This window comes from Urocampus carinirostris, chromosome 1 (assembly GCF_059441175.1).
Source record: "Urocampus carinirostris isolate Australia breed hairy pipefish chromosome 1, RoL_Ucar_1.0, whole genome shotgun sequence".
Lineage (NCBI taxonomy): Eukaryota > Metazoa > Chordata > Actinopteri > Syngnathiformes > Syngnathidae > Urocampus > Urocampus carinirostris.
In genome coordinates this window covers 60752439-60879859 of record NC_142349.1, presented here as the reverse complement: position 1 = coordinate 60879859, position 127421 = coordinate 60752439, and the positions used below count along the sequence as shown (strand labels likewise).

Sequence of the window (127421 nt, the reverse complement as noted above, 5' to 3'; positions counted from 1 at the left end):
TCTGTCTGTCTGTCTGTCTGTCTGTCTGTCTGCCTGCCTGCCTGCCTGCCTGTCTGTCTGTCTGTCTGTCTGTCTGTCTGTCTGTCTGTCTGTCTGTCTGTCTGTCTTCCTTTGCCTTGTCTTTAAAGTGATGTGCATTAGTTTCTATATCAGAATCATATTTGTCTGTCCGTCCGCCCGCCCGCCCGTCTTTATAGTAATGGGAATTGTTTTCTCTATGGTAATCATATTTTCTGTGTGTGTGTCTGTCTTCCCTTGCCTTGCCGTGTCTTGTCTTTAAGGTGATGCAAATTAGTTTCTATATCGGGATCATATTTGTCTGTCCGTCCGTCCATCCGCCCGTCCGTCCGTCTGTCTGTCTTTAAGGTGATGTGAATTATTTTATACATCAGAATCACATTTGTCTTTCTGTCTGTCTGCTGTAGCAATATTTAAATGTGTTAGAACTTTTTTGATGAAAGACACCTTCCAGTGGAAAATTCCACTCTCTCAGTTCTGTGTTACTTAGTTTTTGGTCCTTGGGACCACCCTCCTAGTACAAAAGTAGTTATCAGCCCTGATTTTTTGTTTATGATAAGTCTTCGTAGGAACTGCTCATCTTAGTTGCAGTGCTTGTTTTACTCGTCTCATAACCTGGATGTACAAAAACACGTGGAGGAAGAAAAATACCTTCCTTCTTCACTCTCTGAACAATCGATCATTGTACCGACCGACCGACCGACCGACCGACCGACCGACCGACCGACCTACCTACCTACCTACCTACCTACCTACCTACCTACCTACCTACCTACCTACCTACCTACCTACCTACCTACCTACCTACCTACCTACCTACCTACCTACCTACCTACTGTTGGCAATCGGTGTCTCACTGTGTGTTCAACTTCTGTGATTTGGTCGAAGAAAAAATAAGCTGAAGAGAGGAGTTCATTTAAGGACTTTTATTACAAAGTTACAAAATAAAATAAACAGTTTACTCTGGGACAGTGATCAGGATACAGTTATTCCTCCAAAAGTCATCGAAAAATGTCTGTCCCCTGTCTTATAGGAAAGGGGCGATGATTTGCATATTTAATGGTGATAATTTGATGTGTACCCTGCAAAACTGAAAATAAAAATAACTCTTTGTTAGCAGACTGAAGTTACATGTTTTTCTTATTTTACTACATTTTCAATGTAATTTATATATAATTAATACTAAAATGAAATATTATATTCGATTCAAACAAGCAAACTTATCCACAACGGGAGATCACATATATTTTCTGCTATTTTAAGTATTTTATTAAGTATTTGAAACATGAATTAAGTAAATCATAAAAGTTTATTTTTTTATTTTAATATACATTTTTACTTTCTTAGGTATATTTGTAGTTTGAATTATTTCTATTTCTTGGACAGTCATATTTCACGGAAATTAAGCTACAGAGAATGAAAAAGATTCAGTAATTTGTGTAAGATCATTATATACATATAATGATTGTTTTTAGTATCTCCAAACAAAATACTGTACTTTGTGCTGCTTAGGTAGGTCAAAAAGGTTGAGAACCACTAAACTAATCCATACATGTATTTGTTATCCATGTTATCAATTATTTATTCTTTTAAAGATGGTGTCCGTAAATTAAAGATTTTCCACTTGCTGATGCCATCTTCTGGCTGAAATTATCATTGCAGCCTCCGTCAAACTGCTTCTATGGCGCATAGGCGTACATGTCTCTCTTAGACGCGCTCAAATAAACTCTTCTTTTTTTCATCTTTTTGGGGTTTGGGTTGGCATTTTGACTGTATTTGAAACAGTCCCTTTCTTACTTTCACCGTTTTCATCCTAGAATAAAAGAAAACTTTGAGATTGGGCGTGGAATCACGCTTCTCTCCAATCCCCCTGCCTCTTTTCCTCCAGCCTATTGCGCACCGAAACACAGATGATAAAATTAAGATAAAAGCACATAGGCGCAGTGAGAAAAATACATAAAGGCTCTTTGAACTCAGTTGGGCATTGTTAACACATACTTAATAGAAAAAATATTTAGGTATTTTTAAGGACACTTCAAACTATGGTCCACACTTTTCAATTGTTTACTGATCCTATGTCTAGCTTTAACTAACTTAAATTTGTGTCCCATTTTAGTCCGGCAATGTAATTAAGCAATAGTTGACTTAAAGTTCTATATATAGAAACTTGAGTTGAGTCGAGGTGAGGTGATGGCAGGAGTTGCATATCTCGTACAACAGAGGTCATAAACTCTTCTGAAACTGAGAGCTACTTCTTGCGTTCTGGTAACCTTGAAAGGCTTACATAAACATATGATTTGTTGGATCCCATAACCACCAGGGTCATAGAGTCACCGTTTCCTGTGGTGTGTGTTGGGCAAGTACAGCCTGGTGGCGCCCATCCCAGTGTTCTCGTTTGCCCGCGTCCCTGCATCCTAGACGCATCATTTTTGCTGGGGACGCATTGTCTCAATCACCAGGGTCATAGAGTCACCGTTTCCTGTGGTGTGTGTTGGGCAAGTACAGCCTGGTGGCGCCCATCCCAGTGTTCTCGTTTGCCCGCGTCCCTGCGTCCTAGACGCATCATTTTTGCTGGGGACGCATTGTGTCAAATCAACGTGCGTCCCCGGGACGCAACTTTTTTGACACCAAATTGTCATTATTACCCGATTACTTTTTTTTTTTAACAATGATTTACCGCACTCCAAACTTTTAGTCAGGCAAATCCGCCATTGTTGTTTTGGTCTCGCGCCGATCTCGGCAAACAAGATCTCGGCAAACATGTGTTTTGAAGCGAACGATTCGACGAAAGATAAACAAAAAAATACTCCTAGCAAGAAAAGGACTTCTCTGTCAAAATAGACTCAATTATATTCCTGGTTACGTTATGAGGAAGATGATAATGGAGGCTGCATGTTCTGTGATGCGTGCACCCAGCGTGACAAGAAACTGGATTGCATAAATCATTTCGCAATACGAACTTTCAGAAAAGCACTTTGGACCGGCACAACGACAATGAAAACCACAAATTAGCTATGGAAATTCCGTTGCTGCATTGGACCTTGACAAGGCATTACAATTGTGGCGGGACAGCAAACCACGAAGAATATATGACCTGAAAAATCTGAAGTGATTAAAACTGCATGAATATATAGACTAATATTTCAGCAATATTATTTTGTATAATGTACAGTATTTTTGTGAACTGAAAAATCTGAAGTGATAACTGCTTTGTATTTACCAATAAACTGTTGATTAAAACGGAATGAATATATGGATTTATATTATAAATTTGTCGCCGATTTACAATTTCAACCCCGATAACACTAAATTTTGGGGACCCATAAATATCTGTTGGGACCCATAGATTTTTGAGCATGCGAGTAACCGGGACCCATCACTTTTCAGAGGTAAAATGAACACTGATGCCATCCATCTCCAAGCCAACATATGTTTCCACCCGGTGTTGAACATGGGGCATTTTGCGATTTAGGCAAATGTGCTAACCAATGCTCTACGGAAGCATGCTATACTTAATAATGTCTACACATGTACAATTTCACTTTGATAGTATTTCTAGAAGCGTTTGGCTGGCAACCAGTTCAGGGTGTCCCCTGCCCACTGCCCGATGATTGCTGGGATGGGCTCCAGCACCTCCGCGACCCTACTGAGGATAAGCGGTGCAGCTGATGAGATGAGATGAGATGAGTATTCCTAGAACGTTACAGTGTCCCATCTCCATGTGGCTAATTTTAGAACAGGTAAACAGGCCATTAAAATGTCCTTAGGAGACCTCAGGCTATAGAGCTTTGATGGGAGTGGAATTTTACGACCCCAGTTCCATTTTTGATGATGCCTAACGATTACATTTTTTATCCAATCTTTAATAGGTACTTGAGCATAGACAAGTAAATTAGCATTCACTTTGTTTTATGTCTGTTATGTAAATTACATCTGTAAACAAGATTCCTATTTCAAAGTAACATAACCTTACGACAGTGAGGACTTTTGGGGGTTCATTCTAGGTTTCCTGAAGAAGTGTTATGAAGTCCCTAGAAAGAATGAGTTAAGGGGAATCTGTTTTGAAACTATACGCACACTACACAGTTGGCATTGGCAACCTTGAATGAACCCTGCTTTTAAAGTCCACACTTTTTTAGTCTACATTTGGCGCAATTTTGGCTAACAGTCGCTAGTTCTTAGAAACATTAGCGAATAGCCTCGCTTTTTCAGCTAGCTTTCTTTGCTTTTGCAGATAATGATAAATACTTTAGCGGCCAATTCAGTTCAACAGACCTAAATTATTAATACTGGCATTGTGGACACCCAACTAGCTACAAATGCTAACGATTTTGTATCAATTAGTAAGGTAACATTAAGCAGTCGGTAACAGCAAATTCTGCAAAACCAAAAATAGAAAAAACAAATTTAGATACAGACAATATTCGAGTTAAGATCAGAAATCCGATTTCTGATCTAATTTTAATAATGTGATATATTCAACTCGTTTAGCAAGCAGACTGCGCTTGTATGTAAACATTTCCGCATTAAAAAAAACAAGATACCTTAAAGCCCCACCGTGTTGTATAGAGTGACGCCTGGTGGAGTAAAATACTTCATTTGTTTAATTGAAACACTGTTGATTCAAACAATAAGCACACGTGTACTATCTCATAAACATGATATATATATATATATATATATATATATATATATATATATATATATATATATATATATATATATATATATATATATATATATATATATATATATATAATAATTTCCTTGTATTGTCATTCTGTGTAACAATGTACACAGAACGAAATGTCGATTGCACCTGACCCGTTGTAGCGATATATATATTTATTTATTTATTTATTTATTTTTTTCAAACTGACATGTTTGGACACCATCTTACTATTTTGAAAGCCCGAATGAGAATTGTGAAAAGGTATCTTGTCCCGGTGGTGCTTTTAGCACTGAATAGCTAATTATAATAATAATAATAATAATACATTGTATTTCGAAGCACCTTTCAGGACACCCAAGGTTGATGTACATATAGTAGGACACAACAATAAACCAAGAGTAAAACAAGAGTAAAACAAGCAAGTAATAAATAGCAAATAAAACACATTAGAGTTTAAAAGGGGCTGGATGTGAGGCGGATGGTCAAGAAAAAAGTCAAATTTAGTTTTGCTCTTGCAATTTTTAACTGGGTTTTTGGTATCTTCTCCCACTAGCTGTTTAAGTAAGCTACTTACACCACCTTTGACAAACTCCAGCTTTTTGTTCTTTCCAGCTACCCCGGTTTCATCCAGCTGGCTTTTGTTGTCGCCTAACACTCGCTTTCATGCCTTTTCGCTGACTGAAATTAATTCTTGTTCATGCAAGGAAATATGATGGGGGGGCTTCAAGGTTTTACTAAGTGCTATCCTTCAAGCTTCCATAGTGTGTCTTCTTCCAATGCACAATCTTCAGCTACAACAGCCTCTAGGGCAGAATATTGCACACTGTCACTTTAATTATAACACCAAAGAAGAATACATTTAGTATACACAAGGTGAATCAATGCCTTGCTCGATCAGGTAAACCAAAAGCATGTCCTTGAACACAAATTACTGTTATGAACTAGCTAATTCAGTCCAAATCTGGAGTTTAGAAACCTGAATAAGAGCAGATATGTGTGTGTTTGCTGGATCTTGAAAAAACTGAATAGCTTATTAAAAAGCTTCCTTTTGAGCAATAACTAAACTTCTGAAATCTAGAACAAAACAGGAAAATATTTTCAATGTACTTTTTATTGGAGTTCTGACTGCACAAGCGGTTTTTGAGCACACCTTGAGTCCACAGTCTCTAGGAGAAACTGGGGGTGTCACCAGTCACCTTCAATGAGACAGTAGTTTGAAATTAAAATGTTCCTGGTGTCCGTTTTGCTGCCGAGCTTCATCTGATATCAGGTGTTGCCTGTCCAAAATAAATAATACATTTTTCAATGTCGTCTGGCCGGGATTCCTGTATGCATGAATACATTTAATATAACTAAAAATAGAAAAACTCTAAGTAGTGGTAGATGAACCATCACGACTATTGAGTTTTGGTAGCTATTTAGTCCACCGAGGACCAAACTAACAAATGAATCCTGATTACGAGGGTTGTGCAATATGGAAAAACAGCGCATCTTGATCTTTATTTTATCATCATTCTTGAAGAAAAAAACTCATTGTGACACATTATAATATTATTGACTATTATCTATTCATGCTCTATGAAAATTATGCATTGTTTTAGGAAATATATGTACTTTCTTGACAGAGTTCATTTAAATTTTGAAAATTTTGTAGCAAAATGTGTGAGGTTTTACAGTAGGCCCTGATGAAAAGACATTAGCATTAGCCACCAGTGGGAAGCTGGCATTGGCTGCTTGATTATTTACCGTAAAGTAAGGCAAGTTAGGCTCAAAAGCGATGCTATTTGCAAATTTGTCGAGGGGCTCGCAGCTGCGTTAGCAAAAATATGCGCCCAATCCAAACCAGTGGAGCAACAAAATTACAGAATTCATAAAACTACATTAGCATTAGTTGATGTGTGTGTCCACAATGCTAGCGTTACTAGTTAAGGTCTGTGAAAATGGATTAGCTTCTAAAATCTTGACCATTAACTTCAAAAGTGAGGCAACTTAGCCACAAAAGTCAAGCTATTTGCGAATGTCTCCGGCGGCTAGTAGTTGCATTAATGAATATATGCCCCAAATCCAGAGCCGGGACTACCGGAACATGATCAATTGTAATGCTTTGGTTTAAGGACAAAATTACGGTATTGATTCAAAAAAGTTAGCATTTGCAGCTAAATGTAAATGGTCTGCATTTATTTTGCACTTTTCAAGTCCAAGAGAGAGAGAATGCGCTTTACAATGTGCTCCACACGTTTCGCTTATACACACTAACTAACCGATAGCAGCGTCAGCCATGCAAGGCAACTCCCTGCTTGTCGGGGGCATTAGGGGTTCAGTGTCTTGCCCAAGGACACTTCGACATATAACACAGAGGAGCCAGGAATCGAACCTGCGACTTCTTGATCCCAGAACGAGCGCTGTACCTCCTGAGCTAATGCCGCCCCGCTAATGGGTGTGTCCACAATGCTCGCATTAAATCAGGCCAAGTCACGTTTATTTGTATAGCCCTTAATCACAAGGAGTCTCAAAGGGCTGCACAGACCACAGATTATTGCAAACGACACACTATTATGACACCATCCCCTGATCTAAAACCTACACAAGGCTAGGAAAAACTCAAAACCTCTGCATGAGGAAAATAAAGAAACATCAATAAAAGGACCGCACATGAAGTAATCCCTCTTCCAGGATGACCAGGCTGAAATGGATTTTGCAAGGGCATGAACAAACAATACACAGACATCATCAACACCCTCTGGTGGTTAGTTCATTAGTGCAGTTTAATCTAATTTACGACTGTTAACACGTTGTTACAACCCCAGCATATCAATAATTATTTTATTTGTATTATTAAGTACTCTTATTTGTACAGTGTTACACTTAAGCTTAAATACAGAGACTGTAATACTGGGCACAGCTAACTCCGTAACACTAGCATTTGACTATGACATGTAACATTAAAACGACTAACATTTCTAGTATGTACAATAACATATGTAATATGTTTTCACATTTGTAATCATATTACTATTAGTAATTTAGGTCTGTGAAACTGGATTTGCCACTAAATTATTTACCATTAACTGCGAAAGTTAATCATGTTAGCTGCAAAAGTGATGCTATTCGCTAATGTGTCTAGCGGCAGCATTAATGAAGATTTGTGCCATATCCAGACCAGGGACAAATATATTGCTTTGGTTTAAGAACAAAATAACATATTTTGATAAAGAAGAAGGCAGCACGGCGGCGCAGTGGTTAGCGCTTGTGCGGCACAGTTCATGTCATGGGAACCTGTCGTGGGTTCAAATCCAGCTCCAGACTTCCTGTGCGGAGTTTGTATGTTCTCCCCGTGCTTGCGTGGGTTTCCTCCGGGCACTCCGGTTTCCTCCCACATTCCAAAAACATGCATTTCAGGTGAATTGGCCGGTCCAAATTGTCCCTAGGTGTGAATGAGCGAATTAGTTGTCTGTCCCTGTGTGCCCTGCGATTGGCTGGCAACCAGTTCAGGGTGTCCCCTGCCCACTGCCCGGAGATGGCTGGGATGGGCTCCAGCCCCCCCGCGACCCTAATGAGGATAAGCGGTACGGCTGATGAGATGAGATGAGATAAAGAAGAAGAAAATCTCCCAAAGTAGATAGCACATTCCTAGCTGTAATTGATAATAGATTGATGGCTGGCTGAAACATTGGTTTTACACCTGTTGGAATTTAATTATCAAAATGTACCATTTACCAAATTGTTCAAATTAGTTATCTGACTCCATTAACCAAACACAACCTATATTCACCCAACAATTTATGAGCGCTCGTGTCTTGAGGGAAAAATGATGAGGAAAGCCGACATTTTTATACGGGGGCAGATTTATTTTCCCTAACAGTATAACTAAGTGAATTTCATCGGAGACTGCTGAAGAAGCGACGTTGGCGTCTGTGGGAAGCCTTCTTCTGAAGTCCTTTAGTTTTCTCTTCTTGGCCCACGTCTTCCCGCAAGATGTCATCTCGGCTCCTCCCATGGGCGTGCCAAGGAATTGTTTGCGCCCATCGTTCTCGCAACACAGCGCCTTGTTCTCAAAACAACTCCTGCCGTCCTCCGTCAGAGTCCTCATATCAAAATTCCCTACACAAAATATGCATTTCGAACAGCCTGTCCTGTCATTGAACTAAAGCCCACTCGTTGAAAATCTTGCATTAAACTCAATAAATGTAACTTGTATTCAATCGTATCAAATCCTTTATAGTCAAATGTATAAAATCCTTCACACCTTAGCAACAGTAGTTCATTTTTTTAAAGATTACACAGAAACAAAAGCATAAAGTAATTTTTTGAGTCCTTAGGGGTCATCATAAGTATCCAATGTGTTCCAATATTCATCATTTGTCACACTTAATGTGCTTTATGAGCAACAACTGACCACCACCACTCGTAGGTTGTCCCATTAGTGTGAATGATTAGTTTACTCACTCTCATTTGGTGACTGAAATGTCTAACAATGAATTCTGTAAAGCCATAAATACATCACAGTGTAGAATTAATTGCAGGTTACGGTTCATTATATGTAATGAGATGAGGAATACGGTGTAACCGAGAGGGAAATGTAAGCTACTTGAGGGGATTTGCACTATCACAGAAAATCTTGCAAGCAACGGTTTCCCTACTCACTGGCTTAAGATTTTTGAACATTCCATGTACTTGTTTGAAATAAAGAAAATAATTACAGACATGTAAAATAGTTAATCATGAGAATATTTACTACCTCACTGTGGTGCTGAGTTTTGACGTTACTCGACACTACAGACAATGTTTCAAGTTGTGTTTAGTTCATCTTGTGTGTATATTGAATATAAACAAATACATAAATATATGAATGAAACTACTGTACTCCCACTCAATAATAATGTTTTTCTCCATTTTCCTGTTTTAATAAGGGTGAGTGAGTAGTAATAGTACCAAGTATCAATACCAGTACTGACATTTAAGGAACGGTAAATTACCTTCGAGTAAATGCAATGTAGTGAATATGGGTGGTAAATAAACTATTCTAATAAACAATTTACTGACCAATTGAATTAAAGAGCAGAGGTTATTCCTTTCAAACAATATTAAGAAAAAACATTTTGGTGGGATTTGAAAGTATTTATCTAGCCTGTTTTTTGTAGATTGGGTGAATTATATATAATACCGGTATCAGTATGTGGTACCGTCAGGTACGATGCTTAATATTTGGGTATCAATACAAATTTGAAAATGAGGTCCGCATTATATCGTCTTCCGAGTTGTCGTGTGACTTTCCCCCCCAAAAGTTTTAATGTTTTTTTTAATTCACTTAACATTTTTAGGCTGTTATAAAAGTGTTTTTAATAGTAACAGATTTGGTCTTATTTTCAATAAATTATATTTTCTGATTCGTCATATATCAGATCATATCTGAAGTATTAATTCTGCAACTGGCTGGCAACAACTTCGAGATGTCCCCCTGTCCGCTGCCCAAAAAATGTCTGGGATGGGCTCCAACTCCTGTGACCTTAGTGAGGATAATCAAGGCAGAAAATGGATGGATGGAAGAATTAATTGTCTATAAAGCAAATATTTATTGATCAGCTGCTGTATATGTTATATACTATTTATTTTCATATAGAGTAAAATGTGAAAAAAGCAAATTATTAAAATAATACATAAAATTCCTATAATCACCTATTTATATATATATATATATATATATATATATATATATATATGATTAAAGAAAATGATTATCGTGAAAAGTGAACACTTTGGTGAAAAGATTCCCAAATGACTCATGCTGGAATCATTTTCTCTGAGTGTTTGCTGCCGGGGAAAAAAACGTCAATCAACAGTTGAGTCAATCCAAAATGTATTTTTATGACTGTTTTTTAAGGCTGTAGATGTAATTTGAGTGACAGCTCTGATACATTTTTGCACAAATCAAATTCCAAACAGATAAGTTTTTTTTTTTTTTACAAAAATCCCTACTCTAAATAAACTGCATTATATGAATTGGATTTTCACCAAATTGTGTTTTGTCTCCACCACCAAATGACAATTTGTGATTATAACAAAGAATTCTGTTTTGTATGACTTTATTATTTGCTTCTCTAGGGCTTTCCATTGATTCCCAACTTCTAGAAGTAATGCCTTCTTTTGACCACCAGGAGCTGCTAAAACACAAGGTAATACGCACAAGTTGAATATCTGGCCTTTCCTTTTGCATGCTCCCGGTATTCTAACAATTAATCAATAGATCAATGAAGCAATAATCAAAGACTTTTATTCAGGCAGAAGTAGAAAACACACAAAGAAAGACCAAAAAAGAAAAACAGTTTGAAAAGTTTATTTCTACCATACACAAACTGTACAACACAGCGCATCTGTTTTTCTTTTGAGTGTGTTTGTTTAAATCATGAAATCGTAAAAGTAAGTTTGAATGTTCAAACTACTCCGAGGGCTAATGAGAAACATTACGTCATCATGGCCGTTAAGAAAAATCGTGAGGGAAAAATCATACAATACAATCTGATATCATACCGGTAATAATCGATTCACAAAAGAAAGAAGCATTTCACATTACAAAACATCAAATACTAACAGGGAGGTTGTTAGGGGGGATAAATAAATATTATTCACAGAACTTCCTGAGCAAACAATGCCTGTGTGGGGATTAAATAGAAGAAAATATAAATAAATAAAGGGTTACGTTTGAGTGTTTTAAATTAGATGATTCATTTCAAAATATTATTTGGATGAAATAAGAGTGTTCTTGGGATAATTTGGCTCTTCCTGCTGCTGCTGTCAGTTTTGTCTTTTTTCATTAAGGAAATCTTAAGCTTCGAATCGTAGTTTCAAAATATGAGTCAGGTCAACTGAAATAAATAAACTGGTGCAATGAATATAAATAGTTGTTCCACTGCGAGATATGTTTGCTTTACGAGTGAAAAAGATCAAAAATGGATTAAAATTAAAATATAACATTTTCAAACATAATAATCTGTCAGTGGATAAAGAAAATTTTTACTAGAAAAGATGACTTTTTAATTCATTTTACGACATCTCTCTCTTAAATGTTTAACTTGAATTTGTTTTATTTGTAAAATACAAAATTGCAAAGAAATCATGGCATTCTTTTTCATGTATTATTTTTTTTCTTGTATTTTGTTTTTGTAAAATAAATGTTAATGTTTTTCTTTAACAAAAGAAACTACCGTTCGATATACCACGCGTTTCAAAAAAACGATGTTAAAACGATAGCGTGTATTATTTGACACCTGATGGTGTACTGCAACTGAAACAAGTACTAAAAACCACAAGGAAGAATACAAATTACAGAGACTAAAAGTGACCATAACGCACCATTTTACTCCATTTTTTTCCCAGCCTTTTTGAGGTTGTCTGGTAACTGTAGTAGCAAAATGGCGGACAATTATGTCAGCTCCTTCTAGGTGATGCTCATGTTATGTAAAATAAATGCAAAATGATCAACCTACGAGTGTTTTTAAAAAAATCAATTGATTTATTTTTGCTTGTTATTTAAATAAATATTGTTTTTAAATGAATGACATTTTTTTAACCACCAGGAGTCACTCAGTTATACACGGTGTCCCTTTTGTCCATTTAACTTAGTGTTCCCTCTTAAAGAGACAGCGTGTGTTATTTACCAAAAGGAATAGTTTTGAAATGTTCAGTATTGCCCTTTAATTCGTTTTCAATACAGTCTGCCAAAAAAAAAACCCGGCAAAAACATCCATCCATCCATTATTTGCACTGCTTAGCCTCAGTAGGATCACGGGGGTGCTGGAGCCCATCCCAGCTATCTTCGGGCAGTGGGCAGGGGACACCCTGAACTGGTTGCCAGCCAGTAGAAGGGGACACAGGGACAAACAACTCACTCGCTCATTCACACCTAGGGACAATTTGGACCAGCCAATTAACCTGACATGCATGTTTTTGGAATGTGGGAGAAACCAAAGTGCCTGGAGCAAACCCATGCAAGCACAGGGAGAACATGCAAACTCCACACAGGAGGATTCAATCACATGACCTCAGAACTGTGCCGCGGACCACCCAGCCACTGTGCCGCCCTAATCATATTTCATATACACAATTGATCATAATCATAATTTGAAACTACAGAAGTTATTTCTAAAAAACAAATACTCAATAGTACAGTATAAGTATTTTTATTTGTTGTTTGCAATGTTCTTTTCACGTCCTCGTTTCCATTGTCCACATAATGGTGACGAAATATCATCTGAAGTTAAGCGGATCATGTATTTTATCAATACAGTAGTGCAATAAAGCAGAAAGGTTATACTTCACAGTACAGAAGTTGAAGTACAGTACTTTTCATTGTTAAGCTAATGATTAAGCCTGTAATTTTTTTTATTTGAATTTAATGTATAATTGAGTATAAATTGAACAAATAAAGGTTTCTTCTTCGCAATCTCCTCGAAAAACAGGAATCACTGTAATCATAGGTCGCGAAATTCATTTTTTTTCTTTTCTTTTACGCACCATAAGCCTCACCTAGAAGGAGCTGACATGATTTCCCGCCATCTTACTGCTTCGGGATCCCGAAACAGCAAAAAACTACGATAAGAATGAGAAGAGAAATTGTGCGTTTCGGTCACTTTGATCATTGTGGTTTGTATCCTCCCTTGTCCTTTTTACTCGTTTACGGTTTCACTACACAACACAGCGACACCTAGTGATCAAAACAACACACACTGTCCCTTTAACGCCTGTAAAAAGGGTGAAGTGACGAAGACTTGTCCGTCTCCATTTTGCGATCAGCTACTAAGATGGAGAAACAGTCACGGGAACACATCTGCCCTCCTATTACTGAAAAAAATGGTAGTGTTTGAGTTAAAGAAACACCGTCCACGTAATACTGCCCTAGCACAAACAAAACATAGTACTTGTATTTGTTTTTTGTTTTTTTTTCTCAATATTTTTAACGGATCCATACATTTAGGCACGTACGACATGCACACCTCACGCGCGTGTGTGTGCACAAAAGGCAGTTTTATGATAAGTATATTTAATAGTAATAAAAAAAAATATTTGTTTAAAAACAAACCGATTTTAATTAAAATGAAGAAACAAAAGGGTCGGATGCAGCGTTGACGTCACGTATCATACATTCACATTCCAATGAAGAAAGCAAAAGCTTCATAAAAATAGGTTTACTTTTGGTGTACTAGAACTCTTTTTTTTCTTTTGGGGAGAGCTAACAGTAGCACACGTGCACCATAAAATTGGAATGTTTTTTTTTTGACTTCTCAACCACTTATAACTCCTAAAATAAATACGCATAAATTAAATAATCATAATAAATACAGCGATCGACAGATAGAATATTGCTAAGCATGGAGGATGATAATAATAATTATAATAGCTGAAAAAAATAAGTGCAAGAGGGGTGGAAATCTCAGCAGGATAAAAAATAAATAAAAAGTGAAAATTGGGTGGCACGTGCGCTCAAACATGGATTCCCTTGATGGCCTTCTTGATGTTCTCCAGCAGCGTTTTGCACTCGGGCGAATACTCCAGTTGCGATTTGTTGTACATGTCCGTCAACGCGTTGACGTAAGCTTCGAAGTTGTGCTCGCTGATGGGCCCCTGTGCAGCCAAACAAATGTCATGAATACATTTTGGTTGATAACCTTTGATTTCATTATATATTTTTGAAGTATTTTAAATCAGATTTTCAAGTTTTAATATCATTCCTGTTACTTTCTAAAATAATAACAAAAATAATTATTCAAATGAGGAAAAATGAACTGAAACAAAAACAAATATGAATAAGTTTTCTTTAAAAAAAAATAAAATGAATAAAAGAAGGAAATTATAATCAAAAAAGCTGTACGGAATTTGGAATTTTTTACTCGTGGCCGCCATCTCCTGGCTTGTGTCATCAATGTTCGTGCATTTCTTCGATCCACTCTAATTAACTCTTCTTTTTTTATCTTTCTTGGGGTTTGGGTTGGCGTTTGGACTCTACTTGAAGCAGATCTCTTCTTATTTTCGCCATTTTCATGCTACACTAACAAATACAAACCCAAAAACGTGGGGACGAGCATGACGTCAATTTCCGGCACCCCTGACCCCCTATTCCTCTTACGTAAAGTGTTCCACCCAGAACAGCTTTGATATGATAAAATAAGATTTGATAAAATAAGATAAAAGCAGATAGGTGCATCGGAAAATACAGCATAAGGGCTCTTTGAACTCAGTTGGGCATTGTTAAGTCAAGTTAAGTATAGCCCTTACTCACATACTTAACAGAGAAACTATTAAACTTTCAAAGTTTTGAAGGGCACCTTAAACAATGCACTCCAACCCTAAAGGCAGCTATATTTTGTGCAAGATATTTACATTGGCCTTTCAAGGGCTTTGGCATTGCTGGGAATTCTACTCGGCGGGGTTGTTGAAGCTGTAATGTGTTGAAGAGGCATCAGGGAGCCACTAGGGAGTGCCAACGAGCTGCATCAATCTTTAGATAACATTGGGACTTTTCCTGAGGCACACTAGACAAGGCCTCATTGCACACTTTTGTGCCCAGGCACTACCATATTTTCCAAATTGCGCCTTATAATCCCAGTGTGCCTTATATACCGCAAAATACAGTGATTAAGATGGGCAATGCATACAGTATTTACACGTGTGAGGTTTTATTAATCGAAAAACATTGTTGATCAGTGAGAGCACCAATACTTAACCACTGGACCAACAGTGATACAGATGATGTATAAAATTGGATTTTATGTCATTATCACACTAGCTTTACTCACAGTGCCAGAAACACATGCTAGAGAATGGAGAAAACAGGAATGTCCCTTAAAGATACGAGTATGTAAACACAAAGTCCGATTCATCCTCAGCTACACCAAATATTTATTTGCTTCATCGTGCTTTTTTTGTGTTTATCTATATCTTTCAGGACGACTTTGTTTTCTCCAACGTAAATAAAATGAGTGTGATGATGAGATCAAATCAAACACCTTTACATAGGTTTTGGCATTATCACCGCCTCAACCAGGGTTCAATTCCCGTTGCATCCGATGTTTTGCGATTATAGTCAGTGACTGATCAATCATTGCACTGCTATATAATGCAAGTGTATAAAATGTGCAATAGTTATACACAAATAACGGTAACCCTTACTATAGTTTAATTCCATGCACCTTATAGTCCAGTGCGCCTTATATATGGAAAATATATGACAACAGACTATATTTGGGGGGCTGCGCCTTATATTCTAGTGCGCCTTGTATATGAAAAATGTTCGGCAACAGACTATTTTTGGGGGGCTGCGCCTTATATTCCAGTGTGCTTTATGTTTTATAAATAAAAAATGTATGACAGAATACTTTTTTGGGTGGGTGCACCTTATAACCAGTGTGCCTTATAATCAGGTGCGCCATATAGTGTGGAAAAATACGACAAACCAAAAAACGTAAAAAGAATCCTCAAAACCTTCAAAAATAATTACACGTTTCGCATGTTTTATGGTGGGTACATCTTTTTTAAGTAGCTTGCATGCTAAAAGTGTAAGAACACCTGTTCCGGACATAATTGTTGTGTTTCGGTACCATTTGAGGCAGCTGGATGTCGGTGAGGCTGCTGATGAGCGCTTGGCTGAGGTGAGCCAACTCCTTGAGGAGCCCGTCATTGTGCTGCTCCATCATCTTGTTCTCCTCCTCAATGCTCTTCAGGTTGCACTCCATCGACGAGATCTGCTTTCAGGTACAAAGCGGCACAGTCGAGTTAAAAAAAAGGAAAAGAAAATTAGCAACATCTGCATTGCTTTAGCGTGAGGTGGAGTTGAAGCTTACCTGCGTTTGCAGCTGCTTCATGTCCGCTTCCATTTGCATGTTGGATTCATTTAGTTCCTCGATGTCGTGCTCCAAGTGCTGACCGTCCGCTTTGTTTTCAATGCCTGCAAAGGAACACATTCGTAAGTTTTATTGTAAAACCAAAGATTAAATGATTTCCTACAAAGTACTCAGCGATACCAGCTAATTGATGCATATACAATATATTATAATATATGTATTATATTACATTATTATATTATATATTTTATTTTATATATATATATACATATTATACATTTTTTTAAAATTTGCCAACATTTTTTCTCTTATTTTACTAGAGAAATGTGTTAATATTTAAAATAAAGAGGGATATTCTTTTAGTTAGGATGTAAACAGTATGCTTGAGATGAGCTAATTGCATCAATTAGTAACAGTAAAAATTGAAATTACTTTATTATTATTGTTTGTATAAAATGCATTTAGAAAACCTTTCAATCCATTTCTTTCGTAAAATAAAATCAATTTTCTTTGAATTGACCGGGATTATACATCACTTGGCCAATTAAAACTACATTTACTGTATTTTCTACCGATATTCTTACAGTAATATATGAAAATGCACAAAATGATCCCCAAATTTGCGCTCAACGACATCCACAAAACATTTTAACCTATGTCTCTAGTAATATAAAAACAAATTTCTTTAAAATGAACAGAATTATGTATCATTTGAGGCAGTAAAAAATACAATTACTTTATACTTTACCTATACTTTATAGTAAAATAAGAGAATTAATTAAATTATCCACACATTTGCTATAGTAAAAGCTACATTTACAAAGCATTTTAACCTATCGGTAGTTAAAAACACTTTTCTTTAAAATGCACCAAATTATATATCATCAGAACCAAAGTGACCGTCTTTTGTTTAAATTTAAGTAAGGGGTACGTGTCAAATCTATTTCCTTCGTAAAAAGAGAAATATTACTTGAAATGAGCTAAATAATCTGATATGGCAAATTGTTGGACTCGTCACTAAAAAATACCAATAAAACAATAAATCATCCATAAAATGTGCAAAATGATCTATCATATGAGACATATTGTTCGTTTTGAAGATTGTTTTGATCATTTTAAGTATCACATTAAATTAATCACAAATTTATTACTGTATTATAGCTAATATTGAGGAATGTTGATTTTTCTTAACTGATTACAAATCGGGAAAAATGTAAAAAGACTATTTAAAAAATATTACAGACGAGAACTGTCTAAATAAAAAAGCAGTGTACCAGCCACAAGGGGGCACCTTGGTAACGGCGATTGGTTTCAGCCTCTATTGATAGTAAATAAACATTTGAAATAAGGCCTGAATTGGTACTCGCCTATCCCGAAAAAATTAATGCATTAATAAAAAAACACCAAGTTGATTTGATATACACAATAATAATTACATGATATCTTAATTTATTTTGGTGAATTAGGAGCCATTAACTAAGTTAAAAAACAATTAAAGGAAGTGCAATTCTACAGTGGCAATACTTCATTTTACCAGTATAAATTCAACTTTGCGAGGAAAAAACAGGAGGTCAGCATTTAAATAGTACTTGGATATACACACATCAGAAACACAATTGAATTATCTGTTTATTTTTACACACTTTGGGAATATTTAATGTATTTGATGTTACCGATAGGTACTGTTATACGTCATTATAGAATTGTTTACAGAATTCCAAGAAATTTGTCTCAACTTGGCAGGTTTCAATACCAGTTTTTTTCAGTTTGAGATCAACACGAGAACAGTAAAGCTTCGTTTTTTGAAGGGATTGATCATTTATTTCAAATTTTTATACAATCAAATACTCTATTATATATTGAAGCCACAGAACAAACCCCATTTACAAGCTCCAACATTTGTTTTGTTTAACAAAAAAAAAATACTGTCCTTTTTTTTAACAAGTAACTTGTACTGTAAAATTAGGATTTGTAATCATCAATGCAAATTAATGACTTCAATTGTGGGTATTATTTTTGTATACTGCGGCCTGAGTAATTGGATTTAATGGGAGATTTTTCAAAGCACAGTTGAAGAAATAGAAACTCAGGTGGATTGCACTGCTCCACTGAATGAGCAACTGAGTGTTTTATTCTGAAGTCCACGGTGTGTGTGTTTTTTCCAGACTAGTACATAGTGATAGGCAGATGTGAGATACTCGCTGAAGTTCACAAAACACGAAATTGCAAGACATTTTGCATGTACGTTATGTAAATTGGTCAAGCTGTTTCACGTAAGTGTACTCATAAAACTGCAACGTTATTGACAGACAGGTAGAGAAGATGCAGGGTTAAAGCCCTAGTGTGCTATATTTGACCACTAGATGGCACTGTGTGGTCTAGTACATGCAAGGGCCAGTGATACACGACGCAGCGTGGCGACAGGATGCATGACAAACATGACACCGACTTAATTGGGGATTCCAAGGTGTAAAAGAAATACACGTTTTCCGACCTAGGATTTTTTTTCATAAAAATGTGTGACAATTCGTGTATTTTTGCCAAGTATTCAAATCAATGTTTTTTTTTTTTTACCCGAACGTTTTTTGTACCAATAGGAGGCATTATGTATTACACACTGTCCCTTTTACATTTAGCCAATCATAATGTGGAACACAATGCACGAGGAAAATCCACAATGTAGGGGATTACCTCATGTGCAGTCCCTTCTCAAGATTTCTTCATTTCCCTCATGTTGAGATTTTTGAGTTTTTCCTTGCCCTCATGTAGGTTTTAGATCAGGGGATAGTGTAATAATAGTCTGTGGTGTGGGATAATGTGTGGTTTGTGCAGCCCTTTGAGACTCTTTATGATTAAGGGCTATACAAATATACACGAGACTATGAATATAAAGTGCAATATGACAAAGGATTATTGTACTCTTATCTTAATACCAAGTGCAGTTACCAATAATACTTATGAGATCATACACACTTTCATACAAAACTTTACATGATACTAGTTGCCGATACCGGTATTTCGCCACTCACCACTGCTGGCCTTTAGTTTAATGGTCATCATCTCCTCTTCCGAGTGCTTTTTCCTGATACTTTGCGCATTCAGCGGGCATCCCGACAAGCTGAAGACATTTTAAGGTGATAAATATATGGTGGAGACTGATCCTCGGGACGTAAAACCGAGCATCACCTCCTGTGCGTGGCGAAGACGTTGTTGGCGTGCCCGAGGCCGTTGCAGCCGGGCAGGGGGCAGTGAGGCAACTCCTGCTTGTTGCTCTTCCAGGGAAAGGGAAGCCCGTTAAGGGAGGCTTCCTTCTGTCTCCTGGCGGCCAGCGGGCATCGGTTGGCGCTGCGGTGGCTCGTGTATTTGCCCGACACGTGGCCTTGGCCCTCGCAGCCAAATACTGGGCACCTGGCAGAAAAACAGCGAGGTTTGGTGAAAAACTCGGGTGATTACGGTATTTAATATTTGACCACTAGATGTTGCTGGATTGTGTAATGGAAAAAAAAGAGTACTAAAAAACACAAGGAAGACTACTATGTAGACTTAAATGAACCAAAACACACAATTTCCTTCTCATTTTTTTGCATTTTTGAGGTTTTTGGATTCCCGTCCCAGCAAGATGACGGACAATTATGTTAGCTCCTTCAAGGTGTGGCTCATGTTAGGTAAAATAAATGCAACTTTCTTAAAGTCTGTAGTCTGTACAGCCCATTGAGACTTCTTGTGATTATGGGCGACACTTATAAACATGACTTGACTTGACTATGGTAGTTTTTTATTTTTGTTTATTATTCAAATCTATATATTATAATATAATAACACCCTTATCTCCCGAACCATAAGGGCTATCTTGATATATAATATGCTTTTCTGGGTTCGAAATCACACCCAAGATCTATTTTAAGCAGATATTTGTTTAAAAAACGTGCACTTCTTTTACCTTTATGCTCTTTTAGAAAAGTCTGGATTTAACTGTTACAACATATAAAAAATGAGCTTCCCGTGCTCTAAAATCAACAAAAATTAAATAATATAAGAATACCCTTATCTCCCAAACTGTAAGGGCTAGATTAATAAAACTTGCTTTCCTGGGTTGGGAAAAAAATCCAGGATCTATTTAAAGGGTGGGGCGCGTAGTTCGAGGTGCCCTTAAAAAGATTAATATTACATGTTTTTTTTTTTTATAAAGTAGGAGTTTTAACAATGCCCAACTGAGTTCAAATAGCCTTTATATATACCTTCCCCACCGTGCCTATCTGCTTTTGTCCTACTTTTAAACTTTTCGTTAATTTTATGATAAAAATGGTGAAAGTAAGAAAAGGAAAAGTTCAAATACAGTCCAAATGCCAACCCAGACCCTTAAAAGATAAAAAGGAAGAGTTTATTTGAGCGCAACTAAGTACTTCAAATACTTGAATGTGCAAAAGAAGCTGAATTGATGATTTTAGCCAGTAAAACATTTTAAAGTTAAATTGTGTCCACCTTGAAAAACAAAATGCACATTTTTAATTTCACGCTGTTTTAAAACAGTGTGACTGGGCTGTTAAAACAGTAGAAACAGAGCTTCTCGCGGGCTGGAAACACCAAAAACGCAAACATTTATTCTATGAATGATGTTTTTTTACCACTAGGTAATGCTAAACAATACACACTGCCCCTTTGACGGAAGGAATATTAATAAGAATGTAAACTGACCGTTACTGCCTTTTATTGATCTATTCACTTTATCTATAGGGTAATAGTCTGCTGAGTCATATATTTGGTGGCCAACATCCTTATGTGATTAACAAACATATTGATTAGACTGCAAAAGGGTCCAGTAAGAACAATGTAGCAACATTAGTTGAATGGGGAAAATTATTGTTCCATTAGCAGATCATTTTTCTCTTTTCAGTTGTTATTTTTCTTTCTGTTGGATTTTTAAAAAAAATGTTTTATTGTTAAAATGTTGCTTACTTTCAAATATTAAGTCTCTTTGTTATCATTTCCATTATTATTTGTACAAAAGACTTTTGCTCTTTTTAAATATTTCTTCTCATGTTGAGAATTATTTTTGTTAGAATAATATATGAGCAAAACTAGCAGTTATCTTTATTTTAAGTATAATGTATGGAGATTTTTGTTCATGTAAAATATTGTTTTGATTATTTCTTTCTAGTAATTATTTTCGTGGGGAAGAAAATGAAAATGAGCAGAGTTATTTATATGAGTTAAGTATTATACAGTCTTGTTAATTTCAAGTACTTTTCTTTCTTTTTCTTTTTTTAATTTATTCATGTTAATTAATAATAATTTAATTTCAGCTTTGTATATTTTACTCATTTAATTTCAATAATTATTTTTAATGATTATTTAATAATTGCAAAATTATTTGATCAGTTTATTTTAATAATTATATGTAGAGACTATCTAATTTCACACATTTTTCCATTTATTTTTTCTCGTTATTTTAAAACAAAAACAATAACAAAAACGAGAAAATATCAGTTTTGTTTATTTTATTTACTGTACATACATGTTTTACATTATATATTTGATTTTGATAATTATTTTCAGTTAGAAGAAAAAAATAAAATGGGCAAAACGATTTGCTAAATCAGTTTGGGTTATTTCAAGTATTGTACATGGAAACCAAACGATAGGAAAATGAGAAAAAAAGAATCAGCAGAATATAAATATAAAAAGGTATAGAAGAAAGAGAAAAATTGCTCATAAAACAAGCAAAAGGAAAAACCTAAAAGTGTTGCTATTTACTGTAGATTCTTGCAAATGTACCCAATAATGCGGGTGCCTTGTATATAACTAAATGGAGCAGCAAAAACAAAAAACTTAAAATATATTTGTATACCTATTGGAACAAATTGCAGTCCGAGATCATTAAAACAATCTCTTTCAATAACTGGACCGGAAGATCCGTTGACCATTAAGTTGATTAATCCAGCCAAATGCTGATTAAAAAAAAAAAAAAAAGTGACCAAAACTGTAAACGGACTCAAATAATCGCATTAAGTGCAAGTAACTAATCCAAGCTGAACTTTAATGGGAGCTTGCTCATGGGAATTTCATCAAGAGTTGCGTTCACAGGCCTTGTTGCTCATCTTCTTTGTTTTGTTCATGTGTCACTGATGGCTTCAGTCCTGAACTGACGTCAATTATACAAATTGTTTGTCCCCTTTCCACAGAAATGTCCCCTTTATTATGATCAATTAACCAGGTTGTAAACAATGTCCAGGGTTCCTACCGTTTAAGGCAAGGTGAATTTCAGACTGTTTTAATGCTTTTTTAAATCAAATTTGAGACCAAGACCAAGGCCTTGATTTTAGAATAACGAATTCAATGCCTTTTAAGTCTTTTCAATGATCCGCGGGAACCTTGAATGTCACTACATTGTTGTCAATGACAATAAAGACAATTCCATGTTCAATTCAAACATAAACTAAAAGGAAAAAAAAACAGAAACAAGTCCGAATCTACCTGAGCAAAAACAATTATGATTTATTTGTTGTTTTGCTCAGGAGATAAAGCATTCGTCTTGCGATCAAGGGCTCGCTGGTTCGATTCCCGACTCCTCAGTGTTAAATGTTGAAGTGTCCTCATGCAAGACACTGAATCCCTAATGCCACTGATAAGCAGGTAGTTGCCTTGCATGGCTGACGTTGCTATCGGTATGAGTGTGTGTGAATGGGTGGTGTTCATTGACTTCAAAAGCGCTATATGACCATAGAATAAATACTCAAACTGGCAACACAATTGAATTAATTGGTATTGAACCTTTTATATACCCTGGTCATATCCCTCGAGAGGGGGTGACCCACAGCAAGACACTTACTCAAAAGCAAATAAACGAAAAAAAAGGAAAAAGTAGAAAAAAATTGACCATGGCCAACCCCAATGCCCAAACACCCAAACGAGTTAAGCACCTTGTCACCCAAGTTGGACATGCTTTCGTCCTTCCAGATGAAACGGGACACAAGAAAGCGGCTATGTCACTTGGGTCAGGGTTCAACAGCAGGGCCCAACAGATATCACTGGTTTACCCCTGCGGCATCATACAACTGCCCTGCCCGTCCAAACATCCCACTATCCTTTCACAACACATCTCCACTCATTCCTATCACCACTACATTTAGACCTCTCTCTACATCTCAAAAACAATCTGCGTTCAGGCTCTAAGTCTCTGCACCATACAACACAGTTGGCACAATCACACTCTCATACAGTCCTCTCTTAACATCCATACTCATACTCTTGTTTCTCATCACTCTCCTCAGAGCACCCAAAAAAAAAACGTACAAATCTCAAATTGTATGACATTATTGAAAGACGTCAATTTGACAATTTCAGAAGTGATTTTACTCAAATATAAAAGTCCGACGTTCTCGTTTTAAGAACTTCGGCAAAGGCTAGAGAATCGACATCGAAAAATGAATATTGAAATGATTTTAGTCGAAATTTAAATGTCAGGCTTTTTCATTGTACAAAGCTCGGCTAATGCTAGAAAAATGGCTTAGAAAAATGACTTTTTTATTTATTTTACTAAAGGGTCGTGCCATATGGCCCCCCACCACCCCTCTCCTGATGTGAATCAGATCTATACCCGTTTAATACCTATAAGCTGATGCATCAGTAATTAAAAAACACCCAAAAATCAGCGTCCAGATGCGGGCGTCCACAAAAGGCTCACGTGTCAATTACGTGATTGTTTTGGCCGACGAGTCCGGCGCCGACGTTTTCTTCACATTATTACCAAGGAAGCACTCAGAGCGAGCGAGAGAGTGATAAGCCCGATATTCTCTTTTTAAATCCCACAAAACACATCACGGTGTCCTAATCCGGGGAAAGTAATTCACTAATGTGAGTACAAAAGCCGCTGATTTTCTTTGTGCAACTTGATGGCCCGCAGGTACGGGGGAACTACGCCAGCGTGCCACTTTTTTTCGCTTGTTTGCGTCAGGCAACAAAACAAGAGCCAAGAAAAGAGAGAAATGTCTTACTTAAGCTCCTGCTCGTCTTTGGCCTCTGTTCTCGGGGTGAGCTTCAAACCTCCTTTTCTGGCACGTGGGCAACCTGACAGACTGGAAAAAAAGAACAATGTATGATTAGAAAACTCGGGCTGACTAATATGAGAATTTATACAGCAAATGTTCCCAATTATTATTCAGACTAATCAATGTAAAAAACATCCCCATAATTAAGTTGATAAACCAAATAATTATTAGCTAGGATGGGCGAAGATCAGTGACACGGGGTCAGGGCACGCAGGTGAGGCATAAGGTATATTAAATTGTTATTTTGATTCAGTGTTAAAGTTGTTTCTCATTTAACTTCACCATTTTTGGATTTTCTTTTTCGAAATCACTGAATTTTCAAATTTACTGTTCAAATATTAAGAGCGAGCGGCCGCCAAGAAGCACTTTTCTATTTAACTACCCCAGGGGGCAATAGGATAACTGCATGTTTCATGTCATGGGAGAGTGTAAAGTAGATCATTTTTAGTTAATTGTTTATTATCTGTGTTCTATGTTACAAATAATCCTGAATTAAATTAACTCGCATTTTAACTTGTTTTTTCTTATTTGTATCTACTATGTTTCCATTCTGAATGTATGAGTATTCATTAAAATACACACACATAGTCAGATTTTAATACACACATATACTTCAGTTATTTTTTCGTTTTATGTATGGCAAGACGTATTTGTGACGTCATTGATAATTTCTACGCATGCGCGAAGTTTGACTAAAACTCGTTCGCTGTCTGCAAACGGGGTGAGAGAGGTCTTGGTATAGCCTAAAAAAGGAGATACCACCTTTGCTCTCCCTGCTGCGCAGCAGATTCTAAAAACTATACATTTGCATTTCTGCCTGATCGCTTTAGTCAATAGCGTATCAACATCTTTATTAGCTCTCTCAGAGAGATAGTGACCATGACCAATGATTTTCAGGGTTCGTTGAAACCCTCGAAAATGCCTGAATTTTAATGTTGTGGTTTCATGTATTGAAAAGTGCTTGAATTTTGGGCGAAGTGCCTGTAAAGGCTTGAAATGGTTGATATTTTTCGAAACATGGTGACATTTAAGCTTAAAACACACTTCTATTCTATAGCATATGAATAATCTATATTTTATGTTGATAATATGTGTATTATTTTCCCTCATGCAGTGTTTAGATGAGGGGATTGTGTCTGTAGTTTGCAATAGTCTTTGATCTGTGCAGCCCTTTGAGACTCTTAGTGATTAAGGGCTATACAAATAAACATGACTTGACTTGACTTAAAAATGACGCGACACTGCTCTCTGGTGACTTCGCTTGCATTTCTTCCCTTGTGATTAACAGCAGCTGGCATTAGTTTGTATGGCATTATCCTATGAAGCGTCATTGCCCCCAACAGGTCGTGTCCAACAGGACAGGTGCAGGCTACACCCAAACAAGGAATTATGAAATGTGTATTAGTGCAAGGATTATGTATCAATTATGGACATTCATTATGGGCCATGCAAAAGAGTAAAGTAGGGTTTCCCTTTAACGAATTGTAATGAGATGAACTTCCTGCAACTGAAAATGTAAGCTACATATTGCCATCATTTTATCCAACAATTATATGGGGAGAGATTTGTCTAAAATTATTTACACAGAAATTGCTCATGTCCACGGATCTATCTGTAATTTACTCAAGATATACAAATCATACGTCTTGAAAAATGTACAGGGAAGATTAAACATCGCATACGTAAATCATAGACATCTTTGTGGATCTTCTAAATACATGATTCACACCAGATTCCTTCTTTTAATGTTACTGGAAAAATTTAAGAATTGGCTTTCAAAACCCTTAAAAAGTGCTTGAATTTAGCCATGAAAATGTGTATGAACCCTGGATTTTCATTTGGCGCTCTCCCTCCAGCCCAATCAATAGAAGTTATATTAGCAAGCTAACAGTGCAGTGCAGCCATCTACTGTATATTTTTTTGTCATGTTATTTTGGCCTTTGTCTAAAAATATCGTGGATTACATCCCAAAATTGAAATTTTTCAAACTGGACTTTAAATTGGAGCAGGAGACAATGTTGAGACAAGTTATTAATTATTTTATTCAAAATGAGCAGCTCATGGACTTCAATCAAGTATACCTCACTAAAGGCTCAGCAAAAAAAAAAAAAAAAAAATCTAAGACGAAAAATGATAAGTTTTGGTCACTTTAAGCTCCGATTTCAGTTGCACTATACCAGTGGTTGAGAACCACCGTGCCACGGACCAATACCAGTCTGTGGGTCGTCTGGTAACGGGCTGCACAGAAAAAAACGAGATACCAAATTTGTTTGGGTGAACTTATTTATTCAGCAAAATTATAATCAAAGTTTGAGTGCGCGTCACACCTTAACTGACATTGCTGCCTTTTATGCTTAGCATTGGACGCAGCGGGTATCAAACCCAAATCGCTCCGTAACTGAAAATGCTGACATATTTTGCTCAGCAATGGATGCAGTGAGAATCAAACCTGAATCATAGCACCCAATCTTAGCAACGAGTTGTGGGTATCAGTAGGGTTGCGGGATTGTGGAGCCCATCCCAGCTATCTTCAGGCAGTGGGCAGGGTACACCCTGAACTGGTTACCAACCAGTTGCAGGGGACCCAGAGATGTACAACTCAATAACTCTTTCACACCTAGGGACAATTTGGACCGGCCAATTAACCTGGCACGCATGTTTTTTGGAACGTGGGAGGAAACAGGGGTGCTTGGAGTAATGCGCTCATTGTTTGCGGAAGTACTCATGGATGTTAACGATGGAGCTTTCACTTTCCCCCCATTGAATGCTCTCCGTGTTGTGTGATATGAATGAATGTCGGGGAGAACATGTTTTTTGTCAAATATTTTTTAAACTTTTTGTTTTTAATTTATAACACTGTAAATGCAATTTTAAAAAAATTGTGTCACGATCATTCACATTTTGCACATTGATATTTCATGATTAGGTCTTCTTTTAGAACGCCCGCAGGCATGTGATAATGTCACCGCGGGCACGTTTTTGCCAACCCCTGGTCTAGTGTTTGCACTGTGGATTTGTGATGATGATGATTATTATTATCATTATTGTTATTATTACTAAGGTTATTACTAGGCCGGGCCGCGGGGATATTGTGAGACATTATACCAGTCCGTGACACAGGAAAGGTTGCCCACCACTGCACTACATGATACAATGACATCTAGTGGCCAAATGATAAACACTGTCCTTTTTATAATAACCCTTTTCAATTTAAAAACTAAAGTCATAATCTAAGGCTAGGTTCACATTGCAGAGTCTAATACTCAATTCTGATTGTTTAGGTATAATCCGATGTTTTTATGAGATCGTTCACAATTCCAACCAAACAGTATGTGATTGTGAACACCTCAAGTATCCTGCATGCGCAGAAGCGGACACGTGACGTCACACACATTGCGCTCATTGTTTGCGGAAGTACTCATGGATGTTAACGACGGAGCTTTCACTTTCCCCCCATTTAAGGCTCTCCGTGTTGTGTGATATAAATGTCAAGTCAAGTCATGTTTATTTGTATAGCCCTGTGATCGTTTACAGCAGTGACGTCGAGCGACATGTTGTGACTCCAGTTATATCCGATGGGATTTTGGCTGTTCCGTGAGTTAAAAAATAAACAAGTGTTCGTCCGCCATGGTTGTTGATTCATCCGCTGCCTCCTGCCTGGTTTAACTCAGAATAGTGACGGCTTCCGCATATCGTTGATGTGCAGATCGCATGAATGCGTCTCGACCGTTCACTCTGAAGTCGCATTCCAAAATTTATCGGATTTAATACCACATATGAATGTGGCCTGGGTCTGGTGTAAAAAAAACCCGATATGTGCCATTTAGATAGACTTTAACAGGTAGCATACAGGTCGCGTGCAATACAATCCGATTTCCTTGCAGTGTGAACCTAGCCTTAAAGAAAGACAGAAATATTGTTATTTCACGACTATTTTAGAGTTTTCTTGCAAGCGTTTCTTTACGTAACATGGAGTAAATCAATAAAAAGCAACCCGAGAAGTGAAATTGAAAAAGTACAGCGCGTTTGCGGCAGCGAGCGAGACTTTCACCATCTGCTCGGATGTCACGCATTCCGACAAGTGTGTTTGGCGCCCGCCGTGCGTGTATCTGCTGCCCCTCGCCAATGGCTACCTTCTGTGCGACACGTAGTTCCCCGTCACGTGTCCGGATCCGTCGCATCCAGGTGTGGGGCACCTGCGCAACCGAGACACACATCACCCTCATCATGCAAATCAATGGCCCCCCCAAAAAAAACTTCCCGCGAGGAATGTTGAAATATGCATCTGAGAGGGGCAAGGCGAGGAGCTTAGCCGGATTGTCAAAAATATGGAGGACCAATCCTGCCATGTGTGGAAATAAATGTAAAAATAAATTACTACCTACATATATATGGTGTGTGAGTGTGTGTGTGAATGGGTAAGTGTGAAGCACATTGTAAAGCGCTTTGGGAAGTCGTCATTGACTTGAAAAAGCACTATATAAATGCAGACCATTTACCATATATGCCGTAAAAATAAATGAGCACATAAATAAATCACGTAATACCTACTTATATACTCTAACTGAAGTATTAAAATATATATACTGAATGCATTTTGTGATTTATTTAGGTATTCATTTTGAACATTTTTTTTGCGTATTTTGTCGTGTAATTTGGCACAACAAGATGTTATTGAAATTAATTTATTTGTATATTGTATTCTTTTGGCTTTATTATTGTACTGTTCTCAGCTCAGGGATGCTGCTGGAAATGTGAATTTCCCTTAGGGGATGAATAAAGTATCTATCTATCTATCTATCTATCTATCTATCTATCTATTAATGAGAAGCCCAAGTTGCCTGAGCATTTTACCTATTAAAAGGTAGGTCAAATTGCACAACCCTTACAATACCAACTGTATTACGATACCAAATGTATGTAACATCCTACATGCCGACATTTCTTGTGTAAATATCATGTAAATTATAATTATAGCCTTATCCTCCTTGTTTTATAACCTTATCCTCTCTGTTCCTTTATCTTCTTGGCTTTTTACCTCACTGTGAATGTGTGAAACTGGAGTGTCATGCCCAATTTCGTTGTCACAATATGTTAACCCATTTTGTAACAATGACAATAAAGGTATATTCTATCCTATTCTATTCTATTAATTGATGGACGAGTGCACTAAGCAACTGCAATGCCTTTACTTACTGTTGAACCAAAATGTGGAAACCTCAGTCAGTTTGACCAACACCCTCATTTAAATCAAATTTTGTTCTGACAAAATATACGTCAATATAAACGACAAAATATAAGAGAAAATGCAAATACATTACGAAATAAATGACAAAAATACCTACATAAAGGACAAATTCCATAAAAATTAGGGTTGCAGCAAATGACTGTTTAAATAGTCGACTAGTCAACGACCATTGGAACGACTAGTTGAATAAATAACTTAATATGGGCGTTTTGTGAAGTACATTCAGTGGTCAACTGCTGATCCTGTAGATAATTACTGAACAATTATCAACAGTTTGAAATTAAAGGGTTTGAACAACTGACAATTGATGTTTGTTCTTCAAATCAAAAAAGATGCTTTTCATTTCAATTACGTTTGTCAGGCACATTCTGGCATAACGCTCAAGCTTTGTGTTATAGAGAAAAATATGTGTGTTGAGTGTCATCAAAACCTAATTAGTATGAATTCTATTTTAATTTTACCGAGGCGACTCAGACTCTGTTTCGTTCGTCTGTCCAGCGTGCTTTAAATGTTCACACGTCACCGACTGCCATGATATGCAAGGTCTCCTTTGCAAACTTTCCAAGTAGTCTTTTTATTGCCGTATCTAGGCATAAATGCTCCCAAACTTTAGAAGTTTTGGTACACATTCTCCTTGTGGATGCCGTCATTTCTGAGATCTACTGTTCTAGACGCTATTGCGCATGAGCGACTCTCAGTAGAAATTATAATCATATAAGATGCCACACGCTGTTGGAAAATCGTGTCTGGCGACAAAGTCGACAATGGTATTCATTGCCGACTATTTCTATTATCTGTTTTTGTCGACTGATTGCTGCGGCCCTAATACCGTAAATTCCGGACTATAAGCCGCTACTTTTTTCCCTAACTTTCAACCCTGCGGCTTATACAGTGATGCGGCCATGTAATTTTTCTAACGAAGGAGTGTTGCTACCATTAACTGCCCTGTCAAAGCTATATTATTATTATTAAAGCTTTGAAAACTCTCTCGGTGTAACGTCTTTCTTTGTAAATATGTGTAACCCATGTATAATATGTATTTGCAACTGTATATGTTTGTAATGTATTTATTTGTATTTATTTTAGATACTTATTCTGATATGTTTTGCACGGATGAACGAAAAATGAGGGGCGTAACAAACGCGGGGTGCCGAGTTAAAGTGGGGACCGCTAAAGGTGAGGGACGGACAAGGAAAGAAGAGGGGGTAAAAAGTTGGTTAAAGAAAAAGGAGTGGCATGAGTAATCGTGTTCATCTGATATGTTTTTCTGACCCTTACCTTTGCAAATATACACTTTTTTCCTTGGATTACTTTCAACGGGACCTGGACTGGTCTGCATCAAACCTTAAGTACCGTATCATTTTCCGTTCATTTTGCTGGCTGTGAATTTTGGACTATGGACTTTAATGAAGGACATTTGGTTTCAATCGCGGGACTTGAAGTCGGGTTTGGGTTAATTTTGTGTTTGTGTTACACGTTTAAATGTGGGCGCATGCGGCTTATATACAGATGCGGCTTGTGTATGTACAAAATCGGTTTTCCTCTTAAAATGGGGTGGGTGCGGCTTATAATTAGGTGCGCTCTATAGTCCGGAATTTACGGTAAATATATGAACCAATTGCATTTATGTCATATATTTATGAGTTGCGTGATTCATTTATGTCTCCATTTATCTAAAGAGCATATATTTGTCTGTATTTATTTCATTATACACGTATTTCTACATATGGCAAGATTGTTCTTTCGTATGTCAAATCCACTACAAGAAAAGCAACAATGCAAGCTTTAAAAACGTACTTGAGTTCCTGAGAGTTGGCTGCCATCAGTGACCTGAGCGTCTTGTCAGCCAGGGGACATCCAGACACGCTGCAAAACAAAATAAATATAGGATAAAGAGCTAACAGTCATCTTTGGTATACTCTTTGATCATGCCAGTGAATTTAAGCATCTTAAATGCAAGCACGCGCCTTTATTTGTTTTGGCTTTGTTTGTTGTCTGAGTCCGCCATAGGTTTAAAATAGACTGTGCAAGGTGCTTATAGCTACAGGCATTTTCTGTTCGTTACGAGTTGATAGATTAGGTCAATAAAGTTCATACTTCAACCTTTTCACTGGCAGCCCGTAAATTGTTTTTTTCATCGGTAGCCGTCAATAGCAGTGGATGCGTTTGAAGATCTTTGATGTCTAAAGCCGTCAATAGCATGCAACGTCTTAAAGGATGTTTATAGGCGTCAACGGATGAAAATGTGTTAGTATAACATTGTGGTATGTTATAAAAACAGAATACACACAATGTCAACTATTTGTATTTTGTCTTGCAAGTTTGAAATGTTTGAGGACAAGTACTTATTTCAAATATTCATTATTTTATTTCAAATAATCATTTTTTAATTTTTGCTACTTCCAAATTGTCATTGCTAACTTTTTTAATTGTCTTAAGAAATGGGTAGGTTTTGTACCACTCGATTGATTAGTTTAGCTTGGTCACATGACACGTATAATCAGGAAGTGCAAGCAGAAAAAAATCATGTTTTCATAGCTAACGTCTATCGTTTACTGTTTAAGCCCTGGAAACTGCTTTGCTTGCAAGTTCACTGGTTTATATATAGAAAGATTAATTTTGTCAATTTTTAAATAATTTAATTTCCTGAAAAAAAAAGTCAAACCTTGTATCTGTGGGAGCTAATGTATGTATGTATGTATGTATGTATGCGAATGTAGCTTAAAACGGACCTTAGTTTCTTTATTTTTCAGTTTTACAAAGTCCATTATAACTGCAAATGTAACATTTGAAATAAATATGATGAGGAGTGGTTATTAAAAATATTTATTTAAAAAAAAATATATATATTATATTTATGTAATATCCTTATTTTTCATGCTGACTCTTTATTTTCACAAGGCACAAGTGCTTTTTGTAGCACTAGCATTCCATATTTTCTATTGCTAACGGTTGATAGGTGTAGCTTGGTCACATGACAGTATAATAAGGAAGTGAGCGTATGAAAGCCTCAAGTTTATCTAAACTGACTGCTTTTGTTTAGTGTTCAAGCCCTGGAAGCAGCTTTTCTTGTAAGTTTACAGTTTTTGTTTGATGTATAAAAGCTGAACAATGTTGATCTTTTGAATGACTTAATTTCCTCAAATAATCAGCCTGTTAAAGGATAGTTCTGGTTGCCACTGTGTTACATATTTTTAAATTATGCTAGCATGAAAGTTTCATGTTTCTGAAGCTAACTGCTCTTATTTAGATACCCAGGAAACCGCTTTTCTTGTAAGTTTATGGTTCCATTCATTGACGGGAGTAAAATGTTCATTTTGTTATAGTTTGATTAATTTAACACCACCGCCCTTTTAGAACCAACCCCAAAACTTTTAGAGATAGTCGCTCTTTGGTAGCTAACGTGTTGATGCTAATATAGCTATAAACCTACCTCAATGCTTTACTTTTCATTACTACAAAGTCCACGACGACTGTAAACATGTCAAAAAGACAAAACAACTTGCTTACAACATTTGAAAGCTAATGATGTTATTAAATTAGCTTTTACGTTATATTTTTGAAATAGCGGCATTAGCTCAGGAGGTAGAGCGCTCGTCTTGGGATCAGGTTCGATTCCCGGCTCCTCTGTGTTATATGCCGAAAGTGTCCTTGGGCAAGACACTGAATCCCTAATGCCTCCAATAAACAGGTATGCGCCTTGCATGGCTGACTCCCTATTGGTGTGTGACTGTGTGTGTGAATGGGTAAGTGTGAAGCACATTGTAAAGCGCTTTGGGAGGTCTTCATTGACTTGAAAAGCGCTATATGAATACAGACCATTTACCATTTAAATGTTACCTGTTGAAATCCCACTGCTTCTTATCATTATTAGAAATAAAGTCTCGTGCGTGTGATGCTAATGAGAAAGTGATTCATTACGCTACCTCCGATGGGATGCGTAATTCCCGGTCACATGGCCGCTGCCGTCACAGCCCGGGGTAGGACAGCTGTGGGAGGGTAAACAACATTTATACACAGATTAGGACGAGCGCGAGGACCTTCCCGCGGGCATTATCGAGAAGAAGAGAAAGAAAAGAGGAAGCAAGCCGGTAGAGTGGGAGACTTGGGGCGGGGTTAGTACATTTAGTAAGAAATGCATCATGTTTATTTAACGGCTAGTGTCAGTGAGGGTCCGAACTAAAGGGTCCGACTAACGCCGGTCTGCGGCTCTGCAGAGCATGCACTCCAACTAGCAGAGGCAAAAGACTCACTTTTCAAAGTGACATATTTCCTCTCAGGCCACATCAACCTGCGGACATACCAGTTACAACGTGATGCACGTCAGGCACGACTTACTCCGGCGATATTTTAGTCATGTTTCCACAGTACATTTTCTATTTTCAAGTGTGGAATTTGGTAATAATAATGTGGCAATATCAAACTATGAAGTCGTAACTTTCACTGCCATCTGCAGTGTCTGATACTCATGTCAAAAAGTTAGCGGACACCAGACAACTGAAAAGTTGCCTGCCCAGCCATAAATTTTCCTGCCCCATTTTTTACAACTTGAAATGCAACAAGACGACTAATCGCAAAAAAACCCGTTGTTGCTAAGTATTAAAGATTGATAATCAGAATATATATCAGAAAAACACTTTAAATTTAAGTTTATTATAAATCTATTACTTATAACATTCATTGCATGTACAGTATATGACATCGCTGTTTTCCATCTGGCATCAGCAGGTTTGGGTAGGGTTACTTTAACTTGATTACTTTCAATTACTTTTGGATTACTCCAATACCAAATATGCTAATAAAAGACATAAGAAACTAAATATGAATAAAATTACTAAATTTTGTGCAGGCTTGGGGAGTAACGGAATACATGGAGCGGCAAAAATGATGTTGGCAAGCTGTTTGGATTTATTTTCATTTTGTTTCTGTCGCATTTTATGTTAGTTTTACCGGAAATCAAAGAGATCAAAGCCAGAAGAGAAAGCTTACCACGTGTTGTGAGTCATAGTTTTATTCATATTAAGTTTTTCTTGTCTTTTATTAGCATATTTGGTATTGGAGTAATTCAAAAGTAATTGAAAGTAATCCAGTTAAAGTAACCCTACCCAACCCTGGGCATCAGTATGTACCTGTATTTACTCATCTTCATTCATGCAATGTTTGCGTTGCTTCATCTGCTACAAGCCGCGTGAACTCCTCTTTCCACGATGCGTTTAATGTACGTTTATGTTTTGTAGCGTCATCAATTTCGTTAGCTTCTTTTGAATCTTTCTTCTGGGGCTTAGGTTTTGGCCTGATTCCTAACCACGTATCAATTTTTCTTGTGTTCTCTATGCGTCTACTTCGGAAAATGATATGCAAATGCACGACCTCATAACGCTCGGGAAAGTCCGGAAGCACGAAGTTATTCGATGCAGGCTTCTGATTGGCTGCCGCGTATGCAAATTACCTAACGTACTGAAATTCCGAAATATCCAAACCGAACGAAGATTTCGAAATCGGAATAAAGCAAACGTTTTATTCGAAAAAAAAAGAAAATACTCTTGAAAAAGTTGTCGGCCTCAGGGGCGAAGACGTTGTGTAAGTTGTACGCCAGACGTAAAAGATGCACGCCCCTGGCGTCCGGGCAGACGTTATATCAGACACTGCCATCAGCGGCTATAGATGTCAAAAATTATTTTACAGAATTGGCAGTTTAAATACCAAAATGTGAATTCAGTGGAAATTTTGTGAGGGGGGAAAAAGGTCAGTTTTTAGTTACAATAAGTAGAACTGATTTTTGCTGTTAATCTCTCCCATAACCACCTGTATTAATTGAATTGAATTGTCTTGATAACAACGTGAAACATTGTATACATCAAGATTAGACATGAAACTCCAGGGTAAACACGTAATAATGACTTTAAAGAGAAAAATAAGATAAAAAACTGTCAGGATAAATAGGCAAAAACATGTACAATGTGGTACTTTGAAGACTGGCGTAAGTTTTAAGAATAAAGTAAGGATAAGTAGTGTAATAACATTTAACACTGACAAAAATGACTAAATACGTCTCAAGATACATATTTTTCACAGTTTTCCGTGCTTGTTTAGGGTGGTGATGACCCGGGGGAAGAAACTGTCCCTGAGCCTGTTAGTCCTTGTTTTACAAAACTTCAGCTAATTGATAAAAAAAAAAAAACTCTTCAGAATATTACTTTTTCGACTTTCCCCACAGCAGAAGTCATTTATAGTGAATGCCACAGTTGTATCAATGCATGTGTAGTAAGTCTATACTTCTGTCCATCCTGCAGGACACCTCTGAAGGAGACCTTTTTTTAGCTAACAAGCACGGTTCTCCATTGATTTTAGTAAGTGACATGATTGATATCATATTTTAATTACTTTCACATGTTACATGAGGAAGCAATGTATATATGATGTTGCACCTCCTTGCCCCGCTGTACAAGGTAATTATTTTTTTGGGTATTAGACACAAAAACTACTCATTTTGATTTTTCCAAATTACGAAAAAGTATACTAGTAGGCTATTCAACTTATCAGCAATATTAAAAAAGAAAAGGCTTGTTCCTGTAAATTTTATTTGATTGATAATTGATCCAGAATGTATTATATTTTATTATTGCATAAAAAAGTAAAGAACTCTGTGTGTCAAGGTTGCCATGGCGCCCGATTGGCCCCGCTCGTGTGGCGCCAGCTGCGACTCACTGACAGATTGGCTTTCTGTCTATTTAAGCTCAGGGCTCTCATTTTTCCTTTGTCAGTCCGTCAACCAACTTCTGCCCCGCAAGACGTGAGTTTCGACTCGGTCCTGTTCCTGTCGGTATTTCCTGTCCGGTATTGTTCCAGTTTATTTTGTCCTGTTTAATTTCGGTTTCCAGTTTTGTTTCCGTTTTGTCCTGTTTATTATTTTCTCCAGTTTTCGTTCCCGTCTAGTTTGTCCTTTTGCTTTTCGATATCCTGTTTTATTATCAATCCTGTCTGTCCGTCCTGTCCGGTATCGACCTCATCTGTCCGATATCTACTCGGGCAATTGGTATCGATCTCGTTAGCCTCTGACTTCCTATAATTTCACGCCAGACTGCTGCCTAACGTGCATGACTCCCCATTTCCCGTGAAATAAAAGGCTTGTGTGAGAACGTCACGTGTTTGGGTCCTGATCCTGTTCAGGTTCATGACAACATGTTTTCATTTAATTTTTTTGTATATATTTGCTGAGTGTTACTCTGGCTACCAGATTCAGGCCAATGTGACCACAGGAGAAGAAAAAAGATCGAATTCAAACAAAATCTCCTGGAGGCCTGAAACTTTTGCTTTGTATGACCCGTCTGTATTGTGTGCACAAAGCCCCGTGAACACGAAGGCACTTATTTATTCCTAGCCGCCATCTGTCAGATAAGCTCGCGTTAGGCACGGTGACTAAAAGTTTTTGGCGTACCTCAAAAGCTCTTTCTTGGATTCTCGTAGGAGCATCTTGGCCTTCATCATGCCCGCCTCGCCTTGGTAGTGCTGCTCCTCGGCGCCGACGTGATTGAACTCCCCTTGCTTTCACAAAAAACAGCGGCATAATATCAGTGTCAAGTCACTAATTAATAAAGTCAACCCCTACCCGCCCGACGCCCCCTGGCACAATAATACTCTTAAAGGACAAACCCCGGGGTTAAAGTGCAAGGCAAAGAGATTACGCTTTAGGATACTTATACGCTAGCAAACTATACATCCATTTAAAGTCATGTTTAATCCACATGATATTTATCATGACGTATGGATCCCCCCTACCCACAATTCCCTTCAGACAGGAGTCACCAGATGTTGTATGGAAAGAAAGCAGGTCACATGTGCTAGATATCATCAACAAATGAGTGAAATTAAAAGAAAACAAAAGCCTTAAAGCCCAGATTAGGACAAATTCAGGACAATGAGCATGCAAGTTCTGCTTTGTTTAACCAATGGAATCAATGATGCCAAATATAGTAAGTTTTATATTTCCAGGGCACGCTTAGTTTTTTTACATTATATGTGGAGTGTAAAGGCTTAATAAATTTTGTTTTTTTAAGGGGTGGTGGCTCATCTGCTAAATATATATTTAAAGAAATTCAAAATACAGTGACTACATTTTCAGGATGGTGGTGTAAAATAATTTTTTTTTTCCAAGAATAGAACCAAATAAATAAACAATATGTTTATGTATGTATACACTGTATTTGTCCAAACCAAGAGTGTTGATTTAACATTTTCAAAGAGCCATTTGTTTTCCAAAACTTTATTGAATTTATCAATATCTATAATTTAACATGCTTAAAAAAAGAAGCACTTCAAAGTATTAAATGAACACACTTGGTGTGGACAATTATTAACACTTTCTAGTTTTAATCTAACCCAACAAATTGATTTTGTAGCATTGAGCATTACACTGTGGTGAACTGTGAGCAAGTTTGATGTTTTTAAACATAGAAATGCCAAATTTAAAGCTGTAACTCAAAATTAAAGTTAATTTAACTCACAAGGGAAAGATTTAAAGCAGCTTTATTGATTGAGTTAAACATTTTTAAAGCTGCTTTAACCTAAAAGTTGTATTACGGCGTTTAAAGCTTTAACCTTTACAACACTATAAGGTTTAACTCAATATTAAAGCTTTAAAGGTCTTTTAACTCTCAAGAATAAAAGTTAATTTAACTATTGAACCAAACATTATACATATAAAACCTTTGAAGGTACTACAAGAGTTAAAGCAGATTTGAAGATTTATCACAACAGATGATGAAGCTTTAAACCTTGGGCTTTAACTGGTTTAACTCTTGAGTTAAAGTTGTAAAGCTGTTTAAACGTTTTTTTTTAAAGTTCAGAAGTGTTTTAACTCTTAAAGTGTCGTCAAAAGTTTAGGTCTAAAACTATAACATATACGCAAGAGTTAAAGCTTTATCTCAACTGATAAAGGAGCCTGAAAGCTTTCACTTTTTCTGAAATGATCAGTTCTAACTCAAACCTTAAAGTTGCCTCATTCCTGTAATCGCAACTTTAAAACTGCTTTAATTATTAGGATTAGAGTTATAGCTTTAAAACTAACTTTTGACCCCACTACAATAGATACATTTGCAATAAAACTTTTTCTCAGCAGTAACTTTTCACAGCACTCCTCTTTTGAACTTAAAATTTAAGTTCTGCAAACAATCTTGAATTAAAGCTTTAAAGTTGTTTAATCTCGTTTGTTAAGAGGGAAGCTTTAAAATTATAGGACATGTCATTTGAACTCTATATTAAAGTGTTAAAGACACTTTAACTCTAACTCAAGATTTTAAAACTGTTTAATTTAATTTTTGTAAAGATACAGCTATGACTTTCAAAACAAAAGTTAAAGCATCTTTAAAGATTTATCCCAACAGATAATGTAACTTTAAAATTGTAACCTTTGAAGATGCTTTAACTCTTGACTTAAATCTTTAAAGCTCTTTAAACTCGTATGTTCGAAATTAATCCTAAAAACTGTAACTTTTAACACAAGAGTTAAAGCAGCTTTAAAGCTTAATCCCACCATATAATCCATTTTATAAACTCTAACTTTTTTATCCCAACAAATAATGTAACTTTAAAATTGTAACCTTTGAAGATGCTTTAACTCTTGACTCAAATCTTAAAGCTCTTTAAACTCTTATGTTAGAAGTTAATCTTAAAAACTGTAACCTTTTAACGCAAGAGTTAAAACAGCTTTAAAGCTTAATCTCAACATATAATCCATTGTATAAACTGTAACTTGTTTTTATCCCAACAGATAATGTAACTTTAAAATTGTAACCTTTTTTACAACACTTAATTTTAACTAAAAATTAAAGCTTTGAGGTGGCTTTAACCAATAACTCAAATCTTTCAGGTTCTTTAAACCCTCAGTCAAAAGTTAAGCTTAAAAACTAAAACTTTTACGAAGGGTTAAAGCAGCTTTAATGCTTTATCTCAATACATAATGCAGATCGAAAGGTTTAACATTTCCCCTCATTATTAGCTCAAACTCAAATTTGGGCTTTGATGCTGCCTTAACTCTTGTGTTCAATGTGTTTTTGTACGCCATTACATTTTGCAGATGTGACTAATTGACAAAAAGCTTGAGCCGTTCCGAATTCACCTCATTGTCATGCAAAACGTGACTGAAGTTGACAGGGACGGGGCTGTCCCAGCCGTCCCTCTCGCATAGCTGATGGTAAAAGGCAGGGCCGATCAGAACGCCCCCGAGACTTTTGGCCCCCGAAGCCGTATCGGGATGCGCTTGTTCGTCCGAAGGCGCTTTGGGGTGGATGCTTTCCTTACTTTTCTTCATGCTCAGGTCTAAGGTGCCGTTTTCGTCCACCTCTATATGCAAGTCCTGCAGATAGAAAAAATGAAGTAAAGTAATTGACCCCTACACTATAATAATCATAACTATTGTGACAAAGTGTCATCTGAGCTAAAATAACTTTTGGAGAGGGATGGGCACAGCCAGGCTGTACTTGATCAAGACACCCCACAGAATGTGGTGCCCCAACAACCCGGGTGGATAAGGGATGCGTTAACTGTGAACAGACTTAAATACTACTGAATAGTTATTCTGATGTAAAGTGTTTTGAAAGCCTTGTAAGGTGCACAACAGTATATAAGTGAAGTTAAACATTTTTGATTTCTTCAAAACATGACTGTATACCGGTATACATGTTTGATCACAAAAGTGAACCAAATAAGATGCTAAAATGTTCAATTAAACTTGAGGGGACAATTTTTTTTTTTAAGGTTAATCCCTAATGAATCCTGATTAATGAAACTTCCCATCTATCCATTATCTGAACCGCTTATCCTCAGAAGGGTCGCGGGGGTGCTGGAGCCCATCCCAGCTGTCTTCGGGCAGTGGGCAGGGGTCACCCTGAACTGGTTGCCAGCCGGTCGCAGGGCACACAGAGACAGACAACTCACTCATTCTTAGGGACAATTTGGACTGGCAAATTAACCTGCCATGCACGTTTTTGGAATGTGGGAGTAAATCGGAGTGCCCAGAGGAAACCCACGCAAGCTCAGGGAGAACATGCAAACTCTGCACAGGTCTGGTGGTTGGATATGATCCCATGACCTCAGAACTGTGCCGTGGATTCATTATTTTAACATCTATTGTTTTCATATATTTTAAAGAAAAAGATAATTTAAAGGCCGCTTTCATTTTGCAATTTTCTTGAAATGTATTTTGGATATTGCACAGAAGATTCTGATTTTCCTCATTTATGTTTGAGTTATGTATGTGTAGTATTCAACAAAAATACAACATTAGACTAGCTACTCCCGCTGCATAATTCAATCTTGAATTTAAGTTTTAAACACTATATTATGACAGATTAAAGAATACATTTTTCATCAATTCTGGGATATCAATATGGAAGTAAATCACATTGTAAAAAAATTAAAAATAAACTTGAGTCCCTAAAAAAGTTCGTAATTCAATATTAAATCAATTCTGGAAACTAGTATTAAAATGCAGACCCCTTTGCCACTTCAGAGCAGTTTTTTTCTCTACACAGAAAATGCCTTGTTACTAAGCCTGTGACATAATTGGTTGGATTGTAATTTCATTGTATAATCAGTAAATACAACATTTAGGAAATATAATAAGAATAGTTCTATTTACTATAAAAACAAAACAATAATAAAAACAATAGAATATTACAAAGAAGGGTCAATACTTATATAACAATACTTAGATAATATCAAATAATATAATTTGGATTGCTGTGTATCTGCTAAATTTTCAACATTGCTATTCTGAAATAAATTTAAAAAGTATTTAATAAAGTTTCTTTTGAATTTTGGATTCATTTTATTCTCGTAAAATGGGCAGAGCTGTTTCAAACCGTTATACTTGCAAAACAATTGTTAAAAATATCTAGATTTCATATACAGGACTTTCTCAGAATATTTGAATACTGTATGGTGAAAAAGTTCTGCATTGGTAGTCGAGTGATTTCTTGCACATGCTCAAAGTTTCTTTAATTGTAGGATGGAAATGGTGAAAGTAAGAAAAGGACTGTTTTAAATATAGTCTAAATGCAAACCCTCAAAAAGATGGCAAAAAAAAGTTTCATGCACATCCAAGAGAGACGCGTATGTGGAAGCAACACTAGAGCAGCTTGATAACAGCTAGAAGATGGAATCAACAAGGAGAGTATTTTGAGATTGGATGTTTGAGTGTATGCCATAATCAGCAATATTAAAACAATAAAAGACTTGTAATAATGTAGTAATTGATTTATAATGAATATATATATATATATATATATATATATATATATATATATATATATATATATATATATATATATCCAGGTTTGAATAAAATCATTCCAGCTTAAGCAAGAAAGCATACATTTCTCTCTATCCAGCAGTCATTGTTACATTCATTATACATATTTTCATAAGACCAGTGGGGGCGTAATTGTACCGTACTTATGCAGATATAGTGCGGCATATAGCACTCTAAGTATGGCTGCGAGTCTTGGCCAAGTCTCCCAAACAGGAAAGCTGTCCTTTAGTTTGAGCGCCCGCACATAACTAAGCTGTAAAACGGGAGCAGATGATCCAACTTGGTCACACTGTTTTTATGCATTGACATTGAGTGTGGGGGCCACGTTTTTCAGCCGAGGCCACGTTTGTCAGCCAGGGACACGAGGCCGTGTGCGGAGCCAACGTGTAGGTGTGCGACAACAACAACTTTGAATCATCTTCATGATACAGTATGGAAGGTGATGGCGGCGTTGCACAACCAACTCACTCGAACGGGCAAAAATGCAACTTTTGCACTCAAAAATATCTTGGCGACTACTTAGGGACTATTATGCAACAACAAATGTAGATATTTTTCTTTTTTTTTTTTTGATGCTCTGCAAAAATAAGATAGTTTTGCTTTAAATTGTGTGTGATTGATGTTATCATTCTTGAACAGTGGAACCTCGGTTCTCGACCATAATCCGTTCCAGAACCCTGTTTGAAAACCGATTTGTTCGATCACCGAAATCATTTTTCCCATTAAAAATAACGTAAATCGTTTTAATCCGTTCCAACACCCTGAATGTTTTGAATTTTTAACGTAAACATGAAGCTAACCCAGGCTAATCGTACGTTCGCGTTATCGTAATCGTCCGTATGAAAGATTATGCTAACATGAACGTGTAAGAATAAAAAAATAAAGAATAAAGAAAAGAATTATGAATAGGATTTCTTACCTTTGTGGTGGTCAGCAGAAGGCGCTCGCACACCTCCTTCATATTTTGCTATTATTTCTTTCTTAAATGCAATAGTTGTACGCACTACTTTTCTTTTTTCACCTGTAGAAACTTTGCTGCTTGCACTGACTTTCTTCGGAGGCATAATTAGGGGCTAAAACACTTCGTACACCTATATTAAAAGCGAAAGCAAAACGAAGCACGTCCGCACGCGATAACAGTTGGTCACGAAAAGAGCGATCTACACCCGTACGCCGTTCAGCGTTGCACCCTAGCGTACGCACTCACGCACTACCGGCGTTCGAACTCCGATTTTTTGACCGAACAGCGAAGCAAGAATTTCTGTAAATTTTTGGTCGGACTCCGATTTGTTCGAACTGAAAGGCGTTCGAAAACCAAGGTTCCACTGTATTACTGTCAGGACCAGAACGGAAACAGGACCCAATTGCGTTACGGTTCTCACAAGTTTTATTGGAGGAAAGAGAAAGGGCTGCGTGCACGACACAGTGTTCACTGGACGCGGGAAGCAAGTCGCTCTCGTACTCTGATGGTGCTCCAAACGCGGAAGTGGATCTTCCATAGCGAGCAATGGCGGTGTCAGGGGCAGAAAACTGGTCGATAGCCGGGACTGGGAGAGCAAGACGTGGTTGGGGTTGGAAACGCGTCGTATGCCGGGACGGAAGAGCAGACGTGGTCGGGATAAAAAATGGATCGTAATTCGGGACGGGAGAGCAGACGTGGTCGGGATCAAAACAGGTCGTAGCGAGGGACAAACAGGAGCAAAAAATGGGACAGGTGTGAGTCAGGGTCAAAAAAGGCTTGCCTAGTATACACGGAGATTCGCAGACGGACTGACAAAAGGGGACAGACAGGACTGGGTTCAAATACTGACAGGGAGCCAATCAGAACCCGCGGCAGTAGGCGCCAAATGAGCGGGCACAGCTGAGTCACATCAGTAATCATGACAATTACTATATTTTATAACATTGTTTTCATACAATAGGTTTTTTTGTTCTAAATTCTTAAAGAATACGTGCATTTAAAATGTCTTGATGACTGCTTAGGGCCCCGCGACCCTAACAAGGATAAGCAGTGCAGAAAATGGATGGATGGATGGATGGATTCCTTTAGGCAGAACTTCAGATATAATGCTTTGGCTTGGCTTTGCATGTATCTTAATGTGTTGGTCAGGTCAGGGGTTCTGAATTTGTATACAATGTGACGATTGATTTTTGCAATCCGGAGATGGAATAAGAGCTTGCTCTGTCCACTCCACGCATCGGCCCGGTATTGCAGTACCTCCGGGAACGGTGCATTCGCAATGATCGCAGCAAGGCATTAAGGCTAGGACCTTAGCTTGGCCTTTTGGCTGAGAGTAAGAGTCCCGGCTCCTTGACTTTGTAGCGTATTATTAACTGACCGATAACGGATAATGGATAATTAATAAAGAAAATAGAACATCTGTTTTTGTATTTGCAACTGTATATTTTTGTAATGTCTTTATTTCAGACACTTATTCTGATATGTTTCCCACGGGCGAATCAAAAAGAAGGGGCGAAAAAAACGCGGGCTGATGGGAAGTGCACACCGGTAAAGGTGAGTGTTTGTGGACGCGGCGGACAATAGTGGATATATATTCTTCCCACCCTTACCTTTGGAAATATATACTTTTTTTCCTTGGATTACTTTCAACGAGACCCGGACTCTGCAGGTCTGCATCAAGCCTTAAGTACCGGTATCATTTTCAGTTAATTTTGCCGGCTGTGGTTTTGGATTGTGCACTCTATATTGAGTTTTAATCGCGGGATTTAAAGTCTGGTCTGGTTTGGGTTAATTTTGTGATTGTGATACATGTTTTAATGTGGGGGCATGCGGCTTATATACAGGTGCGGCTTGTGTAAGTACAAAAGCGGTTATCCCCCTGAATTGTGGTGGGTGCGGCTTATAATCAGGTGCGGTCAATAGTCCGGAATTTACGGTACACTTCGAGTAACATCTATACCTGAAATCGCCCCCAGCCAGAAAAAGAGCACAACACTTGTAATTGTATTTTTAATTGGCTCCTCATGAAGGCCAAATAGTTAAATGCAATAAAATGAAAATAAAAAGCTCTTCTTTTAAATCCAGGTCCTGATCATGAAAAGGCCACAAGAGGCTGCAGACAATGGAATTGGCAGCTGTAATGAGAACCGCTGCTCCAAAAGAAATCAATGCCCAGTATTAGACTGTCAGTATGAGCAATAGCCTTTTATTACATTGTTTTCCCATTTCACCATATTTTTACTAAAGTTTTAAGCTTTAGTATTTGCAGTGTGGAGTTTGTGCATTTAAAAAGTATTCGCTGTCGGTCAAATTAAAGGCTAAATAGCACCAAAGCATATATTGTTGCAGTTATGTAAAAAACACACATCTCCATTTGTGTCATTTTATTTGTACTTTTTTGCCTTCATGGAATGTTTACTACCCAATTTTGGGGATTTCAATACAATGAACAAATCTTGAGTTGTTGTCCTAAAGCACAGGTGTCAAGCAGGCGGCCCGCGGGCCAAATCAGGCGCAAGAGAAAAACAAGCTACAGGTTGAAATATGTCAACTTGATGTTGCCAAAGCCAGGTGCCTCGAACAAAGACACTATACTTGTATTTCTTTCTCTCTCTCTCTCTCTCTCTCTCTCTCTCTCACTCTCTCTTTTCCACCCCTTTTCTCCCACTGTCTGTCTCTGTCTCTTTCACTCTCTGTGTCTCTTTTTCCCTTCCTTTGTTGCTCTTTGTTTCTTTCTCTCTCTGTGTCTTTTTAATCTATTTTGCTCTAACTTCCTTTTTTCCTTTTCTCTCTTTTCTCTTTCTCTCTTCCTACCCTTCGCGCTTTCTTTTCTCTTTTCTCTCCTTCTGTCTTTCTATTTCTCTTTGGATTTCTTTCTTCCTCTCTCTTTTTCCCCTCTCTCACAACTTTTTATCTCTTTTGTTTTTCATGCTCTCTCCCTCTCTCTCTCTTTCTTTGTCCCACCCTCTCTCCTTTTCCTCCCCCTTTCTCTTTCTCTTATTTTTTTCTCTCTTTTTCTTTCTCTTTAATCTACTAGTCCGGCCCCCGACAGAGTGTTTGTTCTATCGTGTGGCTCCCGAGTTGAAATGAGTTTGACACCCCTGTTTTAAAGTGACAAAACCATTTTTTGGAGTTGTTTTGTACAGCATGACCCAACAAAGGCACAAAAATATTCCCCTTCCCCAAAAAAAAGGATGTTATTGTCCTTTGACAACAATGATATATATAGAAATGGGGGAAAATACTTAAAGTATATTAGCGAAATCACGAAAAGTAAAACGTGTTGTAGCGAGGGATTACTGTATATGTATAAATATTTTTTCTATTTTAAGATGGTAAAGTCGTTAATTGTAAAAAAAAAAATGAATGGAAAAACGTTGATACAGTACTTCTGTTTGTTAAAAGGGTTTGCATTTTGTTTTGAGTGTATAATAGGGAATTCTATTGTATCATTATTGTAAAAAAGAAGTTTCTACTTAATGGAATTCACGCGTTTTTGTTGGAATGTAAACTACCACGATAAATGAGGCATTAATGTACAGTATAGAAAAAAGAAGAAGAAAATAATGTAAAATCAATGGAACATTTTTCTTTTTCTGTTGACTAGTAAATGTGGTCGTTTTATGTATTTTTTCAATACTTATTTTCTCAACTTTTAATTGCGTTTTGGCAGTGATGTCATTTTTATGTACCGTTAATTCCTGACTTTAAGCCGCTACTTTTTTCCCTAACTTTCAACCCTGCGGCTTATTCAGTGATGCAGCCAAAATATGTAATTTATCTAACGGCCGCTAGCGGCGCTCGAGTGTTGCTACCATTAACTGCCCTGTCAAAGCTATATTATTATTATTAAAGCTTTGAAAACTCTCTCGGTGTACCATCTTTCTTTGTAAATATGTGTAACCCATGTATAATATGTATTTGCAACTGTATATCTTTGTAATGTATTTATTTGTATTTATTTTAGACACTTATTCTGATATGTTTTGCACGGATGAACGAAAAGTGAGGGGCGGAACAAACGCGGGGTGCCGAGTTTAAGTGGGGACCGCTAAAGGTGAGGGATAGACAAGGAAAGAAGAGGGGGTAAAAAGTTGGTTAAAGAAGTAAATGTGTTCATCTGATATATTTTTCCCACCCTTACCTTTGGAAATATACACTTTTTTCCTTGGATTACTTTCAACGGGACCCGGACTCTGCAGGTCTGCATCAAACCATAAGTACCGGTATCAATTTCCGTTCATTTTGCCGGCTGTAATTTTTGGACTGTGGACTTTAATGAAGGACATTTACCGGTAGTTTCAATCTCGGGACTTGAAGTCGGGTTTGGGTTAATTTTGTGTTTGTGTTACATGTTTAAATGTGGGCGCATGCGGCTTATATACAGGTGCGGCTTGTGTATGTACAAAATCGGTTTTCCTCTTAAAATGTGGTGGGTGCCGCTTATAAATCAGGTGCGCTCTATAGTCCGGAATTTACAGTATACATAACTTGAATGCTCTTTGACGTGAGTTTTCCAATTTTACACATTCCCTTGTAAAAGTATAACTTTAATCTCTTTACGTTTGGAGTTCTTTCCATGTAATATTCAATCGACATCAGGCCATCTGATGTCCTAATAGGTTCAGTTTAAAGGAAGGATGAGTGGCTGTAATCTTCTTTTGATACGATTACACCAATTTTCACGCGTGTACATTGAAGCTGGAGGGGCAGTAAACCCTTTTAAATGTTTTTTTTTATATGCTACCTGATCCCTCTCTCTCTCTCTCTGCCAACATCTCTCTTTTGATGCCTTCTCTTTTTATACACAAATCAGAGTTGCTTTCGGATGAGCACATTAATCGGCTTCTTTCCACGTGGTCTGATTTGCTTACCTTTGTAGAGGTTGCCAGGGGCCGCCCGGCCGCCGTCTCGCCGTTTTCTCGATAGCGAGTGGAGAGATTGAGGATGTCGGTAGCCGCGGTGGTGGCGCTTTTAGGGGCCACGTCTTCTTGCTTTAGGGGACCGGGCGCAGGGCTTCGCTGACCGGGAGTGGGCAGGTGGCTACTCGGAGCTGCCGGGAAGCCAGAATGATACTGCTGAGGTGCTAAAGTACAAAAGGAAATAGAGGAATAAATCAGTAGTTGGCAACTACTAGGCCACGGACCCTATATTGGGCTGTGGGTTGTTTGATAACGGGCCGCACCCATTTTTTTTTTCTTATTTTTTGCTTTTACCGTATTTATTTCTGAATAGACACATTTTTTTCACCCCAAAAAGAACTCAAAGTTTCCGCGGATGTTATACCGAGGTCAATCTCATTTAGCTCAGGGGCCATCCATCCATCCATCCATCCATCCATTATCTGCACCGCTTATCCTCAGTAGGGACGCGGGGGTGCTGGAGCCCATCCCAGCGATCTTCGGGCAGTGGGCAGGGGACACCCTGAACTGGTTGCCAGCCAATCGCCGGGCACACAGGGACAGACAACTCGCACGCTCATCCACACCTAGGGACAATTTGGACCAGCCAATTCACCTGAAATGCATGTTTTTGGAATGTGGGAGGAAACCGGAGTGCCCGGAGAAAACCCACGCAAGCACGGGGAGGACATACAAACTCCGCACAGGAAGTCCGGTAGCTGGATTTGAACCCATGACCTCAGAAATGTGCCGCACACGCGCTAACCACTGCGCTCAGGGGCCATATATTAGAAAAAACATTCTCACAGGGGCCAGACTAGTATATTAATTGCAAAAAAGTGTGCCTTAGCTGGAAGGCTGGGGGTCTTCTTGGAGGCTCACAATTAAATTATGATTCAGGAATGTAAGATTTTATTATAAAACTGTCAAGGTTGCCATGGTGCCCAATTGGCCCCGCCCATGTGGCGCCAGCTGCAGCTCATTGACAGATTGGCTTTCCGTCTATTTAAGCTCAGTGCTCTCACTCCGCGTTTGTCAGTCCGTCAACGAACCTCTGCCCCGCAAGACGTGGGTTTTGATTCGGTCCTGTTTCCTGTTGGTATTTCCTGTCCGGTATTGTTTCCGTTTATTTTTGTCCTGTTCAATATCAGTTTCCAGTTTAGTTCCCGTCTATTTTTGTCCTGTTTATTATTCTCTCCAGTTTTCGTTCCCGTTTAGTTTTTCCTGTTTTATTTCAATATTCTGTTTCATTATCAATCCTGTCTGTCCCATCTTGTCCGGTACCGACCCCATCTGTCTGATATTTACTCGATTGGTATCCATCTCGTCGGCCTATGGCTTCCTATCATTTCCCGCCAGACTGCTGCCTAAGGTGCATGACTCCCCATTTCCCGTAAAATAAAAGGCTTGTGTGTGAAACGTCACACGTTTGGGTCCTGATCCTGTTACGGTTCTTGACAAAAACAGTATTTGAGGGTTTTGTTTCCTCAATATTTTATTCCTTCGCTGAGAGTTTTTATCTACTGGATTTGTAAAATAAAAACAGCATACAAACACTAATTTAAATGGTTGATGTAATGATTTAAAAGTCTATCTGCTTTTCATTTTTGATGAAAATGTTCACCTAAATATGGCAACTTCGCTGTTGCGTGTCATATATATTTTAGTAAGGAGCTACAACTTCTCTAAACCTCTGCAAAAACATCTAGTTGCTATTTTTAAAAACTGCATTTTTCGCATTGCCTAAAAAAACATGTTTAAACTTTTACTTAAATAAAATCACTTCTGAATGGGTTTCCTCAATGTTCTCTGATTGATTAATGGTTGTCAGCAAATATAGCAACAGTTGCCTCGCGAGTGGCATCTGGTTTTGGCGACATCCAGTAGACATATTTAAAAATGCACGTCCTTGTTTCTCTTGTGCTTCTTTCAGCATTGTGTCTTGGGGCACAGAAAATGATGTGGCGGGCAAAATTAAGCCCAGGAGCCATGAATTTGACACATGTGCACTAGAATATAACAGTACCGGGTAATTGAGCAAAGATGGATCAGTCAACATGATCCCTGACTTCATTTGCTTGACATTGCCCGCAACGGGAATCAAAACCCAGTCTCGGAGCACTGAATCCTGACCCAAGGCTACTAGGATTGTAGATAATATTTGAAAAGGCGTTAAGCTTAAGTTAATCATATCACTTTTTACGGTGCCACATTGTTCAAAAGTATTTTGGCAGGACTCTTTCCCATCATGCTCCATTACCTTCCGATAATGCCCCAAGAGTTCGGCTGAAACAACGTTGTACAACGTGGTACTGTGAGTAAAAATAGTTAAATGTCGAGATAAGGCATTATGCCTTTTCCTATGTAACCTAGATGCCTAGGGGCTTAATTAATATACAGTGGATTTGGGCTTATCATAATAATTGTCATTGGTACTATCATTATTGTAATTGCTATTATTATTAATGTCGTTATTGGGCCGAGCCTCGAGAATACACTCCGACATTAAACCTGTCCCTGGTACAGAAGATATTGCCAACCAGTGGAATAAATGACAAAATGGAGGGTGAATAATTCAGTTGCAGAGACAGCAGGTGTTCTGAGTAAATGCAGTATTAAGATGCTGGTCGACGAATTTTCAAAACAGCCTCATGTGGTGTTATTAAGCCGCACCTTTTCAACCGTAGTACGTACCCTGATGTTCAATTAAGGTAGTGGTGCTAGAATATCACTTTTTAGATGGGAAATGTCTTTTATTTAGCGCCTCAAAGTGGTAAAAAAAATGAAACCCTTGAAAAATATATTGTTTTAATAATAAGCAAAAACACTATCATATAGGGCAGCACGGCGGCGCAGTGGTTAGCGCGTGTGCGGCACAGTTCTGAGGTCGTAGGAACCTCCTGCGTGGGTTCAAATCCAGCTCCTGGCCTTACTGTGCGGAGTTTGTATGTTCTCCCCGTGCTTGCATGGGTTTCCTCCGGGCACTCCGGTTTCCTCCCACATTCCAAAGACATGCATTTCAGGTGAATTGGCCGGTCCAAATTGTCCCTAGGTGTGACTGAGCGAGTGAGTTGTCTGTCCCCGTGTGTCCTGCGATTGGCTGGCAACCAGTTCAGGGTGTCCCCTGCCCACTGCCCGATGATTGCTGGGATGGGCTCCAGCACCCCCGCGACCCTACTGAGGATAAGCGGTGCAGCTGATGAGATGAGACTATCATATCAAGGTCAGGTTTGATTCCCGTCTCCTCTGAATAAAATGTCAAAATGTCCTCGGGACAAACACTGAAGACCTAAACCCCCCGGTAAGCAGGTAGGCGTCTTGCATGGTTGACTCCGCTATCGGTGTATGAGTGTGTGCGTGAATGGGCATTTACCATTGTAATACTTAAGAAATGTGTTTTCATTTTACAAAATATAAGTGTTACCTAGAAGGAGATGGCATAATTTTACGACATCTTGCTGCAAAGGGTAACCTCAAAAAATTGTAAAAGACTGGGCAAAAAAAAATTAAAGAAAAATGGGGCAGTTTGTATTCTTACATGGGCTTTTAGCACTTGTTTTGAGTTGCATTACACATACATTCCAACCCTTTATCATTAAAAAGAGGTAGATTTTATCACGCACTCTCTTCTTTAACACGAAACACAATCCGTCACCAGAATAAAAAAATAAAAAACTTTTTTGCCCAGGTTGGTTGGTCGGTTGGTTGGTTGGATCTCTTAACCACTGAGGTCGTAGGTCGCCATTTTTTGTGGTGTGTCTGTTGGCACCCCCCCTCCCCAGGCCAACATATTATCAATGTCATGTCAAAATCACTTATTATTACCCAATATTTTTTTAACATAAGAGCCAATATACATGATAAAAAACTCTTAACTTGAAATTTAGTTCTGTTTTGCAGCACGTGGATTAAAATGTGTATCCGATAATTGATAATCAACTCGTACAATAATTAGTGATTAGAACTCGAAAATATATTTGGGGGAATTTGAAAGATCCTGGCTTATTGGATTTGACTGTCTGATATTTATATCATGTAACAATTTTATTTTTCTGGGAAAATAAGAAAAAATACTCCTTAAAATAAGAAAATATATTGATATTCCTTTTATTCTGTAATTTTATTAGATTTCATAAAATGATTATCAAATATCTCAGCATTTTTATAATTATTATTTTATTTTATGCTTTTGTTATTCTGGTGAAATAAAAATGTATACTCAATTAAATGAGCAAAAATAATCTGCATTTGGCGAATTTTTTTTTTTTTTTTCAGTTCAGTCAGTTCACTTTGGTCAAATTCCGTTAAATAACTCAATTATTGTAACTTCATCCATTCTTCCATTATCTGCACCGCTTTTTCCTCAGTAGGGTCGCGGGGGTGCTGGAGCCCATCCCATCCATCTTCGGGGCAGTGGGCAGGGGACACCCCGAACTGGTTGCCAGTCAGTTGTAGGGCTCCAAATATCTTATCTTCAAAAAATAATGGCGATATTTGGGACGTGGTTTAATTTTTATTTCCTATCACGCCTTCAACTCCTTACCCGAAGTAGAAAATGAAAAGCTTGATTGCCTAATTGGCGAACTTTAGACATTAGATATAACAATTCTTGAGCTACTTAGAACATTTCGGCCCAGTGATGGACTTATAAGTCAAACCTTGATTGGATTCATAATCCCAATGGCTCGGGGATTTCAAATCTTTCCACTTTCAAATATATCGAGATACATATTGAATCGGCATTTTTATGGGGGGAGAGGAAATGTCATCGAATTGGGATTTTTCAAGAGAATAATGAAAACACATTGAAAACCAAAAAGAATCGGATTTTTCCCAGACTTACAGTCGGGAAAGTGCGAGCAGTCGGCATCGCGGCTGGCCCCATTGAGCGGTTGCTTTCCGAAAACTTGCGCGTCGAAACTGGCGTAGTCGAAGCGGATCCTGCTGTATTTGTCCATATCCTTGGCCAGGCTACTTTGCAGGGCGGCCATCGGGTGAGTCAACTGGTAGTTGAGTTGGCTCAGCTCAAACTTCTTGACCAGGCCAAGGACCCTGCTGGAGACAAAATGAAAGAGGATTTAAGTACTTTTCATTTTGTATACTGTATTCCTTTTTTCGGATTTGATGCTGCAAACGCAGTACTCGATTAATTACCACACTGATAGGAAACAGATAGAATATCAGAGCAACCACCACCCCAAACAAGCACACAAAGCTGTGAAACAATATCTTGCCTGTGTATGGATACATTTTGTTTTGTACATTATTATTTATTATTAATTTTGTACAACGATGCTGCTTAAGGTCATTGCAATAATTCCAGTCTACAAGCACGTTTCCCTCCTTTACAGTTATTCTGATCTAATACTATTATTTTCCTTTTAATTAAAACCTACAAAAAGTAAGCTTTGTGAAATGGCTCTTTCAAATTATACTCAATAACACTCATTAAACTATGTCAATATCCTTAAAGTGTTCCTCTAAACTGCGGAATTCATTATTTGACTGTTCATAACTTGAAAAATCAGATTTTTTTTTGTCAGAAAATTTTAGTACTAAACGTCTCGGAAAATTACAAACTCGGTGTATTGCAAGGTTTTCGTTGTGACTAAATTAAAAAGCAAGCTTAACCTCATGAAAATTCTATTTCATTTTTTTCCTCTTCCAACATTTACAACTTTAGTAAAATATGTCTCTTACGACATTGTTACATTACTCTTGTACAAGAATTTTCCGCTGAAAATATTAGTTGAATTCATAAATACTGCAGGTTTGTTTTGTTATTATTACTTAATCTTAATGAAATACTGTCATTGCACGTCTTTACCATATGTGTTTGTAGTATATATATATATATATATATATATATATATATATATATATATATATATATATATATATATATAATGTGAAGCGTTTTTTTTCTAAAATTTTAAGACATCAAGATGTTTGGCATTGTAGAACTTGTACCTAAATTAATTTATTTTTTAGATACTCGTAGGTCATCAAATATATATTTTTTTTATTTAACATGGGACTCACATGGAAGTGTCATGATTGTTGGCCATCTTGCTGCTACGTGTACCCTAAAACTCCCCAAAACTTATGAAAGGCTGGGCAAAAAAAATAAAACCAAAATGGTGCTGTATGTTCACGCCTTCACCATAGTTTGTAATCTTCCTTTTGTTTTGCAAACCTCGTTTTCGGTTGCAATAACTAAGACAGCAGCCTCTAGTGGTCAAATATTACACAGTGTCCCTTTAAAGTGACTTGGGTTCATTAATTCAACAGTTCCTCGTGATGAGTGTATCTTATCAAGTCACATTTATTTATATAGCCCTTAATCACAAAAATGTCTCAAGGGACTGCTCATGATTACAATGACAGAATTACCTGATCTTAAACCAACATGCGGGCAAGGAACAACTCAAAACCTCAGCGTGAGGAAAAAGAGAAACCTTATTGTTATTGATATTTTATCAATCCACTGTGTCCAAAATAGTGACTGATATTTTTGCATTGATAGTTTTTGACAAAAATTGTGACCTTCGATGCGACAATAAATATAAAGAAGACTGTGAAATCATTGTTTTCCAAAGCATTTTTTTTCTCTTTCTACACATGACTGGGATTTGATGCTGCTGATACGGCGGCCAGGTTGCCAGACTAATTAATATAGCGGGAGTGGGCACCCTGCCCATGATAAATCCAGCGGGAACAAAGAGTTCTGCTCTTTTATTATTTCCAATAGAGTTGATGTCGTTCACAACAACAGACTGCACGTTCTGTTGGGATCATTCAATAAAACACAACATGAGTGTTTCTCACTTTTTATTTTTGCAGAGCTTAACTTGCGCAAATTCCACTGCCCCCCACCACTATCTTTCCTCGTTTCCTGACTCTTGCCAAGCAATTTCTCAGTCGGGGTGGGTGGATTGATCCAAATACAGATATTATTGATACCAAATAAGTACTTGGATTGAATCAATACTATTGTCTTGGGATCCATTCTTCACCCATATATGTACAGTAGATGCAGCCCTTCTCTCTCACAAACAGCCCTCTTGCCACTCTCTAAATATGACAGAGGCAAATAGGAATCATGTTACTGTTCCTGAACAAAAACCTGTCAATCCGGCATTAATATCGCTATGGCAACTGAGCCAGATTGGCTTGTTTGTTACAGTGCTGATTTTTGGGGCTTACTCTCGAATCTATTTCTCTGTTTCTCAGTTGTTGTATTATAAAATTGTATTTGTCAGACTGTCAGCCATTTATCGAATGTATTGTTTACACTATTTGCTGCACTTTCTCACTTTATTTTCAAAATATTTTGCAAAGCAAGGTATTGTTATATTTGTTAAATTTGTATTATTTTAGATTGTTGCTTATTTAGCTCATTCTTTTGGCACTTGTTCTGAATCATTTGTAATAGAAATATAAAGTATATATTATATTTATTCAAAATATGTTCATATTTTTAGTGCCTAAAATCTTTGTGCTGTGTTCCCATGAACATAAAATAGGTTATCTTGACATTTCTTAGTAAAAAGTATCAGAATAGAATCGACCGACACTCTCATGTATTTACTTGGATCGGATCGATACTCAAATTCCCAGTATCGCCCAACCCTATTTCTCAGCCGGCTGGTGTACCTCGGCGAGCGGTCGGGCGTTTGTCTGCTTTTCAGCCTCTCGTCCTGAGGTTTGGAGAATTTCACCGCGGCGGCGATGGGGCAGCCTGACAGACTGGGAAGACAATCAAACACCTCGTGAGCCAATCGCCGAGACTTTAACGGCTCTCAGTGGTACAATATGATTTGAAGAGATATATTTATTGGAATATTTTTTCTGGCTTACCTCCTGTGGGTGCTACGGTTGCTGTTGACGTGGCCTCTCCCCGTGCACCCGGGAGTTGGACACTTGAGGATGTTCTCGTGCATGGCCAAGACTGAGGAGAGGGAATTGTCAACTCTTTATTTGGAACCTTTAGTGCTTTATAATTTAAACAGCAAATTATGATGTGATATCATTAATAATGAACGGCAACATATATTCCACCGCACAAGATTTTAATTTACTATGCCATTATATGCGACAGGTATGGATAGGTGTTAAATGAATTTTGAACTTGCGAGGAGTACAAGGCAAAAGACCTCCAGACCAGGATTTTCTATCTTTGCTCCTGACGCATTCACAAATATTTTACTTATAGAGTAATTAGCTACACCGCTTGCAGATAAGCTTTTAAAAGATATTTACGCTAGAAATTTGAACACTAATAAAATGCACTTATTTTAATGTAATACTAACAAAAATAAGTTGAGATTTAAAGGTATTTTTTTTTAAATATCAGTGGGAATAGGATTTTATATACAATTGGTAATAGTGCCTAGTATCATTATCAATGACAACTCAATATTTGAATGTCGGTATCGATCGGGAAAATGGCGGTATCAAACATTGGCAATTCTTTAAAGTGGTTTGGATTTGTTCTTGAGTGACAACCGTTTTTGGTAATTTACTGACTCAGTCTGTGTCTGTCTGTATATGTCTTTCTCTATATCTCAATGTCTTTATATGTTGCTTGATCCCTATATATGGTTTTATATCTCTCTCTAGATCGTGTTGTCTCTTTATCTGTATCTTTATCTTCTTTCGAACATGTTATGTAACATTATTCTGTTGTTGACTCATTGTTTTTGTCCTGTTTTTATTTTTATGTTCGAAATAAAAGTTTTTATTCATTCATTCATTCATTCATTCATTCATCTTTGTCTCTATATGTCTCTCTGTCTCAATATCTTTTCATCATTCTATGTCCGTATATCTGTCTGTTTATATATCTCTGTCTGTTTTTCTCTGTCTCTGTCTGATGTCGCTGTCCGTCTATATGTCTCTCTGTCTCTAAATTACTATATCTCTTCATGTCTATGCCTCTACAGTGTATGTCTCTCTGTCTTTATATCTGTATATGTATCTGTCTCTTATATCTCTATTTTTATCTCTCTATGTTTATATGTTTTAATAAAGATATCTAAATTATCATTCTAAAACTCTTCATGTTGTTTTGGTTCTTATTTACTTGAATTTGAATTCAAACCATAGTTGGTAAATAAACAAGTTGTCAAAAATGTGGCCTCACCATCACTATAAGTTTAGGATGACTTTAATAGAGAACCTTTGAGGCCGCTTCAGGCACTGGAAAATGTTTTAGAATTGTTAAAATAGGACACTCAGTGACTCACGTTAATAGTTGATAACATTTGGTTAAACAGCTAAGAAAAATGAGCATAAATATGATTATTATAATACTATAAATATCCTTAGGCTGTTCCCTTTTCATTTTTTAAAAATAATTAAATACCCTCTGAAATCATTAAATAGAATGGCCAGATGAAAGTTAAACACGTTTTTCTGTGTTCTCTGTTCTAGGATTTGGACATTTTGAATTTGCAAACGCTTCAGAGAGTCACACTAAATGTTTATGAGCTGAATATAGAGAACAGTAAGCTTTTTAGGCATTCAGTGCTGATTTATGTAAGTGCTCAGCGCACCCGACAGAGACACACCGCAATGTACAGTAAATAGAAAGACATACGATTATGTGCTTCAAAAGACAAACCGCCGTACATCCTTACAAACTTCTTTTCTCTGTGCCGCCTCCTCCAATTAGTTGGCTGGACTTGTCTTATTTATTGTGTTGAATAGCATACTAGCCGTCCTCTTTGATTTGCCAACACTGCCTACACTCTGCTAGAAAAAGTTAATTACTTTTCCTGTTGCTTTTGTAACATTGTGCTTTAATGTCCAATGTTTGTGGAGTTTTGTTGGAATGTCTTAACAATTGCCAGAACCGGGCAGAATAATATATATATATAAAAAAAAAGACTTCAATGCACGGAGGAGAAAAGGCAGACAAATCCTTAAGTTACTTGTTATTGGGGTGCACATTTGAACATAATTTACTTCTTGAGCAGGCAAATGAATTTAGAAGAAAATTAACTCCTGCTTTATACTGCAAGTGGTGAATTCATAGGAACAGCCTAAAATCTGTACAGTTTCTGATTCAATATCGCGGTATTGCCACTTCACCCAAAAACATAATCTTTCACATTTCATGATATTGAAAATAACAAAAAGGTTTCTTGGTAATTCTGGTTGTGCATTTCTAACACTCGAGTGGCTAGTTTAGTTCTGCTTTTCGATTTTAACTTGGACTGTTTTGGACTCTGTCGGGATGGAAGATACAAAACAAATTGATACCGATAATTGATTATGCCCCACTTCTCCAGACCAATATTGATGCAGATAATTAATACAAAATACCTTTTCCTTGTCACTGAAAATATATTTTTGCAGATAATATTCCAAATTCCCTATATTTGATTTTTTTCTATAGTAAAATGGGATCGAATATTTCAAATGGCAGACGATTAAGCTAATTTTAAAATTCAATGATTTCAGGAAAAAAAAAACTATATAATGTATACAATATACCATAGAGGGAACTATTGCTTATTTCAGGTTTTCTTTTTTACTTTAACAGGAAAAAAAAACTGTTTAAATTATATTACATTAGGAAAATGTTACGTAAAATTATCCAAGTTAAAGACTTTTAATATAAATTATAGTAGAATAAGAAGACACTAAGACGATAAAGTAATAATGTTTGTTTTTAATTGTTTAAGCAATAATTAATGAAAAACATACACAAAATAAATGAATCATAATTGTTGATATTTTTGAATTACCAAATTTAATAACATGGCCCCAATATAAATATATACACACAATATCGTAGAAATAAGATCTGGACACCTTCCCTACAACATCATAAGGATTATCAAACTAACCGTCATAGTTATTGTATCATTACATAAAAACTATAAAAGTTATCATTTAGTTTTGTCTGATAAAATTGCTAAGATATTTATCATAGTGATCTTTTCTCGTATTAAGGGGACAGTGTGTATTATTTAGCACATTCTAGTGGTAAGAAAAAAAATGTTATTCATTTAAAAAACAACAATATTGGTTTAAGCAAAAAATAAATGAGCACGGGATGATTTAATCCAGTCTGCCGTTTTTGAGTATGTCAAAAAAACAGAAACAAGTTTGTTGCTCATTTTTATCAAAAGTCTTTTTTTTGTGTATATGTATATACAAATTGAATCCTCTTTCTAACCACTAAAGGGCCGTCAAAGTGTAAAATAGCTGACGTACAGCAAAAGCTCTATTTATGTTTGTGAACAGCGGTTCTCTGTGATGAACAAAAATAAAACAAAGCGGCGCTCAAGGTTAACGAACACACACTTGAATGACGTTGGTAAATGTCCTGCCACTCAGGATGGGACACTTGATCGTGATGCACATGTGAAGGCAAAAATATGCAGCAGCAAGTAAACTCCAACAGTGCAATGACAGAGAAGGGAAAAAGTTGTGATGGCACGATACTTAAAATAATATTATCTGGTTTCTCAGCTTCAGTTGGCCATGCCATGTAATTGTATCTAATGTTATTGCCTATTGCCTGTTGACTGCTAAAACTCTTATTTTGAATTTATTGCAGAGGTAGGTAGAATAGCCAAAAAAGTTACTCAAGTAAAAGTACTGTTAAGTTGAAGTAAAAGGTAGTCATCCAAATGATCAAGCAACGTAAAGGTAGGGTATTTTCAAAATAATTATAGAAGTACAAAATGACCCAAAATGCAACGGAGTAACTCATTATTACTCACCTCGGATATATTGTAAATCAGTGTGACTATTACAGAAAGCATATTTTTATGTATAGCTCCCACTTGAGTTTGTTTAGTGTGGTGAGTTGGTTCAGATTGAAAACTATATTTTTTATTCAAACATTTAATGCCAAAACACAAAAAAATCATTTTCTTCCATTGTTTCTGAATAAATGTGTTGTGCTTAGAAAAAGAGAAATATTTTCCATTGGACATTTCTTACTCATTCAGTCAGTCTGGATCCGTGCCCCAAGCCAAACTGAGTTTAACGTTCCTGCACTACACAATACAGCGACAAATAATACACAGTGTCCTTTAAAAATACACCACAACGGTGTAGTGGATCAATAACTTTGTTTGTGGACTCACTTTCTGGAGGAACTCGCACTTTATGAGGACATCCGGACAAACTCCTGTGATGCGGGTAGAGTCCGGTTACGTGACCCGTGCCGTCGCAGCCAGGCGTGGGACACTTGATGTCTCTTTTTTCTGTCCGTGGAGAATCTGAGGAAATATTTAAAAACTGATAAAGATACAACAAATGGATGTATTTAGCAAAGTCACCTATTCAAGCACAACAGCAATTTGTGGTATTGGACAATTTTGGACTGGTACACGAGCTAAGAGATTGAAATATCACGCAGAGTCCGTCATTTTTTTAATATTAAAAAGCAGTTATTAATCTGCCATTTTAGTTAAGGCTGTAGTTGAACACACTTCTTAATGCCCGAGCATGGAAAGATTACATGGAGGATTACACATTTAGCCATGGTCATTTGAAGAATCCCGGGGAAACATGAGAGGTACTTTAGCAGGATTTAAGACTTATGGTCATGGTTAAATATCCACTTGATTCCTATCAAAATCCAATATTCCGAGTGGTGGCAATGTATTTTTATTATCGTAAGTCTGTTTATGTATTACTTGACTTGTTGCCAAAATGTATAAGCGGCAAAGAGGATTTACAGCTCTGATTCCTCTCGATTTCTTCTTTTTATTTTTAATTCTCTGCAGTTTTATGAGCACACAATGGTTTCGTTACTGCTGGACAAGCTTTTTATTATATCACGTAAATGCACACCATATGTAAATGCATACAATAGCTACAGTACATTTTTTAATTACTCTTCCTAATTGTAAGTACACAGAAAATTGGATGTAGGCAATAGAAATGCTTGAGAAGAAAACTACATTTGTATGTTGACATATGTATAAGTAAACCGAAACTAACTTGAATAAAAAGACCCTTTAAACGAAATACGGTTGTGGTTAGTTGGGGATAATTTTTAATTTTTTTCGGATTATTTATCAAGAACAAAAAAAAATCAAATACTCGTCCTGTAGATAAAAACTAGCGGGGAAAGACAGATCAAATAATTCTACTTTATTTAAATCATGTATTGTTTGAATTTATTTACAGTACACACAAGTTGATCAAATCGAATCATAATTCACTGGATTCAAATTAAATCGCTGTACTTTTATTTGCAACATAAACATTTTTCATCTAATTCTTTTTTTGTTTTTGTAATTTAAGATTTACAACAATGCAAACCAAATGAAAATAAATTTGTTATTTTACATTAATGTATAACACTGTTTTCATGTAAAACGTGTTTACATTCAAATGTATGTACAAATACAATTTTAATATTCTGTAAAAGATGGATAAAATAAAGAAATAGCTGTTTTCATGTGGAAAAATGAACTACAAAATTTGTCTTTATCCGGAGGATGAAAGGATTCAATTATCCCCCCCAGAAAAATGATGTATCAGGATTGTGTTTTTACCTGAAATGGTACACTTAATATTGACTGATTTATAAAATTGTTGCTCAACAAACCATTCTTTATTAAAGCATTAAAAGACAATTTAGATAATGATCAAACAAGAATTGATTTGAAGATTATTTTTTTCACATGACCTTATGTTTTTAAATACATGCCATTTACTCTGCATAAATTAGTTCGCCAATTTATATTTCTACATGCTTATGACAGTATGATACACATCTATCTTTTTCATGTTAACTTAATTATTAATCCGTGAAAATGATTAAATTCTAAATAAGGATCGACCGAGAAGTAAAGTTTTTATACCATTATCCATTATCTGCACTGCTTATCCTCAGTAGGGTCGCGGGGGAACTTGGGCCCATCCCAGCTATCGTCGTGCAGTGGGCAGGGGACACCCTGAACTAGTTGCCAGCCAGTCGCAGGGCACACAGGGACAGACAATTCACTCGCTCATTTACACCTAGGGACAATTTGGACCGGCCAATTAACTTGACATGCATGTTTTTAGAATGTGGGAGAAAAGCGGAGTGTCCGGAGGAAATCCACGCAAGCACGGGGAGAACATGCAAACTCCACGCGGGGAGGCTGTGGTAGCTGGACTTGAACCCTAAACCTCTGCACCGTGGGGCTGCGCGCTAACCACCCATCCGCCCTGCCGCCCGTAATACCATTACCGATTGTTAGTGTTAATAAAAGTCTGATAAAAGATATTTGGAGCCAATATTGATTTGCTGTAAAAGCTTAAAATGGCGTAAGAAATTTGAAATATTGCAAAAACAATCAAAAAGAACCAATGTTATAAATTCAAATAAGAAATAAGGAGAGGAAGAGGCAGGAGCGAGTGAGAAAATCATTCGGTTTCTCGCTGCTCCTTTTATCCAGTTTTAAATATGTCTAATCAGCCGATTGAATTAATAAAAAAGCCAATACCCATATCTTTCAAATTCCCAACTATAGATGCCAATAATCGGCCCTGCCAATAATTGGTCAACGTCTAATTGTAAAATAACATTTTAACAATCATTGTATAATCCACTAGAAATTATCATCATGGTCTTGCTCAAAGACTCTTTAACATTTAACTTGATGGAGCCGGGAATTGTAACCCATTTATAAGTTGAGGTAAGTAATATAAGTATGTTTGCGATGCTACAATTTATAAATGTATTTTTTGCTCTGTCAATCAAATGATGAAGAAGATGTAGGTTAATTGAATTGTAAATTTGACTCACCAGACCCAAACCTCACTGCACGTCACTGGTATATTTTGATATTTTGGTCTTTGTTTTGTGAGACAATTTATCACTTGAGATCGGTATCATTGAATACTGAAGAGTTGAGTACTTATACCAAAAAAATTACATGAAGGATATCAAATAAAAAATGTTCGAGTTTAAATTCTGAGGTAATTATGGGGTTAAAAGACTTACTGTATCCAGCCAATGAATTGTTTGAGATGTTTTAATGCAGTAGTGTCAGACTCATTTTAGGTCAGGGGCCACGTTCCAGAAAAGACATGGCTACTAATGACATAAATAGAGTGCCTTAAGCTGTAGGGCTGGGAATCTTTTGGGAGGCTCACAATTAAATTATGATTAAGGGATGTAAGAATTGATTATAAAAGGATTACTGTTTTTTTCCCTCAACATTCATCTCCTTCACTAAGATTCAATATATTGTAGTGATTATCAAAAGCGCATTTGTAAAAGAAAAAAAAAAGAAAAACAACAATTCAATTCATTTACACTACAGTTTATTTATCTTATTTTATTTGCCTTAAACAGTCCATTCTTGACTTTTGTTTTAAGTAAGATGACATCTGGATGGGTTTCCTCAATGTTCTCTGGTTGATTAATGGTAGTCAGCAAATACAACTACAATTGGCACTTTGCGAGTAGTGCATGGCTTTGGCGACATCCAGTGAAGCTCATTTTTCTCTTGTGCTTCTCTCAGAATTGTCTCGTTGGCCACATTCAAAGATGTGGCGGGACACATCTGGCCCAGTGGCCATGAATTTAACCGATACTGGACTTAACTTCAATTTTTTCTTGTAGGGTAATGTTCTGTTTTCTTGTTTTCAGTTTGAATAGGTCTTCCCTGCAAATGGAATAGGGGTAGGCACTTATAGATTCAACTTCAGCCTACTCCCTCTGGGCACATGTTTAAGTATTATATTATTGTATTGTACAGCTGTTTTTGTGCAAACAGTTTTTCGTTTCCTCCTCAACGATTAGAGATGGGGTTTTGTTTGTGCTGTGCTCAAAAATCCGCAAAAAACTTTCCTAAATCAACAAAAATTCCGCTAAGTCCTACCTTTACCGGAGCGGTAGCTGAGCCTGTTGTCCAAGTCCATGACGCGCTGGTGCCGCCTCTCGTTGGTCATCTGCTCCATGAGGAAGATGTCCATCTCGCGGTAGGCGTAGCGTACAGCCTGCCTCTGCTCCGTCTGCAGAGCGATGGCCTGCTCCAGCAGGCTCATGTTCACTCTGCTGCGGCCCACTTCCAGGCCTCGCTGCTGGAAGTGCTCCAGGGCCCAGTTTTCCAGCCGGGGAGGCATCTCCACCTCTGCTGCCGCCTCCTCCTCACTGTATCCCTGGAAGAGGCCTCTTCTGCTCGGGTCCACTCGAGGATCTTCTCGCAGGGGGGAAGGTTCATCGCAGGTCCCGGAGGGGCTCAAGCCGTTCATTTGGGCGGAGAAGGCCCATCGGAGCTCTGTCTGGCTCCCCGGGGACGAGGAGCCGCTGAGCCGGTCATCAATCCGCTCGTCCTCCGCGTCGTTTTCGTCGTACATTTCCGGTGTGCTGACCTCGCGCTGTGGCGAGACCTCGGGAGTCACTTCGGACCACCCCAAAGAATCACTAGAGCGGCCGTTTCTGTCCGGCATGCTGTTGAGTGGACTCAAGGAGCCGTCTGTAACAATAGGAAGCGATTTTTTTAACGTTTTCCAACTCATGGCATCTATAAGAAAAAGTAGATGTCATTTTAGATTCACGAACACCAGGTATTACTTTTGTGCAAGTGGCGTAAACCGATTTGGTGGATTTGATTGCTGCACAAAGGGCTACAACAATTCTTGACAGAAATCGATAATATTAATAGTCGACAGAGAGTTCCATTGTCGACTATTATTGCCAGACACGTTTTTCCAAGAAAGTGAGGCATCTTACAGGATTATGATCTCTGCTGAAAGACACTTGTGTGCAATAACATTTCTGTCTCAAGCGGTAACATACAGATATGCCGCAGTCAACATAAAGTACACATACCAAAACTTGGATACAGTGAAAAAAAATACTACTTGAAAAGTTTGCAAAGTAGACCTGGCAGTACCTCAGTAATGCATAAAACTTATAAAGAGAACAGTTCTGACGGTTGAAGGAAACAGAGTCTGACTCGCCTCGGTAATATTTAAGTAGCATGCATCTCAATACGGTTTTAATGACATGCATTGTACATTTTATGTGTATATTTCACATTGGTATTATTTTTCACAATAAAAGAGAGCTCGAGTGATATCCCGACTGTGCCTAATGTACGTATTAAAAATTAAAGTATCTAGTCCAGAGAACAAAAGCCATTTGCTAAAACGTTAAAAACAACTAACGTCACTTTTAAAACTGTTTGATTTCAAACGGTTGAGAATCGTTACGTTTTTGTTACAGATTTTTGCGCATAATATTTTTTAAATTTAATTAATTATTATCAGATTATTCAACTAATCGTTTTAATAGTCGGTGACTAGTCAGCCTTGATGCATAGACAGATGATTGTTTATTTTCCAATATTGGAAGAAACTGAATTATCTACCCAAAACTGGCGTAAATAACTACACACAATACATCTAATTGGTATTTTCTGCCATCTTTTGGAGGGGTTGTTTATAATTTGGATATTAGTCTGGTATTTGTGGTAATTTACTGCCCCGACACGTTTTTCTTTTCTTTAGCAGCAAAAGAAACTTTTTGAATGATCAAAATGTTTTTTTGTGCATTAAGTTATTTTGCAACTGCATATATAATTAAATAATTATCCAATATTTTAAGGTAGGTGGGGGGAGATTGTCATCATCATATTATACGCACTTTTAGTCACTCTAGAGTATAAATAGCCAGAAATTTGGTGGTTTAGTCCTTTTTGTAAAATTGCATTTTCTTTATTTTGTTCACATTGCAGAACATAATGTTTTACAAAAAGAGTATATTCAAAACTGAATCAAAGAATGAATGAATGGCCTCTGTTGTTCTTATAGAAGTAAAACAAAATTGGAGGGTTTCTCCATTTAGTGCAAGTAAACCAAATCAAAAGGTTAAAAATGTGCAAAAAACAATACATTAAACAACTAATTATTATAATATGTTACATTAATTTATGGCAGAAAGGGGGAGGGGTCAAAATAGACACTGGGGACAAGAGTGACACCAAAACAGCAACAGTTTTTTTATTTATTAGCCTGAAGAGGAATGGGCGCCACCAGGTACTTTACAGGAAATGGTGCCCCTCCGACTCAAGTGGTTAAGGGAGCTACTTTTTTAAAAAACATTTTTGTTGGAAAGCGAGCCGGGCGTTATATGGCCCTGGGCCGAAGTTTGCCCACCCCTTATCTTGGGTATACATGACAGAAAGAGCCCACCTGAGAGCACTTTCAGTCTAGAAAACATGGCATTAAAATTTACCAAATCAAAATATAAAACATTTATATTTCTGCTTTATGCCTGGATAAAAAAAATATAGTTGCACAGTAAAACTTTTAAATAAACTTGAACACAAATGTAAGAAAAACTATTCCAAAACAGATTGTTAATTTATCGTTGAAGAAAAAAATCCCTGGGAATAATCTCAGAAAAATAGATTAGACATTTTACTTGATAACAAATAAAAACATCCACCTTTAAATAAAGTTATTGATTTTAAAATGTGTTTTTTTTCCTTCCTCCAATATTGACGTCAAATCGTTGGGAAGGAACAAACACGCTGTTCCGCCGGATAATAATTCGGATGTAATCTTCCGAAATCCTTTTATGGTTTTACAACTTGTGTCACTTTCCCACAAATAAAACGGTGAGAAAAACATGTTATTGTGAAGAACACATGTAACAGCGTAAGGTTGCGGGATTCTCCTGTAATTACTCGTCACTAAGTCTATTTTCCATTTCCGTTCGAAAAAGCTGTTTTTTCTTTCCTTGTGTGATGAACATGAAAGACCAAATCGAGGAACCAAATTTGTTTTGCTTGCTGTTTGTTTGAAGCAGCAAAGATTGAAGATGAAGATTAGGAGGGATTTACGGTACATTTTGATTTCTTTGAAATAATAATTAGTTGTGCGTGTTTTTAAGTTGAAGCCGAGCAGCAACATGTCGTCATCTGGGCAAACAAAACATGAAATTTGCTTTCTGGGGATGAAGGGAAGGAAAGTAAATACTCTTGAAAACGTAAATGTACCCAGATTATTGTATTTTGAATAAATGAGAATGTTTTGTGGTACATGTTGGCATCCAGGATCCCTGGAACCTTCTTTTTTCCTAACTATTTTGCCACATTGACATGCATATTATTAGAACTTAATATGTTAAAAAAAATGTTTTAAGGGTATTCAGTGATGATGTAATAGGGGGTTAACAGTAATAACAATTCCTAAGGACGATGAAAGACTTGGATAACAATCAATTGATAAATTAATAATTTGATAAATCTTTACAGTCAAGATTATCAAAACAGAATAGTATCAGTTTCTTTATTGTCATTACTGAATTTATATTTAAATTTTGTTAATGTTTAAAGTTAAGAAAATAAAACGTCCAAATATCTGTTGAGTTGTTTTCCTTTTAATAGTCTACTTTTGATTAAACAAATCACTTTTAAAAATGTAAAAATGAAAATTACCAATGACGCTCTATTTTTTAGTCTCTTTTATTTTCTTAAAATGTATTCTTGACAGGAATTTTAAAGTGACAATTCATATTTATTTTAATCACTAATTTGCATTAATAAATAAGTAATTATGAATAGTTAGAATTGCTACTAAATTGATAATTCAATTTAGTTAAAATTGTGCAGTAACTTAGTAACATAGTTAGTGTTGAGTCTCATTTTGACTGTCATTTTTGTCCTAAATAATGGTTTCAAAACCGGGTGCGGGCAAAGTTATTTTGTTAAAATGTCAAAAAATACCGCAAAGGAAGGATACCGACATATTTAGAGAGGGGCGAGTGTTTGCGCTATGTGTGCATAGCTCCAACCATCTCTACATTTCACCCCAACAAAACGCTCTGGGTGCTTTGCTGGCATTTATCGGTATTGGTGTTTTCAGTTTATTCTGTGGGTTTTCATCATTAAATGTCTTAACAGTGAATACTATTGTTTAAAAAGCTTCCATATAAAGGATTTCTTGGTGATGTACAGCCAAAACAGGGTAAACTGTAGTTGAGACTGTGCACTCTATATACTGGCCCTTTATAACAACAGCGTTGCTTTGGCGTCACATGGTTTACGGTCATCATTGCTCAGTTCACATTTGGAACAATGCGGAAAAATAGCAAAGGTCTTATTTTATCTCCAAACCAGATGTACTTTAGTAAAAGAGACACAGGTTCCTGACCCCTGCCCTGATGTAACACACAATACAGTATAACTATGTTTTAGCCTTTTTCCGGGACTTTTTTGTTTTAGGGGTGGGATAGCATTGATACAACGGTTTATATTATGTTCGTAGAAAAAGCTCAAAATGTCCCTCGCAGCATTCGTTTTGTCTACTTATTGGTGGCACATATTTTATTGGACGGATTTAAAAAGCTTTTCTTTTTTTTTGCCCGGATTAATTTTACATTTTGACCCATTTAACAAGTTTGCTAATTCCCGTGTCCATCTTCATCGTCATTATCACAGTCATGGTGAAACCTCATCATCCTCACCCGCGTGATCTGATCCCACTTTTTGCATTGCGCTCTCTGATTCTGTCCAGCCACTTAAGAGGATAGAAAGTTTAAAAAAAAAAAGGCCAAGAGCCTTAACCGAGCATAAGTTTGAGAGGATCAAGGGAGATTTGACGGAATCAATCCAGTTGATAGTCGGCCATTATTTATCACTGACCGCCACTTGAGAGACACTGCTGGTGTTAATAAGTGGTCGTTTTGCGGCTTTATTAGAGGATGACTCTAACCCTCTTTGCAAGACCTTTTTATGCATAGGGATTCAGGCCGCTGCCCTTAGAGCATACCATTGTACTTACTGGGAGGAGTGCAGAACATAAAGCATAAAAAAGGTTCTCCAAACCCTGTGATTTTCTGTCACATTTGTATCCATCGCTAAAGGTTCTTAATACACATCTTTGTTGTTTGGCCTTTGTGTGAAATTTCAATGAGGCTAGTGCCTATTTCCTACGCTTGCAAGCAGGTAATTGCCCCACCAGGTTTAGAATTCAGATTTTTGGAGCAATCAGAATGATATAGTTAAGTCAAGTCATGTTTATTTGTACAGCCCTTTATCTCAAGGAGTCTCAAAGGTCTGCACAGACCACAGATTATTCCAAACTATAGACTATTATCACACCATCCCCTGATATAAAACCTACATGAGGGCAAGGAAAGACTCAAAACCTCAACATTGGGTAAATGAAGAAACCTTGAGAAGGGACCGCACATCAAGTAGTCCCCCTCCCAGGATGACCAGGCTGCAACAGATGATGCAATAACAAATAATACACAGATATTGTCAACATGAAGTATAGGTCATTCATAAGCTATAGAATAGAAGTGTGTTTTAAGCCTAGATTTATACAGTTCCACTGAGGATGCAGATCGAATCTCAGTGGGCAGAGTATTCCACAGCACCTGGGCCCGAATGGAGAACGCTCTGGAACATGTGGATCTCTTCTTGGCTCTTGAGATCAATAAATTGTTTGCTCCTTGACAAAATAAATAGCAATTTCTTCAAGGTTTATAAAAAAGCATAATTTGGAAGGCCCTACAATGAGAGCTTAATCTTTCAGAATGTCTTTCAATGGAAACTTTCCATTTATATCCAAAAGTACTGACAAATTATTTCCAGTTAATTTGTAGTGCCAAAATAACACATACATTGTATTTTCTACCTTGCACTCTTATTGGGGCGGCATTAGCTCAGGAGGTAGAGCGCTCCTCTTGGGACCAAGAGGTCTCAGATTCGATTTCCGGCTCCTCCGTGTTATATGTTGAAGTGTCCTTGGGCAAGACACTGAATCCCTAATGCCCCCCATAGCAGATAGTTGCCTTGCATGGCTGACGCTGCTATAGGTTAGTTAGTGTGTAAAAGGGAAAAGTGTGAAGCACATTGTGAAGCGCTTTGGGAGGTCTTCATTGACTTGAAAAGCGCTGTATAAAATGCAGACCATATAAAATACAGACCATTTGCTTTTTGTATTGGTAAATATTATTTTGTTCCCCTTGTCTGGCAGATTGACCTTAAAAATATTGATCATAAGCTTGGTTGAATAAAGGTTGAATTAAACTGCTTCAGTTCATACTTGAACCTCATATCCAAAATAGACCTTACCAAAATAGGGTTTATATTCCGCCTTTAAAATATCAGACTTTCAAACTAAAAGATCTGAAGAAAACTGTACACGCATGATCTATATTCAAAACACATTATAGTATGACTTGTATGTTTAAGAATAAAACTACTCTGTGCAAAGAAAAACGCCGGAAACATGTATTTACATTTATGAAGCAGGCAAGCAGGTTTTGTTTCCCATCCAGCTGGACGTGGATGGGAAAAGGAGAAGGAAAAAAAAAAACTTGGATCCTGCGTCTGTTTCTGTGTTGGAGCAGGTGAAGAGTTGTCACTCCAGAATAGCCATTAGCAGCACTCCGCAGGCAGGCCCGCGTTTGGCTGCAGCCGAATACAGCTCCGCTACACCAAAACAACAGCCTGAGTTTCACGCCGTCCAAAAACGGCGATTGAAAACCCCCTTCCCTCCTCCAACACCAAAGCAGAAAAAAAAACGGCACTAAAAAAAAGCGCTCTGATAAATTGCGGCCACAAAAATATCATTCCCTTCACAAAAAATCATTTTCGCGTAATGTGAACCCTGCATGCAAATAAATCAATTCAATTTCCAGTGAACTCTCCTCGCAGTCCATTTAAACGCACGTACAAATAATGAGCTGTAGACATTATGCCTAATTATGTATTAGACTGTGTTGGAGGGCTAAACAAAAGCTTCTGAAAAGGGACAATTACGTTTGTTGCTTGGTTACGTTGTTAAAAATATACCAAATCAGCGCAGATTATAGTGGGCGAGAATGCACGTGTTTCGCCAAAATGGACAAAATAAAAGACATTAAGGGGGCGTGGAGAAAAATATTTTTTTTGGTATGGCTGGGGGGGCTCGGTTAAAAGACAAAATGAAAACATAAAGTATGGAGATTATGCGTGTTGTCTTGGCTAATTTGTTTTCAGTTACTTGAATTGTAGTAAAACGAGTGTATCATTGAGTATAATTGAAATCTCTTTTCTGTTTAAAGCTTAAACTCCAAGTTTTAAGACGCTGTGAAGATTTAAATCAAAATTAAAAGTAGATTTAAAGCTTTACCTTAAGTTTCTTTTAATGCTTTAACTATATGTTTAAAAAAAATAAAACGTTAAAATGAAACAAAGGGCAATGGAACAAAAAATAGTGTTTGAAGTTAACTTCGAGTTAAAGCTTTAATTGCAAGTTTTAAGATTTGACTCAAGCATAAAAGTAGATTCAAAGCATTAACTCATTTGTTCACATTTTTCAATGCTTTAATTCTAAAGGCAAAGGATCACAATTTTAAAAACAGTTTTAAAAGTTAACTTTGAGTTGACGCTTTAACTTCAAGTTTAAAGCTGCTGTTAATATTTAAATCAAAATTAAATATTGATTCAAAGTTTTACCTTTTTTAAATGCTTTAATTATAAGTTTAAAAAAGCAAAATGTTAAAAAAAAGGGCAAACAAACTAACAGTTTGAGGTTAACTTTGAGTTAAAGCATTAATTTCTGGTTAAAGCTGCTAAGATTTAACCCAAGAACAGTAGTAGATTCAAAGCATTAAGTCATTTGTTAACATTTTTCAATGCTTTAAGTCTAAAGGCAATGGAACACAAAACAGTGTTAAAAGTTAACTTTGAGTTGAAGCTTTAACTGCAAGTTTAAAGCTGCTGTTAAGATTTAACTGAAGATTTAAAGTAGGTTCAAAACATTACCTTAAGTTAACCTTATTCAATGATTTAACTATAAGGTTAAAACAAGTGAAACATTCAGATAAAAAAGGACAATGACATAACATTTTCAAAAGGCCAACCTCCAAAGGTGACTTGGAGTTAAATCTTTTAACTGCAAGTTTAAAGCTGCTGTTAAGATTTAACTCAAGAATAAAAGTAGAGGCAAGGCTTTAAATCAAAAGTTAACCTTTTTTTCCAACACTGTAAGCCTAAGGGCGACGGAACTAAATAAAATAACTCTGTTATAAGTTCACTTTGAGTTAACACATAAATTGCAAATTTAACCATGCTGTTAAGATTTAACTCGAGAATGAAAGTAGATTCAAAGTTTTACCTCGAGTTAAATTTTTTAGTGCTTTCACTCTGAGGTTAAAAACAAATCAAACATTAAAAACAAAAAAAGGTCAATAGAACAAAATTCAAAATATGTGTTAAAGGTTAATGTTGAGTTAAAGCTTTAACTGCAAATTTAAAGCTGCTGTTAAGATTTACCTGACGATAAAAATTGAAGGAGGGAGAGAAGAGAGTTATTACACACGCGTGGTCACGGTTTTCTTTGATTGCCGGATGAAACTGGTGAAAGTAAGAAAAGTACTGTTTCAAATAAAGTTCAAATGCCAAACCAAATCTCACAAAAAGATTTTAAAAAGTGTTTATTCGAGCGCTTCACAAGCCATCCAAGCGGCTTGACAGAGGCTGCAATGATGATTTGAGCCAGAAGTAGCAAGTAGAATACTTTGAAATTACGGACCTCACCTTTGAAAATAAAAAGGGTAATAGAACTTTGAACAAAAATGGTTTTAAGTATGCAGTTGATAAGTGTTGTCCTGGCTATTTTGTTTTCAGCCACTTGAATTGGAGTTAAACTGGAGGAAAAAAAGGATGAGTGAAGTCTCATTTGAATCCCATTCACTTTCTTATTCTATGGATTGAATGGCTCTGGACCGGCCCATTCAAGGACAGATGAGGGGGCCGGGAAAAAAGCCTATCTGCTGTCAGAAACTCCGCACAATGGCCGCGGCTGCTACCGGTGCCGCTGCCTTTTGGGTCCGTTGGCTGGCTTGGGCCAGTGCAAGGGGGAGGAGGTTGTGGAGGGGAAAATATGAATGCAACAGATGGGCTTTTAAAATTCAGCGCGGATGCTTGATCAAAACAGACAAAACAACAGGACATCTGTTTACCTGCTGGAGTGTCGACGCCGCTCGTCGCTTCTTTGTCCTCGCGATGGTCGTCGCAAGCCTCGCTCGGGCTGTAGTGGCGAGGCTTCATCAACAAGGACTTCCTCTTGTTGATGGGGGCTCCCGCCGGACCCTCCGGGGCCCCCCGTTTGCAGATTGATGACCCGTACAGACTGCGGGCAGACAGTCGTCACTAATTGATACCTGTGCGGTTGTGTCTTAGTATTCTGAGATCTTACCTATTCGTCGCAACAATCAAGTCTTGATTGGATAGATCTGTAAGGAAATATATAATAACAACACCACCAAAACCAAGTTCGGCAAAGTGATTTTTAGAGTGAAGCAGATAAGTTTCAAGTCTAAAGTTTCAAGACGGAAACTAATTTTATGACAGGTAACATCACAATCTGCAAGGACATTAAATACCTAACCACTTGTTAAAGGTGCCTCCTAGGTACAAAAAAACTATCATTAAAAAAATATATATTGATTTGATTTCTGGGCAAAAATACATGAACTATCATACCAATGTTAATTTTTATAAAAAAAATCATAAGTCGAGAAATTGCTGGCTAACAATGCAAATTTAAATCTCATTGCTCTTTTAGTTTTCTTCGGAAATGGGCACTAGCCTCGGTGAAACTACATCTGGTGAATGAAAATGAGCTGGCAAATCAGGGAAAGACCATTTAGCCCCCCCTCCAATTCTTTTCCAGTTTCAAAAAGTTGATTTGATAATGAGGATGAGGTCAGTACCTCTACACTGCTACATCTACTATTCACCTCTATGAGTTTCCTGTCTGGTTGAATCAGTTAGGAGTCAAAGATGAGCGGGAACAGCCGGAGTATTATGAGGAGATATACTGAAGATCACTAATACTCGCACTCACCCACACAAACACTTAAAAAAATGAGCAATGAAGCTATAATGTATAATTTCGTATCAGATACACTTAGCCCCAGAAAAAAGAGGGATACATTTATATTTATTTTACATAGTGCATTTCAGGTGAATTGGCCGGTCCAAATTGTCCCTAGGTGTGACTGAGCGAGTGAGTTGTCTGTCCACGTGTGCCCTGCGATTGGCTGGCACCCAGTTCAGGGTGTCCCCTGCCCACTGCCCGGAGATGGCTGGGATGGGCTCCAGCCCCCCCGCGACCCTAATAAGGATAAGCAGTACAGCTAATGAGATGAAATGAGATGAGATAGTGGAATCCCTACATAAGGTCGCTACCATGTTTCTCTGGCATCTTGATACTACGCTGTGCTTTGTGGGAGTGTTTTTTGTTCACATTAGACAATACAGTGCCATCTAAATTACACACTGGGGCTTTAAACAGAAAAACGTTTTCAAGAAGTTGTATTATATCTAGCAATACCTTTTTTATGTAGCAAAACAAGTAATGGGAATACAATTCAAATTTGTGACATGGGTATTGAACATATGAAAAGTTGAAATTGAAAAAGGTATTTGAATACAAATAAAAACTAGTACTGTTATGTTAACTTCAAAGCCAATTTAACTCAAGTTAGTTCAAGGTCAGCTTTTTTTGCCAATGCTATTTTGCGTGATCATCACTAAATGTCTTTCATGTCAATCCCAAAACAGTATACTTATTTCCTAGAATTTTGGGAACATTTGGGTAGATTTTGAAAATTGAGTTACTCACACTAACCAATAGGGGGCATACATTTGCAGGGTGTCCAAAGTTGGACGCTGTTTTACATTTTAAATTTGATACTTCAGTGGTAACCTCTGTTTACGAGCTAATTTTGTTACAGTACGATGCTTGTGGCTCAAATTGCTCGTGTAATGAGCGAATTTTCCCGATATAAAATTATTAAAAACTAAATGCTCCGCTCCCGCCCTTCTAAAAGCACACAAGTGAACCCTAAACAGCAACAAAACACCTTTTCCTGGTCACTAAAATTACATCTAAATAGTAAATATTTTTTTTTTTAAAGTATTAAGATAAATGTGATGATATTAACAAAATAAAATTCAAGTTTATTGTGTGCACCATAACAAAAGTGTGCTCGAGTTGCGGGGAGTCACAGTCCTGTCAACTTTTATGTTTTCACCGTATTTTATACATTTTTGATCATTTCACATTGTGTACCCGGATGACATTTTTTAAGAGGGAAATGTCATTTTTATTGCTCAATTCAGCTCTAATCCGGATCGTCTCTCTCACTGGTAGCAGATAACACCGTTAATGTAGATTGCTAATATTGTCGCAGTATTCTACATAGTCCGTCTTGCTGTGAGTAGGTGCTGCTTTGTGTTTGTAAGGGTTTATTATTGCTTAATAAGGAGGATTTTCCATCATAAATAAGGGGAGAAATTGACAGGTATGAAATAGAGAGTTTATGTAAAGCAGACTAAAAATTAAAGTTACTGTAACTTTAAATGAACGGACACACCATTTTTTACAGTGCCAGTTTTCACAAACGGCCTCGAGCGATCTCTAGTGGTAGCCTCTGGGATTGCTCATGAACTGGATTTTCTTTTTTATAGCAGTTAGATTTTTGGTTCAAAAAATTGTTTACTCGTATAAAGCGGTACCAATGTACCTTTAAATGCGTGTCTTTTGGGGCATTTACGTGAAATGGACAATTTTAAAAGAACAACAGTGAGTGAAACATAAAACATACAGTTAAAAAAAAAAGAAGAAGGTGGAGTACAGAGCTTCAATCCATTTGTGTCCGGGGGGGCAACGCCAGCACAAGAACAAAGATGCGGACACTTTGTTGACATGAAAAGCTTTTCATGCACTGGCAGGTGAATCCCGTCCTTTGACAACGCTGAGTCAAAATTGCCAAATCAATTTTGCGTGGGAAGCTTAAACTACACTCATAATAATAATGGGGAGAAATAATTTGTTTTTCACGCATCTCAATAGTAAAAGCGACAAAGCCTCTGAAAACTTGCCTGATGACATTTCCAGTTTCGTGGCTTTCAATCACGCGCTCCTAACACACAAATAAACAGACACGGGCACTTACAAGCTCCTCCATTCATTTGAGCCTCGGCTCCAATTGAATGAAGTTCTTCCCGTGCAAGTAATAAAGATTTAGCTGCGCTCTACTTAAGGCCCTCAAGATAATCAACAAAATGTAGCTTGAATTAAGTTGGAGTGTAACCTGAAAGAAGGACTCTTGTTTGTGTGTGGGTATGTGGGTGCTGCTCACCTGAGTCGTACGTTTTTACAGTCTGCTCTTCAGCTTCCGAATCCATCTAGAAATAAAAAACACACACAGATATACAGTCAAGTAAAAAACTGATTCATACCCTGGCTACTCACTAGTCCTTTAGATCAGTGGTCGGCAACGACCTGGCGCACAAGTTTCCCTTTTGCCTTATACCGTATTTTCCGGACCATAAGTAGCAGGTATTTTTTCATAGTCTGGCCTGGGGTGTGGCTCATGCTCCGGTGAGACTTATATGTAAAATTATTAGCACATTATTACCGGGTACAGACATTCCCCTACTTACGAACATTTGAGTTACAAACAACGTCACATTTTTTTCGGGATGTCGAAAAATATCAGGACATTAATGTAAGTTAGATTTTGTATTGTGTGCATCTTTATCCGAGTAGAGGATAGTGCTGTAGTGGATCTTTCCTCCGCGTGGCACTGTGAGAGGTCACCCAGCATCCACCCGAAGAAGAAATCCAACACACAAACTTCCTCGTTTGTGTGTATACACACTGCACTGTATCCCTAGCACGCTAAGAACTTTGACGTTTTCATTATTTAATATCTCATGGATCCATCTGATATAGTTGGTGTAAAGTTTAAAGAGGAAGCGAGTCTTTTGAAATGAAAGTGGAATAAGAAAGCTTGATGTGGTTGAGAAAATGGTCGGAACGCTTTTTTTCTGCCACTTTTTACCACGTAGAGATTACCTCTTGAAGCCCATCTTCCAAAAGTAAGTTAAATTCAACCTTTTTTATCTTTATAGAGCATATTATTTTATGAAATGTTTATTTTTTTAGTACAAAACAATACAGGTTACTTATACAAGCCTTAAACATACTTATATAAACCTTAATCATACAAAATATAGCACTGGAGCAACTTACAAAGAAATTCAACTTACGAACGATCGTCCAGAAAATAGGGTCTGTATATCATTCCACTATTCCTTTCGTCTCGATACCGGTGATTTATAAAAACAACTGAACAAAAATGGCTCTGAAAGGAAATTAATATTCTGCAGATTACAAGCTGAAAATAGCAAAATATGCCGCCGAAAAGCCAGAAGTGACGATGAGTCGGACGAAAGCAACGTAGAAGCGGAAAGCGGATCATTTGCCGTGACAGTGACACAGAGGATCTAATCAATTTCTCCCCCAAAATATGAGTTATACTCCTGTGCGACTTATCTATGGTTTTTCCTTCTTAATTATGCATTTTTTGGCCGGTGCGACTCATACTCTGGAGCGACTTATAGTCCAGTAAAGTGGGCAGAATGATCTGTCGGAAACGTTCTCTCAGATAAATGTTTAATGAAATAAATGTATAAGTGAATCATAATTAAACTGCAAAAAAAGATGGATATGTTTCCTTCTTTTCAGTAAGAAGTCAAAATTATTTGTCAGATATTTTTATCATTTGTAGAAAAAATGCGCTGTGTTAAAATGTCTGCTTTTTATCTGGATAAAAATATGTTTTTTCTTCATAGGAATAAATAATTCTACTTCCTGGTTTGTGTGTCTACACACTGCACTGTATCTCTAGCACCCTAAGAACTTTTATACAACAAATAATAATAAATATTTTTATTTGTCTATCAATACATTCATATTTAATTGTTTTCCAGCTTAAAGTGGCAGTTGTTCCCATTTTTTGCACAGTGTTGAATACAAAAAATTCTGGAAAAATCCTTTGAATAGAACTCAACCAATCTAACGGGTTTAAGTCTGGACACAGACCAGGATGTTCAAACCCAAAATGCAAAAATGTTTAAAACTGCGTTTATTTTATCACATTCCCGGTTGAAGTTTTTTGATTAGCTGAAGCTAACATTGCATTGGTAACTTATACCCAAACTAGGAAAGAGTATCCACCGCATTTATGACAAGATAAATCACAAAAAACACATGTACATTACAATAATACTTTTATCAATTTTTAAGTTATTTTTTACCCTCCACGAAGAATTACGAATATTAGTGTCATATTGAGACCCTGCAAAAATTTGACATGTGCATTTATAGTCTTTTTTATAATCATTTGAGCAGACAGAATGTTACAGCCCTAAAAAAAACTCGCATGCACGAGGTGCTGTTGAAAAACGCCCAAATTAGACAAAAGAATGTCGCTAGCCAGAGGCCGAGCAATAATGTGTTTGTTTGCAGAAAGGTTGTGTAGGTCCAGTTATTTCTTTACCATCGTAGTACTGCCAAAACTTCCAAATACCATTCGGGGGGTAAACAAATGATGCCCATTGCTGTGGAAGTTGTTAAATTTCAGTTTAACGAGCCAATAACATTGTTTCTCAAAAATAGAAGCAGGAGATGTCTACTTTTTTGTGCCGTCACAAACAAAATATGAACTCGGTCCAGTTCAATTTGTGACGGACAGTTCAGCCCAAAGTTATTAATATCTCAGCCAAATTGGGCCGAAAACGGGAAAGTCAGTTGGAAAATGTTGTCGTTCCAAACTCACTGTAATGGAAAGAGTCCTCATGAAAGCACATCGTGAAAAATGGCCTCATTTTTGGTCAAGTCATGTTTATTTGTATAGCCCTTAATCACAAAGAGTCGCAAAGGGCTGCACAGACCACAGACTATTATGACACCATCCCCCGATCTAAAACCTACACGAGGGCAAGGAAAAACTCAAAAACCTCAACCTAGGTGGCAAATGATACAAGAAAGTGGGCCAGAAGGGGGTTATCTTTATATTGTTTTACAGATGGAAAAAAAAAACTTCTGACTTTTTCGCAGTTGAAAAACTTATCATAACCGTAGTTAGTCCTATCATGGGTGATTTATAATCGAAGAAAAAGAAAAGAAGGAAAAAAGGACAAGAGAAAAAAGGGAAATATAAAAAGAAAGAAGAAAAGGAAAAGAAGAAAATTGAGTTGAAAAGAATAGAAGAAATTTTAAAAAAGGAAAGAAAAAACTTGAGAAGGAGAAAATGAAAATAAAAAAATGGAAAAAAGGAAAGAAATAAGCAAAAAAAGAAGGGAAAAAGAAAATAAGGAAACAAGAAATGAAGAAAAGGCAAAACAAAAAGAAAGAAAAAAAGAGTTTTGTCTTTGGGTGGACTGCCTTTTGTAACTAAATCCAAGTTAAACAAGACTTTCCCAAAAATTTCCCATCATTGCTAGATTATTTTAGAAGTTGACGTGAAAATATTAAGACCGTACGTCATTTTGACAGGTTGAGAGTGTGACCACTAACCACATCAGCAGTACGTCCATATTTTGTGCCACTTTAAGAAAGAGAGAGGCAGAAAGACAAAGAAGAACAATGACAGGAGGACAACATTTAATAAAAATGCAGAGAGAGAAGAGCCAGGCCCGACCTGAATGCAATGAATTCCAGTTTAGACCCGACCTGGCCTGAAATTTAATTCAGGCTCAGGCTTGGGAATAAGATCTTAACTCTGAACTACATACAAAGTGACCAAACCCCTTTAAGTGTTTTCTTTTCCTGAAAATTTGCAATAAAATCCAAATTAAAACCTGTTTCCTTAATGTCTAACCTGACCATCACTTTGATTTAGGTCCAAAAAAAAACAAAACTAGAGTGCCAGACAAGGTCCATGACATCAAGAATAAAAAAAAGTAAAATCAGGAAAAGGTGAGTCAAAATTGAATGACCCAAAATAATGACACTAAAGTGCTAGTAGTGTGTGTTTTGTCCAAAACAGTGTAAAAAAATAACCCCATCCACTCAAGTCCGGGTGTTTTTGGTGTCCCCCGAATCAAAGCTATTAAATATAATTATACTTTTCTGATGGCTGGGTATAGCGTTGACCAGCTAGCGAAATGTGTGAGTCACAGGATGCACTGTTACTGCCCCCCCACCCCCTTTTTTTTTTCCTCTCTTGGTAATGGCAAACATGACTCCTCTCTCTGGTTTGCTGTTGTGATTGAAGGCACTGACCTGTCATACATTTCTAATAGGGGAGCAGGTGTGGCAGTGATGGAGCTTAATTTCCTTTAATAAAGCTTTTTATGTGGCGCACTCTTAATGCCACGCCGAGCCCTCGGAGGTCCCGCTCGTAATAGCTTCATTACTTTTGATTACCGCCGCCTATTGAGACAAACAACTCCCCGGCACTATACATTAGCCGGCTCCGCCAACCCGCCCCCCCCAAAAAATGAGTGTACCTCTTTAGATTTGGGACACCTTTTCCCCGACACGCCAACAAAAGCATGCACTTTGTGTAGACAAAGTCAAAATAGATCACGTGGGAATATGCATCGGGGGCAAAGGTGATGTTGGCGGTGTTGCCATAGCAACCGGGACCGAGAATTTGGTTAAATTGATGTCATGTTCATGCAGATTAGAGGTGAGATTTTCGAGTCTGGTCGGACCTGAAATGTCAATCATTCGGTTTCCCTCTCACTGACTTGTTTTTATTATCCACCCGTCATTTGTTCTATGTTTCTTTTTATTGTATTGTACTGTATTACGATACCAAACTGTATGTAACATCCTACATGCCGACATTTCTTGTGTAAATATCATGTAAATTATAACTATAACCTTATCCTACTTGTTTTATAACCTTATCTTCTCTGTTCCTTTATCTTTTTGGCTTTTTTACCTCACTGTGAATGTGTGAAACTGGAGTGTCATGCCCAATTACGTTGTCACAATATGTTAACCCATTTTGTAACAATAAAGGTATATTCTATTCTATTCTATTCTATTTGAGGAGGATCCACGCAGCGCAGCATGCACGCTACACCGAGGTGGGCGCGCGCCATGTCCTGCAAAATCACCCTTCTTCCTCCCGATTACTCACAAAAAAACGTAAAAATATGGGTTTGCTTCGGGCTCAGTCCCTCAAATCAAGTTCATTGGTCGGGCTCGGGTTGGTTCGGGCTGTGATGAACGTGGGTCGGGTGGAGCTGTTTTATTTAAAGCTGATTTTACCTCTCATGCAAAGGTAAAATCTTAAGCCTGACCCGAAATTTGGCCCGGGTTAATGTCAGGCCAAGCTTCACTCTGGCTGATTTTTTAAAATTTCTAGATCTATCTAGATCTAGACTACTCAATAAATTGCGATTTGCTTGCATGTGTGTGTGTTCTTATGTGGATTATAAGCTCCGAAAAGACTTGAGGCCTCTGGGAATGTCTTTAGGTTTCGTGTGAAGGCACTGAAGGATTTTATACATTTTACTATAAAGGATTTTATAATACACGTTACATTTATCGAGTGCAATGAAGATTTTCACTGAGTGGGCTTCAGGTCAGTGTTTTGGCTGGGGAATTTTGATAACAGGGCGCTGACGAAGGACGGCAGGCATTGTTTTGACAAACGCTTGGTGTTGTTTTGAGTTTCTTCAGACATCGAGGAGCCGTGGAGACCACGTGGGGGTTTTTTCCTGAGGCGCCCATGAGAGGAGCCGACGCGCCGGCTTGCGGAAAAAGGCGTGGGCCGGGAGAACTTAAGAAGATCGAAAAAGGCAGAAGATCGGAGAAGATCAAGGGACAATCGAGAAAAGAGGCTCGACGAAACTCGAGCGACACTAATTCGGCTAATTCGATGGACTTCACTTAGTTTATTGTTTAAGAAAATAAATCTGCCCCCGTGTGAAAATGTAGGCTATTCTTGTCCATCTTTTCCCAAAAAGAAACGAGCATGCATTGTTTGGTCAACGGTACATTTTAATAGTTAAATTCCTAACAGCACCCTCAATAAATACCAATAAAATCGATCTACTTTTGTGTACAAGCAGCTTTGGAGCTGCATGTGGTCATACTGCTCCTCACTTAAGTAAGATGCCCGACAACGCAGAGCCATTATGCTTGTGTTTTAATAAAAATGTATACTAAAACGTGTAAAATGTGTGGACTGTAAATGTACGCACACACATTCGAAGATAAATGTCTGGAAGATTGCATAATGCCCCGTCATATCAGAGCTAATAGCGTGGGCCATGATGTGCATGAAACAATGTAATCAAATCAGTATCTTGTCACAACTGACTGTAATGATGCTACGACATTTGCGACGCTAAAATCACAGTGCGCTGAGGCATTTTAAACGCGTAAATAGTTTTAGCCACGAGAGACCGTGGTTCACAAAAAATCAGTTCTCTTTTCATCACAACACGTACTATACTAAACTCTTGTGAAGTCAATTGAAAGAACATATTCCTGCTCTGCCTATTATCAACCTGTCGTTTTTCCTTTTTGTCTCCCTGCCTCTTTCTCTTAGATAGATAGATAGATAGATAGATAGATAGATAGATAGATAGATAGATAGATAGATAGATAGATAGATAGATAGATAGATAGATAGATAGATAGATAGATAGATAGATAGATAGATAGATAGATAGATAGATAGATAGATAGATAGATAGATAGATAGATAGATAGATAGATAGATAGATAGATAGATAGATAGATAGATAGATAGATAGATGGATACTTTATTCATCCCCGCAAGGAAATTCACATTTCCAGCAGCATCCCTGAGCTGAGAACAATACAATAATAAAGCAGAAAGAATACAATATACAAATACCCAATGTGACGTGCAAATGCCCACTGCAGTGTGTTATATAGAGTATCTATATAACACAGAATACATATTGCAATAAAATTCGGTAATATGCAATGTAGGGGGTGTGGTTTAATGTGGGCCTTTACTCTGCCGGGTAGAGTTAAAGAGCCTCATGGCATGAGGAAGAAAAGATCTCTTCAGTCTGTCCGTAGTACAAGACAGTGACAGCAGTCTGTTGCTGAAACTGCTCTTCCGTCTGGAGATAATGCTGTGTAGTGGATGCGATGGATTGTCCATGATTGACCGCAGCTAGATTCTCAAGGACTTACTGCTGGCTGTGCTTTTTGGCCCAACTCTCAAACCGTCGAAAAAACGGACAGCCTAAATATTTTCATGTCAACTCTTACAAAATGGTAAAAAATGGTAAATGTTACCTCTGTAAGTTAATGTTCAATGAACTCTCTTCTGTGAAGAACCCACAGTGTTATTTGGTTATTAAAATAGATATATATATATATTTTTTTAAATAGCATTATAATAAGATAAGCAATGTTCAACAACTCTACAAACGAGGGCTCATTCATTACTTATTTCTATTTTAGCATGATTTACCTTTGATTGTTGTTTGCAGGGCAATGTGTTGAGAAATAAGCCAGCTTCACACTGCTTGGCCTGATCTACGCTCATTTCGTCTTTCGGGAATGGATCATCTGCTTCATTACCTGCATCAGAAATCACATAAATAATGAGAAAAATATAAACACTATATGAATATAAATGTGTATATACAGTGAAGTCACATTTATTTGTATAGCCCTTAATCACAAAATGACTGAAAGGACAGCACAGGCCACAATTACACGATCCCCTGATCTGAAACTGGCATGTGGGCAAAGAAAAACCAAAACACTTCAGCATGAGGAAATTAAGAAGCCTTTTGAAGGGGGTCACACAAAATGTGTGTGTGTATATATATATATGCTGTACTGTATTTATCAGGGATATCAAACTCACTTTGGCTATGGGGCTTGATCCAGACTTTCTGTTCTCAGGCCTGATCAGTAAAAGAATTTCAACCAAAATTTTCAGCTTTGTTTTTCCGTATTATGCTTTATCGTTCAGCTTTCTTTAGTAGCCTACCCTACATATCATAATCACGAAACAAGGGATCTTTTCGAAGCATAACATATTTATTCACAAAAAAATGGGCAAAACATTGTATTTACGTTTGACATTGAACAGGCTTATTTTAACAGTTGAGTGAATGTGTTTTTTACACCTGAACCAACTCATTATGCTGTACGTACAAGCTCAAGCAGGGGCCAATAAAACAGACATAACTTTTGCCTTACTTGTCATACTGGTTTGAAAAAATAACAATAAAAAATAAAAATAATAACAGTTTCAGCAGTGCATGGGCTCCAAGATTAGACTAGTTAGATCAAACTACTATTTTGCAGAGGTAAGATCTTATATTATATCTTATATTTATGTATTATCTTCTCTTTCTTTCTCTCCCTCTGTTCCTCTCCCCTTCTATCTTTCTATCCTCTTTTCTTTCCTTCTCTCTTTCTCACGTTCAATTTCTCTTTGGATTTCTTTCTTTCTATTTCTTTACCCCTCTCTGACTATTTCTCTTTTTGTCTCTTTTGTCTCTCTCTCTCTCTCTCTCTCTGTCTCTCTCTCTCTCTCTCTCTCTCTCTCTCTCTCTCTCTCTCTCTCTCTACATATATATATATATATATATATATATATATATATATACATACAGATTTTTTTTTTTCTGATTTCTTCCTCTTTTTTTAAACCAGTGAGGAGGGCAATGTAAATTGATTGCTCAACAGGGATCAAATCGCTCTCTCCTAATTAATACAAAACATCCAAGAGGGAAAACATGTGCGAGCACAATGACTATATTCAGCTCTGCTCACTTCACAGATCTTGTAATAGAATTATTTATTTATGTTCGCTTTAGGTAGAAATAGAAAGGGAGAAAGACAGCAAAAACGTCTTAATTATAGTTCACAGAGAAAAGGGGGTTGGGAAAATAAGAGAGGGTGGGATGCAGGGATGGAGAGTGGCGGGAGGGGCTATTCACCGCCGATTCATTAGCATATGAAAAAAGACTCATGACTATTTGAGTTGGTTCATCATCTGCTGAATCATATTTATGCGCCCTTGCAACCCCTTTCCCCCTCCCCTCGCTTTTATACAGACAATACTGATGGGAATTCAGTTTCTCTTCAGAGAACTGTCTCTTTCGGCTCGGCTCTCTATAAAAAAAGCAGGCTCTTTTGGCCCTCAAACGGCTCTTCAGATTGTTTTGGTTGCTTTAGAATAGATATTACCAAGTGTTATTTAACATTATACACAAAGTTATATTAAAATAGAAGAAAAAATAATCGAAAAAAGACCAAAATTAACAATAAATAAAATGAAGAAAAACATAAAAAAAGGAACAAAAAGAAAAAGTGGTAAAGCGCTAAAAAAATAAACCAAAAGAAAAAAAAAAGAAAGAGAGAAAATTGAACAAAAAAGAAAAACGGGGAAAAAAGCATGAAAAAATAAGTTCAAAGCTGGAAAAAATGAAATGAAGAAAAAAAATAAAAGATTAAAAAAACGTAAAAAGAAAAGAGCCCAATTTTGGTGTAAATAGGGTGTAAAATTGTAAATTAAGCATTGTAAGTGACAACTGTTAAATAATGGTGGCCGTGATTCAAATATGTTATAGATAAAATTAACTATGAACACAATACCAACATTTAATTCACAATATATTTACTTAAGGTTCTTCAAAGTCTGATTCAAAATGACCAACAAAACCAATACTGTCAGGACCAGAGCATGTACCGGACCCACTTGCGTTACGTTTCCCTCAGTTTTATTGGAAGAAAGGGAAAGGGTTGCCCCCCACAATCTGGTGATCGCTGGGTGCGGGAAGCAGGTCGCTCTGAACGCAGAAGTGGGACTTCCAGGGTGAGGGATGGCGGTGTCAGGAACGGAAAAACGGATCAGTAGCCGGGACAGGAGAGCAAAACGTTGTCGGGTCGGAAGGGAGTCGTAAGCCAGGAAAGGAGAGTAGACGTGGTCGGGGACAAAAAAAAGGTCAAAAGCCGGGACCGGAGAGTAGACGTGGTCAGGATAAAAAACGCGTCGAAGCCGGGGAACAGACAGGAGCAAAAAACAGGTGGGAGTCAGGGTCGAAAAAGGCTTGCCTAGTGTTAACTGAGGATCGCAGACGGACTGACAACAAGGGACAGATAGGAGTGCGGTGAAATAGGGCCAGAGAGCCAATCATAGTCCGAGGCAGTTGGCACCAAAGGAGCGGGTACAGGTGAAGCATACCGGTAATCAAGACAAATACGACTTCAAATATCGTATATACTCGTATATAAGCCTACATCTCATATAACTCGAACCCCTCAAAACTGCTTTAAAATACTACTAAATAAAATAAATCCAAATCCAGAATATTGATAAAACATGTACCTGAAAAAAATATGATTATTAAATCACAGTATGTAGATAATCAGGATTAATAAACCGGTGAAAAATATATAAATAAAACATTGTCAAACCGTTTGCTATACTTTTGTACACTTAAACAATAGCTTTTTATTTCGCAATTATATCTTTCTTTTTCTCGATCGTTGTTGTCACTGTTTTCCACTTTTCATTTTCATTATCACTAACTAGCACAAAGGAAATAAAAAAAACATAATTACAGTAAAATTAAATGTGTTCCTCTCAAACACATTCGGGGACCGGGCCAATTGACTGAACAGGAAGGAAAGCTCCAGGAAGGCATTATTGCCATCATTCATTTTTGTTCCGCCTTCACATTATTTTGCCAAGGCAAAGGGCAGCAACCCACTAAAAATAGGTCCAGTTTAGGAACTCATATTAATATGACCTAGAGCATACGGTTCAGTGCTCTTAGTGCCACCACCCGGGATTCATTCCCATTGCATCCATGTTTTTCAGCTGTGGTCATTGACACAAAGTCAATAATATACTACCATAAAACCTCAACTTTTGGGTTCCTTTTTAATAAATAGGGTACTTAAGAAGTCAAAAACACTGAATCCAAGGAGAAAAGATGTAAATCGGCCAATCACAAGAGGATAAAAAGAGTCTCAAAGGGAACTGGCTCTTGATTGGTGGATAGCAGGCGGTTTTCATTCACTTCCAAGAGCTTGCTTACAGAATCCGAATCAACTTTGTTATCATTGTATCGCTACAACGATATTACAGTTGTGCTCCAGTTGGCCAAAATATAAACTATTAAGACGAATTAATAGAAAAATATAAAGTGTTTAACTTTAATATAAAGTGTTCATATCTGAAATAAAAACTATATTGCACTTAAAACTGTAGGAAGTCAACATAACAACTGAATAATCCTTCATCTGAACACAATTATGGAAATCAAGTGTCAATAAAGTAATGAGATGCTATGGCGGCCAATTGACTGATTGGCTTCCCTTCTATTTAAATTCAGTGCTCTCACTCACCCTTTGTCAGTCCGTCAACGAACCTCTGCACCCGCAAGACGTGGGTTTAGACTCTGTCCGGTTTCCTGCTTGTGTTTCCTGTACGGTATTGTTCCCCTCTATTTTGTCCTGTTCAATATCGATCTCCAGTTTCGTTCCCGTCTAGTTTGTTCTGTGTAATTTCGATATCCTGTTTTGATATCAATCCTGTCTGTCCCGTCCTGTCCGGTTTCGACCCCATCTGTTTGATATCTGCTCGTGCAATTGGTATCGATCTCGTCGGCCTCTGGCTCCTTGTCATTCCACGCCAGACTGCTGCTTTACGTCTTCCGCCCAACGATCGCCCAATCACTGGCGTTTGGGTTAACGTGCATGACTGCCCCATTTTCCGTGAAATAAAAGTTTGTGTGAGAAACATCTCGCATTTGGGTTCTCCTCCTGTTCCTGTTCTTGACAAGTAAACAGTACAATGTCAAAACATTTAACAGTACAAAAATAAAATAAAGTAAAATACTTCTTTTGCAATGAAATACTTCTTCTGCACAACTGTTTTAGGTTCAAGTGAAGATCATCTAAATCAGGGGTGGCGAACACGTGGCTCTAGAGCCACATGGGGCTCTTGGCCAATAAGAATGCGGCTCTTTGCCTCATCCTATTTTCTATATACTGTGGCTCTTTGCCTCGTTTCATGTTTAGTTTCCCCCCCCTCTTAAAACACACTGGAACCCATCAGAGTTAATAACAAATAATAGATAAAATTAATTAAATTAAAATTAATTTGGCAGATTTGTTGTTGTTATGCTGCTCCGGACACATAACTGACTGCCAATCATCTGCGTAGGTTACGTCTAATTCCGGTAAGTGCGTGGTGTGACTCTTACAGTTAAAAATTTTGGCTCTTTGTGTCAAACTTGTTCGCCCCCCCTGATCTAAATTAAAACCGTACATAACCGGAATATTGCACTTAATCGGGATATTGCACTTAAAACAGGGGATTGATCCTACCTCTCAGATAGGACACACTGTGTTAAATATGGTGAGCCCTTTAGTGTTACCTGTGGTGTTCCGCAGGGTTCAGTGCTTGGCCCCCTTCTTGTCAGCATTTACATGCTTCCATTCGGTGATATTATTCGCAAGTATAATATCAGTTTCCACTGCTACGCAGATGACGTTTAACTATATCTTCCGTTGGAGGAATCTGCCACACTAAATTGTGGGAATTTGGAGGCCTGCCTCACTGAGATAAAAGAGTGGACGTCACTCAATGTCTTGCGTCTTAACTCTGAAAAGACCGAAATGTTAGTTATCGGTCCATCTAAATGCTGTGACTTATTCTCAAAAACTGCTGTGAACATTGACAAATGTCACATCACACAGAGTGACTCCGTTAAAAATTTAGGTGTCATATTTGACCCCGATCTGTTCTTTCAAACACATGTGAAGAAAATTACTAGAACCGCTTTCTTCCATCTTCGCAACGTTGCTAAAATTCGTCCTATACTGTCTCAATTGGATGCGGAGATTATAATTCACGCGTTTGTTACTTCCCGTCTTGATTACTGTAATGCACTACTCTCCGGTCTCCCGAAGTCCAGAATCAAGAGTCTCCAGCTGGTACAAAATGCTGCAGCGAGGCTTTTAACTAGGACAAAAAAATCCGATCACATCACGCCGATTTTGGCTAACCTGCATTGGCTCCCTGATAGCCTAAGATATGATTTCAAGGTTCTCTTAGTATTATAGAAAATCATACATGGACTTGCTCCCTCATATCTTTCAGATCTGATTTCCCCCTATGTTCCGGTCCGAAGCCCTCGTTCTGAGAGCGCCGGTCTTCTGGTGATCCCAAGAGCCAAGAAGTGTTCCGCTGGTTCGAGAGCGTTCTCCATCCGGGCACCGGTGCTGTGAAATGCTCTTCCCCCTGAGATCCGATCTGCAACCTCAGTGGAAATGTTTAAATCTTAGCTTAAAACACCCTTCTACTCTATAGCATATGAATAACCTATACTTTTCGTGAACAATATCTCTGTATTATTTGTGATTGCAACATCCTTTGCTGTCTGGTAATGCGGTCCCTTCTCAAGGTTTCTTCATTTTCCTCATGTTGAGGTTTTTGGGATTTTCCTTGCCCTCATGTTGGTTCCAGATCAGGGGATGGTGTAATAATAGTCTGAAAAAATAGTCTGTGTAATAACCTGTGAATGTCACGGTCGCCGTGGCGACGAGTCTGCCGCGCCCCCGAACTCAAGCTGCAGCAGATCAGCTGATTGCTACTTAAGGCTGGGTTGTGGGTTTGGCGGGCGCTGGCTCATTACACATTCCCCGGTCTGTTATGCCTTGTCCTGTTTTAGTTTTAAACATTTTTCGTCTGTTATGCCCTGTCCTGTTGAGTTCGTGCCGGAGGAACTCTGTACTGTTCTGTTTTGTCCCGGAGTATTGGGCGACTTTTATTTTGTTAAATAAAACTTATGGATCGTCACGCAATTGAGTTCTCCCTTCCTGCCTCCTGCCTCCGTTCTGGTCCGGTCACCCCTTCCACTCCACCACGCCTCGTGACAGTCAAGCCCTTTGGGACTCTTTGTGATTAAGGGCTATACAAATAAAAATGACTTGACTTGACTTGCACTTAGAACCAGGGAATTGCGCTAAAAACCGGGACATTGCACGACTGCGGTTTAGTGTGTTCATAGCTTTGAAGAAGAAGTTATCCCTCCGTCTGTTTGTTCGAGCCTTGTGGGATCCGAACCATCGACCCGATGGCAGCAGTTTGTAAAGAAGGTCAAGGTGTGCGGAGCCGGTTCGTTCACCAACGACACATCACTAATAGACAAATGACACTCCTCCGAAGACCCCGCCCCCCCCTCAGGAGAGGGTCTGGTCTCGCCGGCCGATCTTCTGTGCTAATCCGGCCTCTCTCCGTCCTTGAGACCGTCCCTCCAAACTCCTCCCTTGCCTCAACCCCATCTGCGAGCATTCCCAGCACTGAGGCGGGTCACCAGGGGGGGTTAGATTTAGGTAGAGAGGGGGCGGTCATGAAAAACCACGGCCCGCCGCCATTATCCCCACATCCGAAGAGTGTTTGTGTTTTTGCTGCTGTTTGGTGTTATTATACATATAATAATCATTATTATTACGGCTATTATTGCGACTGGAGTGCGGAGCAGCTGCCTCGGATATCCGGCGCCGACCTCGATTTCGCCGGCGTAATTAACACAGTGGCTATTGTGATTGTCGGATAGCCACAACTACATTTTTCCCCCCTTTTTTTATTGCAAAGAGAGCAGGATTGGCAGGACGCAGCGTTGTTTGCATTCAAATGTGATTAGGCCCAAGCAAGATTTCCAAATGTCAGGGCGGCCGTCGCTAGCTGATGAGAATTTAATGCAAATCGCCAGGCAGAAAACAATCCTCGCCTGGTTTCCTTCTCTTGAAGCATGGGTGGGAAAACTGCGGGTCGTGGGCAGCACGCAGCCCAGCAGGCTTTTTTATCAAATACACACGATACACACGATACAAGATACAGTAATCTCTTGCTGTATCACATTTCATTAACACAGGTTCGCTACCTCGCGGATTTTCACATTGCATTGTGTACTGCATTTTGATTGGCTAAACAGTCGCCCGGCCCGTTTTCTTATTGTCTCTGCCTGAGCGCCATTGACGTTGCGGTCAGACTTTTTAGTCAAGTCAAGTCAAGTCATGTTTATTTGTGACGCTCTTAACCACAAAGAGTCTCAAAGGGCTGCGCAGACCATAGATTATTGCAAACCACTGACTATTATGACACCATCTCCTGATCTAAAACCTACATGAGGGCAAATAATACACAGATATTGTCAACATAAAATATAGGTTATTCATATGCTATAGAATTGAAATGTGTTTTAAGCTTAGATTTAAACCTTTCCACTGAGGTTGCAGATCGAAGAGCATTCCATGGAGAAGGCTCTCGAACCTGCGGATGTCTTCTTGGCTCTTGGGATCACTAGTAGACCAGCATTTTCAGAGCGAAGGCTCCGGACCGTAACATAGGGGGGAATTAAATCTGAATGATATGAGGGAGCAAGTTCATGTATGATTTTGTATACTACTAACAGAACCTTAAAATCACATCTTAAGCTAGCAGGGAGACAATGCAGGTTAGCTAAAATCGGGGTAGTGTGATCAAACTTTCCTGTCTTGGTTAAAAGCCTCGCTGCAGCATTTTGTAAAAGCTGAAGGCTTTTGATTTTGGACTTTGGGAGACCTGAGAGTAGTGCATTACAGTAATCGAGACGGGAAGCAACAAACCCGTGAATTATAATCCCCGCATCCGACTGAGACAGCATAGGGCGAATTTTAGCAATGTTGCAAAGATGGAAAAAAGCTTTTCTAGTAATATTCTTAACGTGCGTTTTAAAGGACAGATTGGGGTCAAATATGACTTACACCTACACAAATCAGCTTGACTAACATACATTATATATGCGTTAATCTTTTTCAACTTGAAGTTTCTCTAAAAGTCATCATGTCAACAAAACGCTCTGGAACCATAAAAGCCCTGGATAGTTGGACTTCTCGACCTGCTAAACTTGCCTTGGGGGCCACACTCAACTGTACAGTTTTTTCCTGGCAAAATGTTTGTGTGTGTTTTTGCTACTTTTTTCCCTCCTTTTGTTTTGTTTTGTTTTATTTTCTTTGTTTTTTGTATGTGTTTGTCTTGCTGTCGGTCACCCCTCTGGAGGGATATGACCAGGGTAGATAGATAGATAGATAGATAGATAGATAGATAGATAGATAGATAGATAGATAGATAGATAGATAGATAGATAGATAGATAGATAGATAGATAGATAGATAGATAGATAGATAGATAGATAGACAGACAGACAGACAGACAGACAGACAGACAGACAGACAGACAGACAGACAGACAGACAGACAGACAGACAGACAGACAGACAGACAGACAGACAGACAGACAGACAGATAGATAGATAGATAGATAGATAGATAGATAGATAGATAGATAGATAGATAGATAGATAGATAGATAGATAGATAGATAGATAGATTGTAATGCGACAAAGTTCCTGCAACTGAAAATGTACGCTCAATCAACACCTACACGGGGAGAGATTTGTCTCAAAAATGTACACACGTATAGTTCATATCCACAAATTAATTCGCAATTTACTCAAGATCTAGAAAAAAAACATATATCTTGATGAATGCATGGGCAGAATTAAAAATTGTATATATTTATGGATCTGCACCTCATTCACACCGGATTTTCTTCTTTGATGGTACTGGAGAAATTGGAAAATTGGCTTTTAAGGTCATTAGAAAGTACTTGACGCTAAGAAAGTTATGCAAACACTGTATTTTGACCTATTTTCCTCTTAAATGTGGCCTGTGGGCTGTAGTTTGCCCACCGATGTACGACACCAGGGGTAGCGAACCTATGGCTCGGGAGCCATATATGGCTCTTTTCATGAGTACATATGGCTCCAAAATAAAATGTAAGTATTGCACATCTCTCTGTAGCATTCCAAAGTCAAGTGATTTCATCCCGATTTTGGTCCATATAAAGTCGAAACAACTTAATGCAGAAGTTCGATAAGAAACCATTTAAACTGATGAATAAAAACGCCGGCAAACGACTTTGATTGGGTGAGCAGTACAGCGCAAGGCACTTCCTTCTCTCTCTCTCAGTGCCGAAAATGAATATGACGATATGATTATCGTTTGCAGTCATTTGTGACATTTTTACAAAAGAACTTTGCATGCACATTGTTTTGAAACCGTTATTAAGGACAAACTTCATGGAAAAAAATTGCCACAACACTCTTAACTGAAGGTGGAAGACAAATTGTAAGTGGCATATTTACATTGATTTGGGACACAGGATTTGGCATTATTATCATTTCATACATTTGATTAAATCATCAAATGACACACAGTGAAATAAAATGTGCTGAAGAATGAGCTTTTGTCTAGAAAGCGTGTTTGGCAGTTTTTTCAATTTTGTCTGAAAATATATGATGTGGCTCTCTCAATTTCTTTTTAAAACATTTTTTGATCCTGACCCCTGTACTACACGATACAGCGACATCTAGCAGTCAAATATTCCACAGTGTCTCTTTCACAGCGGTACCGTTGTGAATTATAGGCAGCCGGTGGGATGTATGCTCTGTGCAAGGTCACTGTCTGCAACCTCCCCCCTTCCCATTTCCCTACTTGTTTTTGTTTCCCCTTCCAGAAAGGGGTTAAAAAAAGCAAAAAACGAGGGGGGGGGGTGGATTTAATTATGGAATGAATGGAATTATAATGCGCCCGCAGCAAGTTTTCCTCCTTATTTATTAAAGCAGCTGATGGGCCAGGTTTGATGAGCCACTTCTGGCATAATTGAGTCATCACACAAAGAGGCTCCCTCGCATTCAGAGTGCTTTTATCAGCGGCAAACAGACCTGATTACTGACAATTACACTCTGATCTAGGGGAGGAAGGAGCAGAGAGGAGAAGGGAGAAAAAAAAAAAGAAAAAGAAAGAAGAAGGGCGTAAAACGAGCAGAGGGTAACTTGTGTGTGTTTATAGTTTAGCCCGGGAATGATTTTCACATTCATTTTACACGCTAAGTGTTTGCGCGTAATAAAGGCTGAGCAAGAGATAGGCGCTTTTCACTTTCATATTTTCTTGTAATGAATGTGCGACGACACGGGTGGGCTTGATCTCATTTCGTTAGGCGACAAAACGGGAGGGCAAAGTTTTCATTATGGGAAGGGGGGGAACATTTGTAGCTTATCGTTGTTTCTTAGATACAAGGCTGCATGCAATTTACCTTATTTGCTGGTCTAAGGTGCAGCGGTGAGCCGTCAGGGCCTACAAATGGTAAATGGACTGGATATCTATATCGATTTAACCAGTCACCGAAAACTACCCCTCCCCCAAAGCGCTTTACAATGTACTTTACACCAATTCACACAATCGCAACCATGCAACAAGGCGCCTATCTGTTTATCAGCGGCAATAGGGGTTCAGTGTCTTTCCCAACATTTAACTCGGGAATTGAACCTGCAACCTCTGCTCTACATCTTGAGCCGCCTTCTCTTCTGGCCTCTAAATATCTCAATCATGTGGTGTTTAGTATATTTGGTCCATGAATACTTATTAAATCATTCAAAATTCTCTGTCAGCTTCCTTCTATTGTTTTCCCCCTAGTTGTGCTGCTTCCACATGTGTTCTTTCATATTTAAGCATTCAACCAATCACATTTTAGCCATTCTTGGTTGCCAGGGTCAGAAATCAAGCCAGTGGCCTTCACAATCAGCTCTGCAGGCCCCGATGCATGAAATGAGTCACCATAAAGCTGCTGGTATAGCCCAGGGGTGTCAAGAAGGCGACCTGCGGGCCAGATCAGGCTAAGGGCTTGAATCTGGCCCGCGAGACAACGCTAAGGGAAGCGCTAGAGAAAACTGAGCTGTAGGTTGAAATATGTCCACTTGATGTTGCCTCTAACAAAGACGCTGTAGTTATATTTCTTTCTCTCTTTCTCTTTTTTTCTTTCTCTTTCTCCCTTTCTCTCTTTCTTTGTCCCACACTCTCTTTTTCTCTCCCCATCTTTCTCTTATTTCTTTATCTCTTTTTTTTCTTTCTTCTCAATCGACTAGTCCGGCCCCCGAGAGAACGTTTGTTCTATCGTGTGGCCCCCGAGTTAAAATGAGTCTGACACCCCTGGTATAGCCAATCAGCCACTAATACGACAGGACAGGCTGGACTTTTAGCACTCGCTCTGATGGTAATAGAAAAGAACTTCTTGATGGAACTGAAACTCATGGATAATCTGTAAACAACATTTTCTCTAGGAAAGGAAGGATAATGGATTTTGTGCACAAATAAAAAAATGTTTTTTTGTTGAATAAAATTTGGCTCTCCTGCATAATAATATTGTGATTTTATGAGGTTATTGTTGAAGCTTTTTTTTATATGTGTCGCAGCTATAAAATAGTTATTGAGGGTTGGATTGGTTCAGATGCAGCACTACTGAAACCCTATGTGTTAAATGCACAGCCCTTCACTGAAAAAGGGCACCTGATTATAAGGCGCAGCTTCAAAAAGTCTATTTTTTTCATATACAAAGTGCACTGTACTATAAGGTGCATGGAATTAAAACTACAGTAAAACCTCAGAAAAATAATAGTATGTATATCATTAAACATAGATATTAGGAAATCTGGATACACCACTAAACAATTTGATTCATTCATAATTGCCATATTGAAAATCATTAATTGTTATTATGCATTTCTGATTTTATTTACTGTAAAAATAAGGCAAAGTTTTAAATTTCTGGAAAGTTTTGGGTTTTTAGTTGCACCTTATAATCTGTTAAATACATTAATTGTTATTTATAAAACAAAAGGAAACTTTTCCATTAGTTCATCAACTATATTTTTTGCAAATAACCTTTTTTATTTGTTAATAAGAATAAGACATTTATTTTTATAAACATTTTTGTCCCCCCAAAAAACAGAATTCCAGAACATTTTGATCATTTTACATATATTTTTTCTTACTTTTAGATATCGTGTTTTTCAAAATAAGATGAATGTGTTTAAAATGAGCTAGCATTTCATTATGTAATTTTGCTTTTTTTCAGGTTTTCTTTCCCTAATCTTGGTAGAGAATATATATCTCAAAATTTGCTAATTAATCTACTACTAAATTCTTACCCTATCGGCAGACAATTTTACTCATTTTAAGTACTTTTTTCTTACTTTCAGATGTATAAATGTGTTTTTCTAGTAAAATAAAAAATACATATATTTAGACTAAGCAAAACTATTTTACCCGGCAGAGTCAAGTCATGTCTATTTATATAGCCCTTAATCACAAGAAATCTCAAAGGGCTGTACATGCTATAGACTGCCATTACACCATCCCCTGATCTGAAACGTACATGAGGGCAAAGAAAAACTCAAAAACCTCACCATGAGAAAAATTATGAAATCTTGAGAATCTTGACCGATGCAGCCGGATCTAGATAATGGCGTACCTCAGGTCCAGGTTTCTCTAAATATACGCACTGTGCAACAACCAGGCTCATAAAGGAACATAGAGTGTCCGTTTGTTTTCTTTTCTGCACTTTGAAAATGGCCGTCTCAGGGTTTGTACAGGTGCTTGAAATCCTTGAAAATGCTTGAATTTTAATGTGTTTTCAAGGATGGGAAAGTGATTGAGTTTTGGGTGAAGTGTTTCCAATTTTGTAGAAAATATAACTCAAAATTTGTAAACTGAGGTACGGCAGTAGAAAAAATAAATTCTTATCCCATTAGCAGGATATTTTGCTTATTTTAGGCATATTTTTCTTATTTTAAAGGTATTTTATCTTTTTTATTTCTATCTTATTAGTGTCTCTCTTTTTAACATCATTTTATTATGTTTAAAACAATAATTGTGAAAAAAAAGTCAAATGAAAAACAATATTAGAATATGTTTTAAAGTTAAAAAAAATGAAATTAAATGCGCACAATTTTATGATGATTCTGCAATTTGTTTTCTTCAAGTTAAGAAAGAAAATACTGGACGGGAGTCATTTTCTTAATCACAATGTCTTTTTTTCATTGCCAAAATATAATGAAGTCTGAAGGCGAAATATCATTATCATCCCTAGTTACAATAATATCGATAGAATAGAAAATAGTGACTATATATCGAAGATTTAAAGTGATAATTTTACTCGTATTTTTTAACTGCATAAATAAAATAAAAAGAGTCCACATCAAAGCAATGTTCTCTTCCTTACTTAACGACAGATGGTTGAATATATTTGTCGAGCACTCTATGAGATATCTAAGACAGATGGTCTTTGATATCAATTGGACGTTAAACTAAAATTGTGTTTTTTAATCCAACGGCATTTTATGCAATGCTCTACAATTTTATATATATATATATATATATATATATATATATATATATATATATATACATAGTGAAAGGAAATAAGTGAACACCCTGCTATTCTGATATTTCTCCCACTTGGAAGTCATGGAGGGGTCTAATATTTCCATCCTAAGTGCATGTCCACTGTGAAAAAGATAAACTAAAAATAAAAATCCAGAAATCCCAATGCATGATTTTTTTTAACAATTTATTTGTGTGATACAGCTGCAAATAAGTATCATCTAAAGTTCTAACCCTGAAATACCTTTTAGTCCACCCATTAAAAGTCCACCTCCACTCATGTATCATCCTGAATCATATGAGGTCGTTAGCTGCTTAAAAAAAATCATGCATTGTGGTTTCTGGATTTTTCTTTTTAGTTTATCTCTCTCACAGTGGACATGCACCTACGATGGAAATTTCAGACCCCTCTGAGATTTCGAAGTGGGAGGAATAGCAAAAAAAGCAGGGTGTACTTATTTTCTTCACTGTATATATATATATATATATATATATATATATATATATATATATATATATATATATATATATATATATATATATATATATATATATATATATATATATATATATATATATATATATGTATATATATATATATATATATATATATATATATATATATATATATATGTATTATTTTTTTTTGCATAATTTATTAATATCATAGTTAATTATGACTGTAATGTTTTATTATTCAACCATAGTCTAACAGCTATTTTTTGTGGTTGGACCTTCCACATGAAACATTACTGCTTAATCACTTATTAGTTTTTCTTGTTTGCATGTTCTTTTCCTAGGAGTGGTCAAATTTCATTTAACCATTAAGTTTTTTTCACCATATTTTATATAATCGGCATACAAATATACAGCAGATGAACCCGATAGAAAAAAATATATATATTTCTGTTTAAAAAGGTAAAGATGGTTCTCTGAAAAACAGAAATAATGTTTTAACATATTCATTCCTTCATCTACTGTTGCTTTATTACTTTATACAAATCCGACTTCTAATTTTTATTTCTTCTGAAATGTTCTTTCTTCAAAAAGCAAGTTTTGATGTTGTATAATTAGAAAAACAACAGAAACAGTGAGCTATATTATCTAATATGGCAGAGGTAGGTTTTTATTTAATATACTTCTTGAAATAAAAAAAAGTTGAATTAGCAAAACAATCTGCAAGTGGAACGAGATAATTTCACTTTAAAAAGATTATTTCAAGTTTTTATCCCCTTTCCCTTAAGTTTCTAAAAGGGCTTTTTGCTGTGTTTTTTTAAATTAATTTACATTGAATTAAAAGTACTTTTCTTACATATTTTGTCCTTTTTTCTTTCATAAATTAACAACGTTCATACTTCAAATAAGCACATCTATACATATAGCAGATGATAGATCATTTTATTAAATTCAAAACTGGGAAAATCTCTTAAAATGAGCAAAATGGTCTACCGAGTTTTTTTTTTGTATGAACAAATTTTAAAACAAGCTAAATATCGTAAAATGAGAAAATATACAAATAAAAAAATACTTTTCTGGCGATGGGGTAAGAAATTTATCACGTTCTACAAATCTAAAAAGAAAATATTGATAAAAAAAATTGCAGGATATTCTACTATGTGCTGTATAAGCCCGTTTTCCTAATTGTAAGAATTATTGTTCCTATTTTATTTGAGAAACGAGAAAAAATATTTTAAAACGAGACGAAATACAGACGCTCCCCTAGTTACGACCATTCGACTTACGTAAAACAGTAGATACGAACATTTTCTTCGGGATGTCGAAAAATATCCGGACATTGCTGTAAGTTAGATTTTGTTTTGTGTGCACCTTTTTCCGAGTAGAGGACTGTACTGTAGTGCTTCTATCCACCATGTGGCGCTGTGAGAGGTCACCCAGCATTCACACCAAAGAAGAAATCCGGCTTCTACTTCCGAGTTCGTGTCCAAACACACTGCACTGTAGCTCTAGCGCGCTTTAATAACTTTGACATTTTTATTGTTTAATATCACACGCATCCATTCAAAATGGTTGGTGTAAAGTGAAAAGTAGAGGCGAACTGTTTCTTTTGAAACGAAAGTGGAATAAGAAAGCTTGATGTGGTTGAGTAAATGGTTGGATCGTTGTTATTTCGTCCACTTTTTTTCACGGTGGAATAAGTCACCTAACTCTTCCAAAAGTAACCTTATTCATCTTTACAGTCAAGTCGTGTTTATTTGTGACACCCTTAAGTCTCAAAGGGCTTCACAGACCACAGAATGTCAACACCTAATGTGTAACTTTCTTCTTCTGTACTATTTTGTTTTCATCAAGCCTTCTTTGTAACGTTATACAGCATATTATTATTTTTTAATTGTTTATTTTTCAGTTTCAAAACAATACAGGTTACTTATACAAGCCTTAAACATACTTATATGCAGGGTTGGGTAGGGTTACTTTAACTTGATTACTTTCAATTACTTATAGATTACTCCAATATCAAATATGCGAATAAAAGACAAAAGAAACTAAATATGAATACAATGATGACTCACAGCACGTGGTAAGCTTTCTCTCCTGGCTTTGATCTCTTTGATCTCTGGCAAAACTAACATAAAATGCGACAGAAACAAAATGAAAATAAATCCAAACAGCTTGCCGACATCATTTTTGCCGTTCCATGTGTTCCGTTACTCCCCAAGCTGCACAAAATTTAGTAATTGTATTCATATTTAGTTTCTTTTGTCTTTTATTAGCATATTTGGTATTGGAGTAATCCAAAAGTAATTGAAAGTAATCAAGTTAAGGTAACCCTACCCAACCCTGCTTATATGAACCTTAAACATACAAATTATAGCACTGAAGCAACTTACGAACAAATTCAACCTACAAACGATCCTCCGGAACCTATTTCGTTCATAAGTAGGGCGGCGTCTGTATAAATAATTACTTTTTAGAGTAACTTACGGCAGCGCAGTGGTTAGCGCGTGTGCGGCACAGTTCTGAGGCCATGAGATCGAACCTCCTGTGCGGAGTTTGCATGTTCTCCCCGTGCTTGCGTGGGTTTCCTCCGGGCACTCCGGTTTCCTCCCACATTCCAAAAACATGCATGTCAGGTTAATTGACCGGTCCAAATTATCTTTAGGTGTGAATGAACGAGTGAGTTGTCTGTCTCTGTGTGCCCTGCGATTGGCTGGCAACCGGTTCAGGGTGTCCCCTGCCCACTGGCCGAAAATAGCTGGGATGGGCTCCAGCACCCTCGCGACCCTACTGAAGATAAGCGGTGCAGATAATGGATGGATGGATGAATGGATGCCTAACACTGGTAATCAATGACAAAGACAATTTCCTTCAATCAACTTCATCTTGTGCGTCCTATAGTTTGGTGCGCCTTAAGTATGAAAACTATACGAAGCATTATAATCCGGCGCACCTCATAGTGTCTAAAATACGGTAGTACTTATTTAATTCCCCCACAACAAAGTGATGATTGAAATCTTTGAACAGACCCTTTCAGGATTAGGTCTCCCTCTTTAAGGCTAATTTCTTAGGATCAGCTTCGGTCTTTAAATCTGGAATATCAGCGGCGGCGTCCAACAGAACAGCTTCTCAGCTCTCCCGCAAAGTGTTTGTGCCTCCTGCCAAGGAGGACTTTCATATCGTTTCGCTATCTTATCCCCTCTCCAAGACAGAACGGCTTCAATAAGGACGACGGGCGCTCACAGAATTCTTACCAGACAATTAGGAGCTTTGACGGCTGGCCGGCTTCAAATCATGCCTGGCTATGGCAAAACTACAGAAAACCGAGAGATCGGAGCCAGCTAGCCGACGACCCGATCAAAGAGTCGGACCCTGACACCTTTGCTGTGCTAAATTTAAGGAGAGAAATGGGGGGGGGGGGGGGGGGGGGGGGTGATCTTGTCATGGCGTTCCAAAGTCGCTCCCTTTAAGCTGAGTTCACCTGGAGCCGGACCAGTCCGGAGCCTTTCTTCTGACATCACAGAGCCGATTCACAATTTTTTTCACCTCCGTGTCGTGTGAAGATCCGCTATTACTTCCTGGATCCAATTAATAGCGAGTCTAATAAAATTAGTATCTGTTGCCCGCATCAATAGCCCGCCAGCCCTTTTGCCAAGGGGCTCTGGTTGCAATCTTTGAATGTGAACATGCTCTGGCTAATTTGAGGACAGGTGTTCGGGGGGAAAGAAATTCCGGGCCCCCGAGTGTAACAATGAGCTGCGTAATCCTGTCCAAGGAAGCTTCTTTTATTTAGTTTTTTACCCGCATGAATGCCACCAGGTGGTCCCCGATCGGTAGGTGCACGGGACCGTTCTCCTTAATCCATCCGACACACCAGTGAGGTGTCTTCGGTGAATGAGACGGCTCTATGAGACGGCTCTTGGAAGTGGAAATGACAGGAACCGACTCCCGAAGAATAAGAAGCCGACTCCTTTGGAAACGCTCTTGCTTTCTCTCGATCCCTCTCTCTGTCTTTATTGTCTTTCTCGGTCTTTTCCATATCTTTCTTTCTCTCCCTCTTTCTCTTTCTATCTCTCTCTTTTGTTGCTCTCTTTCTCACCTTCTCTCTATCACTCTGTCTCTCTTTTTCTGTATATTTCTTTCTCTTGATCTCTCCTCTCTCTGTGTGTCTCTGTCTCTTGCTCTTTCTCTCTCTCTCTCTCTTTCTGTCTTTCTTTTGTTTTCTTTCTATCTTTTTTCTCTCTCTTTTTCTCTCTATTTCCCTCTCTCTCTTTTACTCCATAATCCTTTTTTATCTGTCTTTTACTCTGTTTACATCCACTTTAACTCTCTCCCCCTTGCTCTTTCTAACTTTCTTTCTTTCTCCTTTACTGGATCTTTCTCTCGATTTCTTTTCCCCCCTCTTTCTTTGTTTCATTTTCTTTATCCCTTTCTCTCTCTTTCTTGCTTTATGTCTCTCTCTGTCTCTCACCCTCTCAGTCATTCTCTCAGTCATTCTCTTTTTCTCTGGCTCTCTTTCTCGCTTTCTATCTCCTTCTCTCTGTTTCTCTTAATCTCATTTACTCTAGCTCTCTTTCTCACTTTATATGTCTTTATATCCATTTTATCCCTTTTCCCTTTTTCTTACCTTTAATTTTGTGTTTCTTTTTTGTTCTGTCATGTTTCCTTTTATCATTTTCTTTTGTTTCTTTTTTCATGTTTTGGTCCTTTATTTCTCTATTTCCTGCTATATTATTCCTTTTTTATATCGTAATTTTGTGTGTGTAGTCCTACTTACAAATTGGTAATATTAAATGGACCCCAAAAACCTGTCGATTTTTCTCCTTTTCTTCTTTTGTCTTTCTTTTTTTCTCATTGACTTCTTTTAATTATTTTCGTTCTTTTTTCTAGATTTTTTATTTACTTTTTTCTTGTTTTTCCCTATTTTTCTCTTTTTATTTTTTCCCTTTTTTGTTTCTCTTTTCCATTTTTCTCCTTATTTTTTCCCTCCTCAAGGTCATTTCGCAACATCATAATCGGTAATATATTGATCAAAGCATGAGAAAAATCCGAAAAGCTGTCGTTTTTTAGCGAGCCGTGCCGAGAGAGCCGGTTCTCTAAAAAAACTTGGGAACTCCCATCACTACGACACACAAAAGGCAGGTCTCCTTTGCAAAAAAAAAAAAAAAAAATGAAGAAAAGTTTCCGTTTGACACGCTGCCTGTGAAAGGAGTCAGTGATTTGTAATGAGATTGCGCTGAAGTGAACAGCTCGCATGGCAGCTGTAGTTTTCCCAGGGTTAATGGCCTTTCACTGCCTTCTCTAAATGAGTCAGCTGTTCCTGTCATTAAACAAGTCGGCTCTCGCTTTCCCCTCACATACACACTGGCCGTGGTGATGATGTATGTTTGGGCCCCGGAGACTGACCGTAACCTGTTTTTAGGCCCTGGAGACCGGGGGACGGACCTTCACCTCCACCCGAGGGAATCACAAACCCATCTCAACCACGCCCACTGACCTTATACGCCACTAAGATTGGAACCATTGACCCACTTTATCAACGGATTTAATCCTGACATAGTACACTTGAGGCCAGGGTTGGGTAGGGTTACTTTAACTTGATTACTTTCAATGACTTTTGGATTACTCCAATACCAAATATGCTAATCAAAGACAAAAGAAACTAAATATGAATAAAATTACTAAATTTTTGTGCAGGCTTGGGGAGTAAGTTTGGATTTATTTTAATTTTGTTTCTGTCGCATTTTATGTGAGTTTTGCCGGAGATCAAAGCCAGGAGAGAAAGCTTACCACATGTTGTGAGTCATAATTGTATTCATATTAAGTTTCTCATCTCATCTCATTAGCCGTACCGCTTATCCTCATTAGGGTCGCGGGGGGGCTGGAGCCCATCCCAGCCATCTCCGGGCAGTGGGCAGGGGACACCCTGAACTGGTTGCCAGCCAATCGCAGGGCACACAGGGACAGACAACTCATTCGCTCATTCACACCTAGGGACAATTTGGACCGGCCAATCCACCTGAAATGCATGTTTTTGGAACGTGGGAGGAAACCGGAGTGCCCGGAGGAAACCCACGCAAGCACGGGGAGAACATACAAACTCCGCACAGGAAGTCTGGAGCTGGATTTGAACCCACGACAGGTTCCCATGACATGAACTGTGCCGCACAAGCGCTAACCACTGCGCCGCCGTGCTGCCCATATTAAGTTTCTTTTGTCTTTTATTAGAATATTTGGTATTGGAGTAATCCAAAAGTAATTGAAAGTAATCAAGTTAAAGTAACCCTACACAAACCTGCTTGAGGCCTTGTGTCTTGAATGGTACTTCTGTGCCCCCGTTGCAAAAAGTACTGTATTTTATCCTGTGTAACTTGCTTTTTTTTACCTGGAACAGAACTCAAAAAGTGGGTGCGCGTTATACACAAGGTTTTACGGTACAACGGTATTTGTGCCACGATTTATCAGTTGAAAAAAATTCGCTGACCACAAACATCGGAGGCAAAGGGAGTCGAACCCATGTCACGTGGGTGAGAGTGCCATTTCTACTACTAAACCACCATAGGAAAAGGCATTTGATTTGATCCCATTCTCACACTATTTTTGCACTGAGAGGGTTTGATTTGATCCCATTCTCACACTATTTTTGCACTGAGAGGGATGGGCGCCACCAGGCTGTTCTTGCCCAAGACACACCACAGGAAATGGTGCCCCTAAAACCCTTGTGGTTAAGGGATCCAACTAACCAAGCAAGCAAAAAAACAATAATCTGTAAATAACCAATATTGATCATTGATCGCTGTTGCCTACTGGGTTTTTATATTGTTTTCTGTCTTGTGTTGTGTAAACTTAAATATATATTTTATTTACAGGGTTGGGCTGGGTTACTTTAACTTGATTACTTTCAATTACTTTTGGATTACCCCAATACCAAATATGCTAATAAAAGACAAAAGATACTAAATATGAATAAAATGACTCAATTTTGTGCAGGCTTGCGGAGTAACGGAATACATGGAATGGCAAAAATAATGTCGGGAAGCTGTTTGGATTTATTTTCATTTTGTTTCTGTCGCATTTTATGTTAGTTTTGCCGGAGATCAAAGAGATCAAAGCCAGGAGAGAAAGTTTACCATGTGTTGTGAGTCATAATTGTATTCATATTTAGTTTCTTTTGTCTTTTATTAGCATATTTGGTATTGGAGTAATCCAAAAGTAATTGAAAGTAATTAAGTTAAAGTAACCCTACCCAACCCTGTTTATTTGTATATAGGTAATTCTAGGTCACTTTTAAAGTACAGACGCTGCCAGCAAGTTGAATTTGTTCGTAAGTTGCTTCAGTGCTATATTTTGTATGTTTATGGTTTCTATAAGAATGTTTAAGGCTTGTATAAGTAACCTGTATTGTTTTGTACTAAAAAATAACATTTTATAAAATAATATGCTCTATAACGATAAATAAAGTTGAGTTTAACTTACTTTTGGAAGATGTGCTTCTAGAGGTCCTCCTCCCGGTTAAAAAGTGGCCCAAAAAAGTGTTTCGACTATTTTCTCAACCACATCAAGCTTTCTTATTCCACTTTCATTTCAAAAGAAACGGCTCGCCTTTTCTTTACACTTTACACCAACTATATCGAATAGATGCACAAGATATTAATAAAAATATCAAAGTTCTTGGATGCTGGGTGAACTCTCACAGCGCCACCACACGCCGGTAGCGGCGGAAAGAAGCACTACAGTATTGTCCTGTACTCGGAAAAAGGTGCACACAATACTAAATCCAAATTACAGCAATGTCTGGATATTTTTCGACATCCCGAAAAAAATCTTTGTATCTACCGTTTTTTGTAAGTCGAATGGTCGTAAGTAGGGGAGCTTCTGTATATGTTACTTTCAAATTATGTTACATTTAAATGCAATGTGTATATGTACACGATATGGGTCAGTTTTGAATTTCTTGACACTCTGTGTAATGACAAAAGACGTGTTATATTTGATCCCATTCCATTTTTATTCATGGTACCAGCGACGAATATTTGAGAATTGAGAAATGATGCGTAATCCTTGCTCTAATACACGTTCTCTTGGTAGCGACCTGTAGGGGGCGATGATGCTTCATAGGACAATGCCATACAATCTAATGCCAGCTGCCGTTAATCACAAGGGAAGAAGAATGCAATGGCAAAGAGAAGCTGCCAAAGATAAGTGTCAGACTCATCTTAAAGCAGACTTGTTGAGAAGCATGGCAACAATTCAAGCATTTACAAGCACTGTACCCACAGTTCAAGCATTTACAAGGATTTTAAGTACCTGCACAAACCCTGATACTTGTATGACTTTTACTACAAAAAGAGGTGTACTTGATTCTCTTCCATTTTCATCCACAGTACCAGAGCTGAATGTTTGAGGATTGAGAATACAGAAAGCGGTCCTGAAAGATATGAATAAACACAAAAAAAAGCACGAAGAGGGAAACAATTCTTTCCATCTGATGATAAATCGGACTTTGAAAGAGACAAGTGAAAAAAAATTATACCATTTTAAATTAAAAATTAGGGCTGCGCCGTACACATGAATAAATACATATTCTCTTGGGAGCGACCTGTAGGGGGCGATGACGCTACATAGGACAATGCCGTACAATCTAATGCCAGCTGCCGTTTATCACGAGGGAAGAAGAAATGCAATGGCAAAGCGCAGCCGCCAAAGAGCAACGTCGGCCTCATTTTTAAGCAGAATTGTTGAGAAACATGGCAACAATGTCAGGCATTTACAAGCACTTTACCCAAAATTCAAACACAATATTAAAATTCAAGCATTTTCAAGGATTTTAACCTCCCGTACGAACACAGTTACTTGATATTAACCGATACCAAAATCTCAAGTACGACTCTCACTAGAATTTAGCAGGCCACTAGAGGCAAAAAGGTAAATGAATATTATTATTATTTCTTTTTTTTCTTTATTTATTATTGTGCAGTCATCTAATATTAACATGTATTTGTTTCATGTTCAGATGCTCTTTTAGGATTTATCATAACAATATCATACTGTACTTTTGCAGGAACGGATTAGCGCATTTACATTCAAAATGCGTCTCTAGTTATGAAGCTACTCGCAGAATCAATGTTCCCTCTAATTTTGCAGGGGTCTGAGCGTTCACACAAAGTCGGTGAGCAACGCATGAAACAACAGTGAGCAACCATAATCCCAAGTGTGGCAAGATGATTAATTATCAAATATGTCCAAAACTTGACATCAAGTTACATTTTGCTGAGTTTCCGGCAATCCAAAATTATTTTTCTCTTTTGAACGAATTGACTCATGTACTATTGCAAAGGTTGTACGGCCCACAAACGTTGTTTGTTCTTACAATTCTTTCACAAGATATCCATTTCTTTTTATTTCCTGACATATTTTGTTGCATAATATTAACATTTTGGGGGGCATATTTAGTCGGTTGCAAGATACAGAACTGTACTTAATCTCATTTTTTAGTGGAAGTACAATGTTGGCAACAAGATTCACTTGATATCATTGGAAATTATTTGAATGCAACACAAACTTTTTCTTGTTTTTTTTGTGTTTTTTTTCTACTTTTTTTGAAATTCCTTTAAAAAAAATCTAATTGTGTTTATTTTTTCCGAGCTGTTACTTTTTTCTTTTTGTTCTCTGTTTACTTTTTTCCTACATATCTTTCTTTTCTTTTTTTCTGGCTTTTTTCTAAAATGTTTCCTTCTTTTTTTCTCTTCCTTTTGTTTCCTTTTTTCTCAGCTTTTCACAACTTTTTCATTTTGGTATTTTTTTCTTATTTTTTTCTATTCACCCTTCTTTTAAGTCATTTTGTGCATAGTTTTATATAATATTTGGTTATGTTGGGATTAAAGAAGCAAAAACAACCCGAAGAGCCGTTCAGGACCCGAAAGAGCCGGTTCCTTTTAGTGAGCCGAGCCGAAGAAGCCGGTTCTCGACCAACTCTACTAACTTTACTCAACTTCGTTCTACTCTGACTCGACTTCAAAATACCGCATTTAGAACACAATGTTAGGGGAACCCGTGTATTTTTACCTTCATGCACTGTAACTTTGACTTAAGTCGCTTCTTAATGAGTAATTTTGAGCCCTCATTTTTGTGCGCAGCTTAGAGGGAACACTGCCAAAAATGCATTATATTTTTAAGTAGAGGTAGTACTGTGCATGTTAAACATTGGAAACTAAAGACTTCATAGTAAGGACTAATTATATGTAGTATACCAGCACGGCGGGGCAGTGGTTAGCACGTGTGCGGCACAGTTCTGAGGTCATGAGATCGAACCCCCTGTGTGGAGTTTGCATGTTCTCCCCATGCTTGTGTGGGTTTCCTCCGGGCTCTCCGGTTTTCTCCCAAATGCCAAAAACATGGATGTCAGGTTCATTGGTCGGTGAAGATAATGGATGGATGGATGGATAGTTGGAAAAATAGCTTTACTCTGATGAAGCATAAAAGGTTCTCCCTCCAAGTACATCAATGAGTGTCCACTTTTGACAATGTTGCGTTATCATCAATAGGGACCGATCTGCCTGCTTATTGAGCCGAGCGGCTCAGAACGTTTGAGGGGGGGAGGTTTGAAGTGATTTTTGCCACCGCGCGCTATAAAATCCCTCGGCCACCTGGATTACAAACTCTAGTCGTTTAACTCATGCCAGTATAAAGCCGTGTTAACTCGGATTTACCTCTGGCGTATGAATTCTCAATCCGGGTAAGCTTTGTTTGGAATGAGTCGAACATAAGTATTTCGCAAAGAATGCCCACCGGTGAATCCGCTAGCAGATTTCGCGCAAACGTCGAGAAAACATCCGACTTCTGGCCACGGTCGCCAAACCGATTCCTGGACCGTCTGCGGCCAAGGAAGTCGGAGGAGGTCTCGATAAGAAGATTACGATAACATCAATAATGGCGCCGGTAGCCGATATCCAAACCATCATTTCTGGGGCTCGCGCCGTTAAGCCAGAGTATTTGGTACTTAAAAGGTTAGCGGGGACGCTTTTTGGGCGAGTTTGATCCGGGACTGCCAAAAATCAGCAGATGGTCCATGAATATGATTATGGGCATCAATAAAAGGAGTAATCTTGAACAAAATGTAAATTTGACTTAAGTCCAGGCTTTACAACACACAATGGACTTTAACCCACTTCCCGGCGCTACAGGCGAGCATGATAAGCTAATGCACTATACGTCACGTGGAAATCGCCGCCAACAAAAAGGGACGCGACCAAGCGGCAACGGCCAGTGGATCCATCCAAGTTTTGATCGTTTCGTTGCCGTCAAATAAAAGCCAGGACTTGTTCGTGTTCTCGGTTGTTCCTTTGCTATGCAGGCGTATTTGTAATTTAGGATATTGTATATGGGCACCACGGCAGCGCAGTGGTTAGCACTTGTGTGACACAGTTCTGAGGTTATGAGATCGAACCTTCCAGTGTGGAGTTTGCATGTTCTCCCCGTGCTTGCATGGGTTTCCTTCGGTTTCCTCTCACACTCCAAAAACATGCATGTCAGGTTAATTTGCCGGTCCAAATTGTCCCTAGGTGTGAATGAGCGAGTGTGTTGTCTGTCTCTGTGTGCCCAGCGACTGGCTCGCAACCAGTTCAGTGTGTCCCCTGCCCACTGCCTGAAAATAGCTGAGATGGGCTCCAGCAACCCCGTGACCCTACTGAGAATAAGCGGTGCAGATAATGGAAGGATGGATATTATATATGATTTTTTTTTTCCCATTTCACTTACTTACTCACTTACTAGGTAGTAACCTCATCTCATCTCATCTCATTAGCTGCACCGCTTATCCTCAGTGGGGTCGCGGGGGTGCTGGAGCCCATCCCAGCAATAATCGGGCAGTGGGCAGGGGACACCCTAAACTGGTTGCCAGCCATTCGCAGGGCACACAGGGACAGACAAAAGCGACAATTTGGACCGGCCAATCCACCTGAAATTCATGTCTTTGGAATGTGGGAGGAAACCGGATTGCCCAGAGGAAACCCACGCAAGCACGGGGAGAACATACAACCTCCGCACAGGAAGTCCGGTAGCTGGATTTAAACCCACACAAGATGTTCCCAAGACCTTAGAACTGTGCCGCACACGCGCTAACCACTGCGCCGCCGTGCTGCCCTAGTTAGTAACGTTTTCATCAATTTCTGCAGTATTGCCCCACTGAAAGAAATTTTAGCCCATAAATTAATATTCTATTTTTTTATAATGTATAGTAAACCTAGCTTGAGTAGCTGGATGAGGTAAAATAGTAAAATAAGAATTATATGATCATTATGTGTTACCTCAAAAATGCACTACAGGTTTTTTATGCATTGGAGGGACCAAGACCATCTCATTATTATTGTTTTCATTAACTTTTGGATATAAGAATTATTAATACTCTAAATTATTAAAAACCCATTATTTAACTTTTGGCCTTAACATCCTACATACTTAGTACGCAATAATGGCCGTACTGATATACTGTAGGGCCATTATTGCATACAACATCATTTTGAAATCCAGTATTTTTTGTTAATGTTTCCGACAAATTCATAATTTGGGGCGGCAGTAGCTCGTCTTGGGATCAAGAGGTCCCAAGTCCGATTCCTGGCTCCTCCATGCTATATACTGGAGTGTCCTTGAGCAAGACACTGAATCCCTAATGCTCCGACAAGCCGGTAGTTATCTTGCATGGCTGACGCTGCTATGGGTGTGTGAATGGGTAAGTGTGAAGCACATTGTGAAGCACTTTGGGAGGTTTTCAGTGACTTGAAAAGCACTATATAAATGCAGACCATTTACATACGTTCACATTTACATCAGATGTTGGTCAGGCCATTATTGCATAAGACATCTGTAAAGAGTAAAGCCAATATCAGATGGAAAAAGGTTTAAATTAATTAATTACAAAACTCAAGAAAACATTAAATTAATTTAAAAAATTGATTGCTATGCACAGAAAAAAAGAAGAGTAAAGCACACCTTACCGAAAATCCACATCACATGTGGTTGAGAAAATAGTCAAAACACTTTTTTGGGCCACTTTTTACCAGGGAGTAGGACCTCTTGAAGCACATCTTCCAAAAGTAAGTTAAACTCAACCTTATTTATCGTTATGGAGCATCCCAAAAAGTTAAGCAGCACTTCCATTCTAAGTACCCGCCTACAGCAAACTCCCTCACTCCCCCAAGATGCCCCCAAACGCCTCGCTATCCCGACACTAAAGTCAACTTACCCTTTCCCAGCCTTTGTTTTGCATCTCATGGAGGAGAGCAATAAGCTGGACTCGAACGTGGACCGCGCCCCCGTGCGTGTGTGCAGACGTGCGCGCGTGTGTCACCCAAAACCTCAACCAAGCCTTCGTTTTTCTGTTTTTTTTAGCTTTTGTGTCATTCACTTAACAACCAATCTCATTAGCTGCCGGGCTACAATGGGAAGAATTATGTTCTGTGTAAATACACTGCATGGTGTTCCTCAAGGAAAGGTCTTTTTTCATGACACACAAAGACGTTTTCAACCCAAAAATGACTACAGGGACGACTAACAGACTGCACCTAAATGCTACATTTAATTTGAGGCGTGCTGTCAACATTGCCGTTGCATATGATAAGCAATTAGGTGGACAAAGACATAGAAATACCTTTTTAAAAATATATATATATTTTGAAAATTCTTGACTTCATTTTTCTTATAACAAAAGATGAAATTTAATATTATGGCTGTGTGGGTATCTTTGACGCGTCTTGTTAACATTGCTGTTGCATATGATAAGCAATTGGGTGGACAGAGACTCAGAAATACCTTCTTTTTTTTTTATTCATTTATTTATGTATTTATTTGAAAATTCCTGACTTTATCTAACACATAACAAAAGATGAAATGTGATACTGTGCCTGTGTGGGCATCTTTGAGGTGTGCTGTTAACGTTGCTATGGCATATGATAAGCAATTGGGTGGACAGAGACTTAAAACTACCATTTTTTTTTATTTTATTTTTTTTTCATTTTTGAAAAAAATGTGGCTTCATGTAACATTTAACAAAAGAATAAATCTAATATTGTGCCTGAGTAGGCATCTTTCAGGTGTGCTGTTAACATTGCCATTGCATATGATAAGCAATTGGGTAGCCAGAAACTCAGATTATTATTATTTTTTTACATTTTATTTTGAAATCTTCTGACTTCACTTAACAAAAGATGAAATCTAATATTGTGCCTGTGTGAGCATCTTTGAGGCGTGCTGTTAACATTGCCATTGCATATGATAAGCAATTGGGTGGACACAGACTCAGAAATACATTTTTTTTTCAATTTTAATGTTATTTTTTATTTTCTATTTTGAAAATTTCTGACCTTATATAACATATAACAAAAGATGAAATCTAATTTTGTGCCTGTGAGGGCATCTTTACTTTTTGAGTGGATCAAAAATGTTTTCAATTGACTAAATCTGGAATCCTGTTGTAAAATGTGTTATAGAATATATTATTGATGCTATTTAAAAAAAAAAACACTATTTGTCATGTAAAAACAAATTTAGTGTTTTTCCATTATAAATATTCAATTTATGTAAAAGATTTTCAAAATGAAATAAATAAAAAATTGAGATGAATATATTTGGAAGAACATTAACAAAATGGAAGGGAAACTGCTATACCTGTATGAACAGGTTGTGGTTGGAATTTGTAACACAAAAATAAATTGAACACTCAATAAAAAGATTATATTTGATTAAAAACATATTTTGAAAATACTATAAGTAGTAATAAAGAAAAGTATTTGGAAAATGTTAGTGTTATGACACTAAGCCATTTTATTAAACCAAACTCTAACCCAATTTTTGAGCCCAATTACATTTTTTGTAGGGGGAAGAGGTTCTTACATTTTGCTACTTCAGGATATATCAATTGTGCTTTTAAACACGCAAAATAAAAATACAATTTAAGAAACCTAAACAAAAAAACAAATACTTTTTTGCACATTTTAAAATTTTACTACTTCATGATACATAACACGACACAAGAAAACTTTGTGGACTACCTTAAGTATACACTAAAATTAGTATATATTTTTTGCCAATTATGGTCCACAAAAAACAGATGTTAGTAGCATCGTAGATGCTAGACTGAAGTTTTACTCTTTTAAGATACTTATTGAGAAAAAAAATTGTGGAATACAGTACTTAAAAATTAAAAAAAATTAATCTGGAATTGTTTGTTTTCTTTTCTAATTATGGCTCCACAAAAAACTGACATCACTAGCATGGTAGGATAATTTCTTTCGTGACATTTAGAAACACAAAACCTAAATAAAACAAAAATATACAACAGTAAAATAAAACGTTTTTTAAAATACTGCACATTTTGGGGCCATTTCTGATTTTTTTCTTACTCTATCCTAAAGTTGTTCTGCTGTTTATAACATAAAACAAAAATGAAGAAAAAAACTTTGTAGAATACTAAAAAGTAGTCTAGTAGTAGTAGTGTTTTTTTTTCTTTTAGCTAATAATGGCCCACAAAAAAAGTAGGCGTCACTAGCATTGTATATGCTAGTCTTAAACTGTGGGGGCTTGTTAAAGAAAATCAAAAAAGAAAATAAAAATAAAGGTTTCTTACAGGGTTAGTCTGTGCCTTGCCCAATTTCTTTATATAATTATTTTTTGTAACAATTTGTGTGTGTTTGATGTTTCATTTGGATGGGATTAATAGGTTGGGTAGGGCGCTTGTTATCTTCTTATTGTACATTAAATGTTTTTAAACTGCACTTTATGTTCTAATTCATAGAAAAGTGCAGTATTAATAAACTTTGATTTGATTCAAACAATAATTGGAAAATATTGCGCTCAAAAGTTCTGCTCATATGTCCCACTAAAAAAACATGTAATATAAAAACTATTGTGGCATAATATGGGCCCACTTGTACTTTCTGATCAAACAAGAGTATTTGTACCTCAATTTTACTTTGTGTTATGGGAAAAATATTTTCCAAGAAAATCAAATCTGTTTTGTTTACTCCATAAGGTCACATATTTTAAAGACGAGACTTGGATCCAAAGGGTTTCAGTTGTGAGCTCATGAATTTTAGCTTTAATCGGTGACTTTCTAAGTCATTTCTTAAAGCGAGTACACAAAAACAAAACAAAAAAATGTAATGATCGAAGCACTCAAAGTCATGACAGCTGTCCATACGCGTTGGGGACGTGTCTATTGGCCAACTTGACCCTCCTTGGTGGAGAAAACAAATAAAAGAAAAGAATGGCTCAGCCTGGGATTGGCGAGCCTGGTCACTGGAGATTTTCCAGACAAACGGTGCACTGGGGAAAATGGTGGGGGGCGAGGGGGGCGAGAATAAAAAGGACAGGCTCCGAATCTCATTTTAACAGACCGCACACAATCTGGGCTCCCACAGAACTATCTCTGCCTGACCGCTTTCTATTTATCCCTTATCAGTGTTTACCAACCGCTAGTTTTCTTTCATTCACACTGTGAGGCAGTTCTCTTACTATCAGTCAACAGCTGACACCGTGGAACGGCCTCAAAGGCGAGAGGAAGGGATCAAAACTAAACCAAAGCTGTTTAAACAATACAACAGAGGAAATAAATTCATAAATCCTAATTCTTCCCGGCCCACAAGGGTATAAGCAGATGCTTTATAGTTAGGCCAAGTGAGCCGGCGCGCGGCCAATGAGGTACGCTGCCGTCAAGGTACATCGGGACGTATATTTAGGCAGAAAGAAATAAGTAAATAAAGCCTGTGTAGCAATAGGAGACCTTAATTGCATCGTGGGGGGTTTTCAGTGGGTTTTTTCTATTTCATTTTATTATTATTGATTGAACATGTAATGCTGCATCCTGAAGATTTTGAGGATTCTTCATGTATAATATATGTATATATATATCTATATCTATATCTATATCTATATCTATCTATATCTATATCTATATCTATATATATATATATATATATATATATATATATATATATATATATATATATATATATATATATATAATATATATGTATATAGGACAGTTGCAAATTCCAAAGTCGTATATTCGTTACAAATCAACTCGGTATCTAATATTGCTGAAAACTGAAGTATCTCATCTCAGAATATTAAAACAGCATGAAAAAGTATACTATAAGCCTGTCATCCATAATAAGCAATATTAAAATAATGAAAGGTTACTAATACCTCAGTTGGTTTGTAATGAATCCAGACATTTTTGTTTGTTTCATTTGCATTACAGAAAATAAAAGACTTAATCACAATATGCCAATATTCTGTATGTATAGTAAATACGTGGATAGCGGTTGTAGTTTGTTTCAATATTAAAAAAAACAAAGCAATTTAACTTAAATGTTAACTTTTAAAATTGCAACTGATTTTACATGACTCCTACAACAAAATGTGTCTACACAAGTTACACAGAAGCGTATGGTGATATTACAAAATATCACAGGTGTAAAGACTCATTCCTGACATTAATTAAGAAGAGAAACACACAATGACACTCGCGCTTTGATTTGTTTGTTCCTCCCACTAACACACATAACAACCCCCCTGCCCCCTCCGGGACCACCACGCAAACAACTCTTTGTGTGGAATACTGATCAAAAGTTAAGTCATTAATTACATTTATCCTTTGGCCAGCTGCTCGACAGCAGATGGATCATTTCTGAGACCTCGTTGAATTAAATCCACATAATTCATTTTCCTGGATTAACCAAGTGAAGTTTGAGGGGTGAGCAGAGAGGCCGAGGGAGGGGGGCGGTCCGGTCCAGGTGACACAACGTCGTCTTTTCACGAGGTTTTCGCGTAAAGCGTGATTAAAAAAGAACTGAATCCCAACGGTGATATTTTTTAGAGGCTTGTAAAAGTGTTTATGTGGCCTTTTATTTAGCTGGGTGGCGGTTTGGTACCACGGACAGTTCCTGCGTGGTGACTGAGGGTCACATGGACGCGTTGGGTAGCAACCGACTCTCTTGCACTTTAAAGAGCAGAAGGGGGATGGGAGGGGGACCGAGGAAGAATAATGCCTCTTACTTATCACTTTTTTACTAAACGCATACACACTTTCGATGCCGTTTGTGAAGTTTAAATAAAAGAGAAAGTGGAACTTTTTCACAGTTGACAAACACCTTTTAGGAAAGACTAAAAAACTCCAACGGAACTTCAGTGAGTTAAGAATATAGTGTAGATAGTATTGTACAAATCTCAATAAAACCTCATGGCTTCATTGTGCATACATGTGCAAACAAATACAATTTAACAGTTTGTATATGCTATAACTAGTAACTAGCTATACTATTACAAGTTTGAAATGCAATTTCTTTGTGTTCTAGTTTTTCTTTTGCTGGGTAAGGTTCAGTTTTCTTGTTTTGTTTTTGAATATGTGTTCCATGCAAAGAAAACATAGAATGGGGAAGGCACTTAAAAGCTTCGACTTCAGCCTACTCCCTTTGGGAATATGTTTAAGTAGTGTTGTATTGTACAGCTGTTTTGTGCAAATAGTTCATTGTTACCTTGATAGATTTTTTTGTCTGTGCCTAATTAAAAAGCCACAAACAAACAAAGAATATGCTTATTTTAAGTGGAATTTTCTCACTTCAAGTTTATAGTTTTTTTATTCAAATACAATAATGTATACATATATTTATACAAATCAAACTTTTCATACGTAAAATTGGGTGGATTATTTTTAGTCATTAAGGGAGTTTTTTTCAATTGTGGGTAAAAAAAATGTTTCTTAAAATGATCGCAATTATCCTGATTAAATAATTTAACTTTTTTTGCAGTTATTTTTTTCCCATTCTATTTAAGATACAAGATAAAATATCACTCTAAGTATTTAAAATTAGCTGAATTTCAGTGTAATGGCTGAACTTCTTTTGTATATTTGCATACAATTAGGGATATACTTTTCTTGTTATTAAGATGTTTACCTTAAATTATTGAAATAAGCAAAAGGATGTACCATGTGTTGAATCAAATAATTTAGCTTTTTTGGAGAATGTTTTTCTCATTTATTCAAGAAACAAGAAAATATCCTTAGACCCAAAAAAATGCATTTAAAATGAGCAAATTTTGTTTTTGGTGTACCCGACAAAGATAAACTTTTCTATAACTTTTTCTATATTTGTGTTTAACTAGGTGTCTAATTTTTCTTATAATGATATTCTACTTTAAAAAATCAATAATATTAGAAAAATTATGTACTTTGTGTTCGATCGAATAATTTAGCTCATTTAAAAATTTCCAAACACGATTAGAAATACCAAACCATCTACGATTTGCTAAATAAGACAACTTTGCTTATCACCGCTGCTACTCTCAATTTCTAAGTAATTTTTGTTTTTTGCATGTATGGAATATTTACAGTAAAAGAAATGCACTTTTCTTTCCTAAAAAATGAGATACATCTTTTTAAGATAGCAACAACATTACAATACATATACATAATAAAAAACATTTTCCACCAATTGAGTAGGGATTGTGTCAGTTTTTTTCTAGAATAAACAGGAAACAAAACAAAAAACGTTTTGATACCTATATCCCTCATTGTCATTGTTTTAAATGTACACATTAGAAATGTCTTCTTGTTTCTGGTTTTCAAAATGAACTCACACTTAAAATATACCCAATTCAAGTGGAGGGTTTTTGTTTTACGCCCTGCAAACAGCATCTCGCAGGCATCCAAGCGGACATCCTGATAGCCAAACCGCCTCGCATCTGGTAAATGATGAACTTTTCTACAACGCCGAACCAACAGTCACCAGAGAAACCATCGAGTACTTTGCTTTATCCAGACGACGCCCTCGCCAAACTCCAAAGCCTCACTTTGGCAAACTTGCCGGTGCCAGTCCCGATTCAGACTCTACCGTCCCGGCGCAAAAATGCCGGTTTTCAAATCTGGATCCAAACACAAGACATGAGCGGGGGCTCAGTGGTCTTGTATGTACAGCTGTCACTGTCAAAGCCACAGGCGAGCCGCGACAATGCTTTTGTCTGAGCGCACAATACCGACATGTGTTCCTCTAAGACAAGCTTATACCCTACTAACAAACCGGCGATTTTTAATCTACGACATCTCATGCTATCATCCGGGGAGAAAAATGGGTCACAAAACAATCTGAGCTGTTTAATCTCTGCAAACTGGGTACAAAAATCATCTATAATGCTACTTTTGTTAGCACATCAAGTTTGGAGTAGAACTAAGACGAACGCGCGAGAGAGTTTGAGAACCAACCTGGAACCGGGATCCCAAAAGTTTGATTTCCTCGTGGCACGGTGGCGGCGGCGGCTAGCGTTGCGGCTTTGAAAGGTAGTCCCCGGGAATATGACATACTGTGCCTTTGACAGCCTGGAGATAAGCACCTGCGCTCGGGTCTCTTTTTACGTCACACCTCCCCATTCACGGCCCTTCAACATGATGCACATTTGCACATCAACAGAAGCCCTCCCCCATCTCAACCCAGCTCCCCCTCTGCCTCACCCGCCGCCTCCCCCTCCCGCTCTCCTCCTCCGCCACGGTCACAAAAAAACACACACAATCAGGAACACAAGGAGGCAGATGCACGAGCACCGGGACTAGAAAAAGAAAGAAAAATGGTTAAAAAAAAACTAAGATTTATTTTTACTTTTTTCTCTCGTAATGTTTTGATTTTGCAATGATATCAGAATCGTGCAAAAATAAGACCTCATGTAACATTTTTACTTATTCATCTGCCAAACCTTTTATTTTATATAAAAACCTATTAAACTCCTTCTGTTAAAGTGTTTATAAAAAAATGAAAAAAAATAACAAAAAGCTAATTTTTTTTAAACTGAAAAATCATTTTGAATCCATATTTCACATACTAGTTGATTATTTTTTGCTGAGTTATCATGTATATAAAAAACAAAGACAAAACAATCCCTGGATCATGAGTTAAAAAAAATACAAAATGAGATTCTCTTTTATTTATTTATTTTCGCATAGCCTCCAGAATTCATGAAGTAATACACGGTTGGTATGTCAAAATTTGACAAAAATAATGTAACTGTGAAAAAATAACTGCAACAATTTCACAATCGATATCCGGATCACAAATTTTAAAATAAGTTAAAGGGTCATTTAGTCATTGTTTTCTCTTGATCAGCTTAAAAAATGCTGTAACACATGGTGATATATCAAAACAGCCTAAATGTGCATCAAAAATTAATTTATTTAAATGATTTATCCGCTCAACATTTTCTTTTATACAAACAACTTATTAAACTAATGAAATTAAAATATTGAAAAATATTTAACAAAAGGGCTACATTATTTTGAACTAAATGATTATTTGTAATCTATATTGCACCGGCTATTTCATTATTTTTTGCAAGGTTCTTATTTATACAAAGAAGAAAACAATCTCTGGACCATGAGTTAAAAAAACACATTTGATGATAAAAAATGGGGTGCAATACATTGTGGTATGTCAGAATTAGCATAAAATGACGCAATTGTGTTAAAAATATGACACCGTGTATTATTTTTACTCATTCACCTGCCTATCCTTTTTTTTACATTAAAACGTCCTTTAAGAGCTTCTTAAATCAAATTTAAAAAAAACTAAATTCAACGAAGAAAATGATGATTTAGTCATCCTTTTCTCCTGATGAGGTTAAAGAAATATGGTGTAATACATGGTAGTATGTCAAAATTTGCAGAAAGTGACACAAGAAATTGTGTCATTTTGTAGTTATTTCTTCTGCTCATCCTTTTTCTTTTAAATAATTGTTACTCTTGCAAAAATGTTTGAAAAGACCTCAATTATTTCAAATAATCATATTTTTTCATCAATATTTCACCTACTATTGGATTTTGGTCTAAGGTTCTCTTTTTGTATTGAAAAAAATGCAGACAATATGTGGATCATGAGGTTTTGTTTTTTTTAATTATCATTTTTTCTGCTTAAAACGCTCCAAGAAATATCATGTAATACATGGTAGTATCTCAAAATTTGACATAATAATATCATGGTGAGAAGATAAAACCCTGTGTAACCCATCCATCCATTATCTGCACCGCTTATCCTCAGTAGGGCCGCGGGGGTGCTGGAGCCCATCCCAGCTACCTTCGGGCAGTGGAACACCCTGAACTGGTGGCTCACAGAGACAGAAAACTCACTTGCCCATTCACACCTAAGGACAATTTGGATCGGGCAATTAACCTGACATGCATGTTTTTTGAATGTGGGAGGAAACCGGAGTGCCCGGAGGAAACACCCTGTGTAAATTTTTTACATATTCATCTGCTTATACTTTTCGTTTACCTGTCAAATTGTTTAGAAAAAAGCAGGAAGGGCTCTATTGTTTAAAATGACGAATACATTTTAAGATTCCAGCTACTTTTTGATTATTTTTCCTAATTCTTCGTTTGATAAAAAAAAGAACACAAACAATATCTAAATCATAAGCCCCCAAAATATTATATAGCATAATTGTGTGAAAAAAGGTCTGTCTCACATATTCATTCATTTATATGTCTATTTTTCTTATCGTACCCACTTTGAGTATTTCTTCCAAAGTCTTCATTGAAATAATAATACAATATCTGTATCATGAAATTATCTATTCATCTCTTTTTACTGAATTAGCTTCAAAATTCAACTGTGTAATAAATGGTAAATGGTCTGCATTAATATAGTGCTTTTCAAGTCACTGAAGACTTCCCAAAGCGCTTTACAATGTGCTTCACACTTACCCATCCACACACACTCACACACCGATAGCAGCGTCAGCCATGCAAGGCGACTACCTGCTTATCGGGGGCATTAGGGATTCAGTGTCTTGCCCAAGGACACTTTGACATATAACACATCGAACTTGCGACCTCTAGATCCCAAGACGAGTGCTTTACCTCCTGAGCTACTGCCGTTCCAAATACTGTGTTAATTGCCTCTAATTATTTTACAGGCAAAATCTGAGGAATTTAAATGTTGTCATGTTGATAAAAATGTTTAACATTTTTATCACAATCAAACATTTAGGCTGCTGTGGAAAAAAAAGAATTGATAAAATTATGCAAAGAAGTGTCCTTTTTGTAAAAACTTTAAAATTGTTTATTTATGTCAGCGATTTTAATTTTCACTTCTCTTTTGCCGAATTGGAGAAGGATGGGTGCTACCAGGCTGTATTTGCCTAAGACACACCACAGGAAGTGGTGCCCCTACAACCCCAGTGGTTAAGGGATATATTACCACCACCACCTTGTTAGTTTGGCTATATCGGGGTCAGAAACAAGTGGCTCTGGCCGGCTTCTTTTTCGCTCCTTATTGACCCTCTGGCGCTTTTTCAAAAATGTTTGATAATGAAAAATGTAAATTATACTGTATGTGTTGTCTACCTCACTTGGGCCCACTCGTTTGGCACCAGCTGCTGCTCGTTGCCTGATTGGCTTCCCTCCTAGGTAAACTCAGTGCTCTCATTCACTCTTTGTCAGTCCGTCAACGAACCTCGCAACACTTGTATTTTGACTCTGTCCAGTATACTGCTCGTGTATCCAGTATTTGGTATCGTTCCTGTCTGTCCTGTCCTGTCCAGTATCTTGCTTGTGTTTCCAGTATCAGGTATCGATCCCGTCCGTCCCGTCCTGTCCGGTTTCTTGCTCGTGCATCCTGTATTATGTATCCATCCCGTCTGTCACGTCCTGTCCGGTATCTTGCTCGTGCATCCTGTATTATGTATCCATCCCGTCTGTCACGTCCTGTCCGGTATCTTGCTCGTGCATCCTGTATCCGGTATCGATCCCGTCTGTCCCATCCTGCCCGGTATCTTGCTCCAGTATCCAGTATCGATCTGGTTTATCCCGTCCTGTCCGGTATCTTGCTCATTTAACCAGTATCCGGTATCGATCTAGTCTGTCCCGTCCTGTCCGGTATCTTTTTCCAGTATTTAGTATCAATCCCATCTGTCCCGTCGTGTTTGGTATCTTGCTCGTGTATCCAGTATCCAGTATCTGTCCCGTCCTGTCTGGTATCTTGATCGTGTAACCAGTATCCGGTATTGATCCCGTCTGTCCCGTCCTGTATCTTGCTGTTGTATCCAGTATCCGGTATCGATCCTGTCTGTCCCATCCTGTCCGGTATCTTGCTCGTGCATCCAGTTTCAGGTATCAATCCCATTTGTCCCGTCCTATCCGGTATCTGTTCGTGTATCCTGTATCCGGTATCGATCCCGTCTGTCCTGTCCGGTTTCAATCTCGTCTGCCCCTGGCTTCTTGTTTTCCCGTGCCTGACTTCTCTGTCTCATTTCTTCTGCCCAGCGATCGCTGAATCGCTGGCATTTGTGTTCCTGCGCATGACTGCCCCATTTCCGTAAAATAAAGCTTGTGTGAAAACGTTACACGTCTGGGTCCACCGTCTGTTCGTGTTCTGACACTTATATAAAGTTTTGCGTCTCCAAACACATATTTCTATGTTTTTTGGTCCAACATGGCTCTTTCAACATTTTGGGTTGCCAACCCCTGAACTAAAGTAATGAAAACATTGTATACACATTATACTGTATACTGTACTTATCATAGTGTAGTACAATATTACAATACTTATGTCAAGTTCATTATTCATTTTTAATATTATCGGTCTTATTTAATGGGTAAAAAAAGAGAGATGTCCTCCCAGTACATTAGACTCACAGGGACAGTAAGGTTATATGTACAATACATATGATAATGGCAAGGCTCAGGGTCAAACTTTTTATATAAATAATTGTGACGTCTGTGCTTTTTAAATGACAGTAATTGACTACATCCAGGAACATCCGCTAGAAACCACCCGAGGGTCAAAAGAGAGCTTTAGAAGAAAGCAGCAGTGAACCTAAGCACTTTTAAAGGTACATACAAATATTATGTTCTTAAACATAAACTTCCCAAAAAGAAATGTATACAATTCCATGAATCCAAGTGTCGAAAGCCTTTGCTGACTCAACTTTCTTTCTGGCTCGACCTTTTTAAATACTTAGTACAGACAATGCACAGAAAACAATAATAAAATTGTTTTTCGTTAACAGATACAGTTCCTTCTTAGTCTTTATATATTCCCGTTTATTTATATTAGAAAACAAAATAAGACAAGCATAATTGCCCTGCACCACTTTGAGTATTTCTTCCAAAAGCTTAGCGTTGTCGGGCATTCTCCTCCAGAAAGGTTGTTGGGGCTGTGGTTTGTTGAAAGAGTGGCAGGGAGCCACTAGGGAGTGCCAAAGAGCCACAAGGCCGCATGCAGCTCCAGTGCCGCTTGTACACAAAAAGCAGACGTTTATGGTAAATGGTCTGCATTCATATAGCGCTTTTCAAGTCAATGAAGACCTCCCAACGCGCTTTACAATGTACTTCACACTTACCCATTCACACACACATTCACACACCAATAGGGGCCACGGGGGTGCCTTGACGTGAAACCTAGCTAAAGACACTCTCAGAGGCCTAATGTACTACTGTGTAAACTTGTACGAAAATCAGTGCACACACAAACACAAACTCTCACACACACACACACACATACGCGAATCGAATAATAGTATAATAATAATATAAATATATAATAGTCTAGAATCTAAATAGATGCCGGAAAACTTTGTTCATTTAACTATTTTTTCCATAATCCCCCCCAAAAAGTGTAATTGCTCACCCACTACCGTAGGTGGCAAAAGTACTCTCACAGTCACAGTGTACTCTGGAAGGCCGCAAATGAAGATATTGTTTGATTTGTTTCTTTGATGTTAAAAAGCATATAAGGCTTATAAAAACCATAAGTAATGATAAGAACTTCTCAAGACGCACATGAGAAAGTTGTGTGAATCAAAAATAAGACTTTCAAAGAAATCAAACAAAACTAAATTGAATTATTTTAAAATGAAGCATTCTTTTCTTAACTACATTAAAAATAGGACAAGGCACAGATAAACCATGAGAGGAGAAGAACTCTAAGGGAACTCATCAATGTTTTTTCTATGAATTACATTTCCGGCAGCTTTAGCATCGACAACGCTACCTCACAAATTGGCTAAACATTCTCCCCGCTTAAAATCAAATGACTGTACAAAAGTTATTTGAAAAAAAACTAAGAACAAAACGTTTATACAATACTTTTATATATTAAAGGTGGTGTCCACAATTTGAAAATTGTCCACTCGCTGATGCCATCTTCTGACAGAACTCATCATAGCAGCTTCTGTCAAACTGCTTTTTTGGCTCATGCACAAACATGTCTATCTTGAAAAAACTCTTTTTTTAATCTTTTTGTGGGTTTGGGTTGGTATTTTGACTGTATTTGAAACATTCCTTTTCTTGCTTTCACCATTTTCATCCTAGAATAAAAGAAAACCGTGACCACATGCCTGAAATCCCTCCCCTCTCCCCATTCCCATATATCTATGTGGGTTCAAATCCACCTACCGGACTTCCTGTGCAGAGTTTGTATGTTCTCCCCGTGCTTGCGTGGGTTTCCTCCGGGCACTCCGGTTTCCTCCCACATTCCAAAGACATACATTTCAGGTGGATTGGCCGGTCCAAATTGTCCCTAGGTGTGAATGAGCGAGCGAGTTGTCTGTCCCTGTGTGCCCTGCGATTGGCTGGCAACCAGTTCAGGGTGTCCCCTGCCAAACTGCCCGATGATTGCTGGGATGGGCTCCAGCACCCCCGCGACCCTACTGAGGATAAGCGGTGCAGCTAATGAAATGAGATGAGATATACATATATATATATATATTATATATATATATTATATATATGTATATATATATATATATATATATATATCCACAGAGGGTTCACCCAAACAAACTGAGTACACATACTTTATTGGATGGACTTTGATGAGTCCTTTTTTCACCAGGTACTTTTACTCAATCAATTATTATGATGATTACTTTTTACTTCTACTTGAGTCATATCATGTTGAAGTCATAGTAATTTCACTTGAGTAAAATTTTTGGCTATTCTACCCACCTCCGATTACCCATGATTCATTTCCCGGTGATATTTCCAGACAAGTTTCCTTTCTTTTCCGGCTTTGTGGTAAAGACGGGGCGAGGCATATGCCCTCCCAACCTCCTCATACATCACTCATCATGCAAATGAGAGGGAATGTCACTCCTCGGCAGCAGATGGCCAGGGACGATAACAATGGCTCAACACAGCACTTGCAATGTCTGCGACTTTATCGCTACGGCAACAACAAAAATAGGCGATATGAAATCCTTGTCTGTTAATTTGATTCCACCCCTCCCTCCTTCCTCTCCTGTTGTCCTTCTCTCTAAATGTCTCTACCTGTCAGTCTGCTTTCTTTCTGCCTTCTCATTTGTACCTAAACGTCTAACGAGGGAACCTGGAAAGCATTGGTGGCCATTACTATGATTCGAAGGTACCGGGTGCGACCCTTCCCTGGCCTCCGCCCGTCCACCCCTGCAGGAAAAGTGATGTCACCCCCTACTGTCCCCCACAGTGATGTATCGTCTGCAAACAAAAAGGCTCAATAAGCCGGCTCTTGGAAGTCAAGTCATGTTTATTTGTGTAGCCCTTGATCAATTAAAGTTCCAGGGCTGCACGGATCACTATTGTACCATCACATGATCTGAAACCCACATGAGGGCAAGGAAAAACTCAAAAACTTCTGGATGAGGAAAATGAAGAAACTGGGACAAGTGGCCACACATGAGATAATCCACTTTAAGAAGACAAGAATATGACGTCATAATCATAAGCTGTTGAATACAAAGTATTTTACAGACTATAAGTCCAAGGTTTTTCATAGTTTTGCCAGGGATGTTACTTATACCCAGGTGAGACTTTTCTGTGAAATGACACACATTATTATGTAATCGTTATGATTACTCATTACACTCACCTGTGCTCGCTCGTTTGGCGCCAGCTGCTGCTGGTTACCTGATTGGTTCCCCCTCCTCTTTAAGCTCAGTGCTCTCACTCGCCCTTTGTTAGTCCGTCAGCGAACCTCTGTTTACACAAGGCAAGGATTTTTTACTCTGACTCCAGTCGGTCCCATTTTCTCACCTGTTTTCCACTCGTTCGTTCCTGATTGCCCTTCTTGTCTCCGCCTACGACCTGTTTTCGACCCCCGACCATGTTCTGATCTCCCGTCCCAGCTAACGACCAGTTTTTGACCCCCGACCACGTCTGATCTCCCGTCCCGGCTAACGAACCGCTTTTTCCCGTTTGACCACGGTACAATCTCTTGCACCGGAAGATCCACTTCCGCATTCTGAACACACTTCAATCCCGTGAGTGGCTTGCTTCCCTCATCCAGCAAGCACCGGATCGCTGGCTCTGGTTTTTCCCCTCTATCTCAATAAACTTGTGAGTAAACATTACGCATCTGGGTCCTCCTCCTGTCCTGGTCTTGACAGTAATTGAGGTTTAAATTTATATTACCGGTACTGTATATCATTTGATATGTTATTTTCACACTAAACCGCAAGAGGGCGCTCTAGGCCTGTGTGTTTCGGGTGGGACATTTTTCGAAGCGGAAGGAGTAATCGTCTTCCTCACGAGTTGTTTACCGGTAAAAGTAACACAGAGATTGAATATTTCATTGGATTTAGGGATTTGGAGTGAAGCATGTTCTTCATGCTAGAGTTATCTGCATAACTCTTCATTTGTTACGTCTTTACTGACGTATTTGAGCATGTTTAAGATATACATGTATGTGTATTGTTAGTATACCGGACACTTATTCAGTCTGTTTTCTATTTTATTTTTATTTTAAAATCCCTGTCAAAATGACATATATGTTTTTGTTGTTGGATTTTATCAAATAAAGCACCCCCCAAAATGCTATTTATACTCCAGGTGCGACTTATATACATATCTGTCAACCTCCACGGCTCCATGCCCTTACAAACTGTCGTATTTTCCCTTACAAAATACAAAATAATCTTACACCATAGTTTTTTTTCAAACGTGTTTATGTAGTTTAACATGTTATATCATACATGTATTTCGTTATATCATATATATTGTTAATGAACATTTTGTTGTGAGATACTGAGTTGCTCGACATGAATGAGGTCTATTAAAAAAAAGATCAAAAATTAAGTAGCTTGGACTTTCACTGTAGAAGGAAAAAATACATGCAAATATAATTAAGTAGAATAATACATTTTCTTACTCAAATTATGAATTCATTTTCTGCATTAAACCATTGTTGGTAATATACTGATCAAAGGGATAACCACAAACCTGTCCTTTTTCATTTTCTCCTTTTATACTTCCTTTTTTCTTAACTTCTTTTTACAACATAATAATTCGTAATATAATGCATCAAAGCAAGTGAGCCGTTTGAGAGCCGGCTCTCTTAAATGAGTTGAGCCGAAAAAGCCGGTTCTCTAAAAAGAGACGGACTTCATTTCACTACACAACTCGAACTCGTTTGACTTGATTGATTTGCCCTTTCGTGATAGTTGGTGTATACCGGATGGGACCAATAATTGACAAATTTGCGTTTTTCCGCACAGATTTTCTTGTACGTTGTACACGTCTTAAAATGCATAATAAATGTACCTTGCACAGCAAAAACGTACAGGTTGACAGGTATGTAATAATATACTTGTGAATAATATCACCTAACAGAAGCATATAAATGCTAAAAAAATGGGGGGGACTAAGTACTGTGATGTGCGAAATGCCACAAGTGTCACTAGTGAACAAAGGGAGCCGGTTTCACACAGATAAAGAGCTGGTTCCCTTCGAGCAGGGTTGGGTAGGGTTACTTTAACTGGATTACTTTCAATTACTTTTGGATTACTCCAATACCAAATATGCTAATAAAAGACAAAATGTGAATAAAATAAGGCTTGGGGAGTAATGGAATACACGGAACGGCAAAAATGATGTTGGCAAGCTGTTTGG

At 37.6% G+C, this 127421-nt stretch overlaps 1 protein-coding gene and 1 pseudogene across 1 annotated transcript; one reads left to right on the top strand and one right to left on the bottom strand.

Annotated features, from left to right (window-relative positions):
* Positions 1 to 11008: 11008 nt before the first annotated feature.
* st18 (ST18 C2H2C-type zinc finger transcription factor) lies at positions 11009 to 117863 on the bottom strand. The gene is made up of 22 exons (XM_088347368.1): positions 117777 to 117863; positions 83241 to 83350; positions 76119 to 76164; positions 73166 to 73202; positions 72930 to 73099; positions 63841 to 64437; positions 60100 to 60234; positions 55853 to 55943; positions 55649 to 55741; positions 52836 to 53047; positions 47966 to 48177; positions 39938 to 40174; positions 37259 to 37365; positions 33747 to 33809; positions 31618 to 31686; positions 28706 to 28768; positions 24519 to 24599; positions 19711 to 19932; positions 19554 to 19642; positions 16525 to 16628; positions 16282 to 16428; positions 11009 to 14308 (listed from the first exon to the last, which is right to left on the bottom strand). The coding sequence occupies exons 2-22, from the start codon at positions 83313 to 83315 to the stop codon at positions 14168 to 14170; spliced, it is 2991 nt and encodes a 996-aa protein (XP_088203494.1). The 5' UTR covers positions 83316 to 83350; positions 117777 to 117863; the 3' UTR covers positions 11009 to 14167.
* Positions 44274 to 44363, top strand: LOC148376465 (U2 spliceosomal RNA; annotated as a pseudogene).
* Positions 117864 to 127421: the final 9558 nt, after the last annotated feature.

Bases quoted from the DNA above. Each gene is read 5' to 3' on its own strand.
- st18 (XM_088347368.1), bottom strand. From the start codon at position 83,315: ATGAGCGTAGATCAGGCCAAGCAGTGTGAAGCTGGCTTATTTCTCAAC. The intron at 55,944-60,099 runs GTGAGTCCACAA...CCCTCTCCTCAG, and splicing joins AGTGCGAGTTCCTCCAGAAA to TCTTGGCCATGCACGAGAAC. The intron at 14,309-16,281 runs GTACCGAAACAC...TTGGCTGCACAG, and splicing joins ACATCCAGCTGCCTCAAATG to GGGCCCATCAGCGAGCACAA.